Source organism: Pan troglodytes, chromosome 21 (genome assembly GCF_028858775.2).
Source record: "Pan troglodytes isolate AG18354 chromosome 21, NHGRI_mPanTro3-v2.0_pri, whole genome shotgun sequence".
In the NCBI taxonomy this organism is placed as follows: domain Eukaryota; kingdom Metazoa; phylum Chordata; class Mammalia; order Primates; family Hominidae; genus Pan; species Pan troglodytes.
Window position 1 is genome coordinate 70502688 of NC_072419.2, and position 139850 is coordinate 70642537.

At 52.5% G+C, this 139850-nt stretch overlaps 2 protein-coding genes and 4 pseudogenes across 12 annotated transcripts; all 6 read left to right on the forward strand.

The window, feature by feature from the left end:
- Positions 1-5337: 5337 nt before the first annotated feature.
- Positions 5338-84293, forward strand: MYT1 (myelin transcription factor 1). Of its 4 annotated transcripts, none has more exons than XM_016938301.3 (23): positions 5338-5905; positions 32105-32205; positions 40416-40470; positions 41446-41476; positions 46474-46536; positions 46992-47239; positions 49038-49919; positions 52640-52774; positions 53482-53572; positions 54893-55006; positions 58513-58727; positions 60261-60466; positions 61145-61414; positions 63209-63363; positions 64427-64489; positions 64607-64675; positions 68730-68792; positions 69203-69286; positions 73544-73765; positions 78435-78526; positions 79165-79268; positions 81653-81796; positions 82360-84293. In XM_016938301.3, the coding sequence occupies exons 3-23, from the start codon at positions 40416-40418 to the stop codon at positions 82486-82488; spliced, it is 3435 nt and encodes a 1144-aa protein (XP_016793790.1). In that variant the 5' UTR covers positions 5338-5905; positions 32105-32205; the 3' UTR covers positions 82489-84293. The 4 variants fall into 4 exon arrangements, with proteins under 4 accessions (XP_016793790.1, XP_016793791.1, XP_016793792.1 ...); XM_016938303.4 differs by having other exon boundaries at positions 5340-5905; positions 60342-60466; XM_024352120.3 differs by lacking the exon at positions 5338-5905 and adding an exon at positions 5929-6379.
- A 13451-nt stretch (positions 84294-97744) lies between these two features.
- On the forward strand, positions 97745-118750 carry PCMTD2 (protein-L-isoaspartate (D-aspartate) O-methyltransferase domain containing 2). Of its 8 annotated transcripts, XM_063802784.1 has the most exons (7): positions 97774-99093; positions 100809-100924; positions 101979-102309; positions 106476-106578; positions 107302-107473; positions 109926-110049; positions 115922-118750. In XM_063802784.1, exons 3-7 carry the CDS (start codon positions 102003-102005, stop codon positions 116299-116301), a joined length of 1086 nt encoding a protein of 361 aa, XP_063658854.1. In that variant the 5' UTR covers positions 97774-99093; positions 100809-100924; positions 101979-102002; the 3' UTR covers positions 116302-118750. The 8 variants fall into 8 exon arrangements, with proteins under 8 accessions (XP_003317121.1, XP_003317122.1, XP_009435975.1 ...); XM_003317073.7 differs by lacking the exon at positions 100809-100924 and having other exon boundaries at positions 97745-97896; XM_003317074.6 differs by lacking the exon at positions 100809-100924 and having other exon boundaries at positions 97746-97896; positions 110007-110049.
- A 12297-nt stretch (positions 118751-131047) lies between these two features.
- On the forward strand, positions 131048-133928 carry LOC112206534 (putative uncharacterized protein FLJ46235; annotated as a pseudogene).
- Positions 133929-133954: 26 nt separating this feature from the next.
- On the forward strand, positions 133955-134575 carry LOC112206535 (putative uncharacterized protein FLJ92257; annotated as a pseudogene).
- Positions 134576-134885: 310 nt separating this feature from the next.
- LOC129138187 (putative uncharacterized protein FLJ44672) lies at positions 134886-137030 on the forward strand (annotated as a pseudogene).
- LOC134809168 (putative uncharacterized protein FLJ44672) lies at positions 135768-139604 on the forward strand (annotated as a pseudogene).
- The last annotated feature ends 246 nt before the right edge of the window (positions 139605-139850 follow it).

Genomic DNA, 139850 nt, shown 5'->3' on the forward strand with positions numbered 1-139850 from the left:
ACCTGCCCCTCTTTTGCCCCCCACATGTCCCCCCTCCCCCCTCCTACCTCCACCTGCCCCACCTGTCTCCCCACCCCTACCTGCCCCTCTTGGCCTCCCACTTGTCCCCCCTGCACCCACCTGCTTCCTCCTGCTTCTGCACGCTCACCAGCCTCTGAGCACATTCACCCCCTCAATGTTCTCTCCTCTAAACAAGATGACTCACCATTTATTTCCAGCCTAATCTCTGCCCCGAGCCTCAGCCTCCGTACTGTCACCCTTGTTGACGGTGTCACCTGGTGACTAACAGGCGCTCAGACATCCCAGCAGAGCCAGCAACTCCCACAAATCTGCCCTCCTTCAGCGTCTCCCTCTCAGGGGGTGCTGCCGCCCACCTCATGGCTCTGGCCAGCCCTGGAGTCTCCTGTGGCCTCTCTGTCCCTACCACATCCAGACCCTCAGCAACCCGATTCATTCCTGAGGGGGTGTCCCAACTCGAATGCAATTCGTCACTTCTCTTGGGACACCCTTTACCGTCTATTGCCACCCAGTAGCACTCACCATAGACCTCACTGAAGATGTAAATGCTAAACATTTTGCTCTTGGTCACCCAGCTGGGAGGGGCCGGTCAGGGGTCAGTCCAGATCTGCCTCCTCCAAAGGTTTGAACCCTCCATACTCCGGGCCTCCCCCTCAGTGCTGCCCTGGATGGGAGAGACTAGCCTGGACTTGGCCATGTGTTGGTAGAAGTAAGCCAGCATCACCTGGGCCTCCACCTGTCCCCTGCAGGGACAGACACCTGCAGGACCTGAGGACCAGGAGGTGACCCTGAGCTGCCTGGGGTGATGGGAGCTTCCCTTGGCATCAGGGGAAGCTGGCCCAGAGGACAGCCGGGCTCCATGGTGTGGCCAAGTTCATCGTTTCAAAGGGCCCCTGTGGGCAGTGAAAGGTCATGGGCCCAGTTCGAGGGACTAGGAATCATTCTGGAAGAGGCCTCTGCAGTGCCCACCTTCACTCCCATCCACACACCCTGCCCCTCCCTGGCCCTGGCGCGGCTGTAGCTGCTGGAAGGTCCAGGTCCTTCTGGGCAGCCCTCTCTCCCTGCCCTTTCCTTCCTGCACACCCCACCCTCTGCCTGCAGGGCCTGAGGTTGTCGAGGGATTCTTGACTTCTACAGTTTGCCTCCCCCTGGCACCTCCCACCATACCTTCTGCCTGGGATCTGGTGGTGGGGAGTCAACCACACCAGCTGAGGGCCCTCAGGGGCCTTGTCTCAACAGGCAGTGATTGGGTTGTAGGGAGCGAGACCTGACCCCACTCATGCATCCTGGCTGGTTCCCCACCAGGTTTCAGGCTGGACCTAGTGTGGCAGTTCCGAGAGAGGAAGCGGGGGAAGGGATGCATCTTCAGGAAGGGCCCCCCCCTCCTCACTCACTGTGAGTCCATTACTGTGTGGGAAGGGCTGTGTCTCTGCCTCCCCTCACTCCCCTTCCCTGGCCCTGCGGGGTGGGGGAGAGATTGTCTGGGGCCTGAGCCCATTGTGTGGAGAAGAGAGCCTCATTGGCAGGCAGCCGGGGCATCAATTTGTGATTATCTGCTCCCTGGTCTTGATTGGCTGGATGCAGTGGGGTCTCCCCAGGGCCCTGGGACACAAGTTTGTGCAGCAACTTTTTCCAGCATGAAGTGACGTGTGTTCCCAGAGAGAAGGTGCACCCCCTGGCCAGGATGACGCTCTGCGGGACCTTCCTGGGTGCGTACCACCCCCAGCCCCTCGCGTCCCTCCGTGGTCTGTTCACAAGTTTCTGCGAAGATGCCAAAGGGACTAATTAGCTGTGTGTGTCCCCCCCTCAGAGCTCAGTGCTCTTTTCTGGGCAGCCAAGGAGGTGACAGACATGCTCCCTCCTGAACAATGGCCAGGGCCCCTGGGGAAACAGCCACCTCCCCTTCTAGCGGATCCTGTGGCTTGCAGAAGTGCTGACGGCACAGAGCCCTGTGAACGCTGCCCTGCAGAAGGTTGGAGGTGGGAGGGCGGTGGGCAGGGTGTGTGCAGAGGCCAGCTGGGCCTTCTTTCTGTTGATTTACCTGCCCGGATCTGCCTGGCAGGCCATATAGCTGGTGGGTGTCAGGAGCCCTTGGCCTGGAGCAAGGCTCTGTGAGACTCTGTGAGAAGGTGGCAGAGAGAATGTGTGTGCGCGCGCGCGACAGATGTCCCCTGGGACTTAACTGTAGCTAAGGGGCTTTGGCCAGGGCCGCTGCTGCTTGCGTCCTCATCACACTCAAAGTTGCTGTGTGTGTGAGTGCACGTGTGTGAGTGTGCATATGTATGTGAGGGTCTCACAAACTGGATGCCAAATGTTTGTGAGCGTCTGCGTGAGTGTGAGACAGAAACACAAAGTCAGCCCCGAGTGTGGTGGAGAGTGGATCCCGGTTTTGTTTGCTCCATCTGCCAGGGCCGGCCTGGGGCAGCACCCCCGCCCTCAGCTGTTCTATACAATATTAATGCTCACCATCTCGGCCTCACACAACGGCCCTAATTGTCGTCTGCAGCATTAAGGCAGGCGCCCATCTGCGGGGAAGCTTTCAGAAGGAAACAAGAAAACCCTCACCCCCAGCTGGTCACCGGAGAAGGTGGTGCCAATTACAGATGCAGAAAGTTTAGACCAAAATTACTTGAAAGAGTTTTTATGAAGCAAATGAACTGACACTTGGAATGTCTGTGTGCAGATTTGCACAAGTAATTACACTTTATTTGAAATGATCTTACCAGCTAAGCGATCATTAAGCCTGCTCCCCCACTCACACAAAGCGCTTTCTCAGCGAGTGCGGCTGCGGCGTAAGTTTGGTTTTGCAAATCTCCCGTTTCCCTCCCCGTGTGGAGTCTGAGGACCCGCCAGTCAGACAGGAGTTATTTCCTGGTGGATCTTTCCAAACATATTATTAAAAAGTCACATGTGACTTTCCCACAGACTTTTATGAAATAAAACCCAAAGGAACAGCGTGCAACATGCTCAGTTATGGAAGAGAAAATATTTTATGATTTCAAAAAGTCCTGACAAATTTTCACCCTCTCTAAGAAAAGAAGCTTAAGACTATACCTTGCTGTTGTCACTTACAAGCAGGGATCTGTTGGGGTTTGGAATTCTCTGTCTCAGCCCGGAGCCCAGAGTTTAGCGATAGCTGAATACTGGTGCGAACTCAGAAGCTTCGGTGTGCGGAGAACAAAGACCGAGGCGCTCTGGGGGGAGAGCGCTGTCCGAAGTGCTGATCAGACTTCGGATCCACCCACCGCTCAGGCTGCCTCCCAGGGGCTGACGGGCGGCAGCCGAACCGGAGAAACGTGCCGGCGGCCGCTTTTCTGTCCTGCTCTTTTCCCTGGACTCCTTTGTCTTGACGGGGTCAGCTAAAGAGTTCGAACCTTTGCTCATCAAAGCTCATCTTCGGAAACTGCTCATAGCACTTTAACCTCCCGGTGGGAGCTCCCAGGGCGCCCTAGGTCCTGCCAGCAGGCACCGATTTCAAGTTTCCAGGCACATTCTGAATGCTCTTCCTGGCAGCGCCACAGAGGGTCTGGGGGCCCATTCCCGACCCCCGGAGCGCCACACCTCAGGAGGCCTGTGATTGTTCAAAAGGGGAAGTGAGAAATGCCGAAAGACTTACGTTTTCACAAATACAATTTCTATTACCTGAAAAAACTCTTGTGCCCCACGAAGCCCGTGTTGCGCAGGTTCATCTCTCCCTGCTGCCACCTCCGCTTCGCTGTGGTTTCTTAGGTGTGACTGTTGCATATCTGAATTAAGTCGCTTTCATGAAACCTTGGGTGTCGTTGGGAAATAAGGCTGATTCAGCAACGGCCCTCCCTTTGATTCTGTATTCATCATGGAACAATGGCCCGCAAGCCTGCCCGGAGCCTGCAGCCTGCCGATAAGAGTTTAATAGAATTTCTGAATGCCGAAGGTTTGGGGTGTAAGACATCCTGGCACTCACAGCATGTCCAGAGGAGACAGAAACGGCTTTTCAGGAGTGCTCTCAGCTGAATGTGTCCTTTTATACTAATGGATATAAGTTTATGACAGAAATTAAAAATGGTAGGCAGTCATTGTGGAAACCTCGAACTGTTCTCATTAGACTAATTAATATTTCATCCTCAGTTTGACCAGTGCAGGCTTGCATTTATGTCCTTGTGCTCAATCTAAACAATTGCTCTGTGTGCATTTTGTGTTTTATTTGTTGAGGATAATGTGTGCGTATAAGAATCTAAGATACTTGCCTTTGGGGTGAAGCTTTTGGTTTGTATGTAACGTGTAAAGCACAAACTGTATGTTAAAAATAAGCCACTAAGATTTTCAAAACATGCTCTCTTAGAGAAAGCTGTGTTCAGTTCTGCCTCAGTCACACTTTTGGTGGCCCGAGCCCTTTAGCGCTAATTAAGTTGGGGTATTGTGCTCTTGCATAATTTACCAAGAAATGATGTTTACTGTCTGTTGAAATCTCTGCACTGAACTTCTGAGATGTGAGTTTTCTGCTTCTCCAGCTGCCCTTGGACGGCGGCATCTTTGCAGGCGTCTCACATTGAGTTTTCACCCTTGTGTTTCACAGTTTCGTTTCTAACATCCTGATTATGATAATGGACAATCGTTTGCCTGATTTATCAGTACAAGAAGGAGATTTGGGCCGCAAACAAGAATACTCTGGCTCTTGAGTTCTCTTACTGAAGAAATTCCTACTTTATCCCTGAATGTGGGGGAAAATATCACAAACTGGCAGATGAGAAGGCAGACAGTCAGGCTGCATAGAGAGTGGGTGAGCACTTCTATTGTCTGTGTTATGGATTTTTCTCTTCTTGATTTTCACTGGATAGCTCCTTTCAGGCCGTTTATGAAAGAATCAGGAAAAGAGCAGAAAACTTGGGCAGTGTGCTTCGCTCTGGTTGCAATAAACTTAGTCTTTTTGGGGGGGGGTTCCCATGCCCAGGAATCCCTGAGTTCTCTTTGGGAAGGTTTTTATTATTGTAAAAATTAAAGTGAGAAGGGAAAGTGTGAGAACAGAAAAATGTCTTTTCCTGATCTATTCTTTGTGTGCATGACTCTATTTTTTGGTCTGTGGCTATAGTTACCTTTTATGCCGTTAAAAAATACATATCCATTTAAGTCAGGGGTACTTGAATATGCAGATGAGCCGATATGTAATATTCCTGGTTCATTTGAGTAATAAATTCTGCAGCCCGCTCTTTATGATGGTAGGTCATATTCCTCACCACCAATAAATATTGTAAAGTACTTTCGCTGTAGCCATGCTAACCCGGGGCATCTGTCATTCCGGTTGCTGCTATTAGGAATTATTGGACTGAACCACTGGCAGAGAAAGCAGAGGGGGGTGAATGTGGTGGTTGTAATGCTCTCTGCCCTTTTGTGTGTTTTGCTTTTTAAAAAAACTCAATCATGCTGCACATTGAGTATGAATCAGTGTGGACAAACATAGGCACCTTCTGTTGGCCGAGGCTCAGAGCAGGACACAGGGCTCCACCGGACTGGGACACCTCTCACCCCCAGTTCAGCAGATCCATCTTTCTGATGCTATACTGTAAATTTATTTCACCTCAGAGAGTAAACAGATATATTGGAGCCCCAAGGGTTCATGGGTAGCGTATTTACAAAGGAGCCTCCCCCGCCAGCCCGTGCCACCGCTGCTAATGAGAGCAGTCATTAAGTAAATGAGACGTCGCCTTTAGCTGGCTTAGGAGTTCGCACACTAAGGGGAGAAGATATTTAATTGAAACCCGCACGCAGGCTTCCCCACATGTGACCGCTGTACGGGAGGCAGCTGCCTTCCCTCTCCTCCCCCAGTCCACCCTGCACCCCCCATGTAAATTTCATGATTGCTTTCCGTGATGTCATTTTGAAAGAGGACAGACAATAGCTGTGGGGAAAGGTAAGTCAACGTTACGTTCTTTCTGACAAAGGCAGATACCCAACGCTTGGCTTTTCCTCTTGGACAGAGACAGGGAGAGGGCGCGCGGGCAGAGTTAATTTCTAAGATGAAGGCTCTGTTTGCAGGAAAAGCAGGTCTGAGGATGGCTTTTTGAAACTGCTCTGGAGGACGGGGGCTTTCTTCTCCTCCCTGGCCTGCCGTGTGCTGTTTTTCTCCTGTCTCTCTGTTGTTCGTGCTCCTCTGAGATTCCAGGGGACATGTTGTGCGTCTGACAGAGGAGACATTAGGGGAAGGGGAGCGCATATCAAAACCAGAAACTTTATGCGCATTTCTGGAAGAGGAACAACGGATATGTCTGTGGCCGTGGGACCCAGCAGCCCCGTACCTGGGGAGAGCACTGGCCGCTTAAGCAGAAGACCTCTCTGAAGCAGGGTCTCAGAGTCTGGGGTGTGTCATGTGTGACCCCCACCCAAGGTACTGAGGAGAGGTGCTCACGTGAACGTTTTGTCTGCATGTCATGCATTTCTCAACTTAAGGATCAATATCTAGGGTGCATGCGTCTGTGGGATAGATGTGCAGAAGTAAATATCGGCCGCTCCTCTCAGCCCCTTTTTTCGCTACGTGTCCGTGCAGCTGTGGAGTGTGGTTGTTTATGGTGGTAGTGTAACTGGATTTTTGTATTTAAAACTAAAAATCAGGGTTAGCTAAGAAGTTGAACACCCTAATGCCATTGTCTGTAGTTCTGGGGCCGTGGACTTTGGTTCTGTCTATTGAATTCACTTTCTTCTCTATAAACCAGGAAAATAAACAAGTGCTGGTGGCTTTGTGTTGGAGTGGTGGGTTCTCACTGCTCCTCCTGAGTCACCAAGGGCTTTGCTTGTCTCAGCATCACCTTTGAATCAGTGGACACCATTGGCTGGTAAAGTTGGGTGTTTAATTTTGGAAACAAAACATTTGCGGTGGTGCGGGGGGTTCCGTGGCTGCAGGTGGGTTTGGTCCTGGGCATGGACTCTGTCACGATGATGATAATGGCAGCGATTATTATAATTATCCTTTTGGGAGAGATCGGTGGAGAATTTTGCCCTTGCAGTTTTTTTTTTCTTTTAAATCACAGAAAACTGAGGACACCTCTAACGCCAGTGGCTGAGTGCACAAAAGGTGGGAGGGATGTTGGGGCAGACCTGGGGGGGCCCACTCGGTGCTGAGGGGTATCCTCTGCCTCTGTCTCCTCTGAGGTGCCGGCAGAGCCTGTCCTGGCCTCACTCTGGCCTGGGGAGTGGGGGTGCTGTATCCTCACCAGGGCTGACTGAAGGAGGCTCCCCTCGGCCCCCAGGCTCCCTGCCACCCCGGGCTCCCCTCCCATTGGTCCTTGGCTGTGATTATCGCCTCCTTCCATATGGCCCTGTTAATTAACGGTAAACAAAAGAGTAAGAGAGCAGGGATTGGAGTCCTGTGGTACCAGCCAGGGTGCTGCTACCAGTAGAGGCAGGACCCTGCCCTGTCTCCCTCGGTAGCTGTTCCTTGTGCAGAGGAGGCTGGGTCAGGGCTTAGAGGGCAGTTTGTTTTCAAAGAGAAGGAGGCAGCCTTATGGATTCTTCTGTCCCGTAGAGACTGAGACTCCTATAGGGTCCCCCCGACCCCCTGGGCACCTGGACGTTTGCCGAACTTCCCAGGGGTACTTGCTGATCCAGGAGCTTGAGCAGGAGCCACAGAGAGTTGGACAAAGAGGCCTTTCTGCTCTGGAACAGCCTCGGCTCTGACCCCCTTGGGCCATGAATCCCTGAAGAGGGCCTGGTAGCCCTCTTCAGAGACCCGAGGCAGGGGGGCTGCTTCTGTCCAAAGTGCCACTCGAGGGTTTGTGTGACCCTCAGCCATTGCCCACAGATCTGGAGGTAGCCTCAGTTGTTCAGAGCTAATGCTCTGGCCCCCCTTGGAAGATTCTGGCAAAGGCAGTGGTCACCTACTCCCTTGAATGCCCCTGGTGCATGAGTGGGGAAACACTGTCTGCGATGACCCCTTCTAGCCACGTGGGATGCAAAGTTGCTCTGGTCTGGGGGTTGCAGCAGCCTCTACTTGGAAGCTCTGTTAGTGCCGGAGATGTCAGGGAGAGGCTGGCAGAGGGTATGCGGCCACGGGGGTGCACGCTGGGCAGCTCTGGCAGCTGACCAACGGCAGCCTGGATGGTGGCTGGAGCTTGGCCTGTCCCTGCTGTGGACGTGGTGGGCGCTCTCCCTGGTGCTGCTCAGAGACTCACTCCCTTCCTCTCTGGCCTGGGGTCACTGAATGTGCAGACAATGACATTTGTGGTGGTGTGGTGGGGAGAGGAGACCCACACCACTCTGCACTGGGGAGACAGGGGTCAGAGCCTGACTAACTGTCTTCCTGGTGCTGCTCAGTCTGGTGATGTCTGGGCCGCTTGGAATGCCAGTTTGCACAACCCAGTACTGTGCAGAGAGAGCAGGAGAGGTTCCTGAAGACTGACAAAGTGCCAGAGAGAAACCCGGGGCCTCCAGCCGCTGCTCGGTGGCAGTGGGCAGGCTGGTGGGGGCTGAGCTCTTCCTGGACGGACTCAGTGCAAAAGGTGCGTCTACTTTGGAAAAGACTGAGCAAGGCTTGGGTCCAGCCGACCCCTCTGTCGGGGCTCAGGGTGGGGATGAGCCCGGGAACAACCAGAACACTTTGGTCAGCCCCGGGCCTGGAGTGGATGAGGAGGTAGAGAACTGACCCAGCTGGTGGAACAGGGGTCAGGAGGTTAGCTGTGGGGTGGGTGGGGGCTGCTGGCGGTCACCTGATCTGCGAGCAGGCAGGGTACTGGTCGGTCAGCCAGACTTTCATGTTACTCAGGCATCTTGGAGAGTGGATGCTCTGCCTGTCCCAATGCCGGAAGACACATCTCAGAGCCCCTCTTTTGTTGCCTGTTCTCTTGTAGGAACCTGGACGGGAGAGTGGAGCAGGGTGCCCGCAGGGGCTGGGGGGGCTCTTCTCTTTCTTCCTCTCTCCCATCTCCCTCATCTTAGATCCTCCCCCTCTGCATTTTCCTTATGAACTCCCTCATGAATAAACCAGAAGTTAGTTGTCTACAGATGTAATTTTAACAGGAATGTTGTGGTGTGAGTTTACAGGAAAATGGTCTTTGGGAACCAGCATCATTAGATTAGTCAGACCGAGAAACGCCGTGTTTCCCAGAAGGGAAGAGAGCAGTGGCTGCCGTGCTGCTCCCCCGTGGGCTTCCTGCTCTTTGGGGACTGCGGGACCCATCCCCGCTCCAGGACAGCCCCACTGGGGAGCCCACTGCCCAGCCCGGAGTGTCTGCTGGAGGCCTGGGGGGTGGAATGTGCTTTCACGGCCTCTTGAGGTTCCCGGCATTTTTCTGTCTTTCAGACAAAATTTCCCCAAACATCACTTTAAAAAACTCAAAACAAAAATGAGCAAGAGGAATTTCACCGGAATTAAAATGTTTTTGATCTCAGGCTTCCACGGAGCCAGCGTCAGAGAGAAGAGATTAATGGATACTTGCAAGTGGAAAGCGTAGTTTGAAAATGTCTTCCTGTTTCTCTTCAGTGTTACTGGAACCAACCAGATACAAGCGTGGAGTCTTTTCTCCCCACGGTTAATGCCATTAGGAGCGTTCCTTGTGGGAAGATTGGTTTCACCCATCACTTCATCCTTTTTTTTATTTTACAATTTGCACTTAAAAATGCAATGTTATTTTAATCGGGAACGAAAGTAACTCAGCGTGCTTTAATCTGCCCTGGCTGAGTACATCTGCCTTGGCCAGGATTGGAGTCCAGGCCTTGCAGAGGAGAGAGGATGTCGACACAGCTGTGGGTGTCTGTGGTCCTCCTGCCACCCCTTGTCCTGCAGCACCGGAAGCCTCCACTCAGCAGCCCCAACCTTCAAGAGAGTGACTTTGTGCTCTGGCAACTGAGTGTGTGGTTTGCCCTGGGGTTGCTTGGAGTTGATTGGATATGTTCGCTGTGCCTTGGGGTTTATTTGGGACTGTGGCCTGGGAGCACGGCCTGTGCCAGGAGGGTGCAGGTTGGACGGTCCTCAGGAAGTAGGCTGCAGCGCTCTGCAGGAGTCAGGGTGGCCAGGCAAGGTGGGGGTGAGCACTTGGGATCTGGATGCTCGGGAGGAAAGGTGGAGGCACCATATGGCCTGAGCTGCTGACAGATGAGCCTGCTGGCCCCACCTCTCTCTCACGCCTGGCTTCACACCTCCATCGTGTTCAACACTGGTCTGAGGGCTGGGGCAGAAGCCATCTGGGTCCTCTTCTTTTTTTTCCATTTTGCCGCCTGCAATCCACACATCAGAGGAGGAGCGTGAGAAGAGGAGGCCCTGGGTCAAGGCGGTTGGAGCCTCTCACCTGGTCCTGGGGGACCCTCCATGTCTCCCTCAGGGACCCACAGAGCTGCCAGTGGCTGACCTGTCCTGCCTGAGTGGGAGGAGAGTGGGAGTTTGGATGCTCCATGGTGCACCAAGGCTTGCTTTAGAAGGCCCTAGAAGGTCCCTGAGACTCTCGGACCGCAAACTGACAGCAGCAGGTGCCTGGGGTGGCCTCCCAGTGAGCCAGACCCACAGACCCGAGGTGCGTCCCCAATCCCGGTGTGCGCCTTGCTGAGCTAGCTTGTCAAAGCGCTTGGGTCTTTACACCTACAGGGTTTCTGGGTTCTGAAAATCAAATGGCTTTAGCAATCCTGCTCTGTGGGCAGCCAAAGTGGCTCCTAACTGAAGGTGCTGCCCATTCTTTACAAGACTTAGAGCTGGGGGACAAGTTCCCTCTTGGCTCTGAGTTTCCCAGGATAACTGCCATCCCAGGGAGCCTGGAGATGGTTCAGAGCAGCCTCCCAGTTACTGCTGACTGAATACTTGGTTGTCAGTTGCTCGTCAGCATGTGGGATTGTGCTCACCCTGCCCTTACCGAAGTTTTGTTTAGGGAAAAACAGGGATTTGAAATTGGGATGACTTACTATGGTTAACATTATTTTCATTGAGACTGGGCCTTAATCTTTGAATGGAACAAAAAATCTGACTTAGGTCGCAAGGGGCAAAGAAACACGTTTGACACTGTTATTTTAGTCATTGAGACTGTGCTAACTTGTTTAATTCTCATGAACGTGTTCTGTACTGGACACTGAGGCTGGGAGGCAAATTAGCTTCCCAGGTGAGTGGTGTAGCTTGAATCTAAGATCTTTCCAGCACAGCCTCCCTCACAGTCCCACCCAGCCCCACCCAGCCTTCCTGCCCAGTGTCCTAGGCTGCCATGGAGGCTGCCCGCAGACCACAGTATGACCCTTACTGCCCTCGTGTCTCTTCCTCACAGCCTGGGACATATCTAGAGCCTGTCCCCAGCATGCCCTCCAACCTTATTCTCCGTCCCAAACTGGGTTGTTACCCACGATTCCCAAACATGCCTCCCTATCTCCCTTCATCTCCTGCAGCTGAATTTTTGCTTCTCTTTCAAGGCTTCTTATAGATGCCACCCCGGGCCCTCCTTTACTTACCTTTACTCTCACGTGTCTCACATTTGAAATCCCGCTCTCGGGATGCAATGTCTCTGCTGTGACATTGCATCAGACTGATGGGTATCCCTGCTTGCTTTCCGGGAGAGCCTGCAGGCAACCAGCTCTGGGGGCTGCTGGGCCTGAGGAAAGCATCCCAAGTCAAGGGGCTGCTGGACCTGATGGGGCACCGCAAGTCTGGACCTGCTGGGTCCAAGTGGGGTACCCCAATCTTGCCTAGGGCCCCCCTTGTTCACATGGTACATGGAGTTTTCAAAGCTGGTCTGGACCAGGGAAGGATCCACATTTTAGCTTTGAGGTTGGAAGGACACTTATGTTGGGAAGAAAAGCTACTTAAATGCTCAGTTGAGCAGTTCTGTTCCTTCTTGAGGTTGAGCCCTGCCTTCTGGTTATTTGAGATCAAGTCCGCCTAGATAAAATGTTAGACTATTACTGCACATTAAAGAGGTACCTCTTACAGTCATTTTTTTTTAAGTGGTCTGATTTTGTTTTGGCTGGCTTATTTAGAGTTTTGTGCTTCCTCATTTTATTTCCACGAAGGCTGTGCCCAACCCTAGCCTTGGTGAGCCGTGACCCAGCCATGTCGCCGATGCGTCAAAGTGGGTTGGCTGTGAGGCGTTCGTTCCCTCCCCATGACACAGATAGACAAATTGGTCCTATATGTATATATATATATATATATATTTTTTTTTTTTTTTGAGACGGAGTCTTGCTCTGTTGCCCAGGCTGGAGTGCAGTGGCGCCTTCTCGGCTGCAACCTCCGCCTCCGGGTTCAAGCAATTCCGTCTGCCTCAGTCTCCCAAGTAGCTGGGACTGCAGATGCGTGCCACCAAGTCTGGCTAATTTTTGTATTTTTTTTTTTTTAACAGAGATGGGGTTTTGCCATGTTGGCGAGGCTGGTCTTGAACTCCTGACCTCAGGTGATCTGCCTGCCTCCGCCTCCCAAAGTGCTGGTATTACAGGCATGAGCCACTGTGCCCGGCCAAATTTACCCAATTTTTAAGAGTTATGAGGTGCTGCAAGCTTGCTGCCTTCCCTCATCCAGCGGTAAGTCCTGTAAGTAAGGAGTCTGCTTCCTAGGTGCATCAGCCAGATAGGGAAAACAAAGGGATTTGTTACTGAATGGCATTCAGGGAAGCAATCCCTAGAAGGCTGCCTGGAGCCTGTCTCGGGGAATCTGTTCCAGGACTCTGGGCTCTGCACCTCTTCCCTGTGGAGTGTCACCCACACCGGTGGCCTGGGCTTTGTCTGGCTGCAAATCGCACATGCGGCTTCTAAGTCAGAACCTGCTGCTGGATGTGGAGCTCCCTTCGTCCCCAGGGTCTGAGCCTTTGTCCTTGGCTGACCCCTAACCTCTGGCATCTGGAGGAACCCAAACCCTAACCCCTAACCTCTGGCATCTGGAGGAACCCAAACCCTAACTCCCTACACCTCTGGCATCTGGAGGAAGCCAAACCCTAACCCCTAACCTCTGGCATCTGGAGGAACCCAAACTCTAACCCCTAACCTCTGGCATCTGGAGGAACCCAAACCCTAACCCCTAACCTCTGGCATCTGGAGGAAGCCAAACCCTAACCCCTAACCTCTGGCATCTGGAGGAACCCAAACCCTAACCCCTAACCTCTGGCATCTGGAGGAACCCAAACCCTAACCCCTAACCTCTGGCATCTGGAGGAACCCAAACCCTAACTCCCTACACCTCTGGCATCTGGAGGAAGCCAAACCCTAACCCCTAACCTCTGGCATCTGGAGGAACCCAAACCCTAACCCCTAACCTCTGGCATCTGGAGGAACCCAAACCCTAACCCCTAACCTCTGGCATCTGGAGGAACCCAAACCCTAACTCCCTACACCTCTGGCATCTGGAGGAAGCCAAACCCTAACCCCTAACCTCTGGCATCTGGAGGAACCCAAACCCTAACCCCTAACCTCTGGCATCTGGAGGAACCCAAACCCTAACCCCTAACCTCTGGCATCTGGAGGAACCCAAACCCTAACCCCTACACCTCTGGCATCTGGAGGAACCCAAACCCTAACTCCCTACACCTCTGGCATCTGGAGGAACCCAAACCCTAACTCCCTACACCTCTGGCATCTGGAGGAAGCCAAACCCTAACCCCTAACCTCTGGCATCTGGAGGAACCCAAACCCTAACCCCTATCCTCTGGCATCTGGAGGAAGCCAAACCCTAACTCCCTACACCTCTGGCATCTGGAGGAACCCAAACCCTAGCCCCCTACACCTCTGGCATCTGGAGGAACCCAAACCCACGTCAATATAAGAGTTAGAGTCCAATTCCTCTTCCTGGAGAGCCCTCTGATGGCCTTGGGACCCTGGACCTGGTGAGCTCTCCCCCTGCCAGCCCCTCCTGCTGGCCACCCACTTCCTGCCCAGTCACCCAGAGGCCAGGCCACCTCTGGTGTGGGTGAAGCGTTTGTGTTTCCCCCAAATGTGTTCTGTGTTGGCTCTCGTGTACTGACCACTGTCCATCCAGGCTGGGAAATTACCATACACATCCCCCCGCCCCCCACAATTTTTCTAAGCCTGTAGAGCAGCAGAGGGGGCTGCTCTGAGCCCTGGAGCTAGGGCTGCAGTTGAACCCATCAGAGAGCAGCTGCCTGGGCTCACCCTACCCAAGCAGGGATTTGGGCAGGGGTCCTGAAGTTGGAGAGCCTGGGATTGGAGAAGGAAAACGGAACTGTTGTGAAAGCCAAAATCCCCAAGGGCTTTGAGGCCTGGGGATCTTCCCTCGAGCTCTCTCCCTTCTGAACTGGGGATGAGCCAGGGTGTGGGCTCATCCTGACCCTAAAGGGAATGTGAGATGCCCCTCCTAGTGGAATTTTGTCTTCAAGGCCTCAGTAAAATGTGGTTTTAAGGCAGAAGGAGATGGCCATTTCTTCTGTTTTTGGGCTGGAAAGCTGAACGGTTCTAAGAAAAATTTCTGGGACTAAGGAACGAAAATGCTGGAGCAGAATTCCAGAGCAGGACCTCTTGATCCTGCGAGGCTGACGTGTCTTCTGGGGAGTTCCCAAAGATCCATGGGGAAGACGCCCCCAAACCCAGCGCTGCCGGCTCTGGCCATACCCTCTTTCTTTTTTTTTTTTGAAGACGGAGTCTCACTCTGTTGCCCAGGCTGGAGTGCAGTGGTGTGATCTTGGCTCACTGCAACCTCCGCCTACTGGGTTCAGCAATTCTCCTGCCTCGGCCTCCTGCATGTGCCACCACACCTGGCTAATTTTTGTATCTTTAGTAGAGACAGGGTTTCACCATGTTGGTCAGGCTGGTCTTTAACTCCTGCCCTCAAGTGATCCACCCACCTCGGCCTCCCAAAGTGTTAGGATTACAGGCTTGAGCCACCATTCCTGGCCTCATACCCTCTTAATTCTTATCTTGCATCTGGAATACCTGTTGGACCAGGCCTGTTTCCATCACAGCCCCTTCTTATTGCCTTTGTGTTCTCTGTGTTCTACCCCTTCCCATACCCCAGGATTCAGGCAGGCGAGTCCAGTTGTGCCTGATTGGAAAAAGTGTCTCTGATGGTGGCCCAGTGAGGCAAGGCCCATGGGTCAGCCTGGCCACTTTCCCTCCCCTCCTGAGCACCGTGGGAGGGTCAGGCCTCAAGCAGCCCTCGGAGGCAGCAGTCACAGACAGAGGTGGGCTGTTGGACAGGTGCGGCTGATAGAGTGGGTGTCTTTTGTGGGCTTCTCCCCAGCCTGTGGCCTGGCCTAGTCAGTAGAGATGGTCAGGGGAGCAGGAGGGAGCCCGTACCCCAGTGCCTGTAGTTGTGTCCATTTTCCCTCCCTGACTTCTCCTCCTGCAGCATCTTTCCTAGTTGTGTCCATTTCCCCTCCCTGGCTTCTCCTCCTGCAGCATCTTTCCTTGTAGTTGTGTCCATTTTCCCTCCCTGGCTTCTCCTCCTGCAGCATCTTTCCTAGTTGTGTCCATTTCCCCTCCCTGACTTCTCCTCTGCAGCATCTTTCCCTGTAGTTGTGTCCGTTTCCCCTCCCTGGCTTCTCCTCCTGCAGCATCTTTCCTAGTTGTGCCCATTTCCCCTCCCTGGCTTCTCCTCCTGCAGCATCTTTCCTTGTAGTTGTGTCCATTTCCCCTCCCTGGCTTCTCCTCCTGCAGCATCCTTCCCTGTAGTTGTGTCCATTTCCCCTCCCTGGCTTCTCCTCCTGCAGCATCTTTCCTAGTTGTGTCCATTTCCCCTCCCTGGCTTCTCCTCCTGCAGCATCTTTCCTAGTTGTGTCCATTTCCCCTCCCTGACTTCTCCTCCTGCAGCATCTTTCCTAGTTGTGTCCATTTCCCCTCCCTGGCTTCTCCTCCTGCAGCATCCTTCCCTGTAGTTGTGTCCATTTCCCCTCCCTGGCTTCTCCTCCTGCAGCACCTTTCCTAGTTGTGTCCATTTCCCCTCCCTGACTTCTCCTCCTGCAGCATCCTTCCCTGTAGTTGTGTCCATTTCCCCTCCCTGACTTCTCCTCCTGCAGCATCCTTCCCTGTAGTTGTGTCCATTTCCCCTCCCTGGCTTCTCCTCCTGCAGCATCTTTCCTTGTAGTTGTGTCCATTTCCCCTCCCTGGCTTCTCCTCCTGCAGCATCTTTCCTTGTAGTTGTGTCCATTTTCCCTCCCTGACTTCTCCTCCTGCAGCATCTTTCCTTGTAGTTGTGTCCATTTCCCCTCCCTGGCTTCTCCTCCTGCAGCATCTTTCCTTGTAGTTGTGTCCATTTTCCCTCCCTGGCTTCTCCTCCTGCAGCACCTTTCCTAGTTGTGTCCATTTCCCCTCCCTGACTTCTCCTCCTGCAGCATCCTTCCCTGTAGTTGTGTCCATTTCCCCTCCCTGGCTTCTCCTCCTGCAGCATCTTTCCTTGTAGTTGTGTCCATTTCCCCTCCCTGGCTTCTCCTCCTGCAGCATCTTTCCTTGTAGTTGTGTCCATTTTCCCTCCCTGACTTCTCCTCCTGCAGCATCTTTCCTTTTAGTTGTGTCCATTTCCCATCCCTGACTTCTCCTCCTGCAGCATCTTTCCTTGTAGTTGTGTCCATTTCCCCTCCCTGACTTCTCCTCCTGCAGCATCCTTCCCTGTAGTTGTGTCCATTTCCCCTCCCTGGCTTCTCCTCCTGCAGCATCTTTCCTAGTTGTGTCCATTTCCCCTCCCTGGCGTCTCCTCCTGCAGCATCTTTCCCTGTAGTTGTGTCTGTTTCCCCTCCCTGGCTTCTCCTCTTCTAGCATCTTTCCTGCTCCCTGGTAGCCTCTTGGGAGCCACCTATTTCTGGAGGTCCCCACTCTGGGTTCCTTGTCCTGGGTGTGGGGCGAATGTGCTGGACTGGGGTCACAGCATTGAACCCCACTTGGAGCTGAGGATGTTCTCGCCCCAGAAGGAAAAGCTGTGTGTGTCTGCGTGGAGCAGTGTGGAGTGGTTTCCTTGGTGCCGCCTGGGTTCCGGGCATCCGGCCTGGGTGTGAGGCCTGGTCACACGGCTGAACTGCTCTCCCAGGCACCCCGGGAGGGATGAATGTGACACTATTGGTGTCCCTCCCAGCACACTGCCTGCCCTGGGCTGGGCACACTCCTCCCCTGTTGGCAGCCGGGGATGACAGGCCGCCTGGAGAGCCCGTCCTGTGATTTGGTTTGGAAAGTCATTATTACTGCAGAGCAGTTTAGCTGTTGTTTTTACAGCGTTGGTAAGGTTAAAAGAAATAATGATAATAATATAAGAAAGACTCAGCCACAGTAACTGCCTGCAACATGCTATTTGCATTTTTAAGGAAACACTTCTTTGAGACAGCCTGGGTGAAAGGTCACTATTTGCATATAAATGGAAAAGAAAGTGTATGATGCTGGAAGTTACATCTGTATTATTTTCTCAGCAGTGAGCTGCTGTTGGAGAGATTAGAGGACATGGCTTGCATTTGGCTTTTATTGAATAGAGAAAGTACCAGCGAGGCTGATTTAGAAGCAAAATAATGAGAGAAATGTGCAAAGCTATAGAATTGCCAACTCCCTGCCCCCACCTCTCCCTTCTCTCATTTTCACCTAAACTCAGCAAAAGCTGGTCTGCCTTTGCGCCACTCAGCAAGTCTTCATTTTACTTCTCTCTGGATTCCAGAGAGAAAAAAAAAAGGAAAGAAAAAGAGCAAAACTTGCCCTCATTTTCCCCTCGGTCCCATTTGTGTTTCCTCCAGATGCCCCAAACCCCGGAGCAGAAGCTCCTGTGACTGTGGCCCCCCAGGGTGTGGAGAGGAAGAGGCCCTCGGGGCGGGGACAAGACGGCACCCCTCTCCGGGGCGGGGACAAGAGGGCACCCCTCTCCGGGGCGGGGACAAGAGGGCACCCCTCTCCGGGGGCGGGGACAAGAGGGCACCCCTCTCCAGGGCGGGGGCAAGAGGGCACCCCTCTCCAGGGTGGGGACAAGAGGGCACCCCTCTCCGGGGCGGGGACAAGAGGGCACCCCTCTCCAGGGCGGGGACAAGAGGGCACCCCTCTCCGGGGGCGGGGACATGAGGGCACCCCTCTCCGGGGGCGGGGGCAAGAGGGCACCCCTCTCCAGGGCGGGGGCAAGAGGGCACCCCTCTCCAGGGCGGGGGCAAGAGGGCACCCCTCTCCAGGGTGGGGGCAAGAGGGCACCCCTCTCCAGGGCGGGGACAAGAGGGCACCCCTCTCCGGGGGCGGGGACATGAGGGCACCCCTCTCCGGGGGCGGGGGCAAGAGGGCACCCCTCTCCAGGGCGGGGGCAAGAGGGCACCCCTCTCCAGGGTGGGGGCAAGAGGGCACCCCTCTCCAGGGCGGGGACAAGAGGGCACCCCTCTCCGGGGGCGGGGACATGAGGGCACCCCTCTCCGGGGGCGGGGGCAAGAGGGCACCCCTCTCCAGGGCGGGGGCAAGAGGGCACCCCTCTCCAGGGCGGGGACAAGAGGGCACCCCTCTCCGGGGGCGGGGACATGAGGGCACCCCTCTCCGGGGGCGGGGGCAAGAGGGCACCCCTCTCCAGGGCGGGGGCAAGAGGGCACCCCTCTCCAGGGTGGGGGCAAGAGGGCACCCCTCTCCAGGGCGGGGGCAAGAGGGCACCCCTCTCCAGGGTGGGGGCAAGAGGGCACCCCTCTCCAGGGCGGGGGCAAGAGGGCACCCCTCTCCAGGGGTGGGGACATGAGGGCACCCCTCTCCGGGGGCGGGGACATGAGGGCACCCCTCTCCAGGGCGGGGGCAAGAGGGCACCCCTCTCCAGGGCGGGGACAAGAGGGCACCCCTCTCCAGGGTGGGGGCAAGAGGGCACCCCTCTCCAGGGGTGGGGACATGAGGGCACCCCTCTCCAGGGGTGGGGACATGAGGGTACCCCTCTCCGGGGGCAGGGACAAGAGGGCACCCCTCTCCAGGGCAGGGACAAGACGGTACCCCTCTCCGGAGCTAGTGGGCCTGTTTTGGACCCGCTGCTGGGAAAGGCTGGGGGCAGGGGCAAATGTGGGGGGGTCCTGTGTGGGCTGAGGGAGTCCTGTTCCACCTTCCTCTCAGCCCCATGGGACCCGCAGTTTCTAGGGCATGGGTTCCACCTTCTTCATGGAAATTTCCAAGCTTGTCAGACTTTCTCAGGTGCCTGGTCCCCTGGGCTTTCCAGGATGCCCCCAGGAACAAAGCCGGCCATCCCTGAGAGAAACCCTGGGTGGGGCTGGGGCCGGCACCTGCCCAGCCAGCTTTGGAAGCAGACTTGGCTGAGCACATCATGGACTTCAGGGTCTTCCAGGAGCAGTCCTGGGACAGAGGGAGGTGGAGCGTCCTGCCTGGAGGAGGCACCTCAGGATCCTCCTTGTTCCCAGCTTCTCTCTTCACAGAGGCCTCCACTGACGACTGGTTACTTAAATCACAGTCCCCCATCCTCATTATTTTCAAAAATACATTTTGAAACAATCTCAAAGCCACAGAAACGTTTCAAGTAAAGGGCCAAGCTGTTTCTCCTGAGCGTTTGAGAGCGTGTTGCTGATGCAATGCCATCACCAAGGACACTTGCGTGGGTGTTTCCAGCAGAGAAGCCGCTCTCCTACTGCTCCACCCTGACCTTCTCGGCCATCTGGTCCTCAGACCCATTCAGGGGTGGGTTCAGAACCACGTGCTGTGCGTGGTCCTGGTGTCTCATTCCTCTAAAGTCGTTTTTAGCACTCCTCGCCTTTCGTGACCTTGTGCTTTTGGAAGAGCACTGAGCCGTTATTCGGTGGGATGCCCTTCAACGTGGGAGCACTGAGCCGTTATTCGGTGGGATGCCCTTCAAGGTGGGAGCACTGAGCCGTTATTCAGTGGGATACCCTTCAACGTGGGAGCACTGAGCCGTTATTCGGTGGGATGCCCTTCAAGGTGGGAGCACTGAGCCGTTATTCGGTGGGATGCCCTTCAACGTGGGAGCACTGAGCCGTTATTCGGTGGGATGCCCTTCAACGTGGGAGCACTGAGCCGTTATTCGGTGGGATGCCCTTCAACGTGGGAGCACTGAGCCGTTATTCGGTGGGATGCCCTTCAACGTGGGAGCACTGAGCCGTTATTCGGTGGGATGCCCTTCAACGTGGGAGCACTGAGCCGTTATTCGGTGGGATGCCCTTCAACGTGGGAGCACTGAGCCGTTATTCGGTGGGATGCCCTTCAACGTGGGAGCACTGAGCCGTTATTCGGTGGGATGCCCTTCAACGTGGGAGCACTGAGCCGTTATTCGGTGGTATACCCTTCAAGGTGGGAGCACTGAGCCATTATTCAGAGGGATGCCCTTCATTGTGGGAGCACTGGGCCGTTATTCGGTGAGATACCCTTCAAGGTGGGAGCACTGAGTCGTTATTCAGTGGGATACCCTTCAACGTGGGAGCACTGAGCCGTTATTCGGTGGGATGCCCTTCAACGTGGGAGCACTGAGCCGTTATTCAGTGGGATGCCCTTCAACGTGGGAGCACTGAGCCGTTATTCGGTGGGATGCCCTTCAACGTGGGAGCACTGAGCCGTTATTCGGTGGGATACCCTTCAACGTGGGAGCACTGAGCCGTTATTCGGTGGGATGCCCTTCAACGTGGGAGCACTGAGCCGTTATTCGGTGGGATGCCCTTCAACGTGGGAGCACTGAGCCGTTATTCGGTGGGATGCCCTTCAAGGTGGGAGCACTGAGCCGTTATTCAGTGGGATGCCCTTCAACGTGGGAGCACTGAGCCGTTATTCGGTGGGATGCCCTTCAACGTGGGAGCACTGAGCCGTTATTCGGTGGGATGCCCTTCAACGTGGGAGCACTGAGCCGTTAGTCGGTGGGATGCCCTTCAACGTGGGAGCACTGAGCCGTTATTCAGTGGGATGCCCTTCAACGTGGGAGCACTGAGCCGTTATTTGGTGGGATGCCCTTCAACGTGGGTTTGTCCAGTGTTGCCCGTGATGCAGGAACACCTGAGTGGGAGGTTCTCCCTTCACCTGATGCTGATTTGTCCCTTAACTCATAATGTTGACTTGGTCACTGGATTAGATGGGGCATCCCGGCACCTCTATGCCAGAGGGAAATGCCAGTCATTTTCCCTTTGCAATTAATAAATATTTGGGGGGAAGGTACTTTGAAACTATGGAAATATCTCCATCCTCAACAAACCATCACTTAATTTTGATGGATATCTCTATAGACTCATTGTTTCCTGTTTTATCCCATGGGCTGAAAGCCTTCTTTTGATGCTCAGATTGTCCCTGATTGACCAGTGGAAGCCCAGTACAGAGGCTCCTGTAGCCTCGGTCCAGCTCCCCTGTCCTTTCTTGTTCTTGCCTTTCCTGCTTGGGGCCTGGAACTCTGGTTCCTTTTATTAGAAAATGGTGTTAGCCTGAGACCTGGGTGTTGGGCCTCTAGTGGACACGGCTGGGAAGACGTATGTGTGTACACACATACTCATATGCTACACACAGTTACACACAGATACTACACACAGGCTACACACAGTTACACACACGCTACACAGTTACATGCATGCTCTATACAATTATACACACATGCTACACACACACAGTTACAGACACATTTGCACACAGTTACACACTCACATGCTACACACAGTTACACACATACGCCACACACATGCTACACACATGCTACACGCAGTTACATGCTACACAGTCACACACAGTTACACATGCTACACACAGTTACACACCACACGCAGTTACACACAAATGCTACACACAGGTACATGCTACACACACGCTACACACAGTTATACATGCTACACACAAGCTACACACAGTTACATGCTACACAGTTACAGGCATGCTCTATACAGTTATACACACATGCTACACACACACAGTTACAGACACACGCCACACACACACCCTTTTTCACCTAGGTCTGTATTTACTTCTCCATCTATCGATGTTTATTGAAAAACACAAGTTCATATTGATAACCTCTGATTCCAATTCCCACACAGGGTTCATTCTAAGGTTCTGCCTTTCCGTAGGCATAACGTCCTCTTCCGACAGTGAGAAAGCTGGTTTCCATTATCTTAATGTGTTTACTTCTTTGATCCACCTCTTTCCCCGTAGCAGCACCCTCCTTACTCCACACAAGTGCTGACCCCTTGCTGAGCCCCTCTCTGCAGGCCAACCTCTGGGTCGCCACAGGACAGCCCCACCCTCTGTTCTAGGCCTTGGTGGGGACACCTTCTCCCCTGCAAGGGCTCTGGCACTGGGGAGCCTCACTGGCCAGTTGCCCAGGACTTTGGGGTTCACAGGGTGTGGGACAGGACAATCCAAGTATAATGGGCTGATTGGCCTCCCTGTGGCTCCAGAACTGGACCTTTTCTGACGCTTGTGCTCACAGTGACCAGTTAGCTTCCTTTGTAGCGTTGAGCGTTATCTTTCTTTATCTTCAATGTTTCGCTGGTGGACCAAACAGTTTACCAGTGTTATGTCTCATACAAGATTTTGTGGTTTGTTTTTCTTGTAGACGATGATCACCACCCCTGCCCCATGCACCACCCTGGCCTCACTTCCCTTACTCATTGTTCAATGCGCAGTTTTTGAGGCTGTGCATATCTGGATTTTTTTATTCTACTTCCTGTGATCAGTGTTTTGCCTGGGCATAGAGGGCATGCCCTGAAGTTGAATGTCAACTCCCTTAAAATTGGGAAGAGGCTTTCTCTACTGTCTGTGAACGCTGCTCTTGAGCAATGTGATCCTATTCTAGTTATCGGTTTTGTTTGTGACTTTTTCCCACTTCAAAAGCTTTTAGGGTCTTTTTTCTATTCCTGGTGTTTTAAAATTTTATAGTGCTGGGCTTGGTTGGATGTGGGTCTCTTTTTATTCACGATTATGGGCACTTAATGGGCTTTTTAATCTAAAAATATAATTTCCTTTAGTTCTCGGAAAATTTTTTTTATTATTTAACTTACACTTTTCCTTCCCATTTTCTTAATTCTCTCTTTCTGGAACTCCCAAACTGAGTGTCAGGCCTCACTCAGCGTTTCCTCCGTCTCTGCTATCTCTTCGTCCTTTTGTTCAATTTCCTAGTATATTTCTTTGACTCTATCTCCCAAGTCTTCTGTTGAATTTTTCATTTTGGTTTTACAATTTATTTCCAAGTTGGGGAGGATGGACACAATGGTATTAAGCCTTCCCAAACAAGTCCTCCTGTCACTGTCTGGGCTGGGCCATATCTGCCCTGTCCACATGCGTCTGGAGAGTCTGTGTCCCGCCTCCTGGTTTGTCCTTGTTCCTGCTCTAACCGCTGCCCACACTGTTAGTCGAGGGAGCCTGAAGGAGCCTCCTGAAACATTCATTTGCTCATCCAGTGCAGGTTCCTCCCACAGGCCAGGAAAGGTCCCAGGAACAGCCGTTATTGAGCACCCTGGCAGTGCTCAGGCTGCGGTGGGGACCTCGCTTTGAACTTTGAGAGGCAGATGCTGGACCTAGTTCTCCTGCTGCCTCCTCCAGGAGTCATGTGACATGGATGTGAGTCTGTTTGCCTCCTAGGGCCTTCCCTTCCTATGTCTGGGGGTGCAGCCTGGACCTCAGGGGTGTCACCTTGGGTGTCAGGCTCTTTGGGTCTAGAGGGAGGAATCCTGGGCTGTGGTCCCCCAGGAGTCTACTGTGACCTGCGATGGGTTTCGTGTGGGCCTTACATTGTTTCTAAATTTTTATTCTAACCCTTTTCTTGCTGCCTTGCTAGGCTTTGATTTAAACCCAAGTAGCAGCAAGAAGTGGATAAATGAGGGATTGAGAGAAGCAGGAAAAAAGTTTTTTGTTTTTTTTCCTTTCGAATGACAAGATGTAAGTTTATACTCAACCCTGGGCCCAGCTTTTCAGTTTCACTCTGCATGAGGTATGATGAAAGCTAAGAAGGCCTGCCCTCTCCAGGGAAGTGGCGGCTGGAGCAGCCACGGTGTCCCAGGACGTGGCAGGCCCAGCCAATACGCACGCACAGGCAGAATGGGGGGCTGTTGCTGCTGGGTTAGCTACCAGGTGGGATTGGCCCTGGCCATCGGCTCAGCTGCATGGATAGCTGTGGACACATCCTGACATAGCACTGGCCGAGGTGGGAGGTGAGCTTGTGCCGTTCTGGGTCACGATGCCTCCTGGCTGTGCAGAGGCAGGTCGCCTTCCTTTGGCCCTGTTGAATGAGTACAGCTCTAACTGCTCTGAGGAGTGGGAGGGTGAAGTGGACCCAAGAGCTCTCACTCTGACCTCCGTGGCCTGTCTCATGTCACTCGCATGACCCATTCTCCTGTTGTATCCCTGGACCCAGCCCTCCCTGGCCTCCAGGAGCAGGGAGTGATAGGCATCAAGGTGGTCCAGCTTGGGGTTGAGGCGCAGTGGTCCAGAGGCTGGCCCGGGACACAGGCTCACAGAACCCAGTCTGGACCGAAGGGGACTCGCTGGGACCTCCTGCCCTCGGCAAGGGTCCCCAGAGTGTCTCGCTGACCATCCACACGCCACTGTTTAAAAACAGCGTTATTGGAATGTAATGTGCACATCACAGAATCCACCTATTAAACACACACGATTCAGTGGTTTTAGCGTACGTGTAGGGTTGTACATCTATCACCACAGCCCAAGTTCAGACTGTTTTGATCACCCCAGAAAGAAACCCCATGCCGGTTCACAGTCGTTCTGCATTTTCTCCTCCACCAGTCCTAGGCAGCCACGAATCTACTTTCTATCTACGAATTCGCCTGTTCTGGCCGTTTCGCAAATATGGAATTGTTCAATATGTGGTCTTTTGTCCCTGGCCTCTTTCACTGAACACGAAGTTTTTGAGATTCACCCACATCGTTGCATGTATAAGCAACTTCATTCCTTTTTATTGCCAAAGACTGTGCCACTGTATTTCGTATCACCCATTCAGCAGTTGACGGACATTTGGGTTTTTCCACTTTTTGGCTAGTATGAATAAAGCTGCTATGAATAGTTGTGTACAAGCCTTTATGTGACATATGTTTTTATTTCTCTTGGGCAAATATCTAGAGTGGAATTCCTGAGTCATGTAACTCTATGTTGAACATTTTGAGTAACTGCCATGCCATTTTCCAAGTGACTGTGCTATTTTACATTCGCATCAGCATTCTATGAGGGTTCTCGCCAACACTTGTTACTATCTGTTTATCTTTAAAATTACAGCCATTTTAGTGCAATGGTATCTGAGTGTGGTTTTGATTTGCATTTCCTGGATTACTAGCTGTTAGGCATCTCTTCATGTGCTTATTGGCCATTCCCGTGTTATCTTTGGAGAAATGTCTGTTCAAGTCCTCTGCTCATTCTAAAATTGGGTTATTTGTCTTATTATGAGTTATGAGAGTTCTTTTTTCCAAATACAAGCTCTTTATCAGATTTACGATTTGCAAATATTTTCTCCCAGTCTTTGGGTTGTCTTTTCACCTTATTGATAGTGTTATTCATTTATTTATTTTTGAGACAGAGTCTTGCTCTGTCACGCAGGCTAGAGTGCAGTCGCATGATCTTGGCTCACTGCAACCTCCACCTCCCAGGTTCAAGTGATTCTCCTGCCTCAGCCTCCCAAGTAGCTGGGATTACAGACACGCACCGCCACACCCAGCTAATTTTGTATTTTCAGTAGAGATGGGGCTTCACCATGCTGGCCAGGCTGGTCTCGAACCCCTGACCTCAAGTGATCTGCCTGCCTCAGTCTCCCAAAGTGTTGGGATTACAGCCGTGAGCCACTGCTCCCGGCCGACAGTGTTATTTTAACTCCGAAAGTTTTAAACCTTGTTGAAGTCCAATATATTACTTTTTTTCTTTAATGGCTTGTAGTGTTGTTGTCATAGCTAAGAAACCATTGCTGAACCCAGAGTCGGAAAGATTTACCGCGGTGTTTTCTAGGAGTTTTGGTTCTTACATTTACATATGTGATCCAGTGCGAGCTAATTTTTGAGAGAGGTCCAACTTCATTTTTTTTTTTTTTGATATCTGGTTGTCCTGGCACATTTGTTGAAAAGACAGTTTTTTTCCCATTAAATTGTTTTTGTGCCATTGTCAAAAATCAATTGATCATCAATAGAGGGGGTTACTTCTGGACTCTCAATTATGTCCCACTTCTCTATATGCCCGTCCTGATGCTAGTAACACATTGCCTTGATTACTGCAGCTTTGTAGTAAGTTTGGAAACTGAGAAGTGTGTCGTCCAACTTTGCTCTTTTTCAGAATTGTTTTGGCTAGTCTATATTCCTTGAATTGCCATACAAATTTTTAGAATGAGTTTGTCAGTTTTTGCAAACAGAACAAAACAACACAGACAGAGAGGTCAGAAATGGTCAGATTCTGGTGAGATTTAGAAAATAACATTGGCAGGATTTGGGGCCAAGGATGACCCTCAGGGTTCTGGCTTGAGGAGCTGATGACTGAAGAGGGGAAGAGGAAAACCCCACGTCACGTAAGAAGCAGATATTGTGGGCAGAGAGGAAGCAAAAAGGAGAAGCCATCTGACATGGGGTGGCCGGGTGGCCAGGAGGAGCCTGTACAGGTGACCGACAAGGTCAGGGGCGAGTGTTTGCCACAGAAGGGGGTGAACAGACACGCAACGCAGTGATGTCTAGTGGGCCCTCACGTGCCCTGTGAACATGAAGCCGCCTGTTGTTCCAGTAGAGGGATGTGGGTGGAGGCCAACTGTGGTGGGGAGTGAAGCGTAGTTATGAAGCAGGAGGAGATGGAGAGGGGGCTGGGCAGGGACGTGAGGTCCAAAGAGACTGTGTTTTTAAACATGGATGCCTCAAGCCTGTTGAAGAGTTGGGAAGAGGGCCGGGCGCGGTGGCCCACGCCTGTAATCCCAGCACTTTGGGAGGCCGAGGCGGGCGGATCACGAGGTCAGGAGATCGAGACCATCCTGGCTAACACGGTGAAACCCCGTCTCTACTAAAAATACAAAAAATTAGCCGGGCGTGGTAGCGGGCGCCTGTAGTCCCAGCTACTCGGGAGGCTGAGGCAGGAGAATGGCGTGAACCCGGGAGGCGGAGCTTGCAGTGAGCCGAGATCGCACCACTGCGCTCCAGCCTGGGCGACAGAGCGAGACTCCGTCTCAAAAAAAAAAAAAAAAAAAAAAAAGAGTTGGGAAGAGTAGTTCAATATTCCAGAAGAATGGAGGGAAGAGTTGATATTCCTGGGAACTTTCATTGACAGTGGGAAGGAGGTGGGTATAAAGTCCAGATGGACAAGCTGGCTCAGCAGGGAGGCAAGACCCCATCTCCTGTGCTGGAGACGGAGGAGGGCTGAGGGGGTGCATGGGAGAATGGAGGTGTGGGCTCCTCTCAAGTGACTACCCTTCCCCTCTTTGCTGAGGGGCAGGTGGTAACAGCTCCTGGCCCCAAAGGCAGCCATAGTTACCAGAGATGCAAAACCTAGTGAAGACTGAAAACATTTGGCTTTCCACACTTACCACCTGGCCTCTCACTCAGCCTTCCTGTTATTTTGTTCTTGTTTTCAGAGTGGGGAGGTTTTACACAGTGGAAGGGGGTCAGGTTGCCAGGGCTGGAGTGGATCAGAGCTAACTGCCACGGGGACTCCCATCCGGAGGCCCAGGGGATGCACCATGGGGGCAGGTGGGCTCAGGCCAGATTCCAGGCTACCCAGCCAGCATGAAAACAGCCACGGTCACCCGCAGGGGGTCCCCCATGGGGTTGTGCGTGGAGTGGCCACAGTGCCAGTGCAAGGAGGAAGTGTGTGCTGGCAGTGGGTCAGCCGGCAGCTGGGGTGTCAGCTCTGGGACAAGGGGGCTCTCCTTGCCACGATGACAGAAGGAAACCTTGGGGTAGGCCAGCAGCACTTCCTGGGAAGAGCCCAGCAGAGCACTGGCTCTCAGTGGAAACGTCCTGTCTGGGGCCTGGGTCAGGCTGGTCTCCAGTTTGCAGTGCTGCTGAGTTGGAAAAAGAGGGCTTCATTAGGAGAAGACAGACGGGGGGCTACAGCTCAGCCCTGCACATCCCCCTGGCCTGTGTTGGAGTCTCTGGCCAGTGAGGGGTGGTTCCCTCTCCTCTGGACCTTTGTGCATCAATCTCAGCTGAGCAGGCCCTGTTTGTTTCCTGAGTTTTTCTGCCCACAAGAGCCCCATAAAAGTGAGTCTGGGGCCACCGTGGGGACAGATGTGGGGGTTACCTTGAGCAGGCAGGACTCCAGGTGCAAAGATGCCGGGTCCCTAGAGAGGGGTCCCAGCCAGCGCCACCCTCTGGGTGCCGGGAGCTGATCCCGAGAGGCTTGTTTTCCAGGAGACGTGCTCAGGATGGAGCGGTCTCTGATGTTCCGTTTCCCATTTGCATCCACGAGCAGGGATTCAGATTAACTCACGAGAAGCTCAATAACCCAAGAGAACAGGCTCGTCTGGATGAAAACCTCCACTTCACTTCAGATTCCTGACAAGAAAGGCCATGGTGATGACAACAGCACTGACGTCCTCATGGGTTCACTTCCAGGCTCCGTCCACGCATGTCTCTCCATCTCCAAATAATTCTTCCCCTCCCACTTTGTGGGTGAAGGACTTAAGTCTCAGAGAGGGTAGTGACCTGCTGCTCAGGTCTGAGTTGGTGGCAGTGCCCTGTGTGAGCTTTGGGGACCCTTGTTCCCACCACAGAGTGTCCATGGAGCAGCATGACTTCTGGAAGGGCGTCTTTATGGAACACCTCCATGTTTCTGTGGAGAGTTTTCCTGTAGCACGTGGCCCCGGCATCCACGTTTCCATGGAGAGATTTCCTGTAGCATGTGGCCCCAGCATCCATGTTTCTGTGGAGAGTTTTCCTGTAGCACGTGGCCCTGGCATCCACGTTTCCGTGGAGAGTTTTCCTGTAGCACGTCGCCCCGGCATCCACGTTTCCGTGGAGAGTTTTCCTGTAGCACGTGGCCCTGGCATCCACGTTTCCGTGGAGAGTTTTCCTGTAGCACGTGGCCCCGGCATCCACGTTTCCGTGGAGACTTTTCCTGTAGCATGTGGCCCCGGCATCCACGTTTCCGTGGAGACTTTTCCTGTAGCATGTGGCCCCGGCATCCACGTTTCTGTGGAGACTTTTCTTGTAGCACGTGGCCCCGGCATCCACGTTTCTGTGGAGACTTTTCCTGTAGCACGTGGCCCCGGCATCCACGTTTCTGTGGAGACTTTTCCTGTAGCACGTGGCCCCGGCATCCATGTTTCTGTGGAGAGCTTTCCTGTAGCACGCGGCCCCGGCATCCACATTTCTGTGGAGAGTTTTCCTGTAGCACGTGGCCCCGGCATCCATGTTTCCGTGGAGAGTTTTCCTGTAGCACGTGGCCCCGGCATCCACGTTTCCGTGGAGACTTTTCTTGTAGCACGTGGCCCTGGCATCCATGTTTCTGTGGAGAGTTTTCCTGTAGCATGTGGCCCCAGCATCCACGTTTCTGTGGAGACTTTTCATGTAGCACGTGGCCCCGGCATCCACGTTTCTGTGGAGACTTTTCCTGTAACATGTGGCCCCGGCATCCACGTTTCTGTGGAGAGATTTCCTGTAGCACGTGGCCCCGGCATCCACGTTTCCATGGAGACTTTTCCTGTAGCATGTGGCCCCGGCATCCACGTTTCCGTGGAGAGTTTTCCTGTAGTACGTGGCCCTGGCATCCACGTTTCCGTGGAGACTTTTCCTGTAGCATGTGGCCCCGGCATCCACGTTTCCGTGGAGAGTTTTCCTGTAGTACGTGGCCTACATGTTGTTTGGGTGCATGGGGGCTTAATGTGCTGCTAGGGATGCTGATTGAGCAGAGCCTACAGACAGGAGAGCTTTGTCTGGGGTGGAGCCTACTGAGCCCATGGGGCAGGGTTTGGCCATACACAGGCCCCAGTAGGGGACCAAGAGGGCCACAGGAGAAGAACTGGCATACCTTACTGGGCTTCTAGTAGTGATAGCCGTTTGCTGCCAAGACATTTCCTGGGAGAGGGAGGCTAAATCATGTCAAGGTTGAGCCGGGTCCTCAGGTCCTTGTAAAGGAGGGTCTAAGCTTGGCGGTTTGTGCTTTGATTACTTGTGTGCTCTGTATCCCAGGGGTGTGGTGCACAGGCTTTTACCGGGTGCCATTCTGCTCTTTTGCCCAGAGAAGCTCAGCGGCTTTGCTGCCTCAGGGAGGCAGGAGTGGCTCTTTGGAGGAGCAGTTGATCCCCGGGATGCTAGTGCTTTGCCTGAGCAGATGTGGGGCCTCAGGGCCTCAGGACTTCAGAGCCCAGGGCTGACTGACCTAGGGACAGGAGTGTAAGGGATGTAGGCAATGAAGAATTCCACAGGGCTGTATTTCCAGACTCCCATGGGTGGGTGTGGGTGGAGAAGCCCCAGTGAGCTGGTTATCTCCCACCAAACAAAACTGGAGGTCCCTTTGCAGAGACTCTTGCAGTTCATGTCCACATGACTTCTCTGAGAAGCAGGAGAGACTCAGCGCAGAACTCAGGGGAGTCGCACTCGGGAGAGGCAGCGTCTCCTCTGGAGCACACAGACCTTACGTCCTTCCCTCCAGCTGTCAGCCAGACATGCCCCAGTTGTCTTGCATATTTACATATGTAATGGTAACAAGGAATTCTGCTTGAGCCTTGCCAATCAGCCCAGTGAGCAGGTTTCTGCAGCATCTTGTCTCCTGGGATAGATACTCAGAAAGTGAGCCCTGTGCACTTTGGGGCCTTGTCTCTCAGCTTCTGTTGACACATAAGAAAAGAGACACACAGAGGACCCCACGCCCCATCTTCAAAGTGTGAAGCACACTCCCCGGCTGATACGATTCTTGTCGGTTCACTTACGGAATCTTCCAATATGCTTTTCCTCCCTACACCCCACATCCCTGTCACAGAGTTGAGAATTGGATTACCTGGTGGGCAGGTGGGCCCCAGTTAGAGGCCGCTCACACCGGCTCAGTGCAGATGACCAGTGGCAGATGGGAACCCAGGAGGCCTAGAGATCTTGGGTGATAGGGAAGCTCCCGCAGCTCCCTCCTCACTAGTCCAGGCACCGGAGCGTGCGGTGGGAGCCCTGTCATCTCAGTGACGGCCTGAGGGTGACTTACGGCTCAATGAGGGGAGGCACAGAGTAGGTGCACACAGTAGGTGCCGAATCTGAGTGGTTTTATTCGTTCCTCTGTAGACCTCGTATTAGGCTGTCTCCTTGACGACCAAATCTGCTTTCCTCTGTGTTTATGCTCTGGAAGGTAATCCGAAGCCCTTTAATGGGATGGAAGCGTTTCCAGATAAGAAGAGGGTGCTGTGGCCAGAGGCACAGGGCTGCCTGGGGCCAGGAGTGGCCAGAACCCTAGAGAAGAATTGCATTTGGGGATGCACATCAAAAACACAAGGAAAAGAAAGAAAGTGGGTGGGAATAGCGTGCCTTCGGCAGAATCCAAACTCACTTCCAAGGCAAAGCCAGAGCCCAACACGAGAATATTCATTTCCTGTTTCATTGTTGGTTACTTAATGACCTTCCTTTGAAATGCTGCAGTTATGTAGAAAGCAGGTTGTCATGGAAACGGGGAGTGACGTGCAGGGAATAGGTACACAATGTGTTTCTTTGTCATGTCCAGCTGATGCGTTCAGCCTCTGCTCAGACATGGGAATTTATGTGAGGAATTAAATATTAACTGGAGGCATTGCCCTGGAGAGAGGCAGAAACACAGGGTGACAAAAGATGCTGGAAACCAGGGCAAAGAGCATGCTGGGGCCCCCGGGATCCTGCGGGAGGCAAAGCTGATCTGAGACCATGGGTGGATCTCACTTTCTTTAATCAATGGGCTCCAGAGAAGTCATGCAAAACAATCTTCTTTTTCAAATGCATATGTACTGTGCATTCTTTTGAGGGGCAGAAGGATCTGGTTCTAATGCGAATAATTACTCATTAGTCAGCTCATTTTCAAAGTTGGAGGGGTGACATGCCAAGTTTTCTCAAGGTGGCTCTCAGCTGCCTTGTCCCAGCACTCTGCTAGCCGTGGTTGTCAGTGGGAACCAACACCTAGAGCTGGGACAACGGGGCAGGGGACTGCAGGAAGACTCCAGGGTGGCCCCAAGTCAGAGAGAAATTGTCTCTTGTTCCTGAAGCAGCCATGGAGCCATGACCTTGTCTGTTTCTCCGGTGGATTCCAGGAAATAGGGATTGAATATATGATGTTAAAAAAGTGCCTCAAGTTTCTCAGTTTCTCCCCTTGAGCCAGCACGGCTGGCACCCACCAAGCTTTCCTTTTCTGACCTTGAACCTTTTTAAACCCTCAGAAAATGAGTTCCGGGGTGAGCTGTTAAATCAGAGGTGGACACACGGAGGCAAGGCCAGCAGCTGCAGGACCTCAAGACACCTTCTGGGCAGACACTGCAAGGTGAGACGTGAGAGGGCAGCCCCTGTCGTAGGGCCCCACCCCATGGCTGCCTGCACGAAGCCCCTCTTCAGCTGCAGGCATGAAGCATGGAGGCGACTTTTGGTCTGATCCTCACCAGAGTCCGGGTTAGGTGAAGGGTAAATGGGGACTAGGATCAGCAATGATCTGGTCACTTTAAAATTAAGGGAAGAAAAATGACTCTGAGTAGATCAAAACTAAAATGTGACCCCAGGCTGGGCCCGGTGGCTCACACCTGTAATCCCAGCACTTTGGGAGGCTGAGGCAGGTGGATCACTTGAGGTCAAGAGTTCAAGACCAGCCTGGCCAACATGGTGAAACCCCGTCTTTACTAAAAACACAAAAATTAGCCGGGCACGGTGGCACGCGCCTGTAATCCCAGCTACTGGGGAGGCTGAGGCAGGAGAATCACTTGAACCTGGGAGGCGGAGGTTGCAGTGACCCAAGATTGTGCCACTGCACTCCAGCCTGGGTGACAGAGCAAGACTCCGTCTCAGAAAACAAGCAAGCAAGCAAACAAAAAAACCCACCAAAGTGAAAATGTGACCCCAGAGTCTCACTTCCCTGCTTTGAGGTGTGACCACGTCTGGGCTCTGTGATGGGCCTGAGCAACTGTTCTCTATTCACCCTGCTTTTACCTGGCCAGGCTGAGAATCCCTACAGGATCTGACAGCAGAGATTGCTGGCAGGAACTTATGAAGTCTGTTGGCCTTGTTTTATTTCGATCTTCCTGAGGGGAGGCAGATGGTGCAAGCCCTTCTTATACCTTCCCAGGGTATAAGATCTCCCTTCGGGGACACTCCCGAACTGTGACATCACATGTGCTTACAGCCACTGTTCTGCACCACCAACCCTCTAATTCTAGAACTTCTCACCAATACTCTCTGGATGAGGCCAGGTCCCCAGGGACAGGTGACCCTCACAGCTGGAAGTAGAGGCTGACAACAGGCTTAGGCTGAAGCCCTTCCCAGAGATCTGATTCTGACCTCTCTTTTTTCTTTTTTGCATGTAGATGCTCTCCAGCAAGGATCCAGCTGTGACTCAGGGCATGGCTCAAGGACAGTGATGGCGCAGGGTGTAGGCAAGGAGGGCTATGCAGTTGTAGTGGGAACTTCATTTGGGGGTGCTTGTGTTTTACTCTCAAAACCCAACCTTTTTCTTTTGAATCTGGTGGCGAGAATGTACATTTTAATGGGTCTGTTATAGACAACTTGCTAAGCACCTCCCCTCATATTTTGGCTCCCGCAGGATTATCAGTGCTCTGCTGATCCATGTTGGAGCCTGGGGCACAAGGAAGAGTCAGTAATATGGATCCTGTCTTTATTTAAGGTTTTGGTATCTTGTTTATTAGGGGTTTTTTGCATCATGTTGATGTTTCTAAATATTGAATTAAAATATTATTTATCTTGATCATTGAGTTTTTGGCCTCATTCCCCTCACCCTACCCCAGATCCTGAGGATTCACATAGCGCTGTACTGGCATGAGATCATGTGAGCATGAACGTTACTTGACTTGAGGCCAGGGGCTCTGCATGCAGCGTTATCTACAAATGTCTGGTGCCATGTCAGGGGTGGGTCGGAAGACTTTTGTCTCCCCCTGGCCCAGGCATGACAAACTCAGAGAGTTTGGGACCTACCATGACAACCCATGGCTGTTCAAAGTGCTGCTTCTGTGAACAAAGCCAGGGACCCGTGCCCAGGTTCTCGTGGCATCACCAGCTCTTTCATCACTGCTCTGTTTGAGGGTCATTTCCCTTCATTTCTTGCAGATAGGGCCGAGTGACTGCTCTGAATAGAGAAGCTAAGATGAAAAGTGTGCCAGAGCAGGTGAGAGGATGAGAAAGGGTCGACTGCCTAGAGGACAGTGGGGCAGCAGGTGCAAGTAGAATCTCCTGACTAAGAGGCTGAGGAGGGTGGCAGCAGAGGGCATAAGCCGTGGTCACAGTGTGAGAATGTCACACAGCCACAGCAGCATCGGGGTCAGCCTTCCAGAGGCTGGCTTCGGACAGGAGATGGGTGGTGAGGAGCCAGCATATGGGAGGGCAGTGAACACACAAACCCTGTGCATGGGACCGTGACAGCCTGCGGCGTGCCTCTGAGTTCAGCACCAGGCATGTGGACAGCTCAGGACCTGTTGGAAGGGGCTGCCAGAAAAGTCAGGTGGTCGTGTGTCGGGGTGTGCAGGCACTGATGGGACTGTGACAGCCTGCGGCGTGCCTCTGAGTTCAGCACCAGGCATGTGGACAGCTCAGGACCGGTTGGAAGGGGCTGCCAGAAAAGTCAGGTGGTCGTGTGTCGGGGTGTGCAGGCACTGATGGTAGCTTCTCAACCCCCTTCTTGCCAAATATTCAGAGATACAGAATCAAGGAAAAGATCAGTTGCATGGCCATTCAGCCAACCCTTCTTCCTGCCACCCAGGGCAGGGGGTGCCTCTGGCAAGGACTACTGGACAGAGGCTCCTGCAAGGGAAGGAGCTGCCACTGGGTATGGCCCTTCTGGCCTCTCTTTATGTTGTTGGATTCTACCCTGGGTGGGTATAAATTCCATTTATGCTGGAGTTTTTAACAGACAGTTGCAGATATGGCTGCTTCATCAGAGTATCCATTATGTAGCTCTAATTTTTGATTTGGGAATGAAGTGAGCCAGTATCCCATGCTTAGAGCTGTCAAGAGAACCCCTTCTCAGACATGTGTTAAATAATGCCCCATGGAGGTATCGTTTCTATACCCCAAGGAGGAGGCTGGTCTATTCTGCTGAATTTGTTGGGAGAATTTCAGAATTTCAGACATGCAACAGGACATCACCCAATGTGAGGACAGGACTATCTCTGCAAGGAACCAAGGGTACGGTGATGGCTGCCAGTGGGGATCAGGGGTGAGGGCATATGGTTTAGCCTCAGAGATCAAGAGAGTGGAAAGCAGGATGTGTGCTGAGGTCACCGACTTTCTATATCTGTTCTGTGGGCTGAGCTGGCAGGCAGGTCCATGCGCCAAAGAAAGGGAAGGGGAGGGCTGTGGATGCAGCAGAAGATCCTCCTGGGATACTCGGGAGGGGAGCAACACAAATGCTTGAATGCTGCTCTTAGATCGTTGAGTGGGAGCTTGGATCTTCCACAATCCTGTCTGCTGTAATGGCTTCACAGCAGTGACAGGGAAGTTGATGCTGCCCTCAGTACATAAATGAGAGAAGAAAACAGGCCAGACCATGGCTCTGTCTTTCTCCCCTCCCCTCACTGCAGAGAAGTGAGACTGAATGTGGTGTGAGGTACTGCTGGAGCCAGGCAGGGTAGGGGACAGCCAGTTTCTGGCCACCTCCTCACCCCCCAGTCTTCATTGGCCCCTTCCTTCTGGGAAGTGGCTGCCTATGGTCTGCTGGGACTCAGCAGGTGCTCTTCCTCTTCTTCTAGGTCTCTGGGAGGAAAACCATTATGCAAGAGTCTCAACCGTCCCACCGAGACACTATAACCTATGTAATTTTAAGGATTTTTAAAGAATAGTTGTAAGTCCATCCTAATTCTCCAGATTTGCTGGCTGTCAGAACACATTTTAAATAAAATAAAACACTACCGTGTCTCCTTCTCTGGCCCAGGGCTGGGGTGAATGGCCCCCGTGGTGTCAGAATGCCCGGAACCCCCCAGCTCAGGGTTCCCACATATGGCCTCTCTGCAGCCCCTCTGACCACGGCTCTCCACACACCCCAGCCCCAGGGTTTCAGAGATGTTTCTGACTGTCCCCATTTATTCATTCATCCACCTGTCCATCCACCCATCCTTAAATGACATGCACTAAGCAGCTGTCTGGAGGAGAGACAATGACCTTACAACCATGAATGAATGAGCTCATTTCAGATTGAGATGAGGACTGTGAGGGAAACAAACAGGCACAAGGTGGAGACTCAGAGGAGCTGGGAAGAGGCAGGGTGCTGGCCACCTAAGAATGCTCCCAGCTCTACCTCTGGAGTGCCTCCCACCCCAGATGTCCTCAGGTCACTGATTCATTCACCCTCCCCATCCCTACCTGGCTCTCAACCCTTAGCAGAGCTCTCTGTTTCCTGAACTCTCCCCTGAGCACTCCCTGCCTCCCTGGGGTGATGTACAAATCTTGGAATGCCAGGCTGGTGCCCCTCAGGGCCAGGACACCTCCTGCTGGGGCCAGGACACCCTCCTGCTGGGGCCAGGCTTCAGCCAGGATTCTGTCCTTTGACTGGGCCTGGGCCATTGGTGCAGAAGGGATGTGATGGGGGTTGAGGGAGGAAGCTGTTCAGCTCTGAGGGCCCTGTCCTGGGAGGAAGCATGAAAAAGGAATGAAAGAGGCAGAGAGAGACAGAGAGGGAGTCCGTGAGTGAGTGAGGAGACGTGGGTAACCCTGAGCTGGGGCCCGGGAAGGAGTGGGGAGACGCAGCCTCTGGGGACAAAGGTGGAAGTTGGCACAAAGCCCGTTGGGCTTCATGGAAAATCTCCAACCCTGATATCTTTGGAAGCTGAGTCTACCATTTCCCCTTAGAGGTTAGACACGAGTGGTTTGTTACTGGCTATGTGTCTGGGTTCTTTTCATTTTTTATTTTTTTTGAGACGGAGTCTTGCTCTGTCACCCAGGCTGGAGTGCAGTGGCGTGATCTCAGCTCACCTCAACCTTCGCCTCGGGGGTTCAGGCGATTCTCCTGCCTCAGCCTCCCAGGTAGCTGGGACTACAGGTGGCCGCCACCACACCCGGCTAATTTTTGTATTTTTAGTAGAGTCAGGTTTCACCATGCCTGCCTCAGCCTCCCAAAGTGCTGGGATTACAGGCGTGAGCCACCACGCCCGGCCCTGTTTCTGGGTTCTGAGTGGATTTGTTACAGCTGCAGCCTCAGCGCAGATCCTTCTAGGTTTCAAGACTGCTTACTGCATTGGCTTGTTTTGGTTCCTGAGTTTGTAAACACCCAACTCAGGGCACTCTGTTTTGGCCAGGCCAGCATGCAGATGAGTCTGGAAAAGGGGCTGGTCTTCGTACCATGTCATGGTGAGAACTGTGTGTGTGTGTGTGTGTGTGTATATATATATATACTTGTTTTTTTTTTTTTTTTGAGACGGAGTCTCACTCTGTCGCCCAGGCTGGAGTGCAGTGGTGCAATCTCAGCTCACTGCAACCTCCACCTCCTGGGTTCAAGTGATCCTCCTGCCTCAGCCTCCCAAGTAGCTGAGACTACAGGCGTGCACCACCACACCCGACTAATTTTTGTATTTTCAATAGAGATGGGGTTTCACCCTGTTGGCCAGGCTTGTCATGAACTCCTGACCTCAAGTGATCCACCCGCCTCAGCCTCTTAAAGTGCTGGGATTACAGACGTGAGCCACCGTGCCCAGCCAGAACTATGTATATTTTCAAAAGAGCTTACATGATTAATCCTGACTTTACTAAACAGAAATATAAAACAGAACAAAGCAAAAACACACTTTTGAGGAGACTGCTTTTATATGGCACTAAGAAAGCAAGTTAAATGGATGGACCAAGAGACAGTTCTCTTGGGTTAATTTGGCAATATACAATGTATTTGCATTTATGAATTATTCTCCTCCCCACAGTTTTCATGGTTTTCCTATCGAAGGCAGAACTGTTGAAATATTAATTAGAGCCTCCAGACATGCTCGCAGTGGCAGAATGAAGCTGGCATTTGGAGAAACAGAGCAGACGTTCTTGAGAAAGGTTGCCGGCCCAGCAGTGAGAGTGGGTGATGGGGTCGTTCTGCCTTTTCACTCTCAAGGGGGAGAGGGCACTGGGCTATTTGTGGGTTACACAAAAAAGGGACCTGGTTGGCTCGTGTTTGGAACAAGTAAAGTGTGTTTTAAAAATCAATGAAAAATTGAGAAGTGTTTCATTTTCTTTGCATCATTGAGCTGCCCTTTAGGGCCCAGCTGTCATTGTGTGGTGGGGGCAGAAGGTCTGGGGGGCTGCCGCCCAGGGATCACCAAGGTGAGCCTGGGTGGTGCTGGGCACTGGGCCGCCCCCAGCACCCGCTCTCCATCTACCACATCGTGGTGCCGATCTTGCGGCAGGAGGAGAGCAGAGAACTCACCTCTGAAGTGCTTTGACTTCTTTTGAAAAGAAAAGTGATGTAAATCAAGCAGTGCTGGTTTTGTCCAGATGCTTTCGCGTCAGCCGGCACTGCTGATTTCAAATAGCTCAGAAACCAGTGTCCCAAGTCACCCAGCTCTTACGGGTTCATTCTCGTATTAAAGAGCCTGGTTTTTTTTTTCCTTCGGTAGTTCAGTTTTTTCCCTTTAAAAATCCAAGCTACACGCTCCTAAGAGAACTTCTCGCTTATTGACCAGTCAATGCAGATAAATTGCAAATGGTAAGGTGCTCAGCAGAAGGAGCGGCAGAGCTGTCAGCTTCATCAACGGGAGCTCACAGTTTTCAAGCAGCGCCCATTACACATCCCTGCAATCCTCTCTATTCTCTGCTCTTTGAATAATTTATCTGCAGGAAATCCAAATTGCCAAGGCACGCTTTAACCTAGCAGAATGCTTGCCAATATCCTTGGGAAAACTGGCAAAAAATAAATAAATAAATAAAGCCATAGATTGCATTTCAGCTGAGTGCAGGCACCACACAAGTCCCATTGTATGTCCTGCATCGGAAGGCATTGCACACGGGCTCAGAGCAGACGACATTTGAAGGCTCATAAATGTAATGAAGTCCCTGTGACACCTGCTCCTCTCTTCACTTTAAATGTGAGCCATTTGTCCATGGGGAACCTCCGCTTTAAAAATAGAAATTGTAGTAATTGTCTTCCGTTCTATTGGAAGGCTGTAATAAACGCACGGCTCACAGCACTGTGCTCCACAGCCTGGAGTCGGCAGGTTGCATAAATTACCCAGGTTTTGATTTTTCTTCCTTAACAAATCACATACATCATTGTATGTTAGTGCTGCTGCATGGGGGAGGTTCAATTTGCAAATTTCATCTTACTAATTGGGGGAATTCCTTTTTCTTTCTTCCCAGGTGGTTCTGTAGACATTTGTCTCTTTCTGGCTTTCAGGAGCAAAAGCCCCATTTAAGACGTGGGGGCTTCTGAGCCCCCTCCTGCTGCCTCTCTTCCTTTCTTCTGCTACTTCTTTCCACTCCCCTGCTTTCCCTTTGACTACCTCACGCATAGAGCCCTGGCAGCTCTGGTGTCTGTGGCCTGGGACAGGTGTGGATTTGCTGCCTCCCCTTCCTGACCACAGGTGATGGTGGTGGAGTCCAGTGCTCTCCTCTTGGGCCTCCCCTGTCCAGCTAGAGGTGCCCTCCCTCGCCTGGTGTGGCTCCCCGGGAAGGACGTTTTGCATAGCATGGAGTGTGTAGGATTTACCTGCCTGCCCAGATTTGTCATGAGTGACACAGGACAAGGATGCTGTGTGTGACCCTCACCACAGCCCCACATGTCCTTTCTGTGATTGTCACCCTCCTGGGGGCTCCCCCATGACTCCCTCGCCGGACAGTGCTGTGGGCAGCGTCCCCACAGAAGGTGGTCAGATTCAAGGATCACAGGTGGGGAGGGACACCGATAGGCTCAGGCAAGGCAGCCAGGCCCTCGAGGCCTGGAGAACATATGGGCTGGGGCCGCTCCAGGTTGCCTGTTTCTCACGGGATGGCCCTGGTGTGTGAGGGGCATTAAAGCCTTCTGCTGTAGTGGGAAGAAAGGGCCCATGGGAAGCTGTGCTCTGGGGACACGTTGGGGTCAGAAGCCACTGCCGCTGGTGGCTGAGCACTGCCGCTGGTGGCTGAGTCTGTGGTGAGCGACCTGCCCTGATGCCTCAGCACCTGCCTGACCAGGTGAGCAGTGGGTGCTGCTCTGTGTCGGGCCAGGAGACCCTCATGGATAACACACGGACATTCATCAGGCTTCAGTGGGGCAGGGCCCATGCCTCAGCACTTGTTGGCAGGTGCAAACCTGGGGGTACGGTGCACTGTACCCTCCTTGCCAAGGGCGGGGACATGCTGATGGGACACTTCCAAGCCTTGTAGAAGGTCCTTTCTCTACACCCTCCCACCTGCTGCTCCTGGCCCCAGGCCTTTCTTGCCCTGTGAGCCCATCCTTGTCATTCTGTGCCCAAAATCACCTTTGCTGTCAAAGCTTGAGCCAGAAAATGGCCAGACATTCCTGATGGCTCTGTACTCCAGAGGCACTGGCTGGGTTTTCTTGTTAACGTCGTGGTTTTTTGCTTGCAGATGAGCTTAGAAAATGAAGACAAGCGAGCTCGCACCCGATCCAAGGCCCTGCGAGGTGAGTGCCGCCCTCCCCTCCTCCAGGGCTGTAAATGCCACTTTCCTCCGCGGTCTTCCTCAGGAGCACAAACCCCTAACCACACATGTGCAGAGATGCCCTGGGGACCTCAGGCCTCTTCAGCCTCATTCATCCTCAGGGCTGCTGAGCTTTGAAGCTGGCATCTAAGAGGGCTGCTGAGGGGCCTTTGGCCCAGATGAACCTGCCTTGAGGGCAGAAATGTTGAGGTAGACCCAGCTCCATGGAGTGGGAGTAGCAAGGCTCAGTTACGAGACCATTCTGTTTGGAAATGAGAGGCCGCCAGCCTTCCACCGCCAGCCCCCTTCCTTCCCAGGCGATCAGTCTTGGTGCTAATGGGGCATAGGAGGTTGTTGGGTTGAGCTGGAAGTGCAGTGGGAGGAGAGGGGGCTGACTCTGCTAGGATCTGAGCCCCAGCCCCTGGCCAGACTTACCTCCCTGATACAGACGGGGGCTTCCTCTTGTGCCCAAGCATCTCAGGTGTGCCTGCCCCGGTCAGAGCCCCGTGCATCTTTGCAGCCATCACTGAAGGACCAGTAACTTGGTCCAGTTGTTCTCTTCTCTGTCCAGCTTGATCTGGTGGTTTGTGTTTCCTGCCAAAAGCTGACTTCTATCTGCAATTAGAGAAAGAGATACCATCCCTGGCCCTGAGGTCCCAGAGATCCTGTCTGAGGTGGAGCATCTGTCCCACTTTGCAAAACTGCCAGGCTGCTCAGGGGAGCTTCTGCGGCGAGCACCAGGCTTGGGGGAGCAGCTCACTCTGTTGACCTTGGAGGACTCTCTGGGAGGTCAGGAAAGGGTGAGCGCCCTGGGGAAACTGCTCAGGTCTCACTGAGATTTGCCTCCACTCGTCCTTGGCAAACCTCTCGGCTGTTTAACTTAGTTTATGCTGTTAGGGCAATGAGCCTTTAAAATCACAATTCCCACATGTTTTCCCTGTTTCTGTCTTTTTCCCAGGACCCCCAGAGACCACAGCTGCAGACCTCAGGTAAGAAAGTCTTCCTGTTAGCACCAAGCATCGTCTATGTGCCTGTGACCCTGGAGATATCCTAAATGTCCCAAACGGGGTCTTCTTGGATTGACCAAACACCCCTGGTGAGCCCCTGCTTTCCCTAAGGAGACTGCCTTTCTCCTGGCCACGTGTCCAGCTATCTTGGCCCCATCTCTATCTGTTCTCACCTCTGTCCTGGCCCCATCATGTGGCGCACCAGCATCATGGCAAGGACACGGATGTGCCCACACCTGGTCACCACGAGGACCTGGACTGTCACTGCGGTCCCCCAAACCGAAACAAGCCGCTCTCTTACCGGACCCTCACAAGTGCTTCTGTGTCAGATGGTTGGAGGCCCAGTTCGGGGATGAGATGAGAGAAGGGGTCTTCTACATCCTGAGTCTTCCATTGGCTCGGGATACAAATGGCAGTTCTGTGTGCTGATGACCCGGCTGGCTGAGCTCTGCTTCTCAGGGATACAGATTCTCAGGGCAGGGACCATCTTACTGTTCAGCATACAATTGAAGAGTGGATGGCTTCTGCCAATCAGGAAAATGAGAGGACTGCAAAGTTCACTTTGTAAACCTTTTGCAGAGGTGGGACAGGAAGACAGTGTCCCTCTGACACTTGAGGCCCCGTAACTTGGAGATGAAGGGGGAGGACTACGGGAGGGAGTTGGGGTGCTGCAAGCCCCAGGCTCTGCGTCAGTCACACATCACAGTCTTGATCTCTGGGAAGGTCATGGAAGCACTGCCTGGTGATGTTATTATCCTGTTTGTGAAGTGGGGAAACGGACTCAGGGGTTAACCTTCATCTAACCAGAAGAGCTGAATCGCATGTGCTACTTGCTGGAAGCCCCACCCTGGGTAACAGGTGGGAGGGGTGGGGTGGAAGCTCAGCCAAACAGGTCGTGTGCCAGCACTTCCGGTCTGGGGTCCTCAGCATCACACCGGGTGCTCCCCAGAACACAGTCCCCGGAAGCACAGGGGTCGGCTCCCTGGAAGGGAGACATTGCCTGCTTGGCCAGCCTGCTGAAGAAGCGGTGATTGCGACGGCGAGAGACGCTCAGAAGGGCCCCGAGTAAAGGGAAGAGGAGGTGCCACGTGGAGTCGCCCAGGGACACGGTGGAGACAAAGACGGAGGAGAATCCCAGGCGAGGGTGCAGTGAGTGAGGCACAGGAGTTGAGGAAACTCCAGGCTTTTTTGGTAACAGATGGAGTGTGGAGGAAGTCGAAAAGGCAAATACAAATGGCAGGGTGCTCTCTTGTAGCTTTGAAACAGCAGAAGGAAAAGTGACTCTCAAATAGATTTGTTCGTTTTTAAACATTCTGAGAGGACCTGTCCAGTCTAAGTGAGGGGTTCTGTGAGCATTTGGATTTTGACGCCCTCATCATGAGCCTTGTGGTCTCAACCGACATATTTGGTAATAGTGAGACCCTTAAACTTTTTAATGGAGAAACTAGGGGAAATGTGTTGACATCTAGTGTTCCAACAATAATTTCTTCAGCAATTCTTCATTGCTGACAAGTGATGCTTAGAGTAAAATAGGACAAAGATTGTGTTCCAAGGAATCAAATACATTCTGCACGGAAGGTACCATTCATTCCTGTATTCTCAAACATCTGTTGGCCACACGCTTCACGTGGGCATGCCTGTGGCTCGTGCTGGCTGACTGCGTGCCCCAGCCATCGTGGGAGCATTTACACCACAGAAATGGACTGATGATGTTCCCCCTCCCAAAGACCTGTTTACCAGCACACCCTGGGCTCTGACCGGACAAGCAGATGAGACCTCTGTCCTGGTGGGGGCCACACTGTGGGTGCCACAACAGGAAGCATGACCCACGGAGAAAACGCACTGTTGTGGTCTGTGAGAGGAGCATCACGTCCTGTGTGCAGACTGTGGCACTGGATGAGCTCACAGACACAGAGTCACCTGTCGGGAACCCCTGTGTGTCGGGAAACCCTGCGTGTCAGGAACCCCCGTGTGTTGGGAACCCCTGCGTGTCGGGAACCCCTGCGTGTCGGGAACCCCTGTGTGCAGGACTTTCTCTGTGGATGACTTAACACTGCATTGGCTCAGAACTTCACAGCCTGCAGTGCCCCTAACCCCAGCTCGCCTCCCCACCAGCTCAGGCAGAGCTCCCAGGAAGACAGTCCATTGGTTGTTTACCAGGTGAGCTGAGGAGAGGTTGGACTTGGATCGAGCAGGACCCTGAGCTGCTATTTCCGACCTCGGAGCCCACTGGGAGTGCCTGAGCGAAGAAGCAGTTTGATGGTTTTTCCTTTCACCCCATCGGAAGAACTGATGACGTTTCAGCTTGTATTTTTGCCTGTGTCCATCTGTTGTCACATGGCCTCAGACTGGCTCTGCCAGAGGCGAAGACTAGGGAAGGTTAGGGTTGGGGTTAGCATCTTTGAGACAGCGAGGCGCCGACAACACCGAGTTCAGGACCATCTCCAAGTTCAGAGAGAGAACACGTCTGTAGCTCACCCTTCCTCTTCTGGTGCCTTCCTCCTTGAGCCACTGGCCAACTCCCACCCAGATGACTGCCCCAGGAGAGGGAGGGAAGGCAGGGAAGGCAGTGTCTTCAAAGGCTAGTAGCTGAAGCATGGGGCTCCAGGCTGGGATTCAGTTCCTCTCCTGACTTGTCTCCTTTGACGCCTACTTTTCAAGTTTGGGTCCCTCAGAGCTGTCATGCAGGATGCCAGCTGAGGGGTGAGTGTGAGCCACACCCTCTTCCCAGCCTCACGTGCACCCTTTCCTCACATCTCTGACACCAGCCCTAGTCAGAGCTGGGGAGTCAAGGCTGGGGAATTCCCTCCTCCCGGAGAAAAGAGGCTTGGGAGTCCTGGAGCCCTGGCCGTCTTCCTCTCCCTACAACTCTGGCCCTGAGCACCCAGAGGACATCAGGAAATAAGAGCTGAGTGTGCTTGCAGGTGAACTGCAGGGCTGGCATCTGCTGGCACGACACCCTTGGAGGCCCTGGCTGGGTCTCTTGTCCACTCGGCTGTGGGGTGGGGAGCAGGCCTCTAAGGGGTTTCCAGCTTCCTGTCCCCGAGCGGCCTTGTCCGCTCCACGCACTTGGGCTCACAGCCCTGTCTCACACCCTCTGAGGCTGGGGCCGGAAGGTGCAGGCCCACCTTTCTGGGGACCAGGACTCTTCTGAGCTGAGGGTGACGTGTTCAGGGCAGTCCGGTCCCCACAGGCCTCCACAGCAGCTGTCACCTAATTGCCTGATTAACTCAGTGATGTCATCGGCTAATTGGGACCTTAGCTTCAAATCCCCATTAACAAGGAGCTTTTTGTGAAAAGTCCCAAAGCTAGTTCTCCAAAGAGTGAAAGCAAGTGTGGGCCTGGATTTTAGAAGAGACTAGAGGCAGGGAGAGGTGGGTGGCAGCGGCGGCAACTCCCTCAGTTTGGAAAGGGAGCCCCCAGTCAAGTGTGGTGTGCCCTCCCTCTCTCGCTCTGTCCCTCTTCTCCCTCTTCCCCTCCTTTCCCGTCTGGGTTCCTTCTTCCCTCCTCCCTCCCTCCTTCCCTCCCTCTCTGTCTTCTCGTTAACACACTGAAAACCCCACCCTGGAAGGCTGCAGAGAACATCCCCCTCCCCCACCCCATGGCTGCTGTTGAGCCAGGGGATAGGGTAAGGCCTGGATTCTGCTGACGCTGACGGTTCTCCCAGAGGTAGTCGGGGAGGGTGGCCTGCAAGCCCACTGGGCCCCACAGTTGTCTGCAGTCAGGCCTGTGATCAGTCGAATTAGAAACGATCAGAGGTGTCTGGATAGAGACTGGGGATGGCGTTCTTTTCCCCGGGTCCCAGGTATGGGGGCACCAGCCCTTACCTTCCTCCCTTCACAGGCTCCGGAAGATGTGCTTGGGTTTTGGAAAGAGCTCAGACTCACAATGCCAGTCCTGTTAAAAGCAAGGTCTTCCCGTCTTGGCCAGGAAAGCCTCTCTCTTCCCACAAGGAGCGCAGGCCTGCCCCTCCCACCCGCCTTAGGTGACCTGGCACAGGTGTCTGGGTCTTACAATGGCAGCTCCTTGTAGTCCTTGAGCCGTGGATGCATCCGACAGCCCACAGGAGCCTGATATGTGGTCAACTCTGGCCTTACACTCCACACTGGCCCCTTTGTGCCTGAGGCTGCTGTGGGAGCTGTGGTCCTGCCGCCACGTTGGTTGGCATAGTCAGTACTCATGCTCAGAAGTTTCCAGAGCTTCCTGCTGGTTTGGTTATATAGGGAGACAGATGATGGTTAAGGAAGAGGAACTCCTGGGTGTCCTGCCTTGTGCTTCTAGGGTGAGAGATGCAGGAGGGTCAGTGTCACCCCCTCCCCAAACTGCCCTTCTTAGCACAGCCCAAAAGTCTTCCACGAGGCAGATGCTGTTGGTTCCTGGTTCACGGGCCCTCCTGGCTTCTTTTCCCTGCGTGGAAGCTGGGACCCACACCAGCTACAGGCACTGGTGGGATCTTCACCACTGTCTGTGGCTTGGGCCACGGATTCCTTTCTGCCTGTCAGTCCTGGCTCCGTTTGCTGGGGCACGAAGGTCACAGCTGGCAGGGAATGCAGAGACTGTTACCCTCGAGGGCCATAGGCCTTACGGCATTAGTGATGGCCACAGAGAATGCCAACTTCTGTGCTTTGGACTTGGGACCTCTTTAGAGAGGGGTGCTGTGTTCAGGGCACCTCAGAGTGTCTCGTGTCCAAGCTCCTGGAAACCTGGTGGCAGCTAGTGGAATGCCTGCCGTAGGGAGCGGTCTGGGAGACTCTGGCGCTAGAAGTCTTGCTCTTATGTATACACAGTCTTTAATTGAACACTCATAAAACTGTAATGAGCCATTCATTTATTTGAATGGGGCGAGTTATGAATTTTCAGCAAACTGCAGGCAGCCATTCTGTTTGGAGACAGTCTGCTCCCCAGGGTGAAGGTCTGCGACAGGCCCTGAGATCTGAGCCCATCGCCTGATGTGACCTTGCCTTTTTATTTCCCCTCAGCTGCCCCACCCCAGGATGCACGGGCTCAGGGCACATCCGGGGCAAGTACTCCAGGCACCGAAGGTAAGAGGACCCTTGGATCTCACGGAGATTCCTGGGCAGTAGATTTGGAGCCCCTGCCCACTCTGCAGATGGAGAACTTTCCATCTTTTTCCATGGCTCCCAAGGCCAGGCTGCTGACCCTTCTGCGAGGCAGCGACCTCCCACTCTAGCGTGGAGATCTGTGTGGCCATGGGCGTGCCATGTGGGGGAAGACAGACCATCTGACCTCCCGCGAGGCAGCGACTTCCCACTCTAGCATGGAGGTCCGTGTGGCCATGGGTGTGCCATGTGGGCAAAGACAGACCATCTGGCCCCCCAGTGCTGCGCTTTGCTTTTTTTGTCCGGGTTCCCTGCAAGGACTGGATGAGTCTGTGGGGGAGGGAGGGAGGGAGGACCCTCGGGAGGGGCTCATGGGGTGTCTGAGGCCTCTTGTGGCCCTAGCCTCGTCCTCTCCACTGCCTACTCCTCCCTCCCAGTTTACAGAGCTGCCCCCTGGCCAAGAAGAGGAAGCTGGAGGGTGCTGAGGCTGAGCACCTGGTGTCCAAGAGGAAGTCACACCCCCTGAAGCTGGCTCTGGACGAGGGCTATGGTGTGGACAGCGACGGCAGTGAGGACACTGAGGTGAAGGACGCCTCTGTTTCGGATGAATCGGAAGGAACTCTGGAGGGGGCCGAGGCTGAGACGTCAGGACAGGATGAGATTCATCGCCCCGAGACAGCTGAAGGTGCTTTGTCGCTCTTTCTTCCCCGAATAAAGGGCGCTTAGTGTGGCCCTGGAGAATTGCAGCCTGTGAGCGGGGAGGGGCTCACTCCGGGCAAGAGAAAGCCCTTCCTGAGAACAAGGCATGTCTTGTCCCAACATGTGCTGGGCTTCCTGGGAGAGAGGTCTGCCCATGGTGTTTATGGGGCCTGTGGTGTGTTTGTGTGTGAACACTGTGTGCATAGGAGAGAGGCAGGACAGACACAGACACGGGGCTGGTGTGTGTGTGTGTGTGCAGTTGTAGTGTGTTTTGGCAGGTGTGTCTGCATGTATATGAGAGAGACAGACAAGGCTGTGTCTCTGTGTGTCTGTAAGTGGGGAAGGGAGGATCTTAGACTGGCCCTCTGTTCTGCCTGGCCCTCTGGGAGACCTGCCTGGGGGCATGGGTGAGAGGTCTGCGTTCCCCTGAGGTACTCACAGGCAGATGCTGAGGAAACACCTCAGGTTGAGCTTCAGGTGATTGAGGACCAGGTGGGGCCTCTGAAAACGGGGTGCCCGGGGAGGCCAAGAGGGGAAGGAGGAAAGCAGACGAGTCCCCCACTTCCTTGTGGGGTCTACCAGGACTGCCATGTTGGAGCACCTAGCCCTTGGCAAAAGTGCATGAAGCAGGTGCTTTGGCCCCTGGGTCCCGGAGGGAGGGGTCTGTGCCCCTGAGAGCCCTGGCAGATCTGTAGAGACCTGGGGTCAGACGAGGCCCAAGGTCCACTCCCCCCACCATCACCACCACTCACCCAGCACTCCCCAAGCTTCTGCAGTGGGGAAGGGTCTGAGATGGATTTCAGAAGCAAAGCCAGAGAGGGTCCTCAACCCCAGCTCCCTTGGGGGGCTCTGGAGTGAGTGCGCTGTCCCATGGAATCAACATAGTCCTAGATCCCAGGTAGAAAAGACACACATTTTCCTGCTTTCTTATCAAGAAGGGCGTCTGGGGTTCAGCTGTCAACCTGGGCTTGGACTTTCCCCTCCGAAGTGGGTGGATGGCAGGGCCCATTCCTACCACTGTGGGACGTGCTGGCCCAGGTGTCCTTGCTGACAACCCTACGGGGCCTGCATGTGGTGAGCACCTACCATATCTTAGTTTCGTTTTGTTTTTGTTTTGAGAGAGTCTCACTCTGTTGCCCAGGCTGGAGTGCAGGGGCACGATCTTGATTTACTGCAATCTCCTCCTCCTCGGTTCAAGGAATAGCTGGGACTACAGGTGTGCACCACCACGCCCAGCTCATTTTTGTATTTTTAGTAGAGACAGGGTTTCGCCATGTTGGCCAGGCTGGTCTTGAACTCCTGACCTCAGGTGATCCGCCCGCCTCGGCCTCCCAAAGTCCTGGGATTACAGGCGTGAGCCACCGCGCCCATTCTTATTTACTGATTTTCAATTATGAAACAATTATTATTATTTTTTTTAAAATCTGACTTGCTGCTTAAGCTCCATTGTATACAATGCAGGTTTATCTGATTTGGGAAAGTAAACGTGATGGGAGAGGAACATTAAGAAAAAGTATCAAAGTAATTCTTAGTTTAAAAAATACATCAGTGGCCCATGACCTGCCTCCTAAAATATATTCACTGTGATTTCTGGATTCAGGCAGAAGGGTTGACAGAAAGGTCCGTACCAAATCCCCACTTCTGGAGTTTCATGTTTCCCCTTGGCTCCCGTATAAAGAGTGAGTGGTAGGTCAGGTGGAGGGGTGGTGGGTGTGTTGGGGACTGGAGACCTGGAGTCTTCCCACCTGCTCTCTGGCCCCCACGTTGATTTTGATTTTGTGCAGGAAGGAGCCCCGTCAAGTCCCATTTTGGATCCAACCCCATCGGCAGCGCCACTGCCTCCTCCAAGGGCAGCTACGGCAGCTACCAGGGAATCATCGCAACTTCTCTCCTGAACTTGGGTCAAATTGCTGAAGAGACCCTGGTGGAAGAGGACTTGGGCCAGGCGGCCAAGCCAGGTCCTGGCATTGTGCACCTGCTTCAGGAGGCTGCAGAGGGAGCTGCCAGCGAGGAGGGTGAAAAGGGCCTCTTCATCCAGCCAGAGGATGCCGAGGAGGTCGTCGAAGTCACCACCGAGCGCTCCCAGGACCTGTGTCCCCAGTCCCTGGAGGATGCAGCCAGTGAGGAGTCCAGCAAGCAGAAAGGCATCCTGAGTCACGAAGAGGAGGACGAGGAGGAGGAGGAGGAGGAAGAGGAGGAGGAGGAGGATGAAGAAGAGGAAGAGGAAGAGGAGGAGGAAGAGGAAGAGGAGGAGGAGGAAGAGGAGGACGAGGAGGAGGAGGAGGAGGAGGAGGCAGCTCCTGATGTGATCTTTCAGGAAGACACCTCTCACACCTCTGCCCAGAAGGCCCCTGAGCTCCGGGGCCCAGAATCACCCAGTCCCAAGCCTGAGTACTCTGTTATTGTGGAGGTCCGCTCGGATGATGACAAGGACGAGGACACCCACTCCCAGAAGTCAACAGTCACTGACGAGTCGGAGATGCATGACATGATGACCCGGGGAAACCTGGGCCTCCTGGAGCAGGCCATTGCCCTGAAGGCTGAACAGGTGCGCACAGTCTGCGAGCCGGGCTGCCCGCCTGCCGAGCAGAGCCAGCCGGGCCTGGGAGAGCCAGGGAAGGCAGCAAAGCCCCTGGACACTGTGCGGAAGAGTTACTACAGTAAAGGTAGGGCTCAGGGGTGGCCTGGCCCTGCAGACTCATCCTTTCACCCCTGCCCCAGGTGTGCAGATGCAGGCTGAGAGCCCTTCTAGGACAGGGGGCTGGGGGATGGCAGAAAAGCAGACAAAAGGACAAATACATGACACAGACTGTGGTCAGATACTGAGCAAATGGGTTCCCACACTGCTTTACATAGAGCGATCTGGAGCGAGACACAGAGCGGAGACGCGTGAGAAAGAACCAGGTGGGAGAGAGGAGGTGGGAGGGACAGTGACCCACCCACAGTGACTGGTCACAGCAGCATCTGGGGTCTGGAGAGGGTGGGGACCGTCCTGTCCCTTCCACCCCAACTCACACTTGTGGCAGGGATTGTGCTATGACAGAACCCGCTGTTTCCTACAGCCATGCTGGGTCATCCTGATCCTCTCGTGGGGTGGAGACCAGCAGGCAGATGTGAGGGGTGCCCTTGCTCCTCAGAGGGAGCAGCCTGCCGCTGGCTCTGCATCTGTCTCTGGATTTGGTTCTAAAGTGTGCAGGGTACAGGGGAGCCATCCCCTGATCGCACGGAGTGGCTGATGTTGAGGTGAGGATAGACAAGGAGGGCTGCTTGGAGGGGCCTGGGGCTGGGCTGACGTGGTTGGGGAGCAGCTGGGAAGCAGCTGATGTGGTTGGGGAGCAGCTGGGAGCCTGGAGTGCTGAGGTCTGAGGACGAATCCTGAGTAAACGGTTACGGCCTTCATTGTTACTGGGGTGTCAGGGTCTGGACAACAGGCTGGCTCTGCTCTGCTGACTGCCCATCTCAGATTCCTCCTGGGACAGGGGCCTGGGGAGCAGGGCTGGCCAGGGGCTGCTCCCTCAGTGAGCCATGCCAGGGAGGCCAGGCCTTGGACAGGTCAGCTTTGACCCAGCCGGCCTGGTGCGGAGGGCCTCCTGCACCTGGGCACTTGGCCTCTATTCTCCTAAGACTAGGGACCTGCCCTGATCTCGGCCTCTTTTTTCCCCATGTCTAGTCCTGCATCTCTTCTCCAGGTGGACGGGGGCAGTGGGAGTTCTTGGTGCTCTTCCAATGAGTGCCCCCAGGAAGAGTTAGCTGAGACCAGGGAGGGAGCAGATAAGGAGAGAGAACTGGGATGGGAGATGACTCAGGTGCTGGAGCCACGAACCAAAAATGCAGGAGACATGGACTTGCCAACCCTGGGAAGATGCACTTGGGTCATGGGAGAGACAGACCTGAGTGAGACATAATTCAAGGGGCATGATAGGCAGGTCAGTGGAGACACGAGGGACATATTTTCCGGGAACACCAGGCATATGAGACAAGCTCAGGGGAAAGATGCTAAGGGGACACAGGTGGGGACATGGTTTCAGGGTGAGATGGACCCAAAGAATGGCTTTGCGGGGACACCCTTTAGGGCAACCCAGATGGTGGGACAGCTCTTTGGGGACCCAGATTTAGGTCGGCAGTGTCATGCTCCGGCCTTGTGGGGCCATGGGCACAAAGAGACACAGGCTGAAGGTGAGACTTAGGGACAGGTGTTAAGGGCCTGGGGTGGTTACTAGCCTGGGTGTGGTGTGCTTGGGCCGCACAGATCAGCGCAGAATTTGGTGGGACACATATGAGGAACACAGACACCAAGTGACAGCCCTAGGACCAGGTTTTTGAGGGTCTCAGACCTGTGGGACAGACATAGGAGGACCCAGATGCAAGGCATCCTGCCTTCAGGGATAGATTTTCAGTGCATGGACCCAAAGGGACACGGCCCCGGGTGACACAGGTGGCCAAGCTGAGAATACCAGGCAGTGCCCAGCTGGGCTGTGAGTGTCTGTGCAACGTGAACGTGCGGTTCTGGTTCTGAGGGACTGACGTTGGGGCACAGATGCCGCGAGAATTCTGGACAGAGGCCGTGGGACAGGGGTGGCAAGCCCAGGAGGCCGGTGTTGGGCACAGGTTTGGAAGCCCCTCAGGACACCCCTGCCTGTCCACATGGGTGGAAGTCTGACTCCTTTGAACTTGGGGCAGCAGAGCAAGAGCTCCTTCCCTTTGGAGCCCCCTGCTGGGACCCTCCCGCTCTGAGGTGGGAGTTCTGAGTTTGGCTCTGTGACCTCTGCACCCTCCCAAAGGGGACAGCTCTCGTCCAGAGGTGTTTCACTGAGATGTCAGCTCTGCTCTGAGGGTCCTCCGTGTTCCTGCTGGTCCCTACACTCTATAGTGACCGGCCTGGACCTGCAGAGGCTAGATGAGGTCGATAACTGAGATTTGGGTTTAAATTTCTGCCCAGGCATAGATTAGTCATGCAGCCTTGGATAAGTTACTCAACTCCTTTGTCTTCCTCGTTCTGTCAAATCCCAAGGATATCTCCTGGCAGGAATATTGCCAAACGCCTTGACCTCTCTAGGCAAAAGGCTGACCCATGAGGCCTCCACACTGTCAGAGGAGAGAGGAAAGAGGACTCCAGCTGCCATCTGGGTTGTTCTCCTTAAAACGCTGCACAAACTGCTATTTGGGATTGTCAGGGCAGCCTCAGGGCTTCCTCACAGGTAGCCAGCGTGGGCTGGTTTCTTCAGGGTCTCCTGACTGTCCAGCCCCAGTACCTGTTCAAGCTCATGGGCAGTCTTGCCTCCCTTCTCTCTGGACAGCCAGAGAGAGGGTTCCTGAGCTACCCCTGCCCCCTCTCTGCTCACCACCCAGCTTCCTGGCTCTAACTGATGTGACTTGTGTGTTTTAGATCCTTCAAGAGCTGAGAAGCGTGAGATCAAGTGTCCAACACCAGGCTGTGATGGCACTGGCCACGTTACCGGGTTGTACCCTCACCACCGCAGCCTTTCTGGCTGTCCCCACAAGGATAGGATCCCCCCAGAGAGTGAGTAGCTCTGTGCAGCGTTAGCCCTAACTGTGAAGCTCACGCTGCCTCTGTGGTGTTTGGGTGGTGTCTATGGGGAGGCGTGGCCTGCCCAGGGCCATAACTGTCCCCTTTGGTTTGTCCAGATGCTCATCCTTACATCTCCCCGCTTTCCCCCACAAACTCCCTCAGCCCAAACTTGAGCCCTTTGAGGCTGGGGCCCTGCAACCAGCCCATTTGTCTACCTAGAGACGCCAGTCCGGGTCAGAGCCCACAGTAACAGATCGATGGGAGGGGGACAGGCTAGTGCCATCCAAGCTGGGAATGGAGAGGTCTTCTTGCAGCAACCTCTGTGCCCTGAAAGCTTAGGAAGCAAATACTTGTTCTTATGTTTAGGCTAGAAGCAGTAATTGTGAAAATTAAATTTACAGGAGCAAACCACAGAATGAGAGGTTTTAAAGCTGAGTCTGGTTTCTGCCGCAGGAGGGAGGGACCACAGTGGTGGTGGCGGTGGGGGGCATGCCCTGACCAGGCTGAGGGTGGGGAGTTGTGTCTGCAGGCTCTTGGGGGCTGGAGCTGCCCTGCGTTGCTGTGTCCCCCACCTGCCTACCAAGCAGCAGCCTTTGGACAAGGCTCCTGCACCCTCCTCAGCCTGTGCTCCCCACACAGCTGGTGCTCCCCAGATTCTCTGACAGCCTCGGCTCCCTCCACCCCCTGTTCTCTTACAGTCTTAGCCATGCATGAGAACGTGCTGAAGTGCCCCACTCCTGGCTGCACAGGCCAGGGTCACGTGAACAGCAACCGCAACACGCACAGAAGGTACTTGGACTGAGCTGGGCCGTAGTGGGGGCCAGGGTGGGGGCCGTGGTGGGGGGCTCCACGTGTGGTAGGGCACCTGGGTTGGGCCTGTGTGTCCCTGCCTGGGCCGTGAGCCCGTGACCTGGGACGGGGCTCTGGCCTGCCTGGGGCTCCCTGTGTGCTGCCCTTCTCCCAGCCTGCCGCCCTGAGGAGTGGGTACAAGGTCAGGGCACACCTGGGCGGTGAGGGGCCTTTGTGAGGGCAGAGTGGCAACTGGAGGTGCAGTCACCCAGTGGTGTTGCTGCCTTAATCCTATGAGCTCCCGAGAGAGCAGGGGGCGGCCTGCAGAGGAGGGAGCAATGCACCCTCTGTGAAGAGAGGTACAACAACCATGTGAGAGCCAGGTGAATACTTTGTGTCCTACCCACATTCAGAAAACCTCTGCACACTGGCTCTTGCTCCTGAGTGGGAAGGGCAGACATGAACAGTAACCTCGGCAGGCCAGGACTGTGCTCTGGGCTGCTTTGTGGGAGTTCTGAGGCCCAGGTGGAAGTGAAGCTTCCCGATCACCCTCGAGGTGTAGTTGTTGACTGGTCTTCTATGGTGAGGGGGGACTACTCCCCCAGCCTTACCCTAAGTGCCATGGGTGGCCGTGGCCTCGGTGGGATATGCTTTCCCCCAGCAGGCTTATGCTCAGCTGAAAGGACTGCCAGAGCTTTTGAGGTCACTTCATTTGAAAAGAGGCCAATTCCCCATTACGTCACCTCCCTGGGCTGGCTGAGGGACTGGCGCTGGAGCTCACAGTTAACTTTATTCTGACAGATGAAGCTGCTGCCTCCGTGTCTTAGACTGAGTACTTTCCTGGGCCTGCGTCATCCAGGGTCAGTGCCCAGGCTGTGGTCCAAGTGGGGCCCTGGACTGCCCCAGAGCAGCTAACAGAACAAGCGCCAGAGAGGGCTGCAGAATCCAGCCCTGCAAGCTGGGAAGGGAGAGGAAGGGGGTGAGGGCAAGCCTGTCTCCCAGACCCATGCAGAGGAGGCATCTTTGCCCAGAGCTTTCACCTTTAGGATATATTTCATCTTTGTGTGTCCTTGGCATAGAATGTTCCAAAACAGAAACTGACTGGGCAGCTTGTACTGTGAGGGCTCAAGAACAGAGCCAGAGAGAAAACCCCTGTCCTGCAGAATGACAGGGTTATTCCCGGCTCTGGGCTTCTCTGGAGTTCACCTGGAGTTCTCACATCTGAATGACCTTGCCGTGAGACACCCACACACACAGACACCCAGGACAGGACAGGCGTGGAGGGGAAGGCTCAGAAACCCCTCCTCTTCCTTCCTCTAGTTTGTCTGGGTGTCCCATTGCTGCCGCCGAAAAATTAGCCAAATCCCATGAGAAGCAGCAGCCGCAGACAGGAGATCCTTCCAAGAGTAGCTCCAATTCCGATCGGATCCTCAGGTGAGTGAGATGAGCCACAGAACTGAAGAGGCTGCCTCCCAAATGCCTGCAGGGGGCTTCTCAGTCTCCCGCAGGCTGTATGTGCATGTGTGTGAGTGCATGTGTGTGAGTGTACGTGCATGTGAGTGTACGTGCATGTGAGTGTGCACATGCCCCGGGCCCCCCAGGAGCAGAACTGCGGGACACACAGGACAGAGTCTCATGTCTGCCACATTCGCCAGTGCCTCAGCCAAAGCGCAAACTCCTGCACAGTTGCCTCTGCCTCCGACATGGGGCTCTGCCTCCTCGGAGTTGTCTGATGTGACCACTTGAGGCCCCTTGGGGATTCATTTGTGGAGATGCTGGTCCTGTCTGGAAAGAGCAGACTGCACCAGCCAAGGACCACGGACGTCCAGGAAGCACCATGAGCCACTAATCCTTGGCCGTCCTGCCTGTCCCTCCCCGACCCCAGGGATAGACCCCAAGTCAAGGAAGAGGGTGGGTGCAGGCTTTGCTCCCCAGAGTGCTTTGTGGCCCCTGAGGTTCTGAGATCACAGTAGGTGTGTGTGAACATGTGGGAGCGTGTGTGCGCATGTTCACACGCCTGTTTGTGTTTGCATATGTGCGGGTATGTTTACATGTGCGTGCAAGTCCATGTGTATGTGAACACGTGGGAGCGTGTGTGTGCATGTTCACACGCCTGTTTGTGTTTGCATATGTGCGGGTATGTTTACATGTGCGTGCAAGTCCATGTGTATGTGAACACGTGGGAGCGTGTGTGTGCATGTTCACACGCCTGTTTGTGTTTGCATATGTGCGGGTATGTTTACATGTGCGTGCAAGTCCATGTGTGTGTGCACGTGTAGATTTGGCTCTCATCAATAAGGATCTTTCAGAATGTGTCCCCTTAGTGTCCCCTCCTTCCATGTGGCTCTAAGAAGTAAGTGCCACAAATAAGGCCAGAGGCTCAGAGAGTTGCCCAAGGCCACCCTGCCCATCCTGCCTGGCTTCAAAGTCTCTCCTCTATGGAGCTGAGTCCTTGGACCATGGTAGCCACTGTCGAAGAGGACACTTCCACTGCTCCTGTCTTCACCTGCAGACACCCTGCTCCCCACTCCCGTGAGGAACTAGAACTCACACACAGCTCCTCCTCCCCAGCTCTCAGACCCCTGTTCCATATCTGTCTCACCAGACAAGAGTGTAGGAGACCCCGGCTGGGGTGAGTGTGAGTGACTGCATAGCCCCTTCCACTGTCCGCCTCCTTTCGGGGCCCACCTGACCCCGGCCCTTCCTGGCACATCATTGGCAAAGTCCCAGCCAGATGATCTTCGCTGCTCACCTTGGCTGTGTCATACCCAGGCCCTTCCCTGGTCTGCTCCAGAGCGTTCCTCTGAAGGTGCAATTCCCACACGTGGGATCTCTGGGCAGAGCACAGAGACTTGCCTTCCTGCTCTGTGGGCATGCTTGCCATCCCACACACGGGCACCTTCAGCCCTGCAGGTCCTAGCAGGCTGCTTTCCACCAGCTGGCTCTCACAATGGTTTGAAGCTGCTTTTTTCCTCTATCTTATTTGCTGTTCCCTCCAGCTTCCTGTCAGTTGCTAATTCAATCCTTTCCCTCTTTGATCTAAATCACCGATAAAATGTCAAACCGCAGATTTGGCCCCCGTGTGAGGCCAGGCAGGGGTGTCAAACAGGCTCCAACTTTGGAGACTGCACTCCCTGGGACTATGGCCTCAGTTTGTTCACGTATAAAAGTAGGACAACAAACTAAGTCGCTCATGAGGCTCAAGTGACACTCTGCCGCCCTCAGCCCATGGTGAATACTCACTGAACGCTAGAGAGATTGTGGCTAGGGTGGAGGAGGCCTCCCACTACGCCCTTTTGATTCTATCTAGCCCACGTTTCTGGCTATCGAACTTTGGGGTGTGAGGACAGGCTTTGCAAAGCTTCGTTGGCATCGTGGATGATAAGTGTACAGATTCTGACTGAAGCCTTGGTCAAGGCAGCCATCAACGGTGGTACCAATGTTAAGCTTATTATTCTTATTATTATTTTTAGTGACAGAGTGTCACTCTGTTGCTCAGGCTGGAGTGCAGTGGTTTCAATCATAACTCACTATAACCTCAAACTCCTGGTCTCAAGTGATCCTCCCACCTCAGCCTCCCGAGTACCTAGGAATACAGATGTGCCATCATGCCTGCCTATTTTTTTTTTGCATTTTTTTTTTTTTTTTTTTTTTTGTAGAGAGGGTCTCACTAGGTTGCCCAAGTCGGTTTCTTACTCCTGGCTTCAACAGACCTGCCTTGGCCTCCAAAAGTGCTTGGATTATAGACATAAGCCACCATACCTGACCCAATGTTAAGTTTAAAGTTAGTTTTTTCCCTCCTGGCCTCACTCTTGCAACTTTTCTATCTGCCACTGGGGTCAGGATCCATCCTGGGGCTCCCACCCTTCCTGGAGAAGGAGAAAATACCCACGTCCTGGTAGAGTTCAGTTCTTCCAGGCCCATCAGAGCTGGCTGTGGTTGCAGGGCTGGCCTGGCGGTCCTCTGTGCTGGGCTCTGTTCTTAGTCCACACTTAAGTTCTCGTAGCACCCAGCACCTTGGAGGCTGTCATTGTCAGCTCCTTCTTAATTCCACTGATTGTACACTTTCCAGACTGAAGTCATTGCTTGGTCCAGACAGGAACAAAGAAAGCCATGGCTGCTTGCCAGGATCTCCTCTTCTCTGAGCTGCCAGGTTCAGAAGCTCCTCTGTGCCTGTGTGGTCACCAGCATCTACCACCAGTCTTCCTGCCCCTGTGCCTTCTATGCCAGTTTCTTCGTGCCATCTTTTGTGCATGTAAAATCCTGAAGTATTCCAAGAGCATTAGTGGCAGTGAACTGAATGCTTGCAGTAGCTTTTTCGTGGCTGTTGCTAACCCTTCCAACAGTTCCTTGAGGGTCCACCTCAACACAGCTTTAAGAAGAGGGCAGCTGAGGGCTGAGTCCCTGGCTGAATGAAGAAGGGTCAGGCCTGGCCCTGAGGCCACTCCTCAGAAATGCACCTGATACAACTAGCGTCTCCTGTAGATTCCTCAGCTTCCTCCTTGCTGGGGAGTTCTAGGTTATGCTGCCTTGGAGTGTCTTGCTATTGTCCTGGGCTATGCTACTCTTTGGCCCTGCCTGATACTCACTCCAGTTGCAGCTGAGCTGTTTGAAACCTGCTCTCCTACGTTCTGGGGAAAATCTTAGGCCCTCCTCTAGCTGATGCTGTCAGCAGGACAGGCCATTGATTATTTGAGGGTCCTATTGCTTCCTCCCTGCAGGCCATTCTTCACGGGCCTGCTCTGGGAGCCCTTGACCCTGGGAGGTGGAACTCTGCCCAGCTTTAGTGGTGGAATATGCAGGGGTAGTGTCTTCCTGAGTCTCCTTCCTCACCAGACGCTGTGAGGCCCCTGCCTGGGCTGCAGATTGGGGTTGGGGAGGGTGGCACGGGATCCCCAGGTCCCATCTCACTGGCTGTGCATCCCTGTACTGCACCCCAGGCCCATGTGCTTCGTGAAGCAGCTCGAGGTCCCTCCATATGGGAGCTACCGGCCCAACGTGGCCCCCGCCACACCCAGGGCCAACTTGGCCAAGGAGCTGGAGAAGTTCTCCAAGGTCACCTTTGACTACGCAAGTTTCGATGCTCAGGTTTTTGGCAAACGCATGCTTGCCCCAAAGATTCAGACCAGCGAAACCTCACCTAAAGCCTTTCAATGTAAGTTGGGGAGAATTGTTCTTGTTTCTCTTCTGTGTTGCTCCTGGGAGGGGCAGGATTCAAGGGGCAGTGGAGGAGGGACCCTCTCGAGGAGCTACTAGGGAGGGAAACTCTACCCTCATGGGAGGACCACGATGCAGGCTGGAGGTCTCAGCTGTCCCGGTGGGCACTGTGGTGGCTTTCTTGGGGCCTGCATCTCACTCCTGCTGCCACCTTCATGTTCACCATTAACATTTATGTGTCTCCTAGTTATTTGTGAAACAAAACCCAGATCCGTTACGGGCGTGTGTGTCCAAAGACTTCAGAGCAACCCCACCAGCATGGTTCACACTGGGAGACGCCACTCTCCCCACTGTCCTCCTGCTACCTGTTTAATCCCAGTGCAGCCGGCTGTCCATTTCCCAGCACTGCCTCTGGGGAGGGTCAGACTGTGGGCTGGGTGGGGCCAGATGACTGCGGGGCTGGGCCCAGTGCCCTGGCAGGAAGCCATTGCTCTCCTGGTGGATACAATGTGTTATCTGTGACATTAGTAACAAATTTTCTGGGTAATTGTACTGACAAAAATCATTCCTACAAATCTTTAAGAACAATCCTTTCTGTCTTGTCTTGTCACTTACTGCCCTAATTTGTGGAATAAGCCCATTAGCCCTGGAAGTGCATGCGAAATGGAAAAGCATTCAGTGTACACATGAGATTGGGAGTGGCGTCGCGGGGCAGATGTTGTCAGCCCCAAACATGACGTGACGAGTTTCCTACATGAGAATAATAAAAGTACTGATTGATGCGGCTGCCAGTGGGGTGTGAGCCTCTCTTCCTAACTTTGACAGAACCTGCTCTTTAGGATGGAGGACTTCCTGCCTCCAGGCACACATGCCTACTTGGATGAGGGAATGCAATGGTGCCAGTGGAGAGGGGGACCGCACGATAAGCTTTCCAATATATCTAGACCTTTCTGGATATACTGGTGACATCGTGATTGCTAAGAACATCGTGCATGAGAGTGATTTTGCAGCTACAGTACAATTGCTAGAAAAGATAACATTCCGTGCCTTCATTTGTCATGTTCATTTGAGCAATAATGTTACTTTTTTAAGGCAGTGATGGTTACCGGGGACACCAAGTCAGCCTAAATATGGGTACACCCTTTTCAGATCATGGGACAAAGTTTTCCTATTTGGGCGATATGGCAAACACTCACCCTATTCACACAATGCTTCAGTTTCTGATAGACAAGTTATTTCTGTTTGAAATATCAGGGCTGCTGGAATGTCTTGGAGGCTTTTACTCCTTTTGCCCAAATTTTCACTGAGCCAGAAACAAGATTGTCTCCTCAGGCCCCCAGAGGAGGGTGGGTGGGAGTGAGGTGTGTGAGGACTTGGGACTGGGATGGGTGGCCAAGCCCCTGGCCCACTTCCATACAGCTGTGCCCTGGGCCCTCCCATCCCTCCCAAAGTGCCCCCTCCCCACTGACTTGTCTGCATTGCTGCCTCTTTTCAAGTTGTATATCAGCCTGGTGTTGTTCCCTTTTTGCAGCCAAACCTTTCCCAAAGGCCTCTTCCCCCAGGCACAGCCCCTCCAGTAGTTATGTGAGGGGCACTTCATCCTCTTCTGCAGGCTTTGACTACTCGCAGGACGCCGAGGCTGCACACATGGCTGCCACTGCCATCCTGAACCTCTCCACGCGCTGCTGGGAGATGCCTGAGAACCTCAGCACGAAGCCACAGGACCTCCCCAGCAAGGTTAGTACATCTGCCACAGAGCCTTTCTTGGGAGAGGTGAGTTGGTGGAATTTGCAGTCAGGCCCACCCGCTCTCTGCACAAAATGTCCCTAGGAATGGCTTGTGCCTAGCTGGCAATTCTCATTCTTAACTTTTTCTCCCTCCTGGCCATGGCCCCAAGGACCGCAGAGCTTGGATGGGTCCACCAAGAGAACCTGGTGTGCTGAGTGAAGGGGGACCAAGGGCTGCGAACACAAGTTCCCACGTGTTAGGTTGTGTGCACACCATGCGCCCGCGTGTCTCCCTCTGAGCCTGAGGGTGGTGCACACACATGCCCATGTGTTTCCTTCTGACTCCAGGGCGGTGCACGTGCCCTGTTCACACGTGTTTCCCGCAGTCTTGTGGTTGCTGACACACTCTCCTTGCTCAGAGGACCTAGTCTTACCCGTGTTTATGACATGTCCTGAGGGACTGGTTTTTGTGCTGTTGGGAGGCAAGAGGAATTGTAGGGCCCCCTTCATGGGAAATCAGGAAATGGCAGTTGGATTTTTTCCCTTTCGCTGCCTGTCTGTCCCTGTTGTCCTGCTTCCTTCTATGGGAACCAGTGTTCTGGACTCTGTACGTTTGATTCAAATGGACCAGAAGGCACACACAGGAAGGGGCTGGAATCGCTAACAGATTTCACCTTTGCCGTTGCAGTCTGTGGATATCGAGGTAGACGAAAATGGAACCCTGGACTTGAGCATGCACAAACACCGCAAACGAGAAAATGCTTTCCCCAGCAGCAGCAGCTGCAGCAGCAGCCCCGGTGTGAAGTCTCCCGACGCCTCCCAGCGCCACAGCAGCACCAGTGCCCCCAGCAGCTCCATGACCTCTCCCCAGTCCAGCCAGGCCTCCCGCCAGGACGAGTGGGACCGGCCCCTGGACTACACCAAGCCTAGCCGCCTGAGAGAGGAGGAACCTGAGGAGGTGGGTGCAGGCGCCTGGGCAAGCAGTCAGGCGGCTGCAGCCAGCTTGCCCTGCCTGAGGCTGTTGTGATATTGGCTTTTCAAGGAAGCTTCTCCTCACAGGCTTCTGGAAGAGCCTCGCGGAGCCATCCCTTTTCGTGAAGGGTCCTTCATCTTCTGAGCAGCTGGGACTCAGGGGCTCACCCTCTGGGTGGGATTTTCAGCAGCAGGGTCATGCTGTGCCCTTGTCTGTCAAGAAGCAGGTGGTCTTCTCACCCCTGTGGAGCATGGTGGCCAGTACCAACGTGGGCACTGTGGAGGCACGGGGAGGAGAAAGGCATCGTTCAGATCCCAGGAGTTGATTGGGGAAAAGCTCAGGTTTCTTGGGTTTTGAGCCTCCCACCACCCTGCAGAGCTAACCTGCTGTCCAGGTAGGGGCAGAGCCAGTGAGAGAGCTTAGGACCTGGGCTTAGGATCGCCCATGGTGGGCAGTTCTACGTCCCCGAGACCAGGACCAACCTGGCATGGGTGCTGGAACTGTGGTCTGGGAAGCAGGGGATCCTTCCCTTTTTAGTTCCTTAAAACATGTGAAAGAAGAATCCTCCGAGGCCACAGCCGGTTCTGGGCTTTTTCCCAAGGAGGTGTGTGTCCGGAAGAGCAAAGTCCAGCTGTGAGGGCAGCCCAGGGTCCAGGCGGCAGCAGCCGCGTGTGTGAGACTAGCGGGCCCCTCTCCCTCTCCTTCCCCTCCCCCAAAGCCCCTCAGGAGGTGGAAGGGGTCCCTGTGGAAGGAGCAGGGCCAGACCCTCAAGGAGGAATGAGGGGGGTGGGGCTAGGCCCCTATGAAGGGTGGGGGCTGGATCAGGCCCCCTCCATAATCCGGCCTCAGTGGGAGGCAGACTTCCTTACCGGCCCTCACACCACCCTCAGGTCACCCCATTTCATAGACGAGCAGCCTGGGAACCCACAACAAGGTCCAATTATCCGAAGACTGTTATTATGCTGGGCCGTGGGCTTCACGGGCATTTCCTCATTTGACCCCCAAAAACCTTTGAGGGGCTGCTGTTATCTCAAGTTGGACAGAGTGGCACCTGGGCCCCAAGAGCCTGAGCCACTTGCCTGGGACACATGCGAGTGCCTGTCAGGACTGGATTTTGAGCTCTGGTTATAGCATCCTGCAGAATGTTGGCCTTCTGACCCTTCCTGGACCCCTGGCCCCTCCGTGGGAGGGACTACGCCCTGCTTATCTGTGTCCACAGCTCTGAGCCTCCATACCCAGCATTCAGTTCGAAGCCTTTATCAAGCACCTGCTGTGGTCAAGGCATCGCACTGGTGGGCGTGGCGGGCCAGGTGGTTTCGAGGTTACTGCGAGTGTCGTAATTTGTATGTTATTACCCTCATTGTGCCATCTCATCTTCATGGCATTTCGGTAACACTTATTTAGTGCCTACTGTCTATTGAGTGCCATTCCTGGCTCTGAAGGGAACTGTATCCTGATGTTTACGCTGCGGAGTGACGTGGCGGAGGGAGGCCAGGGAGGGTGTCAGGAGCCTGCCACGCTGGGCAGCACCAGGCCTCATTTGTAGGGCAACGCAGGACCTCTGGCTGAAGCAGGGGAGGGATCCAGCCCCTCAGGGGTGTTGTCTTCTGTGTTTTGCTGGGGGGAGTTAAGTCTTCCTCCCTTATCCAGAAGATAGGAGACTCCGGGAGATGCTTCTGTGGACACTGTCCTGAAGGGTCCCTCTCCCTCGCCCACTGGGTTGGGCGCCCAGGCCTCCCCGCCAGCCGGTTAAAACATCTCCCTGCTGGTTTTTTGCAGTCAGAGCCAGCAGCCCATTCTTTTGCTTCTTCTGAAGCAGATGACCAGGAAGTGTCGGAAGAGAATTTTGAGGAGCGGAAGTATCCGGGGGAAGTCACCCTGACCAACTTTAAGCTGAAGTTTCTCTCCAAGGACATAAAGAAGGAGCTGCTCACGTAAGTCCCTGTTTGGCTGGCACAGCTCCTAGGGGACCCTCTGTGGCCTGGGGAGGAACAGGCCCTGGTCCCAACCCATGACGACCGGGTCTGCTCAGGCTTTCCCCGACCTGTCCTGACCACCTCGAGCCAGGCAGCCTGTGACAGGAGCCAGGGTATTCAGAGGTTTCCCAACACCTTTGTGTTGTGCTGGGCTTTACTGCAATCTTCTAAAAGTGATTAAAAACAAAGAAATCCCCTGGCCAAGCTCACCAAGCAGGACAGAGCAGGGCAGGGGCAGAGTGGAGGAGAGCTCCTCAGAGAGGTCTGCAGGAAGCCCTCGGGGCACCCAGAGGCCTGGCCCTCTCCCTGAGGCCGCAGCTGGGCACGTTCTGCCCTGGGCTCCATGGCCAAGGCCTGGAATGTACTGCCTTAGGACTCACCACCCTCAACTCTGTCAGCCTGGCTGGCCCAGAGGCTGCGTGTCTGAGCTGGTCCGCACGGGGTTGGAACAGACAGAGTTGCTGATGGATATGAATCAGATGTCAATGACCTTCTGGTCAGCCTTCATTGCCAGCCACCTGTCCTAGGGGACTGTGAGAGGCTGTGCCTGGCACCTGCTCCACAGGTGATCCAGCTCTCACATGTGCTCAGAGTACATTTCTGGGGTCCCTCTTCTCCCCAACCTGAACCCCTCTTGTACCCTCACACTTGTAGCTTGCCCTCCTGGGAGTGGCTGGATCCAGGGAAGGCCTTGCTTCAGGGCCTGGAGAAGGGAAGGAGCTCCTTTGCCTAAATATTCGTGGGCACATACACGTGCACACACAGCACATGTGCGTCAGAGGCATCCTAACTTTAAGCTCAACTTTAATTTGGTTACTTTTTCTTCTTGAGTTAAGTTGTGTGGGAGAAACTTCCAGCCTGAGAGGCACCGGCTGTCCTCCAAGGACTGAGGGGAGGAGGGGCCACCGCTTGGCTCACGGGTGAGCCGGGAGTGGGCACCAGTCTCCCTCGCAGAGCAGGCTCAGCCTGGGGGGCAGGTACCCACCACTCTCCAGTCTGACACTCTTTTTCCTTTGTCCAGCTGTCCCACCCCTGGCTGTGACGGCAGTGGCCACATCACCGGGAACTACGCCTCCCACCGCAGGTTTGTCTCCTGCTCGGGTCCGTCTGGCCTGGGTGCTTCGTGGTGGGTCTTCCTCCTCTCCTCCTCCTCTGCTCCCCCTCTTTGGCTTACCCCAATATCCCATCTCTTCTCTTTCAGCCTCTCTGGTTGCCCTCTTGCTGACAAGAGCCTCAGAAACCTCATGGCTGCCCACTCTGCTGACCTCAAGTATGTTTGCGCTCCCTGACCTCCTGTCTCTTGGGCGGCACCCTCGCTTTGCTCTCCTTCCATGAGGCTCCTGCCAAAATCAGCCTTCTCCAAGGTGCCAAGCCTCAGCTGGCCCCAGCTCTCCTGAGATGGGCAGAGGGGCAGGGCCGTGGAGGGGCCGATTCTGCTTGGCTGGGGCTGCTCTGCCTGTGTGCACCTGCTCTGAGCTCTGCTGTTTGCTTCTCCGCTGGGGGCTAGGGGCCGCTGCAGGCTCCTGCGCTGCTCTTGCCCCATCCCCCACCCTCCAGCCTCTCCTGAAGATCCCCGACAGGGCTGTCTGGGCCTGCTTTCTCACTGCCCTAGAGATTTGGGAAAAGCCCAGAAGCGACCAGGGAACGTAAGCCCTGCCGTGGCTCGGCAGGCCACAGGCTGTGCGGCTCTTGCTAAATGAACTGAACGTTGATAATGAAGAGAAAGCTCCTTCCCCTCCCCTCTCCTGTCATGCTCCAGCTGCTTCTGCCTTGGCCCTGATGCCCTCCCCCCATGCTCATGCCTTCTCTTTGCTGGGCTCACCCGTTTCTGCTTCTGTACCTCCCTGCCCCTACCTAAAACATGGGCAGGGCAGGCCCTGCAGGCACCAGCTATAGCTTGCTGGACAGTCCTGCACAAGCAGGCGCAAGCACCCAGAGGTTTCCAGGGGTCAGTGTCCTCCTGGGGCTGGAGTCAGGGACTGTTATTGCCTTTGGTTTTCATGCCTCCAGTTGTGCTGTGACTCCTCAGCCTGTGTGACCCTGAGCCATGGGGAGCTCCTCCTGGGCACCGGGGCCGAGCTGAGGCCTTGGAGGAAGGGGGTCCCATTCTTGTCTCCTCAGGTCACCCCTCTCCAGGGGTGTCCCTCCCTCCCATAGGCCTCTGTGTTGGGGGCCCTGAATCCAGGTCAACACACCCTGGCTTATTCCATTCTGGGGCCAGACAGGATCCTGGGCACTGGTGCCTCTAAGATGAGGAAATGAACTTGCTGAAGCCTTCTAGGGACCTTGGCTGGCTCAGAGCTGGACAGAAAGCTCTAGGTCTCCCAGAGCCCCCACCAGCAGCCTTGTCTCTGTTCCCCTCTGGAGGCTGGTCTGGCCCCAGCAGCCAGGAGGAGTGTGTCATGAGGCCCTTCAGTTCTCACAGGGTGGGGTGCAGCATCTAAGTTTCCTTCCTGGAAGTTAATAGCTTCAACATAAGCATTTTCTGAGGCTGAGATCACCACAGCAGCTGCACACATTGACTTATTCATTCATTCTGCCGCCCACTTTGTCTAGTCCTAGAAACCCAGGAAACACTCAGTCCTGCAGCTTCTGGGACTGTCCTCTCTCCCTCTTGCCTTCTTCTCTTGCCATCTTTCTTGCATTCCTTTTTCCTTTTCCAATTCTGCGTTCTTTTCCGTGATTAGTTTCCATGGTTTTTCCCATTTGGGCCTGAATAATTTAAGAGGAGAAATGTGGCTGCAGGCACTCAGTGGCCCCAAATGTCACCATGTCCTTTCTGTCCTGTGAAGTGGATGCTTGGGTGGATGAAAGGAGCTTGGCACAGTTCGGGCCTGGAGACATGGCCGTCTGGGAGAGTTAGTGCTTTTTTAAGACTAAGAGCCTGTGAAGAACCTTAACGCCAAACTTCTTTAGAAATAACGACCAAAAGCCTCCCCTGTGTGAAAGTGAACCGCTCATCAGCATCAGCAGGGTTTGGGCAGGCAGCCAAGGCCTCCAGGCTCCTTCAGAAACTCCACTCTCCCCCAGGGGCCTTTCCGTGGGAGGCCACTTCCTTTCCTCCCTCCGACCACTGCATGAGCTTGGGATGATGGTGGTCTCACCCCACCACGTGTCCTGGTGTACCAACCTCCTTGCTCTCTGCCACCTACTGTGTGAGGCGGCATCGGGCACTGGCCCCTCCTGATCAGCCTTGTGGCAGCCATGGGTGACGGTGGCCTTGGGACAAACGAGGTTCCTTTCATGACCTCCCTGTCCACACCTGGCTGCAGCGACAGTCAGATGATGTGTGTTCTGTGTTTTAAGTGAATCCCAAGGGCGTTCACTCTTCCCTCCCATGTGTCTGATGTGGTCAAGGGCTGCGAGGACATGGCTGCCTCGGGCCACTCAGCTCATCTTGTGTTGGGAGTTGAGCTGCAACCACACACACCTGCCAGGGCATGACAGGCTTTGTGCAGGGTGAAGAATGCCTGTCCACAGCACAGGGATGGGGCTTAGAGAGGTGGGACCTGGTGTGTATTGCCAAGGTAGAGGGTGCCCCTCAGACACGGTGTTCCCTTCTGCCCAGATGGGGCACTCAGAAGCAGGTGGTGGGAGGGTGGATGTGGCTCCAGATTCCTGCAGCTGACCCTGGGGGTCCACAGGGCCATAAGGGGCATGCAGAGGGGACACCTGCTCCTCTGACTATGTGAGTATTTTCCTCTCTGGGACACAACTCTTGAGAAAAGCCATTGAATCGGGTGTTGGTGAGGACTGCAGGATGGCCCCCCCTGTGTGTTAGGTACTGCCAGCCCCTTGGGAGTTATACCCCCACCTGAGACTCACTCACAGATGCCATCGGGAAGTATCTCCTCTGCTGTTGATGCCACTCACAGCCCAATGCTGTGCTTATCCCCCTCGAGGCCTGGAGCTTCTGTGGGTCTGTCACTCCGGCCACCTGAGTGGCCACTTGCCCACCGCACTGAACCTGAGCTCTACCTGATGCTTTGCTGCCACTGAGACAAGGAGCTGGAGCCCCAAGTGGCCACTTGGACAGCTGCCAACCCAGGAAGGAGAGGCAGGCCATCTTCAGTTCTCTTGGCTGGCCAGCAAGGTATCCAATGTGTGGCCCACAGGGCAAGGATGAAGGAATGTGAGGCTCCCCAGGAGGGCACCCCAAGAAAACTCCTAGGGGCTGAAGAGAAGGTTGCAAGAGGTGAGGCCAGCCCTGCTGTGCCGCCATAGCCCTTTGGGTGCCAGGCTGGGCCCGGCTTCATCTTCCTCCAAGCGAGGAGATGTCCTGTCCCAGTGGCCGGATGTCACATGTGCTGGTGGAAGACTCCGGTGAGGAAGGGCCAGCAGCACGGAAAGTGAGACGTCCTCCCTGGGGTCTGAGCACCACTGCAAAGTGCCTTTGAGCAGCAGGTGATCTGGACACAAGCACTGAACTCTTGCCTGGCTCCTGCAGGGTCAGGGGTCAGGAGGGGTGAGGCACAGAGAGCAGGCCTGACGGGGGATGGATCTACCCGCAGAATCAGGTCACCTCCTCCCACTCTCTAACATCAGCAGGAACTCACATATTTGTTCCTCAGTGGACATTTGGAAGAAAATAACATCCGTGCTTGTAATATTAAAGTGGAATTTTGTACCACCTTATGTGATACATTCGTCAAATAGTTTTGGGTGTGTAAAGTTGGACTTTTGTGTTTCTCCTCCTTACTCTCTGCTGTAAGCCACTGGCTGTGTGAACTCTGCAGTCATGCTACACAACAGCCAGGCCTGGCACGGCCAGCGCCATCTGCTCTGCAGCAGGTGTGCAAAAAGGCCTCTGTTCATTTACCAGCCCATGGTGGCCACCCTTTGTGAGGGCAAGCTCCCAGCCCGTCCAAGAAGATGAACTGGTCTTAGGCTGTGCTTCAAGTTATGGCTCAGATATGCTCTGAATGCCTTTAGTCCAGCCCGGACCCTACAGAAGTCCAAGCTGGGAGCCCTTCGTGTCCTTGGCTGCAGTGGACCCTGTAGGCCTGTCCCAGTGCCCAGGTTTGGTGTCTGGGTGTAAACCGATGCTGGAGCAGCAGTTGGCTGCTGTCCTCTCAGACTTCCTGGTCTCCCTCGGGGAGACGGGGGAGCAAAGCACTGAACCCCTGAGATGACTGCATCAGACCCCTGTTGCTGGCAGCCGGCAGCCGGGGTGAACATCGGCGATGCTCCTCTGTGGACAAGGGAATGTGGGTGGGCGCACTCAAGGGCTGAGCCTAGAAGGCTTTCCTCTGGGGGTCCCAGGGCTCTGGGCCGGGGCTAAACGCCTTCACGGGCTCCGGTTCCAGTTCTGCTTCCCTCTGCAGGTGCCCCACGCCCGGCTGTGACGGCTCTGGCCACATCACAGGGAACTACGCTTCACACCGGAGGTGAGCCTGCCACGGCCTCAGGTCCTGGGCCCCAGGGGTGGGCAGGGAGTCTCTTCCTTATATGAAGATTAGAAGACACTAATGTTGCTGACAGCTAGAGTCCATTCCCATCTCTTTAATCTGAATTGTTGCCATTTCCAGAACCTGATTAAGTTGTCCTCTGCAGTAAGATAAAAAGACAAGGGGTCAGGGCTAGGGGCTTGTGGTAATGCTTCTCCTTCCCGACCCTGCTGCCTCGTGTGAAGGCTGTGTCTGTGGATTCTCCTTCTTACAACTGACCCATCGGTTGCCCTCACTCCCTCCCACCCCACCCTGGGGTCACAGAGCTTGAGGGGAGAGGGTGAGACGAACGGGTGTGAGAAGCTGCGGTTCCAGCACTAAGGTGGCCTTTTTTCCTCTTTCGAAATCAGCTTGTCCGGCTGCCCTCGTGCAAAGAAAAGTGGAGTCAAGGTGGCACCCACCAAGGACGACAAGGAGGACCCCGAGCTGATGAAGTACGTTGGGCCATGCTGGCTCTTCCATTGCATTGCGGAATTGAGATTTTCGTGTGTTTTATAATGTAAAAAAACTCCTACTAGATTCCCTTTTCATTAATACAACGGGTCACCTAACTGATCAATGCCAACTTTCGTTTCTTTCATTTTTATGGAAGCTCTCATAGGCTACACGTTGATACCTGTGAAGATATGAGCCCTGGATGTCGCGTGGAGGGCATGGGTGCCAGATTTTCTGGGCTTTTCAGGTCTGGAGTATTTGACGGGGCTGGGAGAGGCAGAGCACCCTTCTACCTATGTCTTAGGGCCACCTGGGAGTGGGCCCCAGGGCCTTGCAACCTGCAGAATTTGTCTGGCAGGAAAGGTGAGATGCAGGAGTCAAGGAGGAGAAGGTGGTTAGAACAATGTTGAAGCTCCAAATCCCATATGTCCATCCACCCACACACCTGTGCAGAGAGCTGGTAGATTGAGAGAGCCAGGAGGATCTAAACTGGGAACCAGACACTGTTGGGTGAAGGAAAGAGGACATCTTGGGCCGTAAGTGACCCAAGTCCTTGAGGAGAAAAGATTCTCCTCTATTGCTCTTCTCACTGGGGCAGGGTGGGGGCTCATGTGTCTTTGTGGGGCTTATAGGTGAACCCTGACTCTGTGTGTTATCCTACTTGGTGGGGGTTTGTGTCCTTGCAAGCTTATTCTCCCAATAGGGAACGGGTCCCCTGCACTGCCCACTTTTAGGTGGGGGGAATGCTTTGCTACAGACTCAAACCAGGTGACCCACTGGCCATTTTGCCCAGGACCGAGGTACTTTCAGAGCTGACAGCTGGCAAAATGGGCAGTGGGTTCCCCAGCAGGTGAGCAGAGTGGAAATGATGGCTCTGGACACCTTGTTGCCCAGGGTCAGGGGCCGGCTCGGTCGGGACAGGGCCCTACTATGCCCACAGGAAGCAGGTTGCCCTCATTGTGTTACCTGCTGGGCCAAGAGCAGCCAGACCTCACGCCCGAGGAGGGGCAACTTGGCCTGAGCTTGGGTTGCTCCTCCTGGTAGTTTGCTCCAGCTGTGCCCAAACATCTGCTCGGCCACACTGGAGGAACCTAATTGACCAACATCACATCCTTCAGACGGGGATGGCCCCACCAGCTGTTTGGTGTAATAGGCTGTGGCTTGTTTATTTATTTAATTTTTACAATAAAACTGTAATGAATGCTAAATTAACAAGGCAAAATTTTGGTTGTTAGTACTATGAAGGTCGCACACTAAATGCTGAGGTGGATAAAAAGCATTTTGCCCCTGAGAATCCAGGAATTTGCCTGTGATCATATAAGTGCAACACCTTTATGGATTTGGCAAGGATCCTGCTGGCAGGGATATTATAAGTGAATCGTGCTGCATTTGCAAATGATTAAAATCAAGATCAGCATTTTTCAAATTAACCAGGAAAAATGGTTTTCCTTTCTAATGTGCTGTCAACTGAGCTTTAAAAAAAAAACAAGAGTTCTGCAGCCGAGTGGAGACTGTGACTTTCAGAAACACTTCAGCATCTGCAGGATAGAGGAAGGTCCTAGTGGCTCCATGGCAGAGGGAGCCTGACTACTGAACCCTCCGTTTTACAGGGTTCCTTCCCAGCCATAAACTTTAACTGCACTTGTAATTGCCTAGCGTCTTTAAACAGATGCATATCAAAGCAGAAACTGGAATGGATGCGTCAGGTCATGCTGAGGGGTGGGATTTCGTCAGCATGCATGAGCTGTGATTTGGGGAGCCTGGTGGAGCGGAGTCCTTTTTATGATATCTCCTGCCTGCGCTATTTAAAATTAAGTCACATCAGGCGCTTGGTGGTAAATCCCTTTGCCACAGCTTTATAACTGGTCATAAAAGTTTCCAGCATGGGAGTCAAGAGGTGAATGCTCCGCTTGCCCTGCCCACTGTCCCTGGAGGGGAGCCCACGCTGCCGCTGGCCACACAGACACCCGACAAATGAAACGCATCTCTGGCTTCTGGTCCTGGCCATGTTTCTCATGTCACTGGCACACACGGCTTCTGCCCCCCAACACGTGATAGGAAACACTAGCTCACCCAAGAAGCACAGAGGCCTCACCAGCTCAGTGCCTGCCCCCACCGCCCCAGCACCTCTCAACATGATGTCCCTGACGGCTTGAAAGTCTCCACACCAGGTTTTGTGAGAAAGAGAACATACCTGAAATCTGAAATCCTCTCCATGTATGCGATTCAAGGGAACAAAAACAGTTTCCCTTGATGAAGGGGAGTAGTGTTTTGCAAGAAAGGGAGTGAAAATAACTCAGATTTGGGCCGGGCGCTGTGGCTCATGCCTGTAATCCCAGCACTTTAGGAGGCTGAGGCGGGTGGATCACCTGAGGTCAGGAGTTCGAGACCAGCCCGGCCAACATGGTGAAACCTCATCTCTACTAAAAATACAAAAATTAGCCGGGCGTGGTGGCGGGCGCCTGTAATCCCAGCTACTCGGGAGGCTGAGGCAGGAGAATTGCTTGAAGCCGGGAGGCGGAGGTTGCAGTGAGCCAAGATTGTGCCACTGCACTCCGGCCTGGGCAACAAGAGCGAGACTCCATCTCAAAAATACTACTACTACTACTACTACTACTACTAATAATAATAATTCAGATTCGACTGTGTAGAGTAACTGAAGAGCCAGCCACCTCCCATTTGGCCAGTGCCTCTTCCCAGCCAGTCTGTGCCTGGTGCAGGTGTCCCCCAGGGTCCCATGGCTGGGCCATCCCCATCAGAGGGGGGCTGGACATTGAATGTGAACTTCCCAAAGCTCCCATAGGGGCCCCTGGCAGTGTCTGTGCTCTGGACGGGGATGAGGTGACCTCGGACTGGCTCAGGGAATGTCCTATAAGTTTCTGAGGGCCAGGTGGGTGGGATGAGTAACAAAGGGAAAAGAACCAAGAGAGGGGCCTGTGGAGAGAGAGAAAGCAGGGTCCTGGCCGAGGTGGCTGGGAAGGGTCTGAAATGGCAGCTTCAGAGACGAGGCCAGAGTGTGGGGGCGAGGAGCCGGCCGCTGCCCTCCCTGTCCAGGCCTTGTTGACCTTCCACTGAGCAGCGCAGCCCTGAGCCGCCTCTCACCCCTAGGCAGGAGCCTCTGCCCCCGCCCCCGCCCCCTGCTGCCGTCCTCCCGAGCGCTTCCTGCGCTGACCGTGACTTCCCTGTATGCCCATGAATCTCCTCGTAAATGGAGCCATGGTGACCTCTCGGGGTCTTGTGTTGCCAGGTAATCAGCACACAGGGAGTGTGTGACAAGTGGTAATTTGGATGAGTTTCATTTATGGAGAGATAAGAATGAGCCTTGCAGATTGAAGATCTTGTCCTGGGTTTGGCGTGGGTTCCTGGATGACGTGGTCCCTCAGCTCCCCGAGTCCTGGTCCAGGTCCTTCCCTGAGGCGGTGGGGACAGACACTCAGCGAGGTCACGGGCCTGGGCCCTCTGCATTGTCCCGTTTGTCTCTGACCCACACTCTGCCCAAGGCATTTGCCAATCTGAATTTATGTTATTTTCATAAGGGCCTCTATCCCTCTCCTAGAACACCCAGAACGAAAGAAAGGAAAACACCATTTAAGGCCAGCCTCAGGCACGAGTGATTATGGGATATCCTAGCGAGTCTCCCTCACATGAGGTCTGCGTTCTTCCTTCTAGAACATAGATCTCAGCTGTGGCAAAGCTGCAACATCTATGGGCATTGCCCCCTGATTGCGCTGGCCTCAGTCTGGGAGGCTGTGGGGTGACAGGCCTCTGCTGTCCCTGAGCTCCCCTGCTTAGGGGACCTTGTCATTCTTTTGTGATCCATAGGCCCCCAGGCCTGTGCTTGATGCAAGCTCCCAGGGAGTGGCCTCTGGGTGGTCTCAGCTGACAACATGGCTCCACATTGCTGAGTGACACACAAGTGACTCCAGCAGCAAGGCTTGGAGGGAACCTGAGAGCAGCCCCCAGGCCCAGGGTCACGGCTGCTGGAGGGCACGGAAAGAAGGTGGCTGTGGAGACCCCAGCCATGCAGGGGCTGTGAGGCCAAAGCGGAAGAGGGAGCGTGGCCCTGGTCTTCACACTCAGCCCGGAAGGGCCAGTTCTTCCCTGAGGCTCCAGGACCTCAGCGGCCCTCCCTGCCTCACTCAGAAGCCCTTTACCGGCTCTGAGTTGGGCTCCCCTTGTGTCTGGCTTGAGAGAGTCTCCAGGCTTCTCCTCCCAACCCTTCGCCCCTGTACTCACCCCGGCCTCTCTGTACCCAGGTGCCCAGTTCCAGGCTGTGTGGGGCTCGGTCACATCAGCGGGAAATACGCCTCTCACAGGAGCGCATCCGGCTGCCCACTGGCCGCCCGCAGGCAGAAGGAAGGGTCCCTCAATGGCTCATCATTCTCCTGGAAGTCCCTGAAGAACGAAGGACCGACCTGCCCCACCCCGGGCTGTGACGGCTCTGGCCACGCCAATGGGAGTTTCCTCACCCACCGGAGGTAACTGTGCCTGCAGGTCCTGCCCCTCTGTGCAGTCCGTAGGGACCCTCGCCTGGGGCCTGGGGCTGAAGCTCCTGAGGGAGGGCCAGACCAGGGCTCCGTGTGACCAGAGTTGCTCAAGGGAAAGGCCAGGCCACATGGGTAGCGGATGGGGGAGGCTAGCGGGTCTGTTGGTGCCAGGTGATGCTGTGGGTTATGTCTTCGCCATGCGTCTCCCCTCATAAGCCACCCTTCCACATCCTGATGGAGTCCTTCCTGGCTGGGTGTTATGCTGGACACAGAGGCCACACATGAGCAGAGCCCTGGGTCTGACACTTACGCTCTCTTAACAGGCTGACAACTTCTCAGGAAAAGTTTGTCTCCTACACCTTATGCCCTGTCCCTCCCATTCATGCCTCTTCTTTGAACTCTGGGCAGAGACCCCTACCTGCCTTGCAAGGGAGCTGGTAACCCCTCTCTGTCAGGCAGTGGGCCTGGGCAGCATTCACCAACTCTCGCCTGCCCTCCAACACCTGCTCCAGAGCTGAAGGACCTTGCTTCACCAGCCCCACTTCCTGTCTGTGTCCTATGGTGACAATGAGTGCCTGGTCCCATCAGAAACCCTGTGTCTGGGCCTAGGGCCAATGCTGACTCTTCATTCCCTCCCCTGTCCCTCTCCTCCCCTTCTTCCCTCCTCCTTCCCCTCCCTTCTCCCTCCTTTCCTCTTCTCCCTCCCTTCCTCCTTCCCTTTCCCTCCCCTCTCTCCTTTCCTCCCCTCTCTCTTCCCCTATCCCTCCCCCTTTCCTTCTTTCCCCTCCCTTCCCCTTCCCCTCCCCTCTCCTTCCCCTTTCCCTCCTCCCCTCTTCCCTCCCCTCCCCCTCCCCTTCCCCTCCCCTCCCCCTCCCCTTCCTCTCCCCTCTCCCTTCCCTTTTGCCTCCTCTCCCCTCCCCTTCCCCTCCCCTCCCCTTCCCCTCCCCTCCCCTTCCTCTCCCCTCTCCTTCCCCTTTCCCTCCTCCCCTCTTCCCTCCCCTCCCCCTCCCCTTCCCCTCCCCTCTCCCTCCCCTTCCTCTCCCCTCTCCCTTCCCTTTTGCCTCCCCTCCCCTCCCCTTCCCCTCCCCTCCTCTTCCCCTCCCCTCCTCTTCCCCTCCCCTCTCCTACCCCTCCCCTCCCTTCCCTCTGCCCACCCCCTGCCTCCCCCACTCCCTCCCCACCCCCTCTCCTCCCCTTCTTCCTCTCCCCTCCCCTCCCCCCTCCCCTCCCCTTCTTCCTCTCCCCTCCCCTCCCCCCTCCTCTCCCCTCCCCTCCCCCCTCCCCTCCTCTCCCCTCCCCTCCCCTCCCCTCCTCTCCCCTCCCCTCCCCCCTCACCTTCCCCTCCCCTCCCCTTCCCCTCCCCTCCTCTCCCCTCCCCTCCCCTCCCCTCCCCTCACCTCCTCTCCCCTCCCCTCCCCCCTCACCTTCCCCTTCCCCTCCCCTCCTCTCCCCTCCCCTCCCCTCCTCTTCCCCTCCCCTCCTCTCCCCTCCCCTCCCCCCTCCCCTTCCCCTCCCCCACCTTCCTCCCCTTCTCTTCTTTTTCTTCCCCTCCCCTCCTCTTCCCCTCCCTTCCTCTCCCCTCCCCTCCCCCTCCCCTCCCCTCCTCTTCCCCTCCCCCCTCACCTCCCCTCCCCTCCCCCCTCCCCTCCCCTCCCCCCTCCCCTCCCCCCTCCCCTTCCCTCTCCCCTCCCCACCCCCTCCCCTCCCCTTCTTCCTCTCCCCTCCCCTCCCCCCTCACCTTCCCCTTCCCTCTCCCTCCCCTTCCCTCTCCCCTCCCCACCCCCTCCCCTCCCCTTCTTCCTCTCCCCTCCCCTCCCCCCTCACCTTCCCCTTCCCTCTCCCTCCCCTTCCCTCTCCCCTCCCCACCCCCTCCTCTCCCCTCCCCTCCCCCCTCCGCTCCCCTCCCCCACCTTCCTCCCCTTCTCTTCTTTTTCTTCCCCTCCCCTCCGTTTTCCCTTCCTTCCTCCATCTACAAGATTCATTAACTCACTCATTCAACAAAAGCATTTGCACCATGTACCAAGCCTTGGAGAGAGAGCAGAGAAAAAAAGGACAGCTACCCCTTATCCTTGTAGAGTGCATTTTGGGCAGAGTAGGTGGGACAGCCTGTAAACAAATAAATACGTAAATTACTTAGTATGGTGAATGGTGGTGCGTGTGCTGGGCAAAAAGGAAGCAGGGAAGAGGACAAGGAAGTCCTCTTTGAGAAGGAAGTAGCAGCTTGGCCTGAGCTGTCTGGGGCACAAGCCCTCAGCGAAGTGGCTGGAGCTGGGAACAGCCTGGCCCGCTGGACAAGGTTGGAGGTGCTGAGGGCCTGGAGCCAGGGAGAGGGAGCAAAAGGAGATGAGGTAGAAAGTTCTAAGCCAGGGCTTATCTGGCTGCCAGCTGGCAAGGACTCAGCTTTCACTGTGAGTGAGGGGCCCTGGCAGAAGGCAGAGGAGAGACTAGATCTGGCATGGGCAGCTGGCATGGACACAGCTGCAGAAGCCAGGAAGGCCACTAAAGGAGACTACTGCAGCCGGGGTCAGTTGGGCAGAGACTTATGCTGGGCTTCCTAAGGACATCTTACCTTGCCTCAATCAACCTTTACTTATGGTGTGGATACAATCACTTCATAAATGAAATCATGCTTGAGAATGCACAATTTTAATGCATTTTTCTGCTTGAGTGTCTATATCCAAGGAGTGATCTGTGACTGTCATTATCACCACACCCTAGAGGGTATCTCAGAGGCAGACACAGCTAGGATGGGCTCCTCTGGGAGGTCAGGGCTGCAAAGTACCGGCAAGTGGGTCATGTGGACCTCAGACCCCAGAGGGAGCCCTGCCGAAAGCAATGGTGCCCTGGCCCCCCGAGTATCAGGCAGGGTCAGCTATGGCTGTGCCAGATGAATTGAGCTCTGGAGTGTCCCCTTCCCAGCCTCTGCCCTGCCTAGATGTAGCTTCTTTTTCCCCATAGAACACAGTTTGGCCATAGGGAGGACCTCCAGGTCATCTAGGTGAGGTGGAACATGCCTTCTGTTAACCCGTAATGTGTGACCCTGGGCTGGCCGTGGTGGGTGACCCTGGGCTGGCCGTGGTGGGTGACCCGGGGCTGGCCGTGGTGGGTGACCCTGGGATGGCCGCGGTGGGTGACCCTGGGATGGCCGCGGTGGGTGACCCTGGGATGGCCGCGGTGGGTGACCCTGGGATGGCCGCGGTGGGTGGCCCTGGGCTGGCCGCGGTGGGTGACCCTGGGATGGTCGCGGTGGGTGACCCTGGGCTGGCCGTGGTGGGTGACCCTGGGATGGCCGTGGTGGGTGACCCTGAGCTGGCCGTGGTGGGTGACCCTGGGCTGGCCGTGGTGTGTGACCCGGGGCTGGCCGTGGTGGGTGACCCCGGGATGGCCGTGGTGGGTGACCCCGAGCTGGCCGTGGTGGGTGACCCGGGGCTGGCCGTGGTGGGTGACCCCGGGCTGGCCGTTGTGGGTGACACTGGGCTGGTGGTGGTGGGTGACCCTCGGCTGGCCGTGGTGGGTGACCCTGGGATGGCTGTGGTGGGTGACCCTGGGATGGCTGTGGTGGGTGACACTGGGCTGGCGGTGGTGGGTGACCCTGGGATGGTCATGGTGGGTGACCCTGGGCTGGCCGCGGTGGGTGACCCTGGGATGGCCGCGGTGGGTGACCCTGGGCTGGCCGCGGTGGGTGACCCTGGGATGGCCGCGGTGGGTGACCCTGGGCTGGCCGCGGTGGGTGACCCTGGGATGGCCGTGGTGGGTGACCCTGGTCTGGCCGTGGTGGGTGACCCTGGGCTGGTCCTGGTGGGTGACCCTGGGATGGCCGCAGTGGGTGACCCTGGGATGGCCGCGGTGGGTGACCCTGGGATGGCCGTCGTGGGTGACCCTGGGATGGCCGTGGTGGGTGTCCCGGGGCTGGCCGTGGTATGTGACCCGGGGCTGGCCGTGGTATGTGACCCTGGGCTGGCCGTGGTGGGTGACCCTGGGATGGCCGTGGTGGGTGACCCTGGGATGGCCGTGGTGGGTGACCCTGGGCTGGTCCTGGTGGGTGACCCTGGGCTGGCCGCGGTGGGTGACCCTGGGCTGGCCGTGGTGGGTGACCCTGGGCTGGCCACGGTGGGTGACCCTGGGATGGCCGCGGTGGGTGACCCTGGGATGGCCGTGGTGGGTGTCCCGGGGCTGGTCGTGGTGGGTGTCCCGGGGCTGGCCGTGGTATGTGACCCTGGGCTGGCCGTGGTGGGTGACCCTGGGCTGGCCGTGGTGGGTGACCCTGGGATGGCCGTGGTGGGTGACCCTGGGATGGTCGTGGTGGGTGACCCTGGGCTGGCCGTGGTGGGTGACCCTGGGATGGCTGTGGTGGGTGACCCTGGGCTGGTCGTGGTGGGTGACCCTGGGCTGGCCGTGGTGGGTGACCCTGGGCTGGCCGTGGTGGGTGACCCTGGGCTGGTCCTGGTGGGTGACCCTGGGATGGCCGCGGTGGGTGACCCTGGGATGGCCGTGGTGGGTGACCCTGGGCTGGTCCTGGTGGGTGACCCTGGGATGGCCGCGGTGGGTGACCCTGGGATGGCCGCGGTGGGTGACCCTGGGATGGCCGCGGTGGGTGACCCTGGGATGGCCGTCGTGGGTGACCCCGGGCTGGTGAATGATATGTGGCCTCTGCTTCCAGTTTGTCAGGCTGTCCCAGAGCAACCTTTGCTGGAAAGAAGGGAAAACTGTCAGGGGATGAGGCCCTCAGTCCGAAGTTCAAGACTAGCGACGGTAAGGATGGCTTCCTGGATTTCCCTGCTCATGGCTGGGTGCCCGGGTAAGTGAGAGCTGTGCACCTTTTGTGCTGGTGGGAAGAAGGTAGGGAGATGAAGCCCCTCCTGGAATGAGTCACGGCAGAGGCAGATCCCTTCACCTAAGCTGACAGCCTTTCGGACCTTGGCTCTGAAGCTCTTGACACCTGTGTCTGGGGTCCCTGGCCCTGAGGAGGTCATGCCTGCTGTAACCTGCGGCTTTGGTGGCCACTGGGATCAGAGTCCAGTGGAGCCCATGTGCTGTGAGTTTGTGGAGAGGTGTGGCTCATTCCCCCTTAGGTGAGGAAATTCAGCATTGCCTGAACAAACTTCCATCTTTAATGTAGCATTTAATACCTCCCAAAGAGATTTAAGCCTTTCCACCTGCCAGCCAGCTCGGAAGGCAAACTATAAACACTCATCTCGCAATTTTCAAGACAGACTTCTCCAGCGCATAATGTGGGGTATGAGCCCCAGAGAGAGATGAGCTCGGAAAACCAGGAGGGGGACCTCTGCCGCACAGGGGGTTTCAGTTCTAGAAAGCAGGCTTCCCCACAGCACTTTGGCCCAGGCCTGCCTGAGGCCCAAAGCCACAACTGAGGTTTCTCTCTGGGTCAGTGTTGGAGAATGATGAGGAGATCAAGCAGCTGAACCAGGAGATCCGAGACCTGAACGAGTCCAACTCGGAGATGGAGGCTGCCATGGTGCAGCTGCAGTCCCAGGTAGGTGGTGCCGCCCCCCACTCCTGGGCTCTTTGCCCACCCAACCCAAACATTCGTCTTGGGGACAGTGAGGCATCCGTCGGCACTCATCAAGGTTGCTGTCAGGGCTGAGCTGACGGACAGCGCAGTCCGTGAAGTCACACTGTGAGTGCCGGTGGGCCGCCGGAGCTGGTTGTCCCGCCAGGGCTGTGGTCTCGTTAGTGTTAATAACACTATTAATAATACTAGTCCCATTAAGATTAGCAGCACTGTTTCTCTTACTCTCATTAGAATGAGTAGTCCTGTCAAGACCAGCGGTCCCATTAGGATTACCAGTCTTGTGAGTACCAGTGGTCCATGAGCGTGGTGCCGTAGAGCCAGGTCTCTGGAGCCGGGTTTCCTTCCCAGCACCCAGCACAGCCACATGTTTGTCACAGCTGAGGGACCTGACAAACCTTTCAGCCTCTTCCTCAGTCAATTCCTCCATAAAATGGAGGTAAGAATAGGATTCTACTCCAGCCGGTTATTGTACAATGAACGCATTTCTATGAGGAAAACATTCAGCATAAGCACCTGATCCAGAGTAAGTGCCGTCGATGAGAGCTGATGTTGCTGAGGGTTAGGATTACAAATTATTTTAAATGTTTGTGTCATATTTCCTGATTTCCCTAAAATGAGCATTTGTAATCAGAAAAAAAAAAAAGCAGTAAAGATCTTATTTTGAAAATAAGAGCATGCCCCACCTGTGGCTGCTGAGTGGAGTCTGCAGCCGTGCTGGGGGAGACATAACTGTGCCCCTAACAGCTAGAGGGACAAAGGGACAAGGAAGTGACCAGGTCCCACAGAGAATTTGGGCAGAGCCCCTCTGGGCAGGGACAGATGGGGAGATGGTGGCCTCCACCAAGGCAGCAAAAAATGAGTAACATCCTCCAGCCCCACGTGTCTCGTTACTCTGCTCTTGTCTCTACTGGCAAACAGGCTCACGTTGACTCTGCTCTGGTCTCTACTGGCAAACAGGCTCACGTTGACTCTGCTCTGGTCTCTACTGGCAAACAGGCTCACGTTGACTCTGCTCTGGTCTCTACTGGCAAACAGGCTCACGTTGACCGCTTGTTACTCAAGAGCCTGTATAAAAATAGCATCACCCCACAGGGATCAGGAAGGATTTTCGCTGTCATGTGCATGTCGATGTTGCATCCCCCCAGGTTCATAGGCAGTGACGACAGAGAAGGAGTGATGGCCCTCCCGGCGGAGCCATCCCCGTCTCCTCCCGGCGGAGCCATCCCCATCCCCTCCTGGTGTCTCTGAGTGTGGAGATGCACTGTTGTGTGGGTGTCCATTTTGTGCTCCCTGCTCCTCCCCTTCTCAGAGTCCTCAGGGCCTTCATCAGTGTCAGTGTCCTTGGGGTAGCACCTCTGATTTCTTTTTATTTGCCAAAACCAATCTTTTTAAAGACAGATTATTACCTTTTACTAGCATCCCTTTGGAAGGACTCAGAAACCCCTGTCCATTTGAGGGAGTTTGGTGACTGGTGCCCTCTGCGGAAGGGCAAAGGCAAAGGGAAGGCAGGTCCCTATCCCCCATGCAACCCTTTCAAAGCCACATGCTTGTCACCAGGTGGCAGAAGAAGCGTGCTTGACCCCATCCACAGCCTCCCAGGAATGAGCTCCCCACTCCTGCCTCGTGTGTCACCCACACTGTCTTTCTGTGAGTTTAGCCTCTGCCCCCGTGGCTCCCTGCAGATGTGCAGTCAGGCTGGGGGCTATTCCTGGACACCAAAGGCCTCAGGGCCAACACAACCCTGGGCAGGTTCACCGCCATGGTGGGGAAGTGAGAAGACTTGCCTGTAGTTGGCCTGGGGAAGACGTGCTTGGGAGGCCCTGAGGAGGCTCTTTGTGGGGATTTCTGGTGAGGGAAAGACCCAAAGGCAGTCTGACACCCCACGGGGGGGTGCAGTGATTTCCATCTTACAGATAGAAGCAGGAAACATGGTGAAGCTAAGACCACAGCAGGTGGAGTCTGAGATTGAGACAGGGCGCTGTGAAGTCTGTGCTCCCACCCCATCCCCTCAGGACAGAGGGGCTCAGAAAACCAGGAGTGGGGACTTCTCCTGCATGGCGGGTTTCAGTTCCATCTAGAAAGCATGGCACAGAGGGACATGCCACATGAGCCCCCTTCCTGGCTTCCCTGGAGTCAGGCCATGTCTCCAGAGGGCCCTTGCCTTTCTCTCCTCTGCCAGCCCCTCACCTGTGGCAGAACCCCCTACAGGAAGGCAGGGTCCCTGCCTCTTCCCCCACCCCAGGGTTCTGCATTCTCCCAGAGGGTTGTGAGAGGCAGCCCAGAGAGGACCCCCAGGAGGATGGGGGCCAAGGGCAGGCGGCACTTCGAATCTCTCTCTGGCACAGATCTCCTCCATGGAGAAGAACCTGAAGAACATCGAGGAGGAGAACAAGCTCATTGAGGAGCAGAATGAAGCCCTGTTTCTGGAGCTGTCCGGCCTGAGCCAGGCCCTCATCCAAAGTCTCGCCAATATCCGCCTTCCGCACATGGTAGGCAGCACGCGGGCCTGCCGGCACCACAGCTACCCCCCAGGGTCTCTTCGGAAAGCAGGAGGGCAGGGCATCTCCCACCCCCTCTGCCTCTGGGTCCTGCCCTAGGGGCCCTGTGCCCTTGTGGAGATTCTCTCCACCCCGAATGGCCCGGGCTGTTGGCTGTGGTGGGTTTAGCCACCATAATGAGTAGCTGCCATAAAGAGTAGCTAATGAATCCAAAGCAAAATGGTGATTCCATGAGCAGAGAGGCTACTGCTGGGATGGCTGCAGAGAGGAACGCCCAGTGCTGCCTCTGGTTGGTGTGGGCTTGTCTCAGGTCACGTGGGGACATAGGTTTGATGCTCCCACATCAGGCTCTGCGGTGTGGGGCCCACTGCATGGACGGGGCTTGCTAACTTGGTTCTGTTCTCTAGGAGCCAAGGAACGCCCAGTGCTGCCTCTGGTTGGTGTGGGCTTGTCTCAGGTCACGTGGGGACATAGGTTTGATGCTCCCACATCAGGCTCTGCGGTGTGGGGCCCACTGCATGGACGGGGCTTGCTAACCTGGTTCTGTTCTCTAGGAGCCAATATGCGAACAGAATTTCGATGCCTATGTGAGCACCCTCACCGACATGTACTCCAACCAGGACCCGGAGAACAAGGACCTCCTGGAGAGCATCAAGCAGGCTGTGAGGGGCATCCAGGTCTAGGCCGTGTGGTACCCAGAAGTGTCCCAGCCCACCACACCGTTTACCTCCCTCGCCCTGCCCCGCACCGTGGGGATGCCCAACTCACAGTGACTTCCCGTTTGGGGCCCGGTGTGGCCGCGGGCGGGTTTATCCAAAGGGATGGCTGGAAATCGGCCGCTCCCACGAGGCTCCCTCCAGGCTTGGGGCCGTGGTGGCCCTATCTGTGTGCATAGGGGCACTGAAGAATTACAAAGTGATTTATTTTTGTTTTCTGAAAGAAATCTGAAGAGCAGCTCAAAGTCTCCAGTGGAAGCTCATGGACAAGGTTCTCAGGGAAGTTTTGGAGTTTGCAACCACAGTATTCCTTTGTCTGTCGAGGCTGGGAGGGTAGCCGTGAGCGTGGTGGGTGGGTGGTGTGAGTGGCATCTTGGCCTGGAGGACACGCCTGGGGCAGCGTGTCTGTGCTCAGTGAGGGCCGCTGAAGAAAGTGCGTTTTCTGTTTTCATTTAATTCAGTTTTGTGTTAAGGGTGGAACAAAGCTCTGTTCTAGAGGGAAAGTTAGGAATAGGCCTCCCAGAGGATACTCCAGGCAGTTGACAAGCATCGCAGCCCCTGTCAGGTCAAGGAATTTTAAGCTGGGAGACTCCTGAAAATCAGCCTAATGTCTGGGGGCAGCTGGCGCTGAGGCTGTGCAGATGTGTATGGCCTTGGGTCACAGCTCCCTACTGGGGCTGCAGCCTTTAGACCCTGGGTCTGAGATCCATGTCTAGGGACCACTCTGGCTTCTGTGCATCCACCCAGGCCCCCGACCCATCACTGCCACATTCTCCGGGTCATGGTCGAGCTTGACCTCTGCATCCATGGTGACGGAGGTGGCAATGACATCATCAAGGTCAGAGGGTAAATTCCTAACAGGAGACCACAAAGGTTTCACTTCTTTTAGATCCATCCAATATGTGAAAAAAGGGTACATTTTAATTTAATGTGTTAAAAACACAATGTCCCTACCGTGTAAATAGAATCCAAGTCAATTGTGACTGCAATTCCAAGTTAGTATTTAAAAATAGAGAAATTGCACTTCCTGGAAAAAATTAAAAAGTAGTTAGTTTAATTATTCTGTAAATTATTTAATTTTGTCAAGATGTAAGTATTTATATTCACAGCCTCTTATGTTAACGTTTGCTATTTATTTAACATTTTTATTTATTAATTTTATACTATTTCAACTAGACCCCACACCAGGGCACCCTAAGAGGGGAAAAAAGTGAATTCAAAGCAAAAATAACTATTTGACTATAATATAGGCCACAAAAAATCTTGATATAACTCCTAGTTATAATTTTGATGCAACCAAGTTATTTTTTATATATTTTGTTATTTATTCTTTTAATAATGGAATTTTTTTAAAAAGTATTTTGTAACTGAGGAATTTTGATAATTTGGGGATTTTGTTTTCCCTTGGTCTAATGGAGAGAAAGACATTTTGGTTTTCTTTTTCCATTTTGGGATCCTTTTGTTTCAGGCACGGATAACAGCAAATGGAATTCTGTATTTATTATTATTTAAGTGTAGCGCAGATGTGTGTGCTTGGGCGTGTTTCTCGTGTCGCGTTTGCGTGTCGGCTCTTGCGGTGGAGTCCTGTTGCTGTGAGGGAGTGCTGGCCGCAGGCAGCCTCGAGTCACCGCCGGGCTCACAGGCTGTGCCACCCGTCCCTCCGACAGCTCCAATACTGTGACCCTCCTTCCTCAGGAAACGCGTTGAACCCACAGCACTCCGTGGTGTGTTTGCAGGGTGATTTCCTAATAAAAGTCCACTCTGACTGTGAATCGGTGCTGTGGTCTGTGGGGAGGACATTGTCTCCATTCTTGGTGAGCTCTATCATGCACCCTCCTGGGAGCACATGCCCAGGAGGGGAATCTTCCATCTCTGGTCTCCCCTTGATACCACACGTGGCTCCCCTCTGGTGTCAGCTTAGCCAGTATCTCCATTTGAAACTACCCTACCTCACCGCCTCCATGTGTGTTTCTAGAAGGTGTAAATCATTGTATCTTGCCCCTTCCCACATGACCAGTCATATGCAAATTGAAGTTTTTCCCAGGAGTCTTCTCTTAGGGTCAGGGAGAATAACTTTTCCTGCTGAGGTTGTTAGACTTGGGGGTGTGGAACTGGGGTTGCCCTGGGCTATCTCTCCTGGCCACAGGATGAAGCCATCAGTAGTAGGAGAGAGTTCAGACATTCTGGAGGGGGGCAAAGCTGACAATGGAGGTAGATGTGAAGGAAAAGAGAGCTCTCTGATGATCTTTTTAGAGCTCATGGACCCAGCCATGTCTGAAGGCACTCCACCCTTGAACTGCCCAGTTATATAAGGCAATGGTTTATTTTTTTTTTTTCAAGCTGGTATACAAGGCCAAAAAGCCAATGCATACCAGCTTTAAAAAAAAAAAAAAGAGACTTCTCCCCTTTTTCATTTTCGTACTTTTGTGTCAGGTGGAGCTCTAGTGCTCCTAGAGTAAGACCTGGACTTGGGACTTCTAGTCACATTCAGCCTAAACTGTCAACATGCTTTTGACCTCCCTGGAATCTGGCCCTGGTGGTAGTCTTGGAGCGTCCGTCTGATATGCAAGCAAAGGATCCATCTTCACTGACAAATTCTTAGAAATTCTGGACTGAGTTTCCACCCTCTGCTGTAGTCAGACAGGGTCCACAACACCTGTGGAGGACATGTGATCTGCCTTCAAGGCTCCAACTGCTGGTTGTGGGGGCCCAAGCAGGTGCCAGTACCCACTGGTGGGTTATGCAGAACCTGTTCAACTGTGAGGAAGGGTTCCTGGGGGTCCCCTTTGGTGAGGCCCCATTTGTGATGGGGAGACCAGTGGCCTGGAGTTGTACCCCTTCACGTCAGCACAGCAGATGCTGGGGTGGGTGTGAGCAAGACCGATTCTGAAGTGTCCCCTCAGCAAGCTGAGGTAAAGTCATTCTGGGGGGTATGAGAGTTGGCTGGAGAGGTGGGGACTATGATGTTCCTGCTAGGGGACACAGGCTGTTACCATGATGTTAGAAAGCTGCACAATCCCATAGTTTGATAATGGCACGAGCTGGTCACCCCCAAGAAGATTCTCTCACTTTTCGCTTAGAGGCACTGGCTGGGCCACCAGCCTACTGGGAGCTGAGAGAAAGAGCGTCTAAAGTCACAGGCATGTGCTCTCTTAGGATTTATTTTTGGTATGGGACCCCACAGCTAGGCCTTCTCTACCAGCCTGCAGACCCTCCTGTTTACTGTATCCAGAGGATAAAGCTCAAGGTTTCATCCAGAGGGAGGGGAGTGGTTGCCAGGCTCTCAGAGTCGGGGTGGAGTTCTGGGGAAGGGGGCTACTGGCTCCCGAAACACTTTCTACCAGTTGTCTTCTCCCATCTCCAACAGAATCTGGTACTACCAGTTATTGGGGGTTCTGAGGTATGGACGGTGTTGGCTCTGAACTTTCTACACTCTGGCTAGAATTCAGTGTTTTGTGTCTCCTAGGCCATTTATTTTGCATCTGTGAATTTTCTGGCTTCTAAATTGCATTGTTGTCCCCTCTTTCATCTCCTCACTCCTGCCAATGTATGCCTTAAAATCTGTCATTTTAGGCAGGTGTAAGAGAGAACAAAGGTAAATACACATGTGCACCTGCTTTCCTTACCTGAATGGGTATGCTTCCAGTTGATGAGCAGACGACTGTCTCCCTGAACAGACGGGAAGTCAGCTTAGTGCTGGGTCGACATCACCCCATGAGTAAGGGAAGCCTCAAGTTCAGGTGAGATTTTTCCTATTAACCACTCTGTCTCCCTGAAGCCAGTAGCCTCTCAGAGGCTGCTGAAGACATGGATGTGGAGGGTTTCCTAACTGTCAGCTGATTGTGAATCCTGCAACACAGGCCATCCATGCTCCCAGGGGTTATAGCCTCTGTGCCATTCCCTCTGTCATTCTTAAAATATGGAGGTGGAGTGTGGACTTCTCTAATAGAGTCTTAAGTCTTCACAAGGGCACCCTTATCCATGATCGTGGGTGGCCTGGGCTGATGCCAGGCAGCTGACCTTTGGCAGAGCTATGCTCTGAGCCACTCTGGCCCTCACTGCACCCCAACCCTACCATCCCTCCTGGCTGCTCCCATTGTCTCTGCCTCTCTTTCTTTCCTCTCAGTGTCTGCAGCATGCAGGTCTCCGTGTGTGCTGACTTTTCTAAAGCCTGGCCTCTCCTCTTCCAGCACCTGCTATGGCTGCCTCCTCCTCTCCCTCTACTGTATCTTCCTCCCACCTGCTTATGTGCTCCTGGCCTCTCCTCCTTCCTGATTTCCACCCTACCCTGCAGCTGCCTCAGGGCTGTCCCAGCCTATGTCCCAGCCCCTTTCTTCTCATTCCCAAGGCTGATGTCTGCTGTGTGCAGAGAAGTCCCATACTGTCCCCCAATCCTTTCTTCCCTGGCTCTAGTACCTTCTGGGTATGCACTTGGATGCCCCAGAGGCATCAGGACACATGCCTGGGTGACCACAACAGCCTGCTCGCTACGCCCACCTGGTCCTCTCTGGGCCCAGCAAGATACCAACCCCCATCAGCCCCTGGTCTTCACTCACCCAGCTGAAGGTCACATGGCCATACGGGAGCTGCCAACAGGGGCCACAACTGCCTGATGTGCCACATGAATGTGAATGCCCCTGTGGAGCACCCAGCTTGTGCTATGTGCCACCCCACGGGGCCAACCATAGAGCAGCCCTGACTAGGGCAGGTGTATGATGTGGGGGAAGAATGGATGGTTATTTTGGATCCTGGGTAAAGCCACGCAGGGATACGTGCACAACAGCACAGTCTGTGCCCTGCCCAGCGTGTGGACACAGTGACTCCCCTGAGCTCCTAGAGAGCCCCTCCCAGTAACTGGCATCACAGTTTCCTGAGCTGTCTACTTGGGCTGATTGTAGCTCCTGAGAACTGGCCACACCCCTGGCAGCCTCGTGAGCCAGTGTAGGTCTTGAGGGGCACATTGGGAGCCCCACGAGGTTGGAGGAAGTGGTACAGTCTCAGCCCTGCAGAGCCATCCCTGAGCACCTACCACTCCCACGGTGAGAAACCTTGCTGGGGGGGCAGGGGGTGCCTGTGAAGCCTTGTCCCCTGACCCACAGGAGCCCAGGGGCAGGAGGGTGAGCAGCAAACTGCAGCCACCACTCCAGCACCCAGGGAACCCTCTTCATGGGACCCATTCATCTCTGCTCATGAGGCACCTTTTGCCAAATTAGACACACTTTTGCCTATTTATTTCATACACTGTCAAAAGTGTTTTCCTTGTCTTTAATTCGGTCACAGCTCTCTCTGTAGAAGTTGTCAAAATAGCAGAAGTCAAATCTGGTAATATTTATGACTAAAGATGGCGAGGAGCCATGTGGGAACCAACCTGCTGCCTAGGAAAGACCAACGAGAAGTGCTGCGGGTTCCACCCCATATCCCCTGGGCCACTGCTTGGGACCCCTGATGGGTGGATAATCTCAGAACCCATCAGGCACCAAATCTAGAAGGGTTCCATTATGGCTGCCCTAACTCCCACCCCACATAGAAGTCCTACTTGGCTCAGCTCTGAGCAGATAAGGAGAAATAAAGACTGACCATTATTGAATCTTATCCCTTTCTACACATTTGGACTCCTTCCACCTCTCAACCACCTGTGATACAAGCAATAGGATTGTCCCCATCATGCAGATGAAGAAACCAAGGCCCAGGGAGGCCCAGAAGGCCGCTCAGAGTCACACAGGGCTTGGCTGTGCAGCCAGGGTTTGCCGCAGGCCCCTGACTCCAGAGCTGGCGCCTTCGGAACCACATGATGGTGTCTGCAGCATATTTGGGAGGAGAAGAGCGGATCTGCACAGAGCAGTAGGATCCAGTGGGTATCCAAGGGGCCAGAGGAGAAGGGGCTGCTGTGGTCCCTAGTCCAGTGGGAAGGGCAGGAGGCACCAGGAAGAATCTGCCTGGCAGGGCAGGGAAAGATGGGAGCTCATTGCTGGGTTGCTCCAGCCTCAGGAGAGTTGGGAACCATCTGGGTCCCCAGTCAGGATGCCTGAAGAAGAGGCCAGGGGAGGCCAGGTAGATGTCATTGCCTCTGGGGACAATCTGATCATTCCCCAGAGCAGGTGGGACTGGCTGGAGACCACGAAGGCTCCTCGAAATGGAGGCAGATTCTCCAGCCTCATCTGCCTCCATATTTGGTGAAGAGAGCTACACAGAAAGCATGGGGAGAAAATGGGGCACAATGGTGGTCACGGGTGCCCCCCTGAGGGAGTTTGCACTTGACCTGAGGGAGGCGCGGGCCAGCCCTGGGGGTGTCTGAGGCAGGGGCAGGGACCCTGGTGGGAGGGAGGAAGGGTGCCAGCCAGTGAGGCTGGCCAAGGGGCAGGGGCAGCGGGAGGCATGAGGGATGAGGGAGTTCAGCCACGGCCAGACTTTGACGCTGTGTGAGATGCAAACACTGTGTGTCTGGGGCGGTGGAGTGATCTTGCTGATGTGTTTTCTGGTTTATTTGTCTGCACAAGATCCCTGAGATGAGGGTCTTGTCATACTAACCCTGGATGCCCAGGGTCAAGAGAGCAATCTGCCCTTGCGGCAAACAGTGCTGAGTGGAGGGAGGGAGGGGAAGTCCAGGGCCGGCCTCAAGTCACTGGGGACATCTGGATGAGTGCTGAGACAGGGCAGGGGGCTCCACATTGCATTTCCTCACCCAGATCCCAGGACTGGGCTGCCCGGGAGAAGCTGACTTGAAGCTCGCTCTCCAGACAGCTGGCAATTGGGTACCTCTCCCTGTGCCTGGCACCCCTGCCTGCCACATAAAGCCATCCTGCAAAGGTGCACTGTGGTCCCAGCTCACCCACCTATGACACTTCAGGGACATCCCTACATCTCCCATCTATACCAGCCGCTCCTCTTGGCTTCGAGATCTGCCCCTGGTGGGTTGCTGGCTACCGGATGTCTGACAACAGCTGCCAGCCTGGTTCGGAAGTGCTACCCAAGGCCCTCCTGTTTGCACCTCCAGGTCCAGCTGCCACTCACCTGGTGCCCAGGGAGTGAAAACATCCTCTGCTACCACCTCGTCCTCACGACTAGTCTGGTCCACCACCTGTTGCAGTAAGACGTTTCTGGGGTGGCCCCTCCTTCTTCAAGGCCGATACCCACTCACATGTTCCCCTCCGGGTTTTCCTTTCACAATTCACAAGAGGCAGTGAGGAGTGGGGAGTGGTGGAAGAGCTGGCACAGGGGACAATGTCACCAGGAACCCTGGGTCCCACATCCTAAGAAGTGTGGGTGTCAGCTTAAGGCACTCCCACCTCAGGTGTGCTGTGGACAGGGCTCTGGGCCCTGGGTCTGACACCACTTCTTTGTGAGGACCCCGTATTAGCCAGGGTCCCCAGAGAAACAGAACCAATAGGGGATACATATGTATCTCTTACATAGGCCCAGCAAAGTTGATATCAAATGGGCTGCTGCAGACCTCTTCCCTATGCCCACGTAAAGTGGTTTGTTTTAAGATGAGAAATAATTTTTAAGACGGTTGGGAATGCCCAACCATTTTATGTACGTGAATACATTCGAGTTCACCGGTATTTTCAGATCAGCATCAAACTGCTGTCACCTGTGTGGCATGAATAGCACAGAAGCTTTGACGGATGTCGGAAAACAGACTGGCTTGTTCCACTCTGGCTACGGGGCTTAAGATGAGGAAGAAGGACTTCCCCTTCCAGATGACCCAGTTTGTCTCCTCCCAAGACAGCAGCTGTGCAGCGGTGACACCTTGCGGTAAATTCCTCATATGAGCGCCCCCCGCCCACCCCAGCCACCCAGAGGTGAGAGAGACCAGGCATAAAGGTAAATTCCTCATACGAGCACCCCCCACCCACCCGGAGGCGAGAGAGACCAGGCGTAAGGCCATTCCTTAGCAGTGCCGGTCCCCTGCCCCTGAGGCCCTGACAGAGCCAGCCTGCATTTCATAAGACCGAGGGCAAGTATCTCAGAGGCCCAGGACACCTAGAGCGGGCATGAGACCTTGCCCCTTCACTGGACTGCAAAAAGCACCCAGGAGACATTGGAAGAGTGGCAGGGAAGGGGCTGAGGACATAGGGCGGCTGCTGCACGGCCTATCCACACATCCACCCCCTTCCCTTGTGGAAGCTTTCTGCTCAGCATGGGGGGAGAACCCCCGGCACAGCGTCCATCCGAGCGTCTTGTTCTGATTCGCCTTCATCCAGCCACTCCTGTCTCGGCCACCCCTGACCACCACCAAGTACTGAGCAGGGAAATGGCGAGGCAGCCACTGTCTGGTACTCGGGAGCGGAGCTCCTCCTCAGGAACAGGGTGCTGTCCGGGCACAGTGGCTCACGCCTGTAATCCCAGCACTTTGGGAGGCCAAGGCCGGTGGATCACCTGAGGTCAGGATTTTGAGACCAGCCTAGTCAACATGGTGAAACCCTGTCTCTACTGAAAATACAAAAAAAATTAGCCAGGCATGGTGGTGGGCACCTGTAATCCCAGCTGCTCGGGAGGCTGGGGCAGGAGAATCGCTTGAACCCTGGAGGCAGAGGTTGCAGAGATCGCACTACTGCACTCCAGCCTGGGTCACAGAGTGAGACTCCATTAAAACAAACAAACAAACAAACAAACAAAGAATGGGGCACTTGTTGTAAAACCCTTAGAGGATAAAAAAAAAATTTTAATTGTCATTGCAAAAGCGACATTGTCCATCATACAAACAAACATCACAGAAGTAAATTAAATGAGAAGTTGTGTCCTTAGCCAGAGCTGAGACATGCTAAGAAATTAACCTTACATATTTACCCATGGAGTCTCATTTCCAGTGTCCCGTTTTAAATGTAGAGCTACTCTTCCATCTGCTTCATTTGCTATCTGCCTGAAAAATTCCCTTTAACATTTCACATTGTGTTGCTCTGCTAATGAATTCTTTCAGCTTTGTATGTCTGAGAAAAATCTTTCATTGTTTAAAATAAATGACAAAGTTTATGTTTGAGAGCAGTTTGGGTTTACACAAAATTTGAGCACATAGTACCAAGAGTTCCCATAGACCCCTCTCCTTATTATTAACATCTTGAATCACTGTGGTATGTTATAACAACTAATACACCAATATTGATGCATTACTATTAACTAAAGTCTAGTCTACAGTTCACATTAGGGTTCACTCTTTGTGTTGCAGTTACATGTTTTGTTGTTGTTTTGTGGGGTTTTTTTTTTTTTTTTTTTTTTTTTTGGAGACAGGCTCAGGCTCTGTTGGAGTGCAGTGGTACAATCACTGCTCACTGCAGATTCCACCTCCCAGCCTCAAGCGATCCTTCCTACCTCAGCCTCCAGAGTAGCTGGGATTACAGGCATGTGCCACTATGCCCAGCTAATTTTTTTTTTTTTGTAGTGACGAGGTCTCGCTATGTTGCCAAGGCTGGTCTTGAACTCCTCCTGCCTCAGCCTCCCAAAGTGCTAGGATTACAGGCATGAGCCACAGCACCTGGCTAGTTACATGGGTTTTGACTAAAGCATAATAACATGTATCCACCATTACAGTATCATACAGAATAGTTTCAGTGCCCTAAAAACCCTCTCTGCTCTGCCAGTTCATCTCTCCCTCTCCCTCCAACCCCAATCCCTGGCAACCATTGATCTTTTCACAGTTTCTACAGTTTTCAGTTTTCCCGAATGTCATATCATTGGAATCATATAGTGTTAATATGTAGCCTTTTTATCCTGGTTTCTTTCATTTCGCAATAAGCATTTAAGTTTCCTCCTTGTCTTTTCATGTCTCAGAGCTCATTCTTGTTATCATTCATTCATACTCCATTGCTTAGCATGTATGAGTTTGTTTATTCATTCACCTGTTGAAGGACATCTTGGTTGTTTCCAAATTTTGGAAACTGTGAATACAGCTGTTATAAAAATCTATGTGCAACTTTTTGCATGGACATAGTGGTTGAGTAAGCACCTAGGAGTGCAAATGCTGGATCATAAGGTAAGACTTGTGTCTTTCACAGAGCAGAAGTTTTAATTTTAACAAAATCTACCTTACCAATTTTTACTTTCATGGATTGTGTGTTTGACTTGTCAAAAAAGTCATCACTAATCCCAAGACCACCAGGATTTTCTCCTATATTATTTTGTAGAAGTTTTATGTAAAAAGTTTGAGATCTATGTGTAGTTTTTTGGTTTTTTGTTTGCATATGGATGTTCAGTTGTCCCAGCATCATTTGTTGAAAAGACTATTCTTTCTCCATTTAATTGCTTTTGCTCCTTTGTCAAAGAACAGTTGACTGTATTTGTGTGGGTGTATTTCTGGGCTTACTATTCTATTCCATTGATCTGTTTGTCTCTTCTTTTGCCAACACCACACTGTCTTGATTACTGTAACTTTATAGGTCTTGAAATCTGGTTGTGTCAGTTCTCCAACTTCGTTCTTCTTCAGTACTGTGTTGGCCATTCTGGGCATTTTGCCTTTCCATATGCACTTTAGAATCAGTTTGTTGATATCCATGAAATAACTTGCTGAGATTTTGATTGGTGTTGCATTGAATCTACAGATTAAGTTGGAAATAACTGGTAGCACTGCTGAGTTTTCCTCTCCATAAACATGGAATATCTGTCTATGTAAATATTTGATTTCTTTTATGAGAGTTTGGTAGTTTTCCTCATATAGACCTTGTACCTAATTTTGTTAGGTTTATGCCTAAGCATCCCATTTTTTGGTGCTATTGTAAACAGTATTGTATTTTTAATTTCAAATTCCAATTGTTAATTGCTGGTATATAGGAAAGCAACTGGCTTTTGTTTATAACCTTACATAGTAGTCCCCCATCTGTGGTTTTGCTTTCCATGGTTTCAGTTACCTGCAGTCAACCACAATTCAAAAACATTAATTGGAAAATTACAGAAATAATTCATAAATTGTAAATCATGTGCTATTCTGAGTAGTGTGATGAAATCTCGTGCCGTCCTGCTCCATGCTACCCAGTACGTGCGCCACCTTTCTGTTCAGCATATCCATGCCATATACACTACCTGCCCATTAATCACTTAGTAGCTAACAGAGAGACCACATTCATGTAACTTTTATTACAGTATATTGTTATAGTTGTTCAATTTTATTATTAGTTATTGTTGTTAATCTCTTGCTATGCCTAATTTATAAATTAAACTTTATCATAGATGATCCATATGTAGGAAAAAACATAGTATATATAGGGTTTGATTCCATCCCTGGTTTCAAGCATTCCTATATGTACTATAGGGTTTGGTACATGTCCCCAACAGTGTCTTAGAACATATCCCCTAAGGATAAGGGGGGGGACTGCTGTATCCAGCAACCTTGCTGTAGTCAGTTATTAGTTTCTGGAGTTTTATTGGAGATTCTTCAGGGTACAATACACAGTTAATCTTACCACCTGTGCACAAAGACAGTTTCATTTCTTCCTTCTAAATCTGTAACCCTTATTTTCAAGTCTTATTGCATCAGCTAGGACTTCTATATGATGTTGAACAGAAGTAGTGAGAGGGGACATTCTTGCCTTGTTCCTGATCTTAAGGAGAAAGGGTCCACTTTCTCACCATTAAGTATGATATTAGCTGTTGGTTTTCTGTAGATGTTCTTTATCAAGTTGAGGAAATGCCCCTCTATTACTAGCTGGGTGAGAATTTTTTTTTTTTTTTTGAGATGGAGTCTCACTCTGTTGCCCAGGCTGGAGTGCAGTGGTGCGATCTCGGCTCACTGCAACCGCCGACTCCCTGGTTTAAACTGTTCTCCTGCCTCAGCCTCCCAAGTAGCTGGGATTACAGGCATGTGCCACCATGACCGGCTAATGTTTGTATTTTTAGTAGAGATGGGGTTTTGCCATGTTGGCCAGGATGGTCTCAATCTCCTGACCTCGTGATCCGCCCGCCTCGGCCTCCCAAAGTGCTGGGATGACAGGTGTGGGCCACTGTGCTCAGCCAGCTGGGTGAGAATTTTTAACATGAATGGGTATGGAGTTGCAGTTGGGCATGATGAAAAAAATGTGGAGCTGGATAGTAGTGAGGTTGCACAATAGTGTAAATGTACTTCATGTACACTTAAAAATGGTTCAAATGATAAATGTTTTGTATACTTTACCATAATAAGAATAGTGTATTTCGAAGACAACAACACAACCTCCCACATGTGGCTCTAGCCACTTGCTCCCCAGATACCCAGCCGCACCCCTGCCTCAGGCCCTTGCATGACCTTCCCTCCGTCCGGAGGCTCCTCCTGCAGATACAACACAGATGAGTGGAGAGATGCAAGGGGATAGGCGAGGGGACACTGAAGACATACTCAGAAAGCTCCCCGTGGCTGGGTGTGGGAGAAGCCTGGAGGAGGGTGACAGCAGCAGTTGGATTCCCATCCACCTTCCTGTGCTTACTACTAGCTGGTAAGTACAAGAAGCCAGCGAACCTCTTGCAGTTTCAGTTCCCTCATCTGTAAAATGGAGGTATCAGTGTCGTCAAGCCAAAGGCTGCCAGGAACCTGCCTGTAACTGAATGAGTTGGGATTATCACTCATTGCAGCGAGAAGGATGCAGATCATGGAGAACTGCAAGGCATCTCAGTAAGAGGTGTCGGGAAAAGTTACTAAAGGTTATGGGCTTGAGTTGGGTGATTTTTTTCATGGATTAGATGCTGTCAGGAATTGGGGGAGTGGATGGGGGGAAAGGGTGGTTCTCTGGGCATCTCAGTAGATGTTATCTGTGAGGAGGCCAGGGCAGAGGGAGGCTCAGCTGTAGCTGGTAGAGGAGCGGGGGTCATTGTTACTAACTTGGAGATGATATGTCTTAGATTTTGTGGGTGGCACAGTTACCCTATTTTTGTTTGTGCTTAGACAAAATTATGACGTGGCCTTGGATCATGATGGTGCTCCTCTACAAAATTATTTATGTCCAACAGGAGACCCCATGGCCTCGATCTGAGTGCCAGGCCAGCTCCTGATGTCACGGTCCACTTTTCTTCTTGGAGGTCATACTAGTACCTATTTCATGGAAATAACCCATGTAGAGTGCTCAGTATATACCCTGTGAAGGGTTATGAATGCTGATGGTAGTGGAAGCTGATGTGGAGGGGAACGGTGGAGACACCTTGGAAAACCAAGCAAGAGTCTGAAGTTGTGACAGGCCGGGTCTCACTAACGCAGGCCTCCATTACAGCTGTCCCAGCACGGACTGAGTAGCCAGGTTAAACATTAAAAGCTGATTGAGCCAATGCCCTTATACAAAGGTTGGAATGTAACAAAGATCCCACCAAGAGTTTTGCCTAGGCTCTTCCTGGGCCTTGAAGCATGACAAGGTAACGAAGGAACTCTTAACAGGACCCTTTTTAGGATTAAACAAGTTGTATTAGGGATCTGAAGAAACTCCCCAGGCCTCCACAAACAAGTTTATGGGGGTCTAAAGGAATTCCCCATATCATTATGATTTAGCAGGAGACAAGATAAGGGTAATCACCCCAGCACCTAGACCCATTTAGATTAAGTAAACTTACTGAGGCTCCAGAAGAGGGTCTTCAGGACTTCAACCTTAGTCATAGATTAAAAGAAGTTAATCACTTATGTCTGTAGATGAATGCACACTTACATGTAGACATATAGCTTAGAAGGTATACGAGCTTTGGAAAACTTTGTAATTTTGAGTTGGTGTGGTGATAATTTCCAGGCCTTCTCCTTGTAACCGGTTACAGAAATAAAACCTCTCTTACTCTCCAGCTCATTTGCATCTTGTTATTGGGCCAGGAGAAGTAGTAGCCCGACCCTCAGTTGGGTCCAGGAACAAAGGGAGTGTCTGAAGACAGCAGTGATGTGATCACACTGTTTTAGGAGGACCACTCGCCAGAGCCCAGGGGAATGGTGGGAGGGGTGGGGAGAGGTGAGGGGAGCTGGGACAGGGCAAGGAGGGATGTATGGAGGACGTGTCCCCTGGCAGTAGGAAGAGAGTCAAGGATGACTCCAGGGCTTCTGTAATTTGAAACAGTCACAAATAACCACAAGCTCTCAGGTGGAAGGACACTGAGAGCCCCATGAAGGTCATGAGGTGGTGGGCCACCTCAGGTCCGTGGATCCAGGACCATGGATCAACAAGAGAAGTGAGGTCTCCCTGGGACCACATAACGTGGTGAAGGCACCGGCCTTTGGTTTTCAAACTCTGCTCCTAAGTGGAGCTCCAGGGTCTGGGGAGGAATGCCGAGTTAGGAGGGAGGCGGGGACCGGAGACCCAGGCCCACTTGACGCTGGCACTTGCACATATGAGGCGGCTTGCATGGCTGTGCTTGAAGAAAGGGTTCTGCAGCTACAGCCCATCTGCAAAGCCCCACGCGAAGTTTGGGCAATGGGCTGTGTGAACCCAGAAAATGGGAGACAGGTCTCAGTTAATTTACAAAGTTTATTTTGCCAAGGGTGAGGACGCGCCCGTGACACAGCCTCAGGAAGTCCTGACGACATGTGCCCAAGGTGGTCGGGGCACAGCTTGGTTTTATACATTTAGGGAGACATGATACATCCATCAATACATGTAAGAAGTACATTGGTTCGGTCTGGAAAGACGGGACAACTTGAAGCAAAGGCAGGAAGACTCCAAGCGGGGAGGGAGCGTCCAGGTCACAGATAGGTGAGACACCAACGGTTAAATTCTTTTGAGTTTCTGATTTGCCTTTCCAAAGGAGGCAAATCAGATATGTATCTATCTCAGTGAGCAGAGGAGTGACTTTGAATGGAATGGGAAGCAGGCTTGCCCTAAGCAGTTTCCTGCTGGAGTTTTCCTTAGTGATCTTGGGGGCCCAGGATATCTTCCTTTCACAGCCGATTTCACAAAGCCGGCTGGGTAGGAGGGCCCCAGGGCCGGGTGGCCGTCCGCGTGGCAGGGCGGGGGTCCCAGGGCGGCTGTGCTTGGTGCTGGGAGGCCGCCCGAGGGCAGCGCCGGCCCCGAGTCAGCAGCCGCAGGGAACCCTGGAGATGCGGAACGCCCCCAGCCGTGGGTCAGCAAAGGCGTCTCAGGTGACCCTCAGGGAGGGCTTCTGAGGCAGCCTGTGCGGGCTCCGTCCTGGCTGAGCACTGCGCGGACGGCGCGCCCACGAGACTCGGACCCGGCCTAGGGCTCAGCGAGCTCTCAGCGGGGCGGGCGGACGCAGGCAGCCCAGGGGAGTGGGGCCCGCCCTGCGCCGCCATCACCCCTTTAAGGGCCAGGCCCGCGGCGCATGCGCAGTCAGGCCGTTGTGCGCAGGCGCAGAGGCGGCGGCGGCGGCGGATGTTTACGGCGGCCGAGGTTGGAGCGGCGCTGCTCGGCCGCGGACACACGAGGGACGCGCCCGAGGAGCTGCAGGTGGCAGCCCAGGCGGTCCGAACCCGTCGGCCGGCCGAGCCTGGAGGTAGAGCCGCCGCCGCCGCCGCCGCCGCCCTTCGGTCCGGCCTGCGGCGAGCGGGTGGTGTGTCCCCTCGGCCCCTTCCCTCCTCCTTCCCCACCCTCGGCACCCCTGCGCCCGGAGCGCTCCTCTGGGGGCGTCGCTCCTCCCCACCTCGGGCACCCTCACCTCCCCCCAGCGGCCTCCAGGGCGCCCCGCGTTTCTCTCTCCGAGCGCTCGCGGTTTCCCGTCGGTCTCTCCCGGTGCCCGTTGCTCACTCACACTCTTGGGTCTGGTTAGTCCAGACCTGCAGCTTGTCTTTGACTTCCCAAGTGGGAAACGTTTGCAATTCCAAGGCAAGCCAAGAGCTAAGGTTTAGAACAAAGTCTGCCTTGGACCCTTTCAGAAGATGACAGGATTTTTAAAAAAAAATAGTTGCGCCCCTCCCCCCCCGCCCCCGCCCCGTGCCTTGGAGATAGTGAGAATTGGAGCAGAGCACTGGGACTTCAGTTCACGCATGGAAAGAGATCTTTGTTAGTTGGGGGAAGGAGAACTTGCCTGAGCTTCGGGCCTTTGTTTTGTTTTTGTGAGAGGGACGTGTCTCCTAAATGAATGTTTGCTCCAGCGTTGCACCTCAAATAAGTCACCTAAATATCCACGCCCTCTTTACCCACCCCCTCTTTACTCGTGTGACTAGAATAGTTTTCATTTTTCTTCTCAAGGGAATGGCTAAACAGCTCCTATCTGGGCGTTTGATAGACTGTCATTCAAGAATGAGTGAAGTTGAGGTGCCTGTAAGCAACTCAGAAATTGTTGTGGCCATGCTTGGGGGAAATAGAGCCCTGCACTCAGGTGATGAGAGGAGACCTCAGAGGTGACCGATCCAGGGCCTTTCTCCCTGCGCCACCCCAGCTCGTACCTCCAGTGGAACTTGGCTGGGCTTATCAAGAGCTCCTTTCATTCATTGCAACTTCATTTGTTAGAAAGCTTCTCTGTGTATTTAGTAGGCATTGTCTCCAACATGTACCACTGGTCTGGCTTTTGTTAGGCCCGTTAATAGTGTACATGTGACAGCCTTTCAAGTATAGGTGCTCCCCGACTTACGGTGGGGTCGCATCCCAGTAAACACATCGTTAAACCTGAAGTCGAACCGTCTGAAGTCGGAGACCATCTGTATTTGAAAAAAGTCCCTTTGCATTGCTTGTAAGAGTTCTGGTTTTCAAGGTGAGAAATCTGTTTGTGTGTTTGTTTGATCATTCTGCCCAAAGGAGATGTGGCTTTGGGTCCTTTTCCCCACTCATCTTCCACAGTGAATTACTTTGTCCATATTACCCTAAAGAAGTGACATCCAAGTTGGAATGTGATCTTCCGTATGTCGCCTCCCAAAACCCCACTACCATAGCTTCATGCTTGTGTTGACACAGCCACAATCACAACTCAGGTGTCAGTTCTGAGACCTTCCCATGCCTGTCGCCACTCAGCAAGTGTTCTTCATGTGCCCTGGCAGTTCGCATTGTAAGGAGCAGCCAGGTTGTTATGGACTGTTGCTAGTTACCACAGAGTAGTGAATTATATTAAGGATTAATTACAGCAGACAATGTGCACAGTATCATCGAGTGCAGCGTTCTAAAAATGATTCTACACTTTTACTTTGAAAAATTGGATTTGACCAGATTGTAGAATCTGGGTGAAAATGATAGGATTTGGTTTGGCGAAGAGCTTTGTTGTCGGTGTTTTTGGTGACATCATGACTGATCATATCGATGGTTTTCAGTGCGAGGGAGTGTTAGATTACCGGACAAAGATGGTAATAAATATCAGACCCCACAGCTATTCACATGGATCCTACCAATGGCAATAGGTATAGATAGGGTTACCCCATCGTCAAAAGGTTACCGGTGTGTTGTGTGGTAAAGAACGTTGCTGTCTTGAGTATTTTTAAAAGCTGCATTGGTGTGGTATTAAAAACACAGGCCTTTTGCCATACAGTCCTGGGTTTGAATGCAGCCCCCTCCTCACAAACTGGCTATGTGATCATGAACAAATTAACCGGCCAGCTCCAATTTGCTTCTTAATGTTGTGAAGTGTAAATGAGGCCATGACTGGCAGGTGGTACCTGGAAAAAGGTGCTTGTTTTTACTAAAAAGCTGTCTGAACTTTCAAATTAAGGCAGAGTTCAAAATAAGTGATAGTTACTTAGTGGAAAATGAAACCTATCCAACATACAGTTTGAGGTTACCTTCTAGAGATGTGGCATTGAGACAATGTTGGAACATTATATACAGGCTTCTGGGTGAAGAGGTGGCTTTGACTGAGTACGGTATGCGATTTTCCAGCTCTTTTCCTAAATAGACCCTTAAGCATCCAAACACATGATTCCGCTTTTAACCACTGACCCAAATTTTAAGATGACTGTGGTAGGCTAGGGTGCAGCCTCAGAACTGAGTGGCTTATCCAGGATTAAAGTTGACCTCATTAGGACTTAATTCCATCTAAGTCTAAGTCAGCTGGCTGTGGACTGTAATCTAACAAGGGCTCCGAAACAATTCAAAAAATTCAAAAAGGGTGTGAAAATTTAATGACTGGACCATCCTATTGATTTGCAAAACCTAATATTCAGCTCTGAAATCTTGAGTGTGAAGATTGAGTGTTCCACCATAAAAATAGAAGAGAATTTGTGTTAAGCTATACCCTTCACACTTTTTGTTCACTTGTAAGAAACTATGTGATTATTTTCATTCCTGGGAAAACCTCCCACCGCTGTCTCCAGTTGTGTACGTGGGTGTGTATGAAATCCGCCCCAGGCCCCTCGCCACCCCACAGTATTTCTTTACGATCCTCATTCTACTGTTAGAAATCCAGAGGAATGTGAGGAGGAAAGCAAGTATAAACTTCATCATAATTATAACAAGTTGTTAAAAAGGTTGTGTTCATTTCAGAAAATGTCTTCATGAGGTCTGGTGGTCTTTTTCCCTGACAATTTGTATCTGGTGTTTTGTAAAGCATTACCATTTTATGTGAAGTTAAAGCAGTTACTTTGAAAAAGTTACATGGGGTAAGTATGAAATTGGAAAGGATATTTTTGTAGTTTTAAGAAGAGTAAGGCTTCTCCGCATGAAAAAGTGTTTTCTTGTGAATTAGATGAAGCTACCCTGTATTTTAATAGTTAGGCTCAGAGGTGACACGTGCTGCGCTTTTTCTTCTTGAAGGCAGGTTGGGAGAAGGTAAGACAAGTAGTTGTTATTTTTAAAGAGCTGGGAAAGCTGCGTATCATGCAATTGAGAAGGGGCTGTAGGAAGTTCTGGTAGCAGCCCCTCCTACACTTAAACTTTAGCCAGGAAGCTGATTTTGCCTTTGTTAGAAAAAGGTATTTGTCACAGTACGTTCCATTTGGGAAGAGTGTTTTCTTGCTGTTTTTGTCTAAAATTTGAACATCAGAATATCCAAATCAGCAGGTCAAATGGATTGCTTGACTTGGGTGGGTACTTTTGTGTATGTTGGGGATATAGAATTCCCGGATGTAATATAGGACACCACCTAAAGTTTTTTTTCTTTTCTCTTTTTTTTTTTTTTTTGAGACAGAGTCTTGCTCTGTTCCGCAAGCTGGAGTGCAGTGGTACGAGCTCTGATCACTGCAACCTCTGCCTCCCGGGTTCAAGCGATTCTTCTCCCTCAGCCTCGCCAGTAGCTGGGATTACAGGCATCCACCAGCATGCCTGGCTAATTTTTGTATTTTCAGTAGAGACAGGGTTTCACCATGTTGGCCAGGCTGTTCTTGAACTCCTGACCTCAGGTGATCCAACTGCCTCGGCCTCCCAAAGTGCTGGGATTACAGTCATGACCCCCCGCACCCGGCCTAAATTTGAATTTCAAATAAACGTCAAATAACTTTTAGTATTGTTGTTTACCTTAATTTCCAATTGAACTGGGATTTTTTTTCCTTCTAAATCCGGCATCTCTGGGTGGGGCAGGGGATGAGGTGGGTGTTGACAAAAGATAATCTATTATTTTCAGAATTCAGAATTTCAAATTGGTATCTGTTTAGAACTTCTATTGTTCTGCTCTTACCTTTAACATAAATCGCTCTTTTTAAACATTTTTAATTATAGTATTGCCTAAGTGTAATCTTGAACATGGGCGGTGCTGTGAGTGCTGGTGAAGACAATGATGAGCTGATAGATAATTTGAAAGAAGCACAGTATATCCGGACTGAACTGGTAGAGCAGGCTTTCAGAGCTATCGATCGTGCAGACTATTATCTTGAAGAATTTAAAGAAAATGCTTATAAAGACTTGGCATGGAAGCATGGAAACATTCACCTCTCAGCCCCGTGCATCTACTCGGAGGTGATGGAAGCCCTAGATCTGCAGCCTGGACTCTCGTTTCTGAACCTGGGCAGTGGCACTGGGTATCTCAGCTCCATGGTGGGCCTCATTCTAGGTAAGTGTGGAAGGAGAGTCTGAAAACTCATCTGTCTCAGGGAAGGAGGCATCTCCTTTGACAGAAAATGTCGTCTGCTAATGGCCTGCCTGGGTCGAGACCGCAGCCTTCCCAGTAGTTATCTGACGTTGACACATCACTGGGTGGTGGATAGAGGGATGAGGGAGGAAGGCCTGCATGCATCTCATGGGCCCCGGATTCTCCAGAGGGACCTCTCCTGTTCTCTGTCCCCTCTTCCTGTGCTGCCACAGCCTGTACTGCGCACCTGCCCTCTGGACAGCGGAGGATAAAGACAGTTGTGTAAATCTTGACCCCACTGTGATTTCTCGATTTAATTTTATCACTCATTCTTCCTTGTCACTCCTTCTCTAAATCGATGGTAATTAACTTGAAAGTCCTTTCGGAGTACTTCTAAGCAGTTTTTGTTTTGTTGGTTTTTTTTTTTTTTTTTTGACAGAGTCGTGCCCCATCATCTAGGCTGGAGTGCCGTGACACCAGCAAGGCCCGCTGTAGCCTTGACCTCCCGGGATCCAGCAACTCCTCCTGAGTACCTAGGGCCACAGGCACGCACCACCACCCCTGGCTGATGTTTAAATGATTTTTAGAGACGGGGTCTCGCCATGTTTCCCAGGCTGGTCTCAAACTCCTGGGCGCCAGCTCTCCACCTACCTCAGCCTCCCAAAGTGCTGGGATTACAGGCATGAGCCACCATGCCTGGCCTACTTTTTTGTTTTAATACTAAGAGTAATACCTGTAGATTTTAAAATTAGTTTCAGGGATGAAGGGATTTCACTATGAAGCTATTTAGCCTATTTTCCAAACAAATGAGTTGTGAGACTGCACATGGAAATATGGCTCTTTTTAATAATAGCAGATAACTAAGGAAAAACATCACTTGGTGCAAAATGCTGTGAGGGGCGGGGAAGGCATCTGTTTTTAACTCAGTAAGGTGGAAAGGTTTTGCCGGAGGGGTGATAGGAGCTGATCTGTACTGTAAAACCTTACTCTAAACAGGAAGCAGGGGCCAGGCTGCTGAGGCAAAGCTGGCTGAGAAGACGCTGGATGAAACCAGTGCAGAGAAGCTGGAGTCTGTATTTTTTCTAAATCCTGTTAGAACTGACAGGATTTATGGGTGGACTGTATATGGTTGTGAAAGAAACATCAGGAATGTGGCTTGGCTTGGTGGTTCATGCCTGTAATCCCAGCCCTTTGGGAAGCCGAGGTCGGAGGATTGCTTGATCGCTTCAAGACTGCAGTGAGCTATGATTGCACCACTGCACTCCAGCCTAGGTGACAGTGAGACCCCGTCTATAATTGATTTTTGTGGATATGGAATGATAATTTTGTTTTTTTTTCTAAGTCTGTATAAATTGGAATTTGGTGAAGTTTTGCGACCGATTATTTTGGCTTTATGCTATAGATTGCTACCTTCAGGTGTAAAAGTGTGTAGATTTTTATAATGCTTTTTGACCGTAACTTCTCTTTGATTGAGACTGTTGTGATCCCTGTGCTTTGAGAAGAGAACACAGTGCCCAGATTATTTATCATTTTTGAATTTGGGAATTGTGATTTCCTCCAACGTAGCTGAAAAATAGGAGCTATAGCTAAGGTAGAACCTTGGGGAGAAATAGGTGATCAAGCTGACTAGATTAGAAATACTATAGAAAAGAGCCAAAATGCTTAGGAAAAGATGACTTAAAGTAAGCCTGAAATGGCCGGGCGCGGTGGCTCACGCCTGTAATCTCAGCACTTTGGGAGGCCGAGGCAGGCAGATGGCTTGAGGTCTGGAGTTCAAGACCAACCTGGCCAACGTGGTGAAACCCTGTCCCTACCAAAAGTATAAGAAAGTACCTAGGTGTGGTGGTGCGCACCTATAATCTCAGCTACTCAGGAGGCTGAGGCTGGAGAATCACTTGAACCTGGGAGGCGAAGGTTACAGTGAGCAGAGATGGTGCCACTGCACTCCAGTCTGGCTAACGGAGCCAGACTCCATCTGAAAAAGAAAAAAAAAAGTAAGCCTGAAATGGCCTTGCTGTACTTGGCATCCCCTAGAAGTTATAAGGAAAGGCCTTCCAACTTGATACGGTTGCTTTTCTTTCCTGAATCCCCTGTTTACTGGAAATTTCATTGGATTTTGGGAGGAGAGAGGTCTGAAGGAAGGAAGGGCCTGTTTTCTGCTGTAATGGATGGAACATGCTGCTTTGATGCAGTTGAAGGAAGTGACTTCAGGGTTTGCTGTCATGGATGCGTGTCTTGGCTGTGTCTCCAGATGCTGCAGCTTTTATTCAAGCTTAAGAGCACTTTGTGCAGAGCACTCCAGAGTGAAACCCATTGGCTTCCCAGCGCCTGTGGATGTGGGTCTCTCATCTGACGGAGTTCTTTACTGTGACCCCCGACTGCCTTTCGCATGGCCTGAGCGGCATCCTGGGTCAGCCCTGTTCCTGTGCTTGCTCTGTGGGCTCCTCTGCCCTTTGCTCAGGGCTGTCCTTACCTTTGTTTGTCATCAACCAGGGGAGAATACAGTAGCTACTAAGAGATGGTGGCTCATAAGTCACCTACCTGAAAAGTGCTGGGTGATTCGGAAGCAGGGCAGACCTAGGAGCGGCTCTGCCAGGGGGGCCTCGCTGCTCTGGTTTCGTGCCGTGCTCCAGTGCTGAGTCCCAGGTGCCGTGTTCCTGACACCCCCCGGCCACCCTGTGTCCTCCTCCCCTGCTAGTCATCTTTGTATTAAGCAGGTGGGTCGAGGTATTTGTGTTACTACTGTTTGGTGTTAAGCTTCTTGGGAATAGGAACCATATCTCATATCTGTTATTAGAATTAACTGCTTATTAAGTGTTTGATAGTGAAGGTGAGGGGTCAGTGAAAATAAGATGAGTGGGAAAAATCAAGCGCTATTTTTGGTCTCTGGCAGAGTCGGGAATTGAAGTCGGAGTTGTCAGAAGGTCTTGACGTTCAGAGTAATTCAGGATTTGATGTTGTAAACAGTGAAAAGGGGAACTCTCAGGTAGGGTGTATTTTGACGAGGTAATGTTTTAGCAGCAGCTCTGTGTATGAAATACGTGGAGAGAAAAGAGCAGCAGGTACAGTTGTCCAAATGGGGGCCAGGGAAGCCTTGGCCTGGGCTGGTGGCTGTTGTACTAGGAGGGCCCACACGGTGCAAAGGTGTGGGATGCACAGAAGGTTGCCCATTTCTCAGCATTTCTGTTAGATTGTAGGGTCCAGTGCTACATGATCACTGTAGTATATCTGTCTACCAAGTAAAGTCCTACGTGCCTTGTGCTTTTTACATGTAGATTTAAAAAGTTGACGTGTAACTTACCCATAGTAAATGAACAAGTGTGAAGTGTGAATTCTGGTGGACTTTTACATATGCATCCACCGCCATATAAACTCCACCCACAGCAAAATGCAGAGTTGAATCAGCACCCCAAAAGGCTCCCATGCCCCCTCCTCCTCCTAGAAAGTTCACCAGTGTTGCATCTTCCAGAAAGGTGATGACCGTTTTGCCTTTGTCGGCAAAGATGAATTTTGCCCGATTTTTACCTTCGTGTAAGTGGATTCCCGCAACAGAGAGACCCATTTAAGTTGAGTGTCAATACTGTGTTCCCAGTTAACGTAGGGGCAGTTTTATATCGGGGGAGCACTGTCATCATTAAGTGGACTTGTAACATTTCTCAGTTGTATTTCAAATTACTGATAAATATCCTTTGATATAAAAATGTTGCATTGTGACTTGGCAGCATAGTTTTATCTTAATGATGATGATTGAACCCTGTTTTGTGAATATTATAATGCTTACATCTGAGTGTTTTGGGCAACTTTTCAGGGAAAACAGAATCGTCTTAAATGTTACCTCTGGACAAACAGGTGAGGCCTGTGTCAGTTCCATTTGCAAATACATGTTTCTTCTTTAGTTCATTAGTAAGACTTGAACACTTGGTTTGTCTCCATTTTCAAATGATTCTTGAAAAGTTTGTGAGCAGAGAAGCCCAGGCCTCAAGTATTTACGATGTGGTGAGCCGTGATACTGTGATGAGACTTCAAAACTTTGTGAATGTCTGTAGTTACACATGTTAAGTCAGACGTGTTACAGTTGGTAGAAGTGAACAGATGAGCAAGAGTTCTTGCTCTGGTTCTACATGTTTTCTTATTCTTAAACCTTTTAGGTCCTTTTGGTGTGAACCATGGGGTGGAACTTCACTCAGATGTGATAGAGTATGCAAAGCAGAAACTGGACTTCTTCATCAGAACAAGTGATAGTTTTGACAAGTAAGATGAAATACTATCCATTGGCTCAGATAATGTGAATTGTAATTTTACAAAGTTTTGATCAGATAGAAAGAAATCATGTGGTAGGAAACATAATTAAACTGTGGTGGGATGATTCTATGTTCCTGTTCTAATTTTCAGAAAAGATTCTGTGTTTTGAGGGTTTTAGGGTATTTCAAACTGTTACACGTACATAAGGTGTTCATTTGCTCAATATTCATGTTTCCTGTTGAAGACAACTGTTTACCACCTAGTTTTTCCTAAAATAAAATTGTTGCATTTGTCTCTAAACAGTATATATAACTAGCTTTTGCCATTTTAAAATAAGGCATTAAAGTTCTTATTTTAGGGATTAAAATTTTTAGAAACACCAAGTGCAGTTTCACCACCCCCACATCTCACTCGTGTAGTATTAATAGATCTTACATAAGATGATAAGAAGATGACAGAGACAGCAGCGACTGGAGATTGTGTGAAATTTGGATAAAACTTTTGATATTCACTTTCATACTATTTTGTTTGGTATTTCTAGAGTTCTAGTTGTATAGTATAATTCTTTTTGGAAGTAATTCTTGGACATTTGTAATTCTTTTCTTCCAGCTCCTCACACTGTAAACTGTGTTACATTGCTGTGGGATTTTAACCTGTGGTTAGCATAGATTTACTGTATAGACTTGTTGCAATGTGATACTTTTAGTTGCAGGAAGCATTTTTTACTTCCAGGTTTGACTTCTGTGAACCTTCCTTTGTTACTGGGAATTGCCTGGAGATTTCTCCGGATTGTTCTCAGTATGATCGTGTATACTGTGGGGCTGGCGTGCAGAAAGAGCATGAAGAGTACATGAAGAATCTTCTCAAAGTGGGAGGGATCCTTGTCATGCCACTGGAAGAGAAGGTCAGATTCCCTTCATAACTGACATTTCTGCACCCTGTGTGCCAAGGTCTGTTCTGGGCAGTGTACGGATACTTACTCTTTTAACAATTTCCTGCATTTCACAAATGAGGAAACAGAGGCAGGGACAGGTGAGGGAGATGCCGGGTCACGCACATGCCCTAGCTGGGGCCAGAAGCTGACTCAGGTGGGTGCTTCAGAGCCTGCACGTGAAACCCTTTTCTCCACCTTCCTTCTCTGTCTCTCTCTTTTTCCTTCTTCTGTCCCTTCCCCCTCACCTCCCTCTTCCTTCCCCTTCTCCTTCCCCCCAGCTGTTCTGAGTTTTAATTCTAATTGTTAATCTATTATAATTGTTCTGCTGTTAGAATTATATATAAAATAATTAGAGTCATTCTATTCTCATCATTAGTCTAATTGTTACATGCCTTGATGTTATGCATTTGACAGGAATCCTTTGCCTAGTGAGAGTCTTGTCCAAGTTTGCTGTTTGGTCATGCTTGTTTGTCTGTGTTACTGTATTTCACTGGGAAAAATAGTTTATAGTAAATGAACAGATTAATCAGACATGAATTGGTCACCAAGAAGAATGTCTCCCAGTCACAAAGAACTAGGAAAACACAAATAATAAAAATTAGGAGGTTTTAATCGTTTTAATAAAAATTTGGAGATGAGATCTTGCTCTGTCATCCAGGCTGGAGTACAGTGGCATGATAATAGTTCACTGTAACTTCAAACTCCTGGGCTCAAGTGACCCTTCCGCCTCAGCATCCCAAGTAGCTGGCACTATAGGCACGTGCTGCCATGCCCAGATAAATTTATTTTTTAAATATTTATTTATTTATTTAGAGACGGAGTCTCGCTCTGTCGCCCAGGCTGGAGTGCAGTGGCGCAATCTCAGCTTAGTGCAACCTCCGCCTCCTGGGTTCAAGCGATTCTCCTGCCTCAGCCTCCTGAGTAGCTGGGATTACAGGTGCGTGCCACCACACCCAGCTAATTTTTGAATTTTTAGTAGAGACAGGGTTTCACCATGTTGTTCAGGCTGGTCTCAGAGCTCCTGACCTCATGATCTGCCCACCTCGGCCTCCCAAAGTGCTGGGATTACAGGTGTGAGCCACCGCGCCCGGCCTAATTTTATTTTTTTAGTGACGGGCTCTCACTGTGTTGCCCAGGCTGATCACAAACTCCTGGCCTCAAGCAATTGCCTCACCTCAGCCTCCAGAGTTGTTGGCATGAGCCGTCACAGCTGGCAGAATATTGTTTTCAATGTCTTTGCTTATACAAGTGATATTACAGATCTTTGTTGCTATACAAAATGCATTGGATTTTTTATTGGAATTGTATCATCTCGATAATTTGAGGATTGTGGCCATCTTTACAATGTTTCATCTGCTTATCTAGAGTATGAAATAGGGGTTTATATAGTTTTATTGAAGGTTTTATACATCATTTATTGATTCTATTGAAATACTTGTTTTTCATTATAACTAGAAATTCTTTTAAAAATGTTTAAATAAACATGTTTTGCTGGTATACAAGAATGTTTGTTGATATTTACTTAGTACGTGGCGACTTGATCCTTTTAGTTATAAGATTCATGACATAGAATCTTAGTTTTTAGAGGATTTACTGACTTAGATATTTTTAGAAAAGGCCAGCATATAATCATAGCATGAAAGAACTGACCAGAAATAGCTTTGTGACCTGTGTAGGCCACTTGGAGACTGACCCAGCCACACAGAGCACACAGAGGGTCATGTCTCATTGTGGTCTCTGGTGCTCCTAATACTTTAATTCAAAAGAAATGTTTTGATGGCCTACACTGGAGTGTGTTAAGCCACCAGATTCCGGTGCTTTCGTGGGGGTGATATCAGGGCAAGGCTCATTTAAACACTTCAGTATTTGTCTCCAAAGCATGAGGATAATTGCCCAGGCATCCAAGATGACAAGTTTGCATTTAAAAAAGTAACAGGGATTCTGTAACAGTATCTGTTACTACAGTGCCTATCAGGACTTAGCCACCCTCCCAATAACAACAGGTCAGGATTCAGTTGGTTGTTAACGTATCTGTAATTACTTTTTGCTTTAGGACAGACCCCCTTTTCACCCTCAGTATTGACTTTTTTGGAGAGTGCTAGAGCATTGTCTTATAAGAATCCCCACACTGTCTATGTGGTTGTTTCCTCTTGCTATCCTATAACTAGTTTCTCTATAATATATAGTTTCTGTAAACAGAAGTTAGGCCTAGGGCCTGAATATATTCAGGTTAAGCATCTTGGCAGGAATATTCATAAGGTAGATGTACTTCATGGCACGTCACATTAGGGGTCCATATGTCAAGATATTTCATTTTATTGTAAGCATTTCTATGTATTTTTATAGTATGTATAGGAATGATTAAATATGAGCTAAATAGTAGCCAATTCTTTTGAATATTCTCATTTTGTCTCTGGGATAGTTGACTAAGATAACACGCACAGGTCCTTCAGCTTGGGAAACCAAAAAGATTCTTGCTGTTTCTTTTGCTCCTCTGATCCAGCCCTGCCATTCAGAGTCAGGAAAATCAAGACTTGTCCAGTTACGTAAGTATACCAATCTTTACTTATTTTATCTTTTAGATCTTTTCTGTCTGGTTAGGTTTTAAAAGGAAACAAAATTTACAACGAACCTTTTGATATTAAAAAGCACCATTCCCATGCTGAAACTGTAAAATTCTACAAGCAATTTCAGGCATTATAAAAATTATAATCTATTTTTAACCTATTTCAGGTTATTTTAGCCGTCTTTTAAATCTACAAAGAGCTGTTGCCAGTCACACCATTGAAAGCCGAGGACGCACATAAAAGGGAGCTCATTTTGCCATATGGGAGACTTAGCCTATTTGCCGCCTCCACTGGGAGGGGCTTACAGAGAGAGCCATCAGCCAGAGGGCTCCTACAGAGTCATGGGGCTTCTGCTCCCCAGGGCGCCAAGCGCCTGCTGCCTCATGGGTAGACAAGGGTAGAGAACACATTCCAGCTAATCTGCTGGGGTGTGGATAGGAGACTTTCCGTGGAACCTTACACAGCCGAGCCTTTGTGTTTCACTATTTCAGGATGCAAACTGAGCAAGGAACTGATACCAGGGCCAGCACGACAGCAAAACCTAATGTTTTAAAATTTAAACGGCTCACACAGAAATGAGAGTTCCAATTGATTTTATTTAAAACAAAACTATCAGGATGCTCTCTGATCATTTAGAAAATTTGGAAAATGCAAAAAATAATAGGAAGGGAAAAGTTTTGCATAGTCTTACAAAAAAAAAAAAGTTTTGCAAAAAGTTTTACATTTTGGCAAATCTCTTCCAGAAAGGTTTTTTGATTTATTAGGAATCATCTATGAAATGATTACACTTTGCTTTGGTCTCTACTAAGTACAGGTTCTAAGAACTAGACACGGTTCTTGAAATTTGATAATGAGCAACAATAGGACATGCAAAACGGTTAATTAGGGAAGGTTTGGCAGAGGGTGATGTCTGTGCTTGGCCTTCAAGGGCAAAAAGGAGTTCCCTAAAGAGAGAAGAAAGGGGAGAAAAGTACCAGCAGTGGCAGGACAGAAATCAAAATGCGTGTTCCCCGTGTAGTCAGAGTTGGGACTGATGGGAGAAGCTACTGGTATGTAGGTTAGAATTGGGTTTATCATGTAGGCTGGGGAGAGCTAGCAGATGCTTTAAATAAAAGATACAGTGCCTGTGTATCCTGGATAAGCCTGGTTGTCGTCGGGTGGAGGGTGAATCTGTCAAATGCGTGCTCTGAAAGTCTCACCAGAATAACCTTTTAAGTAACTGCCGCCCTTGGCGGGGAGGGCACCAGCTTCCAGAGCCTTAGCAGAGTTTGGGAAGGCAGGGGCATCTTCGGGGTATTTATGAGACTTTTTGAGGGTCTGGTTGAAATGAGCCGTTCCCTGTGGGGTTCGTCTGGCCGATGAAGAATCATGACAATGTGGTGGGCAGTTTGGATGCTTGTTTTGAGGAGATGGCTTTGAAGAGAGTGTTAGATGATCAACAGTAATGTGATGCTTTTAGAGTTTCTGAAGTGACCCATTGAGTTACTTGCAACTTTTCTTTTCCTGGGCCGGTTTCCTATACTAGTAAATTCATGTTGGTAAAGACAGTGGAGTAGAAAACTCTGTGAGTGTAGACATACGTGATATGGAGTCATGTGAGTGTAGATGCGTGGTGTGGGGTGTGTTAAGTTTAGACCTGCACAATATGGGGTCAAAGTGAGTGTAGACGTGTGTGGTGTGGGGTCGTGAGAGTGCGGACATGCGCAATGTGGGGTCATGTGTGGACATTTGCAGTGTGGGGTAATTGTGTGGGTGTGCGTGGTGTGGGGTCATGTGAGTGTGGGCACGCGTGGTGTGGGGTCATGGGTGCTGGCGTGTGCGGTGGGGGTGGGCGTGCATCGTGTGGGGTGAGGGTGCGGACGTGCATGGTGTGCGGTGTGAGTGCGGGCGTGTGTGGTGTGGGGTCGTGAGGGTGCGGGCGTGCGTGGTGTGGGGTCGTGAGGGTGCGGGCGTGTGTGGTGTGGGGTCGTGAGGGCGTGCACGGTGTGGGGTCGTGAGGGTGCGGGCGTGTGTGGTGTGGGGTCGTGAGGGTGCGGGCGTGCATGGTGTGGGGTCGTGAGGGTGCGGGCGTGTGTGGTGTGGGGTCGTGAGGGTGCGGGCGTGCGTGGTGTGGGGTCGTGAGGGTGCGGGCGTGTGTGGTGTGGGGTCGTGAGGGCGTGCACGGTGTGGGGTCGTGAGGGTGCGGGCGTGTGTGGTGTGGGGTCGTGAGGGTGCGGGCGTGCGTGGTGTGGGGTCGTGAGGGTGCGGGCGTGCACGGTGTGGGGTCGTGAGGGTGCGGGCGTGCACGGTGTGGGGTCGTGAGGGTGCGGGCGTGCACGGTGTGGGGTCGTGAGGGTGCGGGCGTGTGTGGTGTGGGGTCGTGAGGGTGCGGGCGTGCGTGGTGTGGGGTCGTGAGGGTGCGGGCGTGCACGGTGTGGGGTCGTGAGGGTGCGGGCGTGTGTGGTGTGGGGTCGTGAGGGTGCGGGCGTGTGTGGTGTGGGGTCGTGAGGGTGCGGGCGTGCATGGTGTGGGGTGAGGGTGCGGGCGTGCACGGTGTGGGGTCGTGAGGGCGTGCACGGTGTGGGGTCCTGTGAGTGCGGGCGTGCATGGTGTGGGGTCGTGAGGGCGTGCACGGTGTGGGGTCCTGTGAGTGCGGGCGTGCACGGTGTGGGGTCGTGAGGGTGCGGGCGTGCACGGTGTGGGGTCGTGAGGGTGCGGGCGTGCACGGTGTGGGGTCCTGTGAGTGCGTGCACGGTGTGGGGTCATGTGAGTGTGGGCACGCGTGGTGTGGGGTCATGGGTGCTGGCGTGTGCGGTGTGGGGGGTGTGGGCGTGCATCGTGTGGGGTCGTGTGAGTGTGGGCATGCATGGTGTGCGGTGTGAGTGCGGGCGTGTGTGGTGTGGGGTCGTGAGGGTGCGGGCGTGTGTGGTGTGGGGTCGTGAGGGCGTGCACGGTGTGGGGTCGTGAGGGTGCAGGCGTGTGTAGTGTGGGGTCGTGAGGGTGCAGGCGTGTGTAGTGTGGGGTCGTGAGGGTGCGGGCGTGTGTGGTGTGGGGTCGTGAGGGTGCGGGCGTGCACGGTGTGGGGTCCCGTGAGTGCGGGCGTGCACGGTGTGGGGTCGTGAGGGTGCGGGCGTGCGTGGTGTGGGGTCGTGAGGGTGCGGGCGTGCGTGGTGTGGGGTCGTGAGGGTGCGGGCGTGCGTGGTGTGGGGTCGTGAGGGTGCGGGCGTGCGTGGTGTGGGGTCGTGAGGGTGCGGGCGTGTGTGGTGTGGGGTCGTGAGGGTGCGGGCGTGTGTGGTGTGGGGTCGTGAGGGTGCGGGCGTGTGTGGTGTGGGGTCGTGAGGGTGCGGGCGTGTGTGGTGTGGGGTCGTGAGGGTGCGGGCGTGTGTGGTGTGGGGTCGTGAGGGCGTGCACGGTGTGGGGTCGTGAGTTCAGGCGTGCACGGTATGGGGTTGTGTGAGTGCATGGCGTGGGGTCTTGTGAGTGCGGGCGTGCACGGTGTGGGGTCGTGAGTGTGGGCATGCACGTTGTGGGGTCGTGTGGGTGTGCACGGTGTGGGGTCGTGAGTGCGGGCGTGCGTGGTGCGGGGTCATGTGAGTGCACGGTGTGGGGTCGTGAGTGCGGGCGTGTACGGTGTGGGGTCGTGTGAGTGCACGGTGGGTCGTGTGGACGTGCACGGTGTGGCGTCGTGAGTTCAGGCATGCACGGGGAGGGTCGTGGGAGTGCGAGTGCACGGTGTGGGGTCGTGTGAATGCGGGCCTGCACGGTGTGGGGTCGTGAGTGTGGGCACGCGTGATGTGTCATGTGACTGCGGATGTGCACAGTGTGAGGTCGTGTGAATGCGGGCGTGCACAGTGTGGAGTCGTGAGTTCGGGCGTGCACGGTGTGGGGTCGTGTGAGTGCACGGTGTGGGGTCGTGAGTTCAGGCGTGCAGTGTGGGTCGTGTGAGTACGGAAATGCATGGTGTGGGATCGTGTGAGTGAAGATATGTGTGGTGTGGGGTGGACGGGTTAGCTTTCAGATTGAATGGAAGCAGGAACAAGTGGAAAGCTGTTGAAATTTTCCAGGCGAGAGATAAAGATAAAAACGAAGACACTGGCTGCTACAGTGGAGAAGATTCAGTGATACATACAATGATACAGTCCTTCTGAGGAAGAGCATGTGAGGTGTTCATTGTCTGTGGTAGACCTGGGTCTGTGGGAGGCTCAGGATTCTGGTCCGGACTGGATTAGAACCTTGGGAGCTATTGGCTGGCCTCTGTTATTTAAAGCCACAGAATGGATGTAAAACCAAGGACTAGCAGTCATACTGAGACGGTGAAATGGTGGAAATTGGAACCTTAGGGAGCAGCACTGGGCTGGATGGAAGAGGAAGAGCCTGCAAGAGAAAAGAGCTGCGGAGGTCAGAGGGAGCGGCGGTGCCTTGGGCCAGGGGAGCAGTGAGCCACGTTCCTTATCCCAAGCAGACTCCTTGGAGATCTGGAGAGGCCGGAGCTGAGGGCCGGGACCCCGAGGGCCTCGGAAGGAGTTGTTTCAGCCTCTTGGGGCAACAGCCAGATCCCAGTGGCTCTGGAAGTAATCTGTCTAGATGTGAGATGATGAAGGAAGGAAGGATGGCTGTACTTGAGGAGGGAGCCGGGTCACAGATGGGGCAAGAGGCACGATCGTGGTGTTGAGTGAAGAGAAAGGATTGAAGACAAAGGAAGTGCCAGAGCCTGTCCTGGAGAAAGGAGAAGGGACCTCTTGTCCGTGGAGTCAGAAAAGCAGGAAAGGTTGAAGGGAGAAGGTGCTACTTACTCACTACCAGGGGCCTGGGACACAAGCCTGTTTGAGGGTTTCCGAAGAACAGTGGAGATGCTGAGATTCTGTGCAGGCCTTTCTGACTTTGGTAATAAACGTTGTGCACAACACAAGAGCTCTCCCTATAGTGCAGACTGTTATTATTTGGAGAAGTTGAGTACTGGAGGGGAAAAGTGATGCTGATTTTCAGTTTAATGTAATTTTCCCTTTGAGAAATGTTGCCTGCATGAAATTGTGAGCTTTAATTGTCAAATGTTCTTTCTCCTTGGTGTGCTTTGGAGTTTTTGTTTTTTCTGAAAAATGTTTGGATTTGCATTTCCCTACTTTAATAAAAATGGAGCAAATGTTCAATGTGTAAATAACTATGAAAATATTAACAGATAAAAGAATATTAGGCCGGGCACGGTGGCTCACGCCTCTAATCCCAGCACTTTGGGAGGCTGAGGTGGGCGGATCACTTGATGTTAGGAGTTTGAGACCATCCTGGCCAACGTGGTTGAAACCCCGTCTCTACTAAAAATACAAAAATTAGCTGGGCGTGGTGGCGCATGCCTGTAATCCCAGCTACTGGGGAGGTTGAGGCGGGAGGATCACTTGAACCCAGGAGACAGAGGTTGCAGTAAGTTGAGATCACACCCTTGCACCCCAGCCTGGGTGACAGAGTAAGACTCTGTCTCCAAAAAAAGAATGTTGGAGACATATTCACTCTATTACTAGTAGGTGGGTATTAATATACACATGAACACAGCAAATAATAGAACAATGAAACTAGGCTGTCAGGAAGACCAATTGTGACCCAGGTGTTGATTCCATCACTGATTAATATAGCCAAGCAATATTGCTTCCTTTCCCTTTCAAAGTTAAGAGTTGATGCATTTGAAAATATCTTTTGAAAAGTACCATATGATTGTAAATTAGAGCACTAATTGACATTTGCTTAGCATGCTCTCATATTCTTGTAACATATTCATAAATTTGCCAGTTAATTGAAATGATGTTACGGGTCTTAGGTGTGTAGGCGTTGTGGTGGTGTCACTCTGATGCGTTTGACTGTGTCTCACTCTTCTGTGCTGCAGCACCAGTGGCAGTTCGCAGCCTCCAGGACTTGGCTCGCATCGCCATCCGGGGCACCATTAAAAAGATTATTCATCAGGAAACTGTGAGCAAAAACGGAAACGGGCTAAAGAACACCCCCAGGTTTAAACGAAGGAGAGTTCGCCGCCGTCGAATGGAAACGATTGTCTTTTTGGACAAAGAAGTCTTTGCCAGTCGGATTTCCAACCCCTCAGATGACAACAGCTGTGAAGACTTGGAAGAGGAACGGAGGGAAGAAGAAGAGAAGACCCCGCCGGAAACAAAGCCAGACCCCCCAGTGAACTTCCTACGCCAGAAGGTCCTGAGCCTCCCTCTGCCAGATCCCCTGAAATACTACTTGCTTTATTACAGAGAAAAATAAGTCTCCTGTTTGAAAGGGGGAAATAGGAAGAGCAGATTGCTGAGTGTGAAGTTCGTGCTGCCTGTGTGCTGTTGAAGGGTCACCTGGAGGCAGACGTTGTGGGGAAGGGAACGGCTGGGCTCATCCACACCATGGTTTTCTTCTTCTAGTTGCTGATTGACCTCTAAAATTCTATTCAGTTGTATGATTTCTTTACATAGTTCCACAAGACCTTCATTGCATAGAAGATTGTTTTCCCAAAGTGGAGAGAATCTTCATAGAGAAAAAGAGAAGGCTGTTTCTTTTTCGGCTCTGACGAAACACTGAAGTCTGCCTAAGACTGTTCGATGACCGTCCCTCATGCAACATGCACGGTACTCACTAAAAATGAAAACTGAAGTGGAAACTAACCTGTGTTGCTTATAAAGTGTGAAAGCACAAGCTTATAAATGTATAAAATCTTTTCTGGGTGTGACGCACCTGCGTCCAAGTTTGAATTTTTATGATATGTGCCACTTAATTACTGGCACTGAGTATCACTGAATTTCTTAGTTTTCTAGTGGGGAAACATTATTGAGAAGCCCTCCCTTATTTTAAGTAAGTTGATTAAATCTTATGTGAGTTGCCAGTTGTAATTTTTCAAAGGAAAAATTTTGATGGGGTGGAGGAATGAATTGCCAGATAATCTTTCTGGAATTCCGGGAGAATTCCAAGGAGGGTTTTTTTTTTTTTTTTTTTTTTTAAGGACATCTTTTGATACCTTTAAAAGAACCACTGTCAAGTAATCCTTAAAAGAATATCTTGGAAAAGGAAACAGATTTTTTCCTGTGTGTAAAGCAATAAGTGAAGTTACATTTGCCCTAACCCTAGGGATGATTCTTTACCCAGTTTTAAAGCCCATCATGGTATTCTAAGGTGTTGACACCCTCCATCCTCAGAGCAGGTCGAAAATGTTAAATAGACTGGGGACTCTATGATGGGCAGCCTGTGCTTTTTGACTTCAGTTTGCTATTTTTCTGTGATCACATTAGTACTGATTCATAGATTCTATCTTTTATAATTCTGGAGAAAAAGAGATTTGTTAGTTTTGTAATTTTTTTGTAAGAGCAAATGTATGTATTTTAGTAGCTCCATTGCATGAGAACAGTGTAACTCACACTGACTTGTGATATCAGCCTTCTCTGGGCCTTGTGTGTGGAGAGCTTTCTATCTTACCAAGTGGTAGGGCTAAAAGAACAACAGCCTTTTTGGTAGTCACATAGCAGAATGATCAGAGTTACATTGCTTATTCCAAAACATTGGTTCTTTTTAAAACATTTTTTTTTACCCAAAGAAAAGAATAATAGAAATTACTAACAATAAATATAAATTCAGAGTGTTGATATAGGATTCAGTATCCAGAGTTTATTTTTAATCTTAATCCTCAGCTTCTTGGGAGTTGCTGGGCTTCAGTGTCTCTGTGGTTTCACCAGCTTAGCTTGAGCTCTGGTTATTTTGGATCTTTTCTGCTTTTTTTAAGTAACTGAGTCATTTTTACCACACAGTCCAGTTTGCATGTATAGCTAGGAAACATGTATTGCTCTAGATTGGACAGTTTAAGTCATTTTAAAGAAAGTTAGTTCATAGTTGTTGCCTTTTAACTCATAGTCAAGCTTCAGTCTTTCAAAGAGAAATGTGTGATTTTCATTTACTTGCTGATATTTTGTAGTTTGGAGATCCTTGTGGGCATTATTCTAACTGATACGTAGACACTTACTTGGAAATTTTTGGACATTATATTAAATGAGTGCTATCTGTGAAATTGGTTATATTAGGTGGCTTGACTAATGTTTTTTCTATAATTGTATATGGACTGCATTTTTAAAAAAACCGCATTTGCCTTTATGCTAGATTGTAAAAAATTATATTAGAATGCATAAGACATGTTTTTCCTTCATATGCTAGACTTTTCCTAGCATTTCGTATTTCTGTGTTGTCAGTGTGTGATTTTTAAACCGGAATTTGGTTTAAAAAAATCTGGTGGTAATATATGTGAGAAATACTTTGGTGTTTACCTTATGAAAATAAAGGATTATAAGTAAAGTTTCCTGCGCACCGTATACCAGAATTCAGTATAATACACTACTTTCTGTTTTCAAACAGATAAATCATAATATAGTCTGTATTGTCTGTAAGATCTGTCTTGTAAACCACATTCTTGACAACTATTTGCTTTTGAGTAGTTTGTATTTTAATATGTGACTTTCGTCTTGAAAAGTAGTAAAGCCATAGACTTGTGCAAAACAAGTTTCAAGTTTATAGATATTAAGTTTGTAATGTGAGCATCAAATGTGTATGTAAAAATACTTTTTACCAGTCTGGAACTTGGGAAAATCCAGGGAATTTGAAACATAGATTTTAATGAGCTGGTAAACACAAATCATGTCAATAAAGGTAGTCAGGATATTTTATCCTTAGCATTGCTTCTGCATCCTGTGTAGGATTCCAGTTCTTGAATATGTTCTTTTCAAAATCTTAAGAAAAGAACCTTTTTTCTTTATTAACATCATGTGTTTACTTTCAGCAAATATTTGTATTACTGCTTGATTCTGTGACATTCACAATAGATGTAGAGAAGGCATTATTTTTCATTAATAAATGTGAAATTGGAATGGACAAATGGAGAAGTGGCTGGCTCCAAGTACATAAGAGAATAGGGCCTTGAAGATTGCGGTTAACGTTTTTGGCATAAGTTTCCCACATTCAACTTTCTAAGGGGCAGAAAATATTTTTTTTTCATTCTCAGTTATCTGTTCAGAGCACAAATGTTATTTAGATCTTGAAATTCTGGGACCAGTCTCCCAAAGAGCTTATGTTTTCTCTTTTATTGTATGTGCTTGTTGGGATATTTTTTACATTCTGCCTTCCAATTTTTTATTTTGGCAGTTATATATTTTAAGATAATTTCATGCTCTCTTTACTGATCTCTGAATTTTCCTTCCTGCTGTATTCGTCAGGGTTCTGTAGAGGGACAGGACTAATAGGATAGATATATATATGAAAGGGAGTTTATTAAGGAGTATTGACTCACAGGATCGCAAGGTGAAGTACCACAGTAGGGCATCTGCAACCTGAGAAGCAAGGGAGCCAGTCCGAGTCCCAAAACCTCAAAAGTAGGGAAGCCGACGGTGCAGCCTTCAGTTTGTGACTGAAGGCCCAAGAGCCCCTTTCAAACCACTGGTGTCAATCCAAGAGTGCAAAAGCCGAAGAACTTGGAGTCCTGTGTTCGAGGGCTGGAAGCAAAGCATGGGAGAAAGATAGAGGCTGGAAGACTCAGCCAGTCCAGTGCTTCCGTGTTCCTCTGCCTGCTTTTATCCTAGTCGAGCTGGCAGCTGAATAGATGGTGCCCACCCAGACTGAGGGTGGGTGTGCCTCTCCCAGTCCACTGACTCAAATGTTAATCCCCTTTGGCAACACCCACACAGACACACCCAGGAATGATACTTTGCATCCTTCAAGCCAATCAAGTTGACACAGTACTAATCATCACACCTGCATATACTGTTATTTTCTGTGGATGCAGTACTAGAGACTTTTCTGAGGATCCTCATTAGAATTTTTAAAAATTTTACTTCATCGGAGGTGGGAACGTGGATTCTGGCCCTTCCTTGAACAAAGAAGGAAACGGCCAGAAAGAGGAAGGGATGTGGGGACTTACTCCTCCAGAGGTGATTTATCAGTTTGATCATGTTGATCTTTCATTTCTTGCTGTATCTCTTTTTTTTTTTCTTTTTTAACTGTTGTTGGAGACTCACGTTTGCCTGTCTGTAATTACAAACCAGGCTGGAGTAGGGACAGTCATTGGCCAACCTCATAGTGGGATGAGGAGAGCTGGTCTTCAAGCCAGGGGCCTGGACATATGAAGGGTAATGGTCTCTGGGAATCAGTGAGCCTCCTTGATCCGTCTGCAGAAACCCCTTCCTTCTGGTTCCCTGCTGCTGCTGGGCATCAGGATGCTCTCCCACCATTCGAGCTCCTTGCAAACCTCATCCTAACCCTAACCCTGCTGTGCCTCAGCTCTCTGTCAGATGCCCGTCACCAGGGGCTCCACTTGCAACCTGACTCTGAACAACTGTGGACCTTGTGCTTATGTCTTTCCCTTCTCTTTCTCTTGGAGACAGAGATGCTCTGAACAACTGTGGACCTTGTGCTTATGTCTTTTCCCTTCTCTTTCTCTTGGAGACAGAGATGTAACCCATTGCTCCACTATGTTGGAACCAGAATGTCCAAATTAGCACTTGAGGTTCTGCATGAAAGAGGAAATAGCAGAAAGCAGGGATGGAGTCATAGACCACACGGGCAGGACGTCCCTTTGACCTAGGAGGGCCCTGGGCAGCTGGGCACTGGGTGGTTAGAGCAGGGGTGGAGTCATAGACCACACGGGCATGATGTCCCTTTGACCTAGGAGGGCCCTGGGCAGCTGGGCACTGGGTGGTTAGAGCAGGGGTGGAGTCATAGACCACACGGGCAGGACGTCCCTTTGACCTAGGAGGGCCCTGGGCAGCTGGGCACTGGGTGGTTAGAGCAGGGGTGGAGTCATAGACCACACGGGCAGGACGTCCCTTTGACCTAGGAGGGCCCTGGGCAGCTGGGCACTGGGTGGTTAGAGCAGGGGTGGAGTCATAGACCACACGGGCAGGACGTCCCTTTGACCTAAGAGGGCCCTGGGCAGCTGGGCACTGGGTGGTTAGAGCAGGGGTGGAGTCATAGACCACACGGGCATGATGTCCCTTTGACCTAGGAGGGCCCTGGGCAGCTGGGCACTGGGTGGTTAGAGCAGGGGTGGAGTCATAGACCACACGGGCAGGGCGTCCCTTTGATCTAGGAGGGCCCTGGGCAGCTGGGCACTGGGTGGTTAGGTGGTTGTTCTGATGGTCAAGAGGGAGAACAGCATGAGCCCTGCCCCAGGCCTGTTGTTCTGTGTCAGAGATCAGGGCTGTCTTAATGCCCCATATCCCCCACCTGGCCAGCTCCCCCAGACTCAGAGGGCAGCAGCAGTAACTACTGTGCCTTGATCCAGTAAGGTGGTGGGGGCCACCCCTCTGCCATCCCAGGAAACACGCAGAGCCTGGGCCATCCCAGCCCTTGCCGGTAGCCTTTCCTGTGACCAGCAGGGCCCAGAGACTGTGTGAGGAGGTGCTTGGGTGGTAGCTGGTCACAGGCAGAGGCACGGGCTACATGAGGACCTCCAGGGGGTGTTGCTCACTCCTATCAGGTAGCAGGGTCACTCCTGAAAGTTCTAGAACCATGACTTAGCCAGCTGCATCATGTCCATTTTGGGGAAAATAAAATCTCTGGAGCTGACCCTTGGCTGGGACTGGACCTCCCAAGAAGTGGCACCTGTGCAATGGTTAGAGGTCTGGTCCAGATGGAGGCTGAAGGCTCCTCCTCACCCACTCCACTTGGCACCTGTGGGGAGGGGCCACTGCCCTCAGCATCCTCTTCCCACAGCGCCGCCACCCCTCTGCCCCAACACTTCCCCCTGTCCCCTTTCTGGCCTTATCCCTGGCCTCTCTGAGAAGAGGGATGTGATCCCACTGCCTGCCCTCACCTCCTTAAAGGGCCAGCCTGGGCCCAGTGGACACAGTTGAGACACCATCTTGTGCCTCTTCCTGTGCCTTCCTGAGGCACCTTTCCTAGAGATCAAAGGGACATAACGGCTGTTCCAAAGTGTTGATAGCTGGAGGAGGAGCCCGGGGAGATGTGAGGCATGGGGTTTGGGCAGCCCTGGGTTTTCCAGGCTCCAGTGACAGCAGGATGGAGGCTCAGGGTCAGCTCTGGGTACAGTGGGGTGGAGACTCAGGGAACATCTTCAGGGAGGCCACCCCCACCCCATCCCTCCTGGTCCACAGAGATCTGTTGTCTCGAAGTTCTTAAGTCCAGAGTCTGGAATGAGGGTGTTGGCAGGGCCGGCCCTAGGGAGGCATCTGTTCCAGGGCCTTTCTCCAGCTTCTGGTAGTTTCTTTGCTTGTGACAGCAAAGCTCCAGTCTTCACAAACCTTCTTCCCTGTGCGTGTTTCTGTGTCCACATTCCCCTTTTGATAAGGACATAATCATCATGAATGAAGCATGGCCCTAATGACTTCCAAACATCATCATTTGCAAAGACCCTATTTCCATATAATGCCATACTTGTAGGTACTGGGTGTTAGGGCTTCAACATATGAATTGTTAGGGATGGAACTCAACCTATAACCTTGTCCCTGCCTCTGCCAGTGATCTCCACATTCCTGCCGGCCCCAAAGGCACCATGGCCCCTTCCAGGGTGCCCCAGGCAGATCACGGGAGGGCCTGACTGCTGGGGATGGGGCTGGTGCTGGGATCCTCTGCCCAGTGAGGGCTGGGATGAGACTATTATGGGGTTGGGGGTGCTGAAGTTTTGAAGGCAGGGTAAAACAGAGGCTGGGTCCCTCTCTGGACCCCAGGCTCCAGGGAACACCTCTCCTGGGAGTTCCCATGCTCCCTGTGGCCTGGGCAAAAAAAAAAAAAAAAAAAAAAAAAAAAAGTACTTGCAGTCCGAGGCCCCCCAAAGGCAAAAGCCTTCTGGCTCTGATAAGCATCCTCCCCACCCTGTGTGCCTTTCGAGTCCCTGAGGTTTGTGGGGAGTCTCAGAGGTTTTGTGGGGAGCCTCAGACCAGATCCTGGTCAGCAGGGTTGAGGCAGGCCTGAGAATGTATCTTTAGCATCCAGAGATTGGGAGGGTGTGGACGGAAGCAAGGTTCAGGCGTCCTCAGCTCTAACTAAGTATCAAATACTAGTGTGAATCCACTTCCTGGAGCTGGCCTCTGGGGAGCCTTGGGTTGGTGTACATAAACAGGGTCTGCCTGATTCATGAGGTTTCTCATGGGGCCTGGACCACCTCATGATCACAAAAGTGACCCCACAGCTTCAATGCCTCTCCTGTGTGGGCTGGACACACGTTCATCTGACTCACAAACTTTCCCTGGGTGGCACCTGGAGCCCTGGCTCTGGGCTGGAACCTGAGTGTGAAGCCACTGGAGGCTGTGGGATTGCAGGTCAGGTGAGTCACTCAGCCACCTGAGCCTGGCCCTCCGCTCTGCACAGGGAACTAGCTATAGATAGCAGGGAGTTCACCTGAGCAAGACACCAGCACACGTTGGTGCTCAGAAAACTCTGATTTCCTTTTATTGAGATGGGACAACCCTTGGAGACCATGTGTCAAGGTCTGGATTACAGTAGGACAAGGTTCAAAGGACCCTGTGAGCCCTGAGGTGTTGCTGATCCCTGGGTGTCTGTGAAGGCGAGAGAAGGTGACCTGGATCTGGAATGATGAAACGGCCATGGGTTTAGGAGCTGGCAGACATGTGTCCAGAATGTGGTTGGCCAGGCCTAGACAGCGCTGGGCTGTGGAGGGCCTTGAACCCCAGGCTAAGGGAGCATGTGGGAAGAGGGCTCACCCTGGTGAGGGAATGCTGGGGTGGGATTTTGTTTTTTTATTCAGGTAAAATCCACATAATATAAAATTAACTGTTTTAAGATGTAAAATTCAGTGACATTGTGAACCTGCAAAATATTGTGCAACCATCACCTCTTAGTTCAAAAACCCCAAAAGGAAGCCCCCTACCTATTAAGCAGCTACTACCCAATGTGCCCTCCCTCTGACCCCTGGCAACCACTAATCTGCTTTCTGTCTCTGTAGATTTACGTATTCTGGATATTCTCCATGAATGGAATCATAAAATATGTGACCTTTTGTGTTCAGCTTCTTGCTTTTAGCATGTTTTGAGGTTCGTCCACATTGTAAAATCAGTGCCTCAACCCTTTTTACAGCTGAATATTATGCGGTTATAGAAATAGACCATATTTGACTTTCCTGTTCATTTGTTGGTGGACATTTGGGCTGTGTTTTGTTGTTGTTGTTGTTGTTTTTGAGATGGAGTTTTGCTCTTGTCACCTAGGCTGGAGTGCAATGGTGTGCCCTCAGCTCACTGCAACCTCTGCCTCCCAGGTTCAGGTGATTCTCCCGCCTCAGCCTCCCGAGTAGCTGGGATTACAGGCACCTGCCACCACTCCTGGCTAATTTTGGTACTTTTGTAGAGATGGGGTTTCACCATGTTGGCCAGGCTGGTCTTGAACTCCTGACCTCAGGTGATCCGCCCGCCTCTGCCTCCCAAAGTGCTGGGATTACAGGCATGAGCCACCGCACCCGGCCTGTTTCCAACTTTTTAAAATTGTGAATAACACCATTATAAACATGTGTATACAAGTTTTTGTTTGAATACCTCTTTTCCATTCTTTTGTGTATATATATCTAGGAGTGAAGTTGCTGGGTTCTATGGTAATTCTGTTTAGCGTTTTGCAGAACCACCAAACTATTTCCCACAGTGTCTGCACCATATGACATGCCCATCAGCAATGTTCACATTTCTCTACTTCCTGGCACCGCATGTTAGTTTCTGTTTCTTTCTTTTTTTGTAATAACCATTCTAATAGGTATGAAGTGGTATCTTATTGTAGTTTAGATTTGCATTTCATTTCCCTAATGGTTACTGATGTTGAATATCTTTTCATGTGTTATTTGTGTATCTTCTTTGGAGAAAAGTGTCTTTAATTCTTCTGCCCATTTTGCATGGGAGGTGGGTGGGGGTTGTTTGTCTTTTTGTTCTTGAGTTGTAAGAGTTCTTTGTATATTCCGGATACTAGGCCACTGTCAGATTCTCAGTTCTCAAGCATCCAAAATGATTAACAAAATGACAATTTCTAGGGCTTCTGTGGGAGAGTATGGAAGGTCTTTTTGAACTTTTTAATGCTGTCAACTAAAGAATGATGAGGTTCATAAATATGGAAAGGAGAGATTTCTATATTTTTGTTTATTTTTATTTTTTTGAGACGGAGTTTCACTCTTCTTGCCCAGGCTGGAGTGCAATGGTGTAATCTTGGCTCACTGCAACCTCCACCTCCCAGGTTCAAGTGATTCTCCTGCATCAGCCTCTCGATTAGCTGGGATTACAGACCCTCACCACTATGCCTGGCTAATTTTTGTTTTTTTAGTAGAGATGAGGTTTCACCATGTTGGCCAGTCTGGTCTTGAACGCCTGACCTCAGGTGATCCACCTGCCTCGGCCTCCCAAAGTGCTGGGATTATAGGCACTGCACCCAGTGAGGTATTTATTTCCTGTAAAGGGTTGCAGCCTGCAGGGTAGTCCTTCTGATAGGCTGGGAAGCATAGCCTCCAGCCAGAAACTAGAAACAGACACTTCAAGGAAGAGGTGAAGGAAACAGTAATTTATGCTGAGTGGCATGGCCAAATACACATCTTTAATAAGCTCTAGGCGGAGTCATGAATATTTATGAAAGGGGAAATGCGTGCATGCACAACTGAGTTCCTTGGTTCTTCATGGGTCCCATGTACAAAAAATGGCAGTGTTAGCATGATCCCAGGGTGGAGTTTTCAGCCCCCTGACATTAAAAGGTGAAGCAGAGGACATGAAAACTCGCTCTGTGCATCCTCTGTGTGCTGTCCAGAACCTCTCCGTCATGGGTGGTCTCTTACCAGGCAAGAAAGGAGAGGTTGATATCAGCGGTGATTTTGAAAGGGCTGGTTTCTGTTAAATCCTTAGGGAAGAAAGCCTCATCATGCTTTGCAAAGCAGGGGGTATAATGGGGTGTACCTGACTCCCATCATCCCATTCTGGCCAAGCTGAGAACTCAGTTTTGAAAGTTACTCTGGGGTCCCCTCAGCCAAGAGTGGGTCTGTTCAGTCAGCTGGGAGCTTAGGATTTCATTTTCATTTATCAATGCTAATGGGAATGAGCAGTCTATCTTCATGGCAGCTGAATTTGCAAGAAACTTCGTGGACGGGGTTAACGGCAGCTGTATTTTCTGGGCGCTCCATGGATGGGGTTAATGGCAGCTGAATTTGCAAGGAACTCCGTGGATGGGGTTAATGGCAGCTGTATTTTCTGGGAGCTGTGCTTTAATTGGATAAAGTAAGTTCTGGTAAGATTTCTTCCTTCATCTTCGGTATCTCAAATGTTTTCATTTAAATAATCTTTATAATAATTCTTGATGTCTGAGGGGGTTCCCACACAGTCATCTATTGTAAGACTTTCTGATTCCTTTTTTTCCTTTGGTCATTATGAATAGGGCTTCTGTACATAATTGCATGGTAGCTTTTGTTTGGAAATCACATCAAAGTGGTTGTCAAAATACTTAGGAATGTCATTTTTGGATTGTAAGGTGAGACTTATTTAGCTTTGGAAAAAACTGCCCAACTTGTAATAGGTGAGGAAAAATAATTTTCTCTCTATCTTTTCAGAATTCTTAGATGGGACCCTCTGTAACAAATGACAGATTAAAATGAGAAAAATGTAGAAAAGTTTAAAAACATGTATACCTTATGGATACATGGGCGATACTCAGGGAAAAATGAGTAAATCTCCAGCAGGTGGTTTTCAATTCAAGTGTAAATACTATCTTCAACTTGAAGATTTGAGGCACAGTAGTGGGGAGTTAACCAGCAAAACCACATTAGACAAGAGTAACGTTTGTTATACAGACTGAAGTCCATGCGTTCTCCATTGATAAGACTCTTTAGTGATTTAGTTATCCTTCTCTTCTTGGTGCCGAGAGAGAGGTAGCTTTTAAATGGGGATTTCCTTTATAGATGTAAATTTTCCTTACAGAAGGGTAACTTCTACTCTGGTTTTGGAACTTCCTTTGTTAGCATTTTTTTCAAAATAATCATCTTGGAATAATTCTTATGCCAAAGGGACATATTTTGGGGTGGCATATTCTGGTCTTATACACTGTCTTCCACCAGCAATGAAAAGAGTTATTGTCTTTCCTCCAGCAATTTGTGATTTTTTTAGAGTTTAGCAGTTCTAATAGATATAGACCAGCTGTGCTATCTCCTGGTTTTCAGTTCTGTAGTATGTTGAGCATCTTTTTGTATGTTTACTTGCCATCTGTAGATCTTCTTTGGTGAGGTGTCTGTTCAGATCTGTGTGCATTTTTAATTGTGCTGTTTAACTTATGGTTTAGTTTTAAGAATTTTTTATATATTTTGAATACATATTCTTTCTCAGATCTGTATTTTGCAAATATTTTCTTCAATATGTGGCTTGTCTTTTTGTTCTCTTAAGAAGGTCTCTTCCAGAGTATAAACTTTAAAGATTAAGAAATCCACATTGTCATTTCTTCTGTGTATATCAACCTTTTGTGTCATTTGTTAAAATTCATTACCAAATCCAAAGACACATAGCTTTTCTTCCATAGTTTCTTCTAGAAATTGTATAGTTTTGCATTTTTAGTGTAAGGATGATTTTGAGTGGTTATTTGTGCAAGTTGTAAAGTTTTCATCTACATGCATATCATTTCTTATGGTTTCCAATTAATCGTTCCCTCACTATTTTTGGGAAAGACACAGGATAGTGGGCTCTGTTAGAGTATATAGATAGCTAGACATGAACAGGAGGGGCCCTCCTGGAAAAGGGAAAGTCTGGGAAGGCTCACCTGGAGGGACCATCAAAAATTCACATATTAGTAGCATCTCTAGTGCTGGAGTGCATGGGCACTTGTCAATTGTGAGTAGGAGGGAGAAGAGGTACCTATGCAGAAAGAAACACCCTAGAACTCCTCTTAAGATGCCCCAATCATCATTCACTTTGCAATAAAAATGTCAGAATATTGCTAGCTACATGCTGATAAGAAGGACAAAGGAGACATTCTTAAGAGAAACCTGGCACCATAAGTGCAGATTAGGGCAAAGAAGGACATTCAAAAGAGATAGGCAGGCACACTAGGTACAAACGTGACCGCTGTCAGCCTGCCTGGGATGGCGGGAAGGAGGCTGGTGCCAGAGTGGATTCGGATTGATCACCACACATGTACCTCAACCAACAGTGAGGAGGTCCCACAAGCCTAAGTGTGGCAAGTCGGGGACCTAAGGCAGTAGCAGGAAAACCAGACAAAGAGAACAGGTGGAGACTTGAGACAGAGGCAGGAATGTGAAGAAGTCCAAAATAAAATTCCCTGCACAGGACTCCTAGGATGTTTTCATGCACGATCAGCCCACTCCTCCCTATTTTTCTACAATGAGCTCTTTACACTGTATTTCTTTTCAATGAAGTTGTCTGCCATTTTTGTACTGCCTCTTGGTGAAAATCTTTCTTCCAAGTCAGACAAGAACTGGGACATCAGCTCTCCCTAGTACTAGCTCCGTTTCAGTTGAATTTACAGAACTGATGGGGCTTAAAAACTGATGCTCTGACTTTAAGTGGTGCAGGAGGCAGCCAGTAGGGGACGCCAACCATCACACTGGGAGCAAGAGAGCCCTGCCTAGTCCGCATCTGCCTGCAGGTGGCGTGCTGCCTCGACACTGCCACCAAGAGGGCCAGGCAGTGTCTCCAGCTGCCAGCAGGTGGCGTACGACGACTACACTGTGAGCAACAGGGCCCTGCAGTGTCCTTAGCTACCAGCAGGTGTCATACGGGCACCACACCATGAGCAAGAGGACCCCGCAGTGCCCTGGTTGCCAACAGGGGGCGTGCTGCCACTACACTGTGAGCGAGAGGTTCCTGTAGTGCCCCCAGGGGCCAGAAGAGGGCGTGCCCCCACTGCACTGCAAGCAAGAGGGCCTGGCAGTGTCCCCAGCTGCCAGCAGGGGGGTGTGCTGCCACCACACTGTGAGCAAGAGGACCCTGCAATGTCCCTAGCTGCCACCAGGTGGCGTGCCGCCGCTATACTGTGAGCAAGAGGACCCTGCATTGCCCCGGCGCCAGCAGGGGGCGCTGGCCACCACTATAAGCAACAGAACCCTACAGCTGCCCTAGTCGCCAGCAGGGGGCGCACTGGCACAGCACCGTGACCAAGCGAGTCCTGTAGTGCCCAGCTGCAAGCAGGGGGCGGTCGAGCCCGGCTTTTCGAATTACTGAGGTTCCACCCATCTCTGCGCCGCGCCGCTGCGACGGGCGTCTCCGCGCCTGCACCGCGCCCCCCTCCCCAGCACAGGGGCGTGCGACTGTGCTCCTGCACCACGCCACCCCAACCCAACCCCCGCCCGGCGGCGTGCTCTCTGCGCATCCGCCACGCCTCCCCCGCACGTCGCGCCAGCCTGTGCGCGCCCCCGCCGGCACCGTGGGCCTGTGCGTGCCCGCGCCGGCGCGCTGGGCCTCTCTGCGCCCGCGCCGGCGCGCGGGGTGCTTTTGCGGGGGCAGAGCTGCGTTCTGCTTAACACAGACCCGGGGCACACCGCAAAGGCGGAGCAGCTTTCTCAGCACACACCTTGGCGGCATGGCCTCGCTTTGGGACAACTCGGGGCCGCATCGACGGTGAACAAAATCCTTTCTGTTTGCAGCCCTGAATAATCAGGGTTAGGGTTAGGGTTAGGGGTTAGGGGTTGGGGTTAGGGTTAAGGGTTGGGGTTGGGGTTGGGGTTGGGGTTAGGGTTAGGGGTTGGGGTTGGGGGTTGGGGGTTAGGGGTTGGGGGTTGGGGGTTGGGGGTTGGTGGTTGGGGTTGGGGTTAGGGTTAGGGTAGGGTTAGGGTAAGGATAAGGGTTAGGGTTAGGGGTTAGGGTTAGGGGTTAGGGTTAGGGTTGGGTTAGGGGTTAGGGTTATTGGTTAGGGTTAGGGTTAGGGTTGGGGTTGGGGTTGGGGCTAGGGTTAGGGTTATTGGTTAGGGTTAAGGGTTAGGTTTAGGGGTTAGGGTTCGGGTTCGGGTTGGGGTTGGGGCTAGGGTTAGGGTTATTGGTTAGGGTTAAGGGTTAGGTTTAGGGGTTAGGGTTCGGGTTCGGGTTGGGGTTGGGGTTGGGGTTAGGGGTTGGGGTTGGGGGTTGGGGTTGGGGTTAGGGTTAGGGTAAGGGTTAGGATTAGGGGTTAGGGTTAGGGGTTAGGGGTTAGGGGTTAGGGTTAGGGGTTAGGGTTAGGGTTAGGGGTTAGGGGTTAGGGTTGGGTTAGGGGTTAGGGTTACTGGTTAGAGTTAGGGTTAGGGGTTAGGGTTGGGGTTGGGGTTGGGGTTAGGGTTAGGGTTAGGGTTATTGGTTAGGGTTAGGGGTTAGGTTTAGGGGTTAGGGTTCGGGTTTGGGTTCGGGTTGGGGTTGGGGTTAGGGGTTGGGGTTGGGGGTTGGGGTTAGGGTTAGGGTAAGGGTAAGGGTTAGGATTAGGGGTTAGGGTTAGGGGTTAGGGTTAGGGGTTAGGGGTTAGGGTTAGAGTTATTGGTTAGGGTTAGGGCTAGGGTTAGGGGTTAGGGTTGGGGTTAGGGTTCGGGTTCGGGTTGGGGTTGGGTTTGGGGTTTGGGGTTAGGGTTAGGGTTCGGGTTGGGGTTGGGGTTGGGGTTGGGGTTTGGGGTTAGGGTTAGGGTTTGGGGTTAGGGTTAGGGGTTGGGGTTAGGGGTTAGGGTTAGGGTTAAGGGGTTAGGGTTCAGGTAGGGGTTAGCAGTTAGGGGTTAGAGTTAGGGGTTAGGGTTAGGGTTAAGGGGTTAGGGTTAGGGTCAGCTTTAGATTACAATTTCTAACCTGTTTTATTTTGTTTTTTTTTCTGAGACAGGGTCTCCCTCTGTTGTCCAAGGCTGGAGTGTAGTAGTGCTATCACAGCTGACTGCAGCCTTAACCTTCCAGGCTGAAGCGATCCTCCCACCTCAACCTCCCACGTGGCTGAGACTACAGGTGCTTGCCACTATGCCCAACTAATATTTGGAATTTTCATATACGTGGTTTCCAGAGGGGTGACAGCGAAACGTGAGTAAGCATGGATTTTGGTATATGCAGAGATGGGGGGCTGGAACTGATTCTGTATACTGAGGGACGACGACTGTATATGTTTTTACAATTACGCTGTAGGATACATACTGTTGCATAGGCTTGAAAATAATAATTTTTAATTGAGTGGAATAATAATAATATTGATAAAAGTAGCAGCTGGCCAGGTGTGGTGGCTCACACTGGTAATCGCAACACTTTGGGAGTCTGAGGCAGGAGGATGGCTTGAGGCCAAGAGTTTGCGATAGGCCTTGGAAACAAAGGGGGAGTCACCATCCCTACAGAAAAACACATGAATTAGCCTAGTGTGGTGGCATGTTCCTGTAGTCCCAGCTACTTGGGAGGCTGAAGTGGGAGGATCACTTGAGCCCAGGGAGGCTGAGACTGCAGTGAGTCATGATCAGGCCTCTGCACTCCAGCCTGGGTGACAGAGTGAGACCCTGTCTCAAAACAACAAAAAAGTAGCAGCTAACATCAACTGACTTTTTATACCAGGTACCTATTGATACCATAGTTTAATTTCTTATAACTGTTTCTTATTTCACTTACCAACTCTGTCTTCAGTTACTCCCAGATTTTTACTGTGTGTGTACAGATGACCTTTTGTTTAGATTGAATTGTCTCCCCAGAAGTAAGATTACTGTGAGTCATGGTGAATGGACATTCTCATTACCCTTGATGTAAATTGACAGGGTTTTGGGTGCCTCCCAGCTATAATCTTAGCACTTTGGGAGGCTAAGAGAGGAGGATTGCTTGAGGCCAAGAGTTGGAGGAGGCAGTATGGCAGTATGGTGAGACCCTGTCTCCATTATTTTAAAAAATTGACAGGCTTTACCCTGGAAGGCTTATACACAATTTAAACACCCCTCATAGTGTAAGAAAGTGCCCATTTCACTGCACCTTTGCCAGCACAGGGTATTATAATTTAGTAAGTCATTTTTTGTTTGATTATTTTACATAGACAAAAGACCTCATATTACTTTACTTGTCACATTTCAACATCTTTCCTCAGCTTATTGGCTCTATTTCTTTTCTGTCTGTAAACGGTTGTTGTTGTTTTGTTCTTTGAGACAGGGTCTTGCTCTGTCACCAGGCTGGACTGTAGTGGCATAATCATGCCTCACTGCAGCCTTGACCTCCCAGGCTCAAACTTCCGCATTCTGAGTAGCTGGGACTACAAGTGTGCACCACCACCCCCAGCTAACTTTTTTCTTCTTTTGGATAGAGACAGGGTCTCACTGTGTTGTCCAGACCGGTCTCTAGCTCCTGGCCTTAAGCAATCCTCCTGCATTAGCTTCTCAAATTGCTGGAATTTCAGGCATGAGCCACCATGCCTGGCCTGGGCTAGTCCTATATTCTCTAGAGTTCTCTTTACTTTGTGCTAGCCAATCTCTCATTATGCTGTTCACCTGTTATAATGAATAATTCTCTGTATTAAATTTTACCACTTTAAACTTTTGAGTGGTTTATGCTTCCTGATTGGACTCTGACTAATATGTTGGGAAGGGTCCCAGGAGATAAACCCACACAGATGGGATTTGGGCATAGGTTTGGTTTCCCAGGGGGCAGTGCTGAGCTCTTTGCCAGTGGGAAATGGGATGCTGGTGATTTCCAGTAGGTGACCTCACAGTGACTCAAGCTACCACTTACTGTTGATTGTGACGAAATGCCAGCTGAGGCACATGCCTTGGGATCTAAGTGGTTGCTGCCCTTGACCACTGTGAAGACTGGTGTGGGAAGGGTCGCTTTGGATGCACTTGAGCAGGGGTCCCCAACCCCTGAGCCATGGAGCCACAAGGAGCCACACAGCAGGAGGTGAGTGGTGTCGAGTGAGGGAGTGAGGGAAGCTTCGTCTGTATTTACAGCCACTCCCCTTTGCTCACATTCCCGCCTGAGCTCCACCTTCTCAGATGAGCAGCAGCATTAGATTCTCATAAGAGAACGCACCCTGTTGTGAACCGTGCATGTGAGGGATCTAGGTTGCGCTGTCCTTATGAGAATCTAATACCTATTGATCTGTCACTTTCTCCCATCATGCTCAGGTGGGACCATCCATTTGCAGGAAAACAAGCTTAACACGCCCACTGATTCTACATTATGGTGAGTTCTATAATTATTTTATTATATATTACAGTGTAATAATGGAAATAAAGTGCCTAATAAATGCAAATGTGCTTACATCTTTTGGCCCAGCTCCTACCTCCCGGCAGCCTCTCCAGGCCCAGAACTTTCTCCAGTCAGCCTCTACAGACCAAGCTCATGACTCACCATGGCCTATTTAGGCCCATACCCTACCTCACGGCAGTCTCCGCAGATGAGGCTACTGCCTCACAACAGCCTCCACAGGCACAGCTCATCGTTACAATGGCCTCTTTAGACCCAGCTCCTGCCTCCCAGCCTTCTCTCCAGGCCCTGAACTTTCTCAAGTCGACCTCACCAGGCCCAGCTCATGCTTCTTTGCAGCCTCTCCAGGCCCAGCTCCTGCATCTTGGTGGCCCCTCCAGGCCCAGCCTCTGCCTCCCGTCGGCCTCTACAGTCCCAACATCTGCCTCACAGCAGATTCTTCACGCCCAGCATCTACCTCACTGTGGACCCCCCAAGCCAAGCTCCCAACCTTTTAGCAGCTTCTACACACCCAGCTCCTGCCACCCAGTGGCCTCTTTAGGCCAAGCTCATGCTTCACAAGGGCCTTTCCAGGCCCAACTTTTGTCTCATGGCAACCTTCCCTGGCCAGATTCCTGCCTGTCTCCCAGCAGCCTAGACAGGCCCAGGTCTTGCCTCACACTGGCCTCTCCACATCCAGCTTATGCCTCACGGTGGCCTCTCCAGGCCCAACTCCTGTCCCAGGACGTCATCTCCGGGCCTAAAACTTACTCAAGTCAGACTCTCTAGTCCCAACTGCTGCCTCCTGGTGGCCTATGAAGGCCCAAAATCTCCTCAAGTTGACCTCTCCAGGCCCAGCTCCTGCCTCCTGTCAGCGTCTACAGGCCCAACCTCTGCCTCATGGGGGCTTCTCCAGTCCCACCTCTTCCTCTTGGCTGGGTCTACAGGCACAACTGCTGCCTCACAACAGCCTTTTTTGGCCCAGTTCCTGTCCAGCTCATGGCGGCCAATGTAGGCCCAAAACTTCCTCAAGTCAAACTCTCCAGGCCCACCTTCTGCTTCCCGGTGGCATGAACAGGCCCAGCTTTGACTTGAGAACAGCCTCTGCAGGCCCTGCTCTTGCCTCCCAGGGGCTTTTTCCAGGCCCAGCTCTTGCCTCATGGCAGCTGCCCCAGGCCAAATTTCTGCCTGCCTGCCAGCAGCCTCAACAGGCACAGCTCCTCCCTCACAGTGGCCCATTTAGGCCCAACTCATGACTGTCGGGCCATTTCCAGGCCTAGTGCCTGCCTCGTGGCTGACTCTTGAAGCCCAAAACTTCCTCAAATCAGCCTTTTGCCCAACTTCTGTCTACTGTCGGACTCTACAGGCCAGCCTCTGCCTCACAGTGGACCCTCCAGACCCAGATGGTGTCTCACTGTGGCTTCCTCAGGCGAAGCTCCTGCCTTTCGGCAGCCTCTCCAGGCCCAGCTCCTCCTGCCTCCCAGTGGCCTCTTTCGGCCCAGCCCAGCTCATGCCTCCCGGCGGCCTTCCCAAGCCCCGCTTTTGACTTTCGGTGGCCTCTGCAGGCCTCGACAAGGCCCAGCCTCCTGCCTCCCGAAGGCCTGCACAGGCCCAGCCTCTGCCTCACAGCGGACTCTCCACGCCCAGCTAGCTGTCGCCTCACTGCGGCCTCCCGAGTCCAAAGCTCCTGCCTCTCGGCCGCTTCGGCAGGCCCAGCTCCCGCCTGCCAGTGGCCTCTTCAGGCCCATGGGGCTCATTCCTCACAACGGCCTTTCCAGGCCCAGTTTTTCCCTTCCGGTGGCCTCTCCGGGCCCAGAACCTCCTCAAGTCGGCGTCTCCAGACCCACTTGCACCCTCCGGGCGTCCTCTCCGGGCCCAGCTCTTCTTCCTGGTTGCGTCTCCAGGCCCGACTCCTGCCTCTCAACAACCTCTTTGGACTCAGTGCCTACCCATCTCCTGGCGGCCTTGGTCGGCCCACAGCTTCCTCAAGCCAAGCTCCCCAGGCCCAGGTCAGGCCTCACGGTGGCCTCTCCAGGATGAGCTCCTGCCCTCCGATGGCATCTCCAGGCCCCAAATGGTCTCCGGTCGGTGGGCTCCTCCACGCCAAGCTTGGGCCTCCCGGCGACCGCTGCAGGCCCAAGTTGTCCTGAAGTCAGCCTCTCCCGGCCCTGCCTCCCAGCAAGTAAGCAAGCTCTTTTGGCTCAACTCCTGCCCAGCTCCCAACCGCCTTTGTAGGCCCCGAACTTTCTCCAGCCAAGCTCTGAGGGCCCACTTCCTGCCTCCTGGTGGCCTGTACAGGCCCAGCAGTGGTTGGAGAACAGCGTCTGCAGGCCCCGCCCTTGCCTCCCAGGGGCCTCTCCAGGCCCAGCTCTTGCCGCCATGGCGGCCTCCCGGGGCCAAGTCCCTGCCTGCCTCCCAGCAGCCCGCGTGCGGCCCAGCTCCTCCTTCACGGTGGCCTGTTGATGCCCAACTCATGCCTCTGGCACCCTGCCCAGAGGCGTGAGCCCCTGCCTCACACTGGCTCCTCCCACGCTGAGAGAAGTCAGTGTGAGCCCTTGCCTCACACTGGCTCCTCCCACGCTGAGAGATGTCAGCCTGAGCCCCTGCCTCAACAGGCCACCGTGAGGGAGTAGCAGAGTCGCACGCGGGCTGCTGGGAGGTAGGCAGGGACTTGGGCCCGGGAGGTCGCGGTGGGGCGAGAGCTGGGCCTGGAGACTCCCCTGGGAGGCAACAGTGGGGTCTGCAGACGCCCTTCTCCCGCCGGAGCTGGGACTGTTCAGTCACTGGGAGAAGGGATGTGGGTCTGAAGAGCTTGGTTGCAGAAACTTCGGGGTCTACAAACGCAGGCGGGAGCTGAGCCAAAAGAGCTTGTTTGCTGGGAGGCGGGAGATGCAGCCAGGAGGAACAGCTGGGCCATGCGGGAGGCGGAGGGCAGGCCTCCTCAAGTTGGCCTCTCAGACCCACTTGCAGCCTCCCGGCGTCCTCTCCGGGCCCAGCTCTTCCTCCCGGCTGCATCTCCAGGCCTGACTCTGGGCTGACTCCAGGTCCCAACAACGTCTCAGGCCTCACGGTGGCCTCTCCAGGCTCAGCTCCTGCCCTCCGATGGCATCTGCAGGCCCCAAACGGCCTCCGGTAGGTGGGCTCCTCTAGGCCCAGCTTGGGCCTCCCGGCGGCCTCTGCAGGCCCAAGTCGTCCTCAAGTCGGCCTGGAAGTGGGCCTGGAAGAGCAGCAAGTCGGCCTCCCCGGGCCCAGCTCCGTCCTCTTGGCGGCCTCTCCAGGTGCAAAACTTCCTCGAGTCAGCCTCTCCAGGCCCAGCTCCTCCTGCCTCCCAGTGGCCTCTTTTGGCCCAGCCCAGCTCATGGCTCTTGGCGGCCTTCCCAGGCCCCTCTTTTGACTTTTGGCAGCCTCTTCAGGCGCAGAACTTGATCTCCAGTCGGCCTTTGCAGGCCCGGCCTCCTGCCTCTCGAAGGCCTGCACGGGCCCGGCCTCGGCCTCGGCCTCACAGTGGACTCTCCAGGCCCAGCTAGCTCTCGCCTCACTGCGGCCTCCCCAGTCCAAAGCTCCTGCCTTTCGGCCACTTCGGCAGGTCCAGCTACTGCCTGCCAGTGGCCTCTTTAGGCCCAGCTCATTCCTCACAACGGCCTTTCCAGGCCCCGTTTTCCCCTTCTGGCAGCCTCTTGACCTCTAATTTGTTTATCTTTTGTGTATAAATCCCAAAATATTGAATTTTGGAATATTTCCACCATTATATATTTTGGTAGGTAATTTATTTGGAGTGAGTTTCTGCACCATGCCCGAATTTTTTATTTTATTTTCCTTATTATTTGGTGTTAAACAGGTTTAATGACGGTCATGGCAACTTTTTGGCACAATGAAAAATATCGCCCATGATCAACGTGTTGTGTTCTGGGGAAGGGGGCAAAGGCAGGGTGAATCACTTTCTTAAAAAGTATAGCTCAAGTTGGGAGTGCAGAGGGAATGGGGAGAAAACCCTCCCACTGCCTGTGTCGAAGTGCAGGAGCCCCCACCCCCATACTCACCTGAGTCCAGCCCCTCTGGGGAAAGAAGGGGTGCATGAACTCCCCCTAGTCCACAGGCGCCTCCCTGTGGCCCAAGGCCCTCTTCACACTCCATCTTGTAGCCCCAGCAGGAGCTATTTTCCGAAAAGTGAAAAGCTCTGAAGGTCCCACAATTCATGGTATGTACAGGGGCTCGGAGGAGGGAAACTGCCCAGCTTTCCCCCCGGCACAGCTGCAGGGGTAGGGGGTATAGATAAGAGGAGCAGGCCTTGGCCAGGCGTGGTGGCTCACGCCTGTAATCCCAGCACTTTGGGAGGGGGAGGCAGGCAGATCACGATGTCAGGAGATCGAAATCAGCCTGGCCAAGATGATGAAGCCCCGTCTGTACTAAAAATACAAAAATTAGCCGGACGTGGTAGCATGCACCTGTAATCCTAGCTACGCGGAAGGCTGAGGCAGGAGAATGGCGTGAACCCGGTGGGAAGAGGTTGCAGTGAGCCAAGATCGCACCACTGCACTCCAGCCTGGGTGACAGAGCAAGACTCGGTCTCAAAAAAAAAAAAAAGAAAAAAAGAGGCAGGCCTTACTCCATCCCAAACTGAAAGGATTAAATGGCTTTACCTGGGAGAAGATAACCATCCTGCCCTCCATTGCTACCCCCACATACTGTCCATGTTCTCAGGGGGTACTGTGAGTCCTGGGATCTTTGGGGTTGCCCACCTGCCTGTGGTAGTTATGGAGACCCCCAGGTGTTGAGGCAGGGCTGGGGTGTCCCCTTCCAACCAGGCTGTCAAGGCCCCAACTCTGGGGCAGAGGCAGTGGCAGGGCAGCCAGGGTTGCGCCAGAGCCTGAGCAGGTTGAGGTGGGGTCAGGCAGGGCTGGGAGTCAGGGCAGGGGCAGCAGCAGTGGACCCGCTATGCACACATCATCTTCTCCAAGGTTTGCGTGCAGAACATCCTGCCCATGCTGCCCCAGCAGCTTCAGTTGGCACCTGCCCCAGTCCAGCCTCTGGGAACCATGCAGCAGCTCCCAGCGGCCCTGCACCCACCACCAGCATCCGTTTCACCTGCAGTTGAAGATCCGTGAGGTGCCCAGAAGATCATGCAGTCATCAGTCCCACGGAGCAGCCCGCGAGGCTGAGGCTCCTCCCACTGGACTGCCCCGCAACTGGCACCACTGTTGCCCCTGCCCCTACTCTCAGCCTCACGTGACTCTCGGGCAGAGGCAGTGGTGGGGCAGCCAGGGCAGCATCAAGAGTCTGAGCCAGGTGAGGTGCGGTCAGGACCCCCACAGGGCTGGGAGTCAGGGCAGGGGCGGAACAAACCTTGGAGGGGAAGATGTGTGCATAGTGGGCCTGGAGGGCGGCTGTGGCCTAGTGGACAGGAAGAAGCAGTGGGCCTGGAAGAGCTGCATGATCAGGGCTGGCACTGGTCCAGGGCACGTGCAGTGAAGAGGACAGCGCCTTCTCGGTCTCCGGTTCCCTGAGCCTGTCCTCGGCTTCTCCACCTGTACAGGCAAAGGGGAAGCTGTCCCCATCACACATGGCACACTTGGGGGTGTTGGGCTTTGGACTGCAGCTGGAGCATCTTCTCATCTTGCATTTGGGCGTGGTGGGGTCCTCCAGTGTGGGATCCATGTCTGTGGGGTTCCTTCTGCCCCGACCCCGAAAGCCCAGTCAGTTTCTCTTCAGGCTCTGTCCCCCGGGTGGCTCAGCCCAGCTCCTGCCTAGGAAAGCCTTAGTGTTGGGAGGGACCCTGATGACTGAGGAGCCTGGTAGCTCCAGGTCGCCCACACTTTCAGGTCTCTTGCACCAGAAGGTGGCAGGATCCATTGGGAGGAAACAGGTCACCTTGGAAGGCGTCCCTGGGCCCCCATCCCCAGGGGTAGGGGCCGTAGGGGGCCCGCTCTGCTGCCTTGACCAGACTCCTGGGCTTTGAAGGCTCCTGGGCCCAGTAAGAAGGAGGTGGGTGCCAAGGTTGAGAAGGAAGCATCCGAGTATGTGTAGGAGGAGGACAGGGTGGGACCATAGACTTTGCCAAAAGCTGCAGGTGGATCGGGGGACCCTGGGGGCTCAGGATCCAGCAAGGGGCGGCAGGAGTAAAGGAGGAAGGAATGACAGGTGCAAATACCTTCCCACCAAAGCCCTTGTTGCCCTCTGGCTCCTCCCCAGAGTTGTCCCCACTCTTCAGTCGGTCACCCACTCCTTGAACTTGAGATCGGTGTCAGTGGTGCTAAAGCCATCATCAGCAATGACATCATCACCCCCTCCTCCTCATGGATGACCGTGTGCTCCTCGTCACTCGCTATGTCCTCACTGGCCATGTGCTGGGAATGAGCAGCTCAGGTGGGCAGCAGCAGGGCTGCCCACTGGTCACCTCCCTCACCAGGGGCTGCAAAGTGGCCTGGAGCTCCATACTGAGTAGAAGGCTTTGGGCCAGAGTATGATGCAGTGCCAGACACCACCTGTGTCAGTTCCCATAGTGCCTGATGGTCTATTTCCCTGCCGTCCAGGCTGTGTACCCCCCTGTGGGAGAAGGCTTGGGCCAGGCTGAGCCAGGTTCCCTGACTGTGTGCAGCCGTTCTGCCCCACAGAAGCTGCTCCTTGTTATCCAAGCTCTGGAGTGTTTGGGCTGCAACTGACAGGAGTTCAGAGGACACCCCAGGGGCAGTGGCAGTGCCCGTCTCTGATATG

Excerpts from the sequence above, each read along its gene's own strand:
- PCMTD2 (XM_003317073.7), top strand. The coding sequence starts at position 102,003 with ATGGGCGGTGCTGTGAGTGCTGGTGAAGACAATGATGAGCTGATAGAT. Across the intron at positions 102,310-106,475 it reads CATGGTGGGCCTCATTCTAG|GTCCTTTTGGTGTGAACCAT; the intron begins GTAAGTGTGGAA and ends TAAACCTTTTAG. Across the intron at positions 106,579-107,301 it reads ACAAGTGATAGTTTTGACAA|GTTTGACTTCTGTGAACCTT; the intron begins GTAAGATGAAAT and ends TTTTACTTCCAG.
- MYT1 (XM_016938301.3), top strand. The coding sequence starts at position 40,416 with ATGAGCTTAGAAAATGAAGACAAGCGAGCTCGCACCCGATCCAAGGCC. Across the intron at positions 52,775-53,481 it reads GGATAGGATCCCCCCAGAGA|TCTTAGCCATGCATGAGAAC; the intron begins GTGAGTAGCTCT and ends GTTCTCTTACAG. Across the intron at positions 78,527-79,164 it reads GAAGTTCAAGACTAGCGACG|TGTTGGAGAATGATGAGGAG; the intron begins GTAAGGATGGCT and ends TCTCTGGGTCAG.